Here is a 144,179-nt window from a genome sequence, read left to right on the forward strand (position 1 = left end):
CTGAAAACGTTATTCCCAACACCAGTACCATAAAGAGATAAATCTTTGAAAACAAGAGCATATAGTGGAGTGAGGCGCGAACGTCTGTAATTTCCAAGCTTCAATTCGTAGTCATAAAGTGAGTTAACTTTACGTAGTCAATATAATTGGCAGTGTTTAAAGTGAAGGCAAATAATTAGTCCCCGCGCCGCGTCGCTCGGCCCACACTCGGACGATGTCATTTTCTCTATTTACACTAACAACTGAAAGTCGGGGTGTTATTCTGTTATTCCTTTGCCATACGGTAACTAATAAAAATCTGAAGGATTTTATTTAAAAGCTAAATCAGGTATTTGTGTCAGATTATAATAATCTTTGACTGGCTTATTGTTTGTATGTGAAAGGAGAAATAGATTGAGGAAAGGTGCAGAAATACTGACGAAAGGTAACCTAAATTAAAAAGAAATATTCGTGTATTCCAGTCCAGCGAATAAATTTTCAGTTCTTGTTTTCAGAGAATTATACGCTCTTTGGTCGTCCTAATATATCGTTCGGATTTTAAAATTCTGTTAACCAAATTTCACTAAAATCTGGTTTGGATACAACTCTAATTAAGTACTGCTTAATGTTGCCTATTAATTATTTATTTATTTATTTATTTATTTATTTATGATATGGAAAACTTACAGCTATATAAATCTAAATAACTCTAAAATGGATGACTGAAAGCCAATAACAAGTCTTCACTTATAGCAATTTTATATCTGAGATGAGCAAACAAATACCGCAACTATTAAACTAAAATAATATTTAACAATGTAAGTTATGTTATACAACATTTGTATATCGATGGTTTTCTGACGCAACCTCGTAACTCGATTTTTGACGATATTGAGATTTAATCGGAAAATTAATCAATAAATATAGCCGCATAGATCTGTAAAGTTATAAATAAAAATATTCATTCAATTTTTTTTTATTTAAAAAAATACAATCTCGTATCTCAGTTCAAAAAAATGTGTCAAGCGCAACCTCGTATCTTGAAATACAAGATGGCGTATTTATAAACAAGTTCTGTCTTTTTCTCCTATTAACAGTAGACGCGTTGCTGGAGTTTCTTCCGCCACTTCTCCCAGCGCTAACGCTTTCCGAAGTGGCAGTAATGTTAGCTGTATTAATAATAGCAATCAGATAAAAGCAACCGATCAAGCCGAGGTTCGGCCCTCTCGGGCACTCTTGAATCGGAATGCTTGACAGCCCAAGCCGAGGTCCCCTCTCGGGGGCCCTTGCGCCCAGTCACTCCATGGAGCGTCCACCGAAGCGACCTAAGAGCTCGGTGACCTCCCAATCCGGTAATAATAACAAAGTAACAGCCCGAGCCGAGGCTCCTGAGGGAGCCCTTGAGCCCAGTTACTCATAAACGAGGTTTAGGCTAAGCGCCATCTGCGCCCGGCCACCTCAAGCCCGGTGAAGCTGTAAATGCCACTTCAAGGCAAACAGTGACTACTCAGTCACAAAAAAAAAGTTCTCTCAGCAATGTTATTTGGTCCAATTTTATTAATAAAAACTTTATTATTACTTTTAATATCTTTCAGTAAATTGAATTGTTATGAATTTGTTTATTCGCTTTGGACATAGGATAATTTTTACCCCGTTTTCTATTTTTTTTGCGCGCGGACGGAGTCGCGGGTAGAAGCTAGTATCAGATAAAGATCGAAATAATAATGAAAGTAAAAATCACGAAGTAGTAATGGTGCTTGATGAAACTACTGGAGTTTTAATTCCTCTCGAATGTACACCAGTGAACGAAGACGAAGAGGAGAATGTTGATTCTAGTTTATTTATAAATATGCACTTAGATAAATCTACGGGCTTATTTGTAGTAGATTGAAATCAATCAATGTCATCACATGGATTATTAAATTCATCAAATTCAATAATTTTGAATCAAACTGACAGTTCTAAACTGGGTAAATGTATTGTCGAAAAGATACATCCAAGTTATATTTAGACAATTTATATAAGTCTGCTCAAGACGTTTACCGTGATTTTTTAAAATCTATGAAAGAGCTAAATATCCCAGATAGTGAAGTATCTAGCTATGGATTTTTAGTTAAAAAAATGCAATCGATGAATATTGAGATTTTCCAACCGCGAAAAGACTTCTGCGACACATGTTTTGCATTTAAAAATAAAAATATATCAACAGAAGAGTACAATAAGCATGTAAAAGAAAAAGACCGTTCGCTGGAGAGATCAAGGCTTTCACTGTAGATGTCCAAGCTGTGCAAATGATCTGTTCTTAAAATAAAATAATTAAAAAAAAATTTAATAATGTATCCTTATTTGAAAAAGTTATTACGCAATCACGTATGTTACGTTTTTTTCTCTGCAACAAACACGTATCTCAGAAAATAAAAGAAAAAATAATGATTAAATTTTATTAATACTATATTTAACTCAAAAATTTGTCGAAAGATTGAATATTTTTAAAATTAGAAAAGAAAATTGTTAAAAAAAATTAAAAATTTCATAATAAAACGTTTTTTGTCTTTCCTGAAAAGTAGTGATTTCTGAGATACGAGGTTGCGTCAGAAAACCATCGATATGTAACAGATATGATTAAGGTAAGCAAATTCAATTCGAAATTAACGTGCACTATTTATTATATTTAATAGACATCATAAAATGAAGGTAGAAGGTCCGGTTGAGGGCAATTAAAAACTAATAGTTAAAAACAATAGCGCGAAGAGGTAAGCAATAGAACGCTGTATGCGCAAGTGCAAGTGAAAAAACTATATTTTTGTTAGTTAATGTTGTTGCGTTAACAGCGCGATATCGAATACAAAAGTGTATTATGCGAGAACAAAAGAAAGGTGTCCTATTAGTTAACGAGGCAGGCGTGCAAAACCTTTTACAAAACAAGAACAAATGACTGATTTAGATAAGTACAAAAATAAGTTTAAAAATAGTGAACTGAAAAATCTCCTAATACATTTTGGCAATTTTTTATACAATTTTGTTTAAATTACTCGAGTTAACAATGACAAATGCTTTGCAAGTACTATTTTTGCGAACATGAATCTTACCATGCTTAACCCAAACATATTCGTATTGCTTTTCTTTAGCAATGTTTTTAACATTGGATAACAGTTTTTTCATATCCGTGCTTAAATGATCGTTAACATAGACACGTTGTGGTACTCCCTGAAGTCCTAAATCGGTGGTAGATAGGTTCCTGACACAGCGCGCAGCAGCAATAAAATCTTCCTTAATATATCTGTTGAGGAAACTAACGATAATTAGTTTCTCTTTAGAGTTATACATGGGGACTCTAGATATATAATTGATTTGCGACTTCGGACATGCGTAACCGATCTTGCGTCCAATTGCATCCATTACTGAGAATAGGTTCTCACCCTTTTTAAGCGGGATCCCCTTGATCTCAACATTGTTTAGCCGAGATCGCTGCTCTTGCGCAGATAGATCTTGCTTTGCCTTTGCCAATTCGGCATGAAGTGTGCTTAAATCAGTATTGTCAATCTGTGAGACCTTAGATTCAACGTCCATAAGCCTGGCATTGAATTCTTCTACCTTCGCGTGGGAGAAATCACAGGCTATCTTTAGCACCGACAGTTCATCTTTGATAAGTCTTATGTCATCGACCAGAGCTGGTAAACTTGAAAGCTGACGCTTCATATCTCTGATTTCGCGGAGGATGGTTTCTAAAGAGGCAGCTGCATCAGGGGCCTCAATCTGTGCCGGAAGTACACTGGTAGTGGGAGAGGACAGTTTACACGAGGCACATCTCCACTGGGCTCTTCTTTCCGCTCCTAACTTACGCCACCCGGTTTCAGAGATACTCGCGCACCCAAAGTCAAGGACCTTCTTACAGGATCCACACTGAACCCCATCAATGAATTTGTTGTTACACATTGCACACAACTTCATTTTATTTTATTTTGACTTCAAGTAAATCGAAAAACCAAGAGCGAACTGTTACTATAAAGGTTGACGATCTATGCAATTCTAAGGGACAAGCGACAAGCGTGCAGTACGAATGAATGCCCAATGAATATGATTATTAAATTTATTTAATATGATGATTAAATTATTTTGTATTCACCTACAATTTACATCAAATACCTATAAAAAGCTGTCTTGTTTCATATAAAGAAATTTTTTTTCAGAATACAGGTCCTGGAGTGTGGCCACGTAGCCTCCATCCCCGGGCCAGCCCGCCACCCTGCGGGGGAAGCTATTAAGCCAAGCCAAAACTAATTTAAATTAAATCCTAGTGAATTACCCGAGGAGGAAATTGTCGAGCGCACCCTCGATGCTCTCAGAGATGTAATGTCGCGCACTAAATGTTTATGACTCGCAAAAATATTTTATTACTTAAAAATGTAGTTGTGAAATAGACTGTCAGTTTTTTTCTTGTTTTTTATGCATTAGGTACAAGTCTATTATAGCCAAGATGAAGTAAATCATAGTGTTGAATAATATCTGGTGAGATGAAGTGTATCAATTGCGATTTTCTTTTCTTGTTAATAAAAAGGTACCTTTCATTTTAATATGTAGTTTTGTTGCCTCTTGCTAAATTTTCTTAAAGATTCATTCTCTCAGAATGACCCAAAAGGATAAGTCAGATAAATAAGGATAACATTGAGTAATGAAAAATAAGTAATAAAGAGAATAGTATAGTATGGCACACAATCTCGTGCTTCGTAGGGCTAACTGCTTGGGAAGCATGTCTTTGCTTGTCACTTAAAAGTACCTAATAATTAAAATTGCAAGAAATCACTTATTCGAGATCAGTAGAACAACTCAGAGTACAATATGAGCTGATTTGGTCAAGTGTTTTGTGCTTGTGGAAAGACAACACTTCAAAAAATATTTTTGCCAACGACTTTTGTCATCGACTGTACCATCTATATTGCTTGCTGGCGGCGTGGCCGGGCTCGGGGCGCCGTTATATGTACCATTTGAATATTATCTAACCCTGCCCCCTTCCCCTGCCACATCCCTCCCCCGCGCCTGCCGCAAGAGTTTAGACACAACTGTGAGGCCTCAGAGCCTTAATTAATGCAAATTTCAGCGCTAACAAGATTATGAATCCCCGCTTTTTGAGCGCACATTTACTTGAGTGGCAGTATCCGGGGGTAGAGCTCGGGACTTGTACAGTACATGTTAAGCGTCAGGTGCTTATGACTTTGTAAGTTATGCTAATTTATATAGTAAGTAGCGTTTTGTCGAGTGCGAAACTTGTGTTTATGCCTGTACTTAAATGCTGGAATTAACGTCGTGTAAAGAACAATGTTAAACAACTTGAATTTAATGAAGGTTGTTTTAGAATCCTGAGAGAAAACTGCAATTTGTTTAGTCTCCAATACTGCCGCCCTTAGACAAAGTTTATTGGTGACTGAGGGATACCCTTAGGATAGATTTAGTACGAGAAACACTGAAGGGCTGCTGGAGAATTAAACTGAAGTTGGCAGTAACAAGATTACATAACATTTTTTTTCTGAGCGAATAAATTCGTGTGCGTTGATCGGTCAACGGGAAAGGATTCGTCGTCGCCAAATGCATTTAACCCCAACCCGTTCCCAGGCGTCGGGGCGTGACGTCACATTCATCCATCATCGCGACGTTTTCTATTTTAATTTTAAATCAATTGGAGGCGCGCGTGGCCGCCATCCATCTTGTGTTATCGATAAACAAGAGGAAAAACAAACATGACGTTTCAGTACATTCCAAAGGAAATTGGATTTTCGCAATTAACTCTTACTGCAACAGTTAATAAATGGTTTCCTAAGCAGTACCCGGTATCCTAAGTGTAATTTTCTAAAACAAATGTACATAAATCAAAGAGGCTATATTAGTGACTATTTAAAAAAAACCTTTTAGTAAATAAATTCAATGTTGAAATACTAGAAATTCTGTTTAAAACCTGTCTTTAGATCATAAGATTGCTGATCTTCTGACTTCACGAACTTGTTAAAATTCCCTCAAGGTAGGCGAGAGCATCAATAAAACAACTAAAGCGGGCCATTCCTGCACAGACAATACATAATGCGATCGCAGTGTAAGCCGACACTAATGAGGAATAACGGCAGGCGCGTGCATAGCCCGCCTTATCACAGCAGAGACGGAATAACACATTTAGTGAGTCAGAAAGAGAAGAAAAATATCTAAACTGAATTGAAGATGGATGCTGCGTAAACGTTATGGTTTTTAGAAATGAAATCGATCATATTTTTTTCTTGGATGCGAAAATTCTGTGGAGATAGGAATTGTCGATGATTTTATAGTTTGCCTATGAAGTTTTAATGCAGGTTGCAATTGTTATCGTAAAAGTGTTAATCTATATGCACTTATGTGCTCAATTAGTTCCTATCTAGTATCTGATCAAAGGTAGGCACCGTATCTACAATTGCTGATGCCTATGGGCAGCGGTCGCTTCACTATTATGGTGAATTCAGGAGGCCGTTTGCCACCTTATAGTATAAAGAATGTAGTAAAAAAAAATACATAGGTACTAGAATCTAGTATTGTCTTAACCGATTTTAAGTGACGCGTTACAGACCTACAAATTACCTCATTGTCCTGAAGAGGGCAAACAATAGCTAATGTTTTTTGTTTAGTTTTCTTATAAACCTTAACTTAAATGGTTAAAGACATGTAACGTGATCTACTTCCGTTCTGAACAAAACAAAACATTGTATAATTTCATATCAACGCTTATATCAAGTGACAATAATATGAGAGCATTACTTTGAAAAATGCTACCTGAAAAATCCAATCCCGAAAACCCTCATTAAGCGCTCACTAATTAAAATGTAATTAAATTCGCGAGAGAAAAAGAGAGCGCGACATTTAACTGATACTAATAAGATCGTCAAACAATTACGTGGCCCTCTCGGGTGAGAGCGGGAGGGCAGCACTCCCCCTCTAGCTCCGTCCCTTTCCGGCGGGCGCTCTCTATTTAACTTTTAATTTATACTCATTCCTTTATATCTTTTATTGCCTTACCCATCGCGGCTCCTAATGCGCCCGAGGTGCTCCTCGCACTAATTAAATTCATGCAACACTAAGCTTTCCGAACATCCTGTAGCGGCCCCGCCCCCACGAGCTCCGCCAATGAAAGCCGCGCGCGGCGGACACAAAGGCGAGGGGCGGGGCGCGGGGGACAGTCGGCGCGAGATCCCGATAGAGCTGTCACGTCGCCTAGCGCTACGTCTCTACTTCGCCTCTACATATTTTATTATTTATGTCAATTACGTTATTACAATGTTTTTTTGTTTAATGGAATAAGACGGGGCAGTGAAATTGATTGCCTTTCGGCTTTATGATTCATCACCGTCGGTAATCTGGGACGTGTTAATTTCGTATGATTGATTGTCGGCCGGTCATTAGAGCGTCGCTCGGCCGTAATCTAGTTTTACGCAACGTTCCTATTGTGCGGCTAATAAACCACTGCGCGCCTCAGATTACCTGTCAAATTATATGCGATAGGTAAACCATTTCTAATTGCTTTTTTCATTGTTGGTAAAATAGAGTTATTTAAATTTTAATATAGAACAAAACAGTTTCACGTACTAATTTGACTGTCTATTCATAACGTGACGATCAGTTGAGCTGCTTACAATTTTTATTGTTTAAGATAACAAGTTTCTTAAAGAAAAGTTTGTGTTGTCCCTAACAAGAGTATGTTATTTAAGGAAACAATTGAGAACAGTAAAATTTCTCTCATAACTTCTTGCCCATTCTCTGTATGTGTCGCTCGCAGTGCGCCATGCGGCTAAAAAAGATTATGACAGCCCCACAAACGTACGTCGGTCTTAAATCTGATGTACTTCCGTCTACAATAACATTTCCAACTTTATGTTCTAAGCACTAAAGCTCGATTCAGCTTACGCTAGCTGCTTCACTACGACGTCGTTAATTCCGCGTATGGTGGAGCCTTAATTTATTATCCGTTATTCAATAAGCATCTGTAACGGCCGCGCGTAAGGTTTACAATCGTTCAACGTCCGCGCGCGACGTACGGTTGGAATAAATCTATAATATGGAGGGGGCGGGGAATTAATTTAGGAGGGGGTGTGGGAGGGAGGTAGGGGGGGAGGCCCCGCCCCGCGGCGCGCCATCTCAGTGAGCGTGCGGCCGCGCCGGCAGATAGACACAGGGCGAAGCGACGCGAGTGTTTTGTGAGGTCGGCCGATGTTTTGAAAGCGGGACTGGTGGCGAGGATGCATCGTGCAAGTGGTCTGCGGTGTCGGTAGTCACGATACCGGGTGGTAGCAGCTGTGCGGGTGCTGCGGGGCGTGCGGGCGCGGGCAGCATGGTGCTGGAGGGTGGATTGCCGCTGCAGCTGTACGCGGCGGCGGCGCAGCTGGCCCCGCGGCCAGCCTGGCCGCCCTTTCTGCCCTTCTTCGGGGTGCCGCCGCCGTTCCTGGCGCGGCCTCGGCTGCCGCAGCCGCTGCTGAGGGCGCCGCACGGCCCGCCTAGCGAGGACTCTAACGAGGACGGCGCCAGCACTAAAGGTACCTTCAGATAATATGTCGAATGAAACCAAAGTCAAAGCGGTATTTCAAAACCGATAGGGAGTTCAAAAACTGTGCGTAAAGTTTTTTTAAAAGTCGGCTAAGCATGTATAGCCCCTCCAATCTGCAGGATGTTCATGGTTGTCGGATTCTTTATTAGGTGGCTTCCTTATCGACCCCTACCCTGTCGGATCCTTTTCTAACATCCTGTTCTAAAACTTTTAACTAACTAAATCACTTTAGGTTGCCTATTTTTCAAATAGTACGTAAACTTTCGTAACATTTTTAGGTGTAAATTAAGAAAATATCAATGCAATAGTAATTAAAACAACCTCTGTAATATAAAAGCTTAATGGTGAAAAATATTATTGGTTCTTTTTCGGTATTCTGTACGAAATTCTGAAATCCGCAAACAGGATATTTAAACAGCTACAATATACCTAAACTAAAATTAGGGGATAGTGATGTGAATATGTTTTACAAAATCCCGCCGGTAAAAAACAAATAAACGATAATAACTTAAACAATAATAAACTATGCAGATAGATGAAATTTAATATAGAAGTAATTTTATATTTTGATTTAAACAATATTATTGTATAATATTTTTCACTCACAAGATCCTCAGCTATTTTCTTTGTGGCTTTTGAAATCAATGGCGGTAATCGTTTGCGTTAATAAATTAAATCAAAATACTTATATGTTAATAACTTAATATTTTTGGTATTATTATATTTATCACTTTTACTTATAGAAAACTGTTAACGAATAATTTCCGCTTTCCATTGAAAGCTACAAGTTTAAATTAAATATATTTTTACTTCTTTTCCTTTTCATTTTAATAATATGAAATATAATATTTATTAATATGACAATAGGAAATTATATAAAAAATGTAATTTGAACACGTGATTTTTTTATTATTAATTTATGTTACTTTAAAGTGATTTATAATTAACCGGTATTGTTTTTATCGTATGAAATTTTTATAATGTTTAGTTAACCTTTAAATTAAACAATTTCTATCTATCTGGAATCTTGTTTTTCAATCAACAAATTGTAACTTATGAAAAAAATATTGATTCTGATGAAGTAGTTAAAAAAATGCTAGTATAAATTTATTTATTTTACAACGATCCTTTTCTTCCTTTTTTGTGCCATATATTTTTGAATTCCCTTACAAAAAAAATACAAGAAACACAATTTAAATACCAGCGCTCATATTTGAAGATTAATTGTAAATTAATAGACGAATATATCGTACTAAGGTTACTTTTTTTACAAGTTTGAGGCCTAAATGATAGCATCACCGTATACTTACGTGCTTCAAAATAATTGCCATACCTACACGTAAATTGACACCTGAAAAAAAATCTTTTTTAATATGGTAGCGACATCTGTGGATCGTAATTACGGTAAATGAGTGTTGGATGCTGATTATTGTAATGTTGTTTTTTTTAAATGTCTTTTAATTGTACCTACAATGTTTTTTACAATTTCCTTTAAAATTATATGAACTTTGTAGAGCATTTCATAGTTTTATGATATTGCTTAGTAATTATAAATTGATATCGTAGTTATACAATTGAAGATGATTTAAGTGCTTTTTTTAGACTATTAAAAACATATTTCTTGAACATAATATAGTTGTTTTACTTAAGAAGGCCCAATTTTTTTTAATATTTTTGTATGTCTACCAATCTGTATGTTAATCTATCCGCAAATCCACATTTGTTCCCCGAGTCTCTAAAACGGTTGGACCGATTTTGACTTTCTCTGGATAGTAGCTGATGTTACGTGGGAATACTATAGGCTGTATTTATTCCGCCCTGACGAATACCTACAGATCCAAAGATTGCTTGTTTAGAATATAAACGATATACCGTGCGTGCACTTTGATACAATTGTAAAACTAGGGATGTTAACGATATGCAACTTCGGATACAAATGTAAAATAATTTTAGGTTAGCCGGTAAAATTTGCGAAGGTTGTTAATGAATAGGATTCTTTTGTATGTTTTCTTAAAGATAACAATTAATTTACTGATAGAAAAATTTAAAATATAAAGTTTTTTTAGAAGTATGAAGAATCAAAATCTAAATTACTGGTGACTAAGTTTTATTTTTTTGTTTTACATTTCCTACTTCTGACAAAACTTCTGACATGATCAAAATTGTAAATGTCATTCTAAGTTGAACGATCTATTACTTGTAATTGCGTTATATTGCGTCAAAACTGACAGGTAATTGACAAATGAAAAATTGGAACCATTTTGACGATCGCGTCATTTCCTAACCGTGCGTAACGAAGCGACACGAACCGTACTAGAATCGTTGATGTTTAAATATAATAACTATTCGATGACATCACTAGCATGCAGCCAGTAACACATCCGTGACAAAAGATGACATTAAACTAAAGTATTCCCCGAGAACTACACGAAAAGGCTTAATCAAGCGATAAGTGGCCATCATTCATATCGTAATACACCACTCTAATCCAATAAGGACCGAGGCGAGGTGTTGATTTTTTATCGAAACCTTCTTCGACAGATTAAAAATAATATGGTTGACAACAACAAATTCGAACGTCGACGCACACACGTCTAGTCGTAAATTATGTTCTTAACATTATAAAGGCATTATTCCCGAATTCTCGGTCGTATTTCGTTTGAATAAATTTTATATTAATATGAGATGTATAAAAAAATAAACGACAGGCAAGGTGCGAAGTCTAACGAGTGTAAAATGAATGTAAGTTATTAGTTGTGTCGGTGTGGACGCCTGCTGTGTCCCGCGCCCCGCGTAACCCCGCTCCCCTAGCGCTCACAGCATGTCGATAGCCAGATTTTATCGAGTCTTTTGTCGGCACTAGTTCTCTGTGGCCGAATTATGTTGTTATGTTGTGGATGACGCACGACCCACCAGACATAACACACCTTTTTTTAATCTTACTCCATAATGAAAATATCAATCATTTTTAACAGTTATGAGATTTGTATTGTTGGATTAAATTTGGCAATTTTTCAATTGTACTAAATTAAATTGATCATCGTATTTAAGTTTTAATGATTTTCTGCGTTCAAATAATTAATAGTTGGGTAAATATTGGCTTTATAATATATTTATATCAATTCCTATTTATCTATTTATATATATATAAAAGAAAGTCGTGTTAGTTACACTATTTATAACTCGAGATCGGTCGAACTGATTTAGCTGAAAATTGGTGGGCAGGTAGCTTAGAACCAGGAAAAGGACATAGGATAATTTTTACCCCGTATTCTATTTTTTATTCCGCGCGGACGGAGTCGCGGGAAAAAGCTAGTCTTATATAAAGTTGATATGTAAGGCTATTGAAAGATGTCACAAAGAACGATAATATATGCAATTTATTATTACAACTCTATTAGAAGTAAAACAGTGTGAGGAACCTAATTTAATTCCTTATCATTATTATATGACATACAATAAACTTGCTATGTTATTAGTGATGCAAGTTACAAAGCCGCGGCATTTTCTATTTATTGATATACGAGCTCGTTAATAATTAAATCGTTCATTGATTAATTCGCGTGTTTACAGGACACGTATCGGAACGCTATAAAATACCATTTGTATTCCAATTAGTTTGTTGTTTATGGTTTGTATTTGTTAAGTTGTGAAACAATGTCATTGAACTATGTAGGAATATATTACAGCATGTTTTAAACTTTTATATATTATTTTCTTTGAGAATTATTGATAATTAAATAATTAAAAATTAATCTTAATAAGTAGTCTATGTGTTCTTCCAGACTATATTCTACATATGTGCCAAATTTCGTCAAGATACGTTGAGCTGTTACGGAGATTAACTAAACATTCGCATTTATAATTAAAATTAAAATAATTAAAATAATGCTTAAGAAGAAATAGTTCTGACTGATATTGTCAATTATTTCTTTCATTAGTATTAACTTTAACTTTTACAAAGTATTATAAAAGAGATTTTAGACAATTATAGTCATAATCTTAGCTATTTAGAACCACACTATCATTACTGAACGTAAGCACTTCAAGTAAAATAGTAAAGTTATTGTTTTGATAAACAAACAACGCTTGTTAAACGTAAATAAAACTGCTCATGACAAAGCTAAATGGCCTAATAAACCAATAACACAAGCAAAAGCGCATCAACAGAGGGCGACATCGGCGGGGCATCGCGACGGCATGGGGTAGTGGATATATTACAAAACAACCCTCGTTTTACAAAACCGAATACAGTTCTTTTAAGTTGAACAAATACTTCATGATTTGCTAAAACTTTTTTAAACATGCTAACGGATTAAAATGCTGTTCTTATGTAAAACATACTTTTACAGTCTTTAAATAAACGGAAAGAGTAATAAAATAATGGTGATAATAATGAAACGAAAATTCATATTTAGATTTGAATTTGCTCGACTTCAGTAACTTTGATATCGCTACAATTTAAGTTAGTCGTTGATGTCTAATCAAGGCTTTTTTTCATTACTTTGTGCCATCTACAATAAACAGCAAAGAGCTGTTCAATTTTTTTTTCTTCAGTCCATCTACCACTGCACTTATTTTGATAAATTTTTGATAGGATATTCTTAGGCGATGTGACAAGTTGATGTCAAAAAATGTAAAAAATAAAATAATTTTTTTTTCATATAATTTTTTTTTTCTTCGCTAAGACATACACGTACATTCACTAACCCAACTTGATACATTATTCTTATTTCCACATCGCAACGCATGTTGAGTACCAAATAAAAGTTCTTTTTATACGTAAGTAGGTATCACATTCCACAACATACAAAAACATTTGATTACTGGCAAGTGACAAAAGGTAGTAATAAAGACTTAGGTGGGCAATGTGCGCGACGCGACCGCGACGTCCAATTTCAGGGCTCATTTCCCACACACCCTTTACAAAGGGTCTCAGTCTAAATAAACCTAAGGACGGTAACTAATTTTGTTAGATGCAGCTGTTTTAGGAAATTGAAGTTAGTTTAATATAAGTATTAGTTATGTTATTAGATATTTACATAACGTAATATATGTCGGGGCAATTATTTGTGTCCAAACTTAATAAAATTTGGGTTACTCTGTGCTCGCTACTTGGTCTGTATGTTAAGGTTTAAACGTTTTTATAGTACGTAAATTAATGCGATGCATCTTTTTTCATTAATCCTATAATATAATAATATTCGAAATTATAAAAAGGAGAGATTTGACTGTTTGCATTGAATAGGCTCCAAAACTAATTAACCGATTTGAAAAATTCTTTCACTATTGGTAAGATACACTATCTACGGGTGATATAGGCTATATTTATTACTAGATTAATTTAATTCCACGCGGACGAAGTCGCGGACAACTGCTAGTCTTTTATAAAATGTAAAAATTATTCTTGACTATTGACTTTTCCTTACTTCATCATTTAATTTTTTGTAACTTATAGGTAGCTAATCTAAGTTACGTTTCAACAAGTATATATTAAGAATGAAATTGGATTTTATTAAAAAATCTGTTATAACCAGAGCGCAATTATATTTATTAAGTTATTCCCTAGGAGGCGCTAGCGCACGTTACGCGTGTCGAATCGCCCGCCGCGTGGCCCAAAACATGCATTTGTCAAATTCGAGTCGCTTTTTTACTGTTTACTTATCCCTTTGCCCCTCACCCCTTACAGGAATTGGTCACGGGAGACGTGTGCGATTTCCCGCCAATATGTCCAATAGTTTAGCGGTTTATTGGTACAGTAGCGGTGGAATTGGACCCATGGGCATTATTTTAGGATCCTCAAATCTGTCAAGGAGCTTAGTCGTAATCAGAAGTGCCATAAAATGTATGACAATGTAAGTAATGTAATGTATGAATTTAAAGCAACAACAAATAAGGAACTAATTCGCACTATGACTTTAAACTACTTGAAACAGTCACAGTAAATTTTTTCACCGAACATTTAATTAACAGTTAATAAAATAATGTAAATAATACAGTAATAAATAATTAAATTATGATACCTGCGGTTTCTTTTATTTAATAGTTGATTTTCATATAAATAGTTCTCATTTCAGTTTTCAGTTTTCATATAAAAACTAGCTGTCGCCCGCGACTCCGTCCGCGCGCAGTTAATAAAAAACTTAATAGCGGTATGAAAAATAGATAGTAGCCGATTCTCAGACCTACTGAATATGAATATAAAATTTCATAACAATCGGTCAAGCCATTTCGGAGGAGTACGGTAACTAACATTGTGACATGGAAATTTTATATATAAGATAAATTGTTGCAGTCAGAATTCGCAACTTTGTATTTTTGCAAGACTACAAATACATAATACATTAGCAATAATGATTCGACTTTTTCTACTTTCAAAAATAAATTGCAAAATAATTGCTATGTGCGAATTGTAACAAATCGATTATAATCATTGTTTCAAAACGTGGGACCATCAGAAAAAAACGTCACCCATGTTTTTTTCTATGTAAAAAAAAACAAATAACTAATATCACGGTCGCGTATAGCGCATGAATAAATTATGAAAATTCGTTAACAAATTTCGCTATGGCTGTTACCTAATTGTAGATTAGAATAACGAATTTATTATTAGCGTATTATCTAAAAGTTAATAAGTTGAATGAATTAAAACAGTATGAGATGATTTTTAAGCGAATGTAGCGTCTAATAAATCCGATGGAATTAATATTTGTCTGTATTAACTTTTGTACAATACTTTTATCAATATTTTTTCAGACTTTTTGCGGTGGGTTTTCACTGCCGATAAACCTATAGACAAATATATTCTTATCTTTGTTCTCCAAAGGAACACAAAGATGTCAATATATTTTTCTCCAACTGTTTACAGTTACTTACGTTTTTGAATTTAAATAACAATAATAACAAATAATTTATCCAAATTCCTATATGTTTGCTTATTTTCGCTGTAATCCAAGAATTAGTCAGAGCAACGGGAGATGTACCCGCACCATAACTAACCCCATTAAAAAGTGGCTGCAACCCTCGACAGTATTAATGTAGCATAAAATGAAGCCGCGCGTCACGCCTTGCGCCTTATATTGACTGGGAGAGGGCGAGAGGTAACACTGTCGGTCAATCTGAATACAACAATGAGTTGGGACTTTTGTAATGAGAGTCATACGTTTATTAGGCATACGATTGAACCAAATAATCTATCTGGAATCAAGGTAAGCTTGCTAATCCAAAGTATTTTTAATGAAATTTTTAATACATTTTTCTTCAAATGTATTTATTATCCGTCAATATACTATGGTTTACCTTCCCTATCAATCGTACTCTCTCACAAATATGTACACGTAACTTTTTAATTGTAAGATCATAAGCGTATCTATAAACTACTAGCTTTTACCCGCGACTCCGTCCGCGCGGAATAAAAAATAGAAAACGGGGTAAAAATTATGCTATGTCCGTTTCCTGGTTCTAAGCTACCTGCCCACCGATTTTCAGTCAAATCGATTCAGCCGTTCTTGAGTTATAAGTAGTATAACTAACACGACTTTCTTTTATATATATACTAGCTTTTACCCGCGACTCCGTCCGCGCGGAATAAAAAAAAATAGAAAACGGGGTAAAAATGATCCTATGTCCGTTTCCTGGTTCTAAGCTACCTGCCCACCAATTTTCAGTCAAATCGATTCAGCCGTTCTTGAGTTATAAATGGTGTAACTAACACGACTTTCTTTTATATATATAGATAAAAGAAGATATATAAAAATCACCGCCCCTATTATTTTTTTCATAAGGTAATGAAATAAATCATTTTCAGGATAATAATGTGACAAATGTCAACGACCTTTAACTTCTTTTTTGCAATTACAATATGAATAAATAAGATAACGAGGAAATATCAGAGTAATTTAAAACCCAACTTACAAATACCACAGGAAATATTATAAATGATTGTGCATTCATGAAATTTAGCACAAATGTAAAACATAGTCGGGAAGAACACATAGGCTACTTATTACGTTTTTTATGGATGGATGGATGGATGGAGGTTTGTTACAATGTATCTCCAGAACGGCTGCATGGATATCGCTTAAATTTATCGTGGATGTAGAACATAGTCTGGAAGAACATATAGACTACAAATAAAGTTTTTTTGAATTCCGCGTGGACGGAGTCGCGGGCGATAGCTAGTACTGAATATTTTTAAAAACCATAGCTAAAAACATAATCATGTAACAGTTATAGTCAAATAGTAGGTCTACATTAGGAAAAAATGGCAATAGTATATTAAAATATTATTCAGTTTTGCTAACTCAACTCATTAACATTATAATTGAAACAATATTTAATGCTAATTAAAGTAAAAATCTTGCCTTAAGAAAATACCAATCTTAATGAAGTATTTTTTTGGGTAGATTTACAATGCATAATTTTATTTGGAAAAATTTTATTATAACAGTACAATAATTTTATTCCTTGGCCGTTTTCTAGTAGTAAGTTCTCTCAATTCTTATTCTTAACTTGAATAGTACAGAAAATAAAGCAGCTGCTAAAGGGTTTATTAGAAATCATGACGTCCATAGACATCCACATCAGAGGAACTGCAGTATTGCTGGTCTTCAAGAGACGCTTTTTTTCGCTTTTCGTGCTTTTTTACACTTCTTGAATTACCCTAAATCTATTCATTTTCTTGGTAAATTACTGTATCAAATATTGCCTACAAACAAGAGATGTTATTACACCAGACCGTGGCATATTTACAACCGTAACACGCAAGCGGTAAGACCCGGCCGGCGCGGCACAGATTTATCCCTCCCCAGGGACTAAACTGACATTGTTATAAACTCCTAGACAGATTATCCATTACACAAGACATTCGTAAGTCTTGTTGTGACCTTCATTAAATTACTGTAAACTGAGAGCTGACATTAGTTTTGTTGACATTGACAATGATCAATAGTTCTCAAAAACAAATGTGAAGCTTATAATCTTACTAGCTGTCGCCCGCGACTCCGTCCGCGCACAGTTAAAAAAAAACTTAATAGGGGTATGAAAAATAGATAGTAGCCGATTTTCTGAATACGCATATAAAATTTGGTAAAAATCGGTAAAGCCATTTCGGAGGAGTACGGTAACTAACATTGTGACATGGAAATTTTATATATTAGCTTACAAAGATGGAAAACTAGCAAATGGCTAGCTTCATCAAGCAAGAATTATGCGTTACAAGGTTTTGTGTAGGAAAGTATAATAAAATAGATGAAAATGAATGACAGAACATCGTAGACAAGATGTATTTAGTCTGGAAGATGAAATACGATAACGTAGTATTAGTGCTTATATTTTCTACAATTTTTGGTTCGTAAGTATCATCAAAGAAATTTCAGCTTACTTCAATTATTATATTTATATATTTTATTTTTCTATTTTATAGAATATTTTATTGAAAGACAGTGATTAAATCTCAATGTAATGAACACATCAGTGCGTGACAAAGTGCGCACGTTGAGTTATAGTTCCCAAGAGAGCGGCGGTATAGGGACAAGGAGCTACGTATGCATTGTGCAAAACTATTGTAATTTTAATACAAGTATAGTGTTACTTATCAAAGATACAAGGTTTAACTCCGAGTTTCTACTGTCTAAATCCTGTACAATAATTCATCCCTCTCTCTTTGAATAAACAGATATTGGTGAAGGTATTGTTCTTATTACTAATATAAATATATACCGTCTCGTTGCAAAAGTATTCTTTAAGTACTTACATCATAATAATTATATACCGTCTTAACAATATCATCATCTCTCTGGCCATATCATTCATGTGTTGTGGGCCCACAAGGTTTGATATAAACCTAAGCGAACACATTATTTTGGCAAATTTTTTTACGGCCTGCCGTGAGCCTATCGGCATACCTACTGTCGCAACAATATCTAATATATAAAATTCTCGTGTCACAGTTTTCGTCACCGTACTCCTCCGAAACGGCTTGACCGATTCTCATGAAATTTTGTGAGCATATTCAGTAGGTCTGAGAATCGGCCAACATCTATTTTTCATTTTTTTTTTAACTGCGCGCGGACGGAGTCGCGGGCGACAGCTAGTCGTTTTACAAAATACAGAAAAACTCTTGGATATTTGAGAAATTTCTTGTGTTGTTAATGGAAAATGTCTATATAAGTACGTACATATATAGTTGTTACATTATTAGGTTATAACTTAATAATGATACGTACTTAGTGATGAAAGGCGGTATCTCTAGCTAATCATAGACAACCATCACTCACAATATGCAATACGCGGCAAATGAGCTGTCAATGTAGACGCTACAAGGGAATTTCCCGCATTTCATATATCGTGTTTGTTACATATCGCCACAGATTATAACTAAATTATGTGTTGATGTTAACAGATGATCAAATGTGATTACATAAAGACAATCGGAGCGTATGTATATACTTGTATATTATATGGTAATTGATTTAAACATTACTATACAGGCTGTTACCAATATAATACAGGGGGTATTATGACTTTATGGACTTATTTATGGATACTTAGAGTTAACTTTAACCAAATAAAATTTTATAGTATTTAAAATTAAATAATATATAGGGAATAAGCACGAATATTTTGTACTAATGTTTAGTTTAGTTTTTTTTTTAATTCGAGAGCGTTAATTTCATCACATTAGCTAGAGATTCAATTAAATGTATATTACATGCAACCAGACGGAATCTCGAAGAATGGAATCCGTTGCAAGCACGAAACATTAAATAAATTCAATTAGGTCGAGACGTCTGCTCTTCTTGGAAGCACTCGATGCACTGAATTCATAATGAACCCACTTTTCTTTCCGATGTCTTCATCGATCCGAGCAGGGACGAACTCAAAACTTTTAAATTTGGTGACACACGAAATTTTTATGCGCTTTTTATTTTAAATTAAGTTGTTTAATATACTCATTATAATAATAGTTCAAGACAAAAAATCAAAGAATTAATTTTCATATTTTTTTTCAATAAAATAAAATAAAATAAAACCATTTAAAAGTATTTGTGTATAAAATTATTTGTGACTTGCACCATGATAACGTATGTTTACGTAAATTGAGCTAACTTTCTTAACAAAAAAATAATTCAAGAATTGAGATGCAAAAGCATTCAAACACAATAATTTTCTTCTGTCCTCTTTGAAAGCAAAGTTCGTCCCTGGTAGGCGTGTCGGGTCTGACAGCGAGTCACCCATTTTATGTCAAAATTATGACTTTATTATTGGCGGTTGCTTCGGAAATTAATTTCCCGGGATCGAGAGTAAATTATAGGCGGTCACCACACGCCTCGTCAGGTTTTTAGGAATCTGCGCTGCGGAGAAGTAATCATTTTTAATTCTGTACCCTGATGTTTACATAAGTGTCTTCAATACGGTAAAAAAAAGGTTAATTGCACCAAATTTGCTACATTGTTGAAGTGTATATTTTAAAAATTATTGTTTGGATACGATAATTATTTTTATTTTGCAGTTTGATTAATTTAATAATCAGGACTGTGTTGTATATAAAATTTGTTTTGCTTGCCGTTTGTGTGATGGACGACAAAGGGCAATTCTTTCATTCTTGTCACAACAGCAAAGACAATTTTTTTATTTTGTTATTGATATATCACGTTAAATTTTCTCTAACTATTTCATATTTACAGCATTTCTTTTACAGCTCGATTTTTCGCTCGTAGCTTAAAAAATAAAGTGAAAAAATACTTCAAACTTTACAATTAAATAGCACATTATGCATTCAAGGTTTCTCTCTACAAGTACGATGCATTTAACTAAAGTGTCATTAATTCAACGAGAGGTAAAACTGTTTAGCAAAAATAAAAATAATTGATACTGAGGACACGTCGCCATTAAATAACATACAGTTATCGAGAGACGCTTCGAGGAGGCTATAAAACCGATTTTCCAAAATAGTGGTGCATCAAGAACCGTAATTATCGGTCACTAGTGTGAACATTGTCGATACATGATTATCGGTTAAAGTTGAGCTGTGTACACACTAGTAGTTATTTTTTAAACAACGATGCGTCATTATCGATAAAATTTCAACGGAATTCACAGACATTTTGATGCCCGATTGGGTATTGATTCTGAGAATAATGTCTTGATTAAGCAATCCGTCGCGTTATATGTTGTTCCATCTTAAAATATTCGTTTATAACTGACAAGGACGTAATATTTTTCGCGGTTATGTCTGTTTCGTTGTGACATCTAGCTTCAACTGTTTGGTTGATTTTGAAGACTGTGGTGTAATTCAATTCGTATTTTATCCCAGTCTGTCATAGAGGGAGTCACCATTTATAGGGTTGTTTTAAGATATATGAACAATCCAAAACTCTTTATGTACAATCTAATATTATTTAATACAATGATAAACTATAGTAATCAAAAGACTCGCAAATAAAGATCTGTATCTGGCTCAATAAAAGCAATAAACTGTAAGCAATTTGTTAGGAAGTTGCAGTTTATCAATTCCCTTGTACTGTCATATAATGGATTTATGACGGGCGGCGAATGCGATTGCCTTTATTGAATAGCTGCGTTGTGCGCTCCAGCCGATGCAGGACACGATAACGCGAATTACACAATCAATATAATAAATACATTACCAAATATGGCATAATGAATGAAAGTTTCAACGATGGTGAATAAAAAATATATAGTTAATGTAGAGTATTCTAGAACACTGAAACAAACCGGGGCATTCGTACTCTAGAATCGAGTTATGTCATAAAAAAATTTCAAGTCGTCTAAGTTACATGTCATTATGGAATGGACAAAAATACGAAAAACATGATAGAAACAGCAAATTAAAACAAAAATAACAATCAAAACCCTCATGCGGTATGTCGTACAAAACAGAATAGAATTATTAACTGCACGGAATTTATTAGCCGCGTTATACAACCCTCAAATAGATACTTAGTGAGTCCTCCCGAAGTACTCCCGAAGTCCCCCTCCTCCCGTCCCCGGTGACATTAAAACATTGAGCAGGCTGGCTAAATTAAAGCGCGCCAAAACTGTTGTCTGCGGGCCCAAGGCGATCGTTTGTTTTAATACAATAACCTCGCTCATCTCTCTCACTCCGTTCATTACTATTGTATATCTCTCTCGCTCCAGTATGCATGATTTAATCTTTTCTCTTAGGGCGACATCGCGACTTATTGATATAGTGAGAAAGGCTGTCGTTTCCTCACAACTTAGTTAATTGAGTTTAATATATGGCTTTGTGATTATTTCTAAAGCTTATGTTTATTTTCTTACATTGAAAATGTGAAGACCATCAACTATCAGTTGTCATTGTGACATAATTAGGGATGTGAATCAATAAATTAAATTCCAGTAAATGATTTTAATGTTATTTTTTTTTAATGCAAATTAATAAATGTGAGTGTTTCACAACAATTTGCTGCTCATTTTAATAGCACGTTTTATAGATAGATAGATAATATGACGTAATCAAATCACTCGCCTGCTGATCGGATGATGGTTTAATTTATATTTTTATGTGTAATCTAAAAACGCTTCAGATAAATTGAAAGCAACAAAATAACAATATACTCAGCACAACAGAAGCGCGCTTCTCTTAATTACTTCTAATTTATTTTGCTCTAAAGTCAAAGTGGGTAATTTATGGTCGTCCCTTTCCAACCCCTAACTGAAAGCGGTCGTACCTTCTCGCTCTCTCGGGGCCATTTTTAATTAAAATCACCCAGAGAAAATTAGAAATTATATTCTATTTTACAAAAACTTGTTCTGACGCTTTGTCAGAGATTATCTCTTTTTTATGAGCCCCCAGCCGCGGCTTTGTTTTAACGACCGAGGAATTGTCTAAATGGAGTTTTGTTGACTGCCGAAGTCTTTTACGATTATGTCTTGTTCATTTCAATCGATTGAGAACATTCTCGATTTTGTTATAGCGATTTCTTAATTCGAACATGTGAATCGATTATGGAAAATACCTTTTAATAATTTGTTCTTAATTAAATTATACTGTCGGTATAACTTGATCCGGGAAATGTTATGTTTTGAATAAGGAATATAAGCCTAAGCTTAAAAGTAAGCTTATGTTAAGGTCAAACACTGGATACAAATATTTTTGTATGGCCTACTAGAAAATCTCATTATTATGAGAACCATGCAGATTTTTCAGCATTCGTTATTCATTCATTGAATCAACATACATCTCAACAACCAAAAATAAACCTAAAATTCAAAAATGACACTCCGATCCATAGACAACGTGATTATACATAGATTAAAAATCATAAATCATAGACAATACGCTTTCTGCACCAGGTGGCGTTGGCGACGACGACGGCGACAGTGGTAAGCGGCGGCGGTCGCGTACAAACTTCAACTCGTGGCAGCTAGAGGAACTCGAGCGAGCTTTTCTTGCCTCTCACTACCCAGACGTCTTTATGCGGGAAGCGCTCGCCATGAGACTGGACTTGAAGGAGAGTCGGGTTGCGGTAAGTTCATTGAACACTTTAAACTACCGAATTCTATGCAAATGTTCTGGCTGGGAGAACACTTGAAAGCATCCTTTGACCATTTAGATAAAACATCTGCTACCTTTTAATTTACTGCACAAGTTTATGGAAAGTGGTAAATTCGTTATTCTAGCGATACTACGTGACCACTTGCTTGTTAGCTTCTTTGCAGTATAAAAAAATACAAAAAAAAGAAGAAATTGGCCTATCTATGGAGAAGGGCAAGTTTATGACTAAAAATATTATAAATAATTTATGAAGCGTAGACTCATAAAAATTCGTTTACGGTAAATTTCTTACATGAATTAGCACGGACAGGAAACACTGGCACTATAAAGTTACTACCAGTCACGGTTAGACAACGTGCTCCTTTGCTTCGTGCTTTTATATTTAGACTGACTTGTAAAGGGAGCTGGTGCTAATTTTCACGCCTAACGTCTTAATTCTAAACGTAACTAATTAACATTTTCATTACCATAATTATTGACTGTTATTCCTATACATTACGATGCCAAAACATTAACAAATAGGTAAACAAGTACATGGAATGATATTCAGAATTTTTCTTTAATAATTTATCATTCAAAGAACCAAAAAGAAGAAAGATTTAATTATTTGTTTTCAATAAATATGCTCCTAAACTTCTGGACAGATTTGAAACTTTCATTGTTAGGAAGCTACATCTCTGGGTGATATAGGCTATATTAATAACCTACTAGATTTTTTTTAATTCCGTGCAGACGAAGTCGGGAGCAACTGCTAGTTTAAATAACTATACTATATAGTAATAATATAATACGCCATAGCTTATGAGTTGCCGGATCCCCGACAAAGTTTTTTTTTCCAACTTATTACTTATTACATACTTGTGTGTTTTAAGTCATTTTTGCAACAAAGCGCTTGTTAAAAATCGTCTTATGAAAATATTTTTCTATTTCATTGATTTATATGATAAAGGTATATCGGAATACATAAGTGCGGTCTTCGGTTTCCGTTCAATATAAATGAGGGACGTTTTCCCTTATTTTCGCGGACCTTCCCGGGCTAAGCGGCCATCAGGGACCCTTGGGTAGTCAAGCAACTTTTTATATAAGCTTTAGGAAATGGAATAAGGTTCGACCTTAGATAATGCGCGTTTCAATGGAGACGGTTTCTTTTAACACAAGAAACGTAACTGAAATAATATTTGATATCAATTCAGTAATCGAAAACCATTGGTTTTACGTTACAAATATTACAAGCATGTTTAACATTCCACAATATAAATATCCATAAATTCTTATACAAGGTCTACTTAACAAAAAGCATCTCATAAAGTAATATTATATAATATTTGTTTAAAATTTTAAACCACTGCAAATGTTAATTTTTTTTTTAAAAATACATTGCGTCAGAGCTTTTTTCTTTTAATTTTGTGACTATTTTTTAGCTTTTGAACGAGAAAAGTAAAAAATACACTTTTCTGCTCTTTGCGTAAAAATTTAACCAATTTTTATGTGTATAAAGATGGCCAAAGAAATGTGCGCCGAGCATTGAATACTCAATTTTTAATATTCCAATGTTGCCAGAGTCAGTCGCTCGGTTTAGCCTTTGATTTATATTCGTTAATAAAAGCCTTTTGGAGTCGCTCCAACAGCTTAATGTAATTGAAAAATTGCACGAGGCTTGGCTTTGCTCTTAATTGCTAGAGATTGCCATTCCATTGAAATGCTATCAAAGAATTGAATTTAAGTTTCAGTTAAATTCGTGTATCAATCTTTAGCAAATTGTCTATTAATTTACTCTTTGGTTTACTCTGTCGAAACACTCATTGTCAACACGTATTGCCATTTCTTTTGTTCTCTTTCCTAAAACTGTTTCAACAACATGTTTTGTAGTATCTACCTAAAAGGTCTGTAAAAATAAAACAAGTTTTCATCGATTGCTATCCCATTAAATAACTTTTCTAAACAGATTTAAAAATTTTCCTAAAAATAATTTTCATTGCACTGAATTATCGTGTAGAGATACAAGCAGGTTGTGAACTTAATAAGTATGAGTATTTTATCAAATGCTCATATTGTAGCGAAACAAATCCGTTTCTATAATAAGATCGTCCGCGATCGTATCCGCCTCTTATCGGCGCATCGCGCTGCGAGAGACAGACTACCCTAATAGTTGGTATAAATCAAAAGATTGCAATCTCGCCGGCACCCCTGGGACGCGAGCGAGACGGCACGATTGAATAGCATAGATTTAAATGGCAGGGTCAGATAGGGACGGCTGCAGATCTCTCCGCTCCAACGTCGATCTCACAGCCGTTCGAACCACGTCACAATTCGATTACAGCTCAATAAAGTTAAAGTGACTTGTTTTCGTCTGTAAAGTGGATTTTTTTCCTCTCTTTCTGATTTCTCTATTTTCTGTTATATGTTCAAGGAATGTGTCCTCGCAAGATTGAACAAGTTTTATCCTTTAATTCTTTTTATACGTCAAGTACTTAAAGAATTCAGCCTTTCTTGATCGTATAATATACGTAGTATGGAATAACTTGTGTGTTAGATTTATTTCAAAGGAAATTCATATAAGAAATTTTAAGGTAGCAGAACCACGAAGGGTTCTAAGGTATGATCGTTAAAACCTCATTCTTTACCCGAAAGTAGCATATTCTAATCTAATTTCATCCCCGCCCGAGCCGAGACTTACGAAAACGGACGCGCCTCGAGCGTCGAAGTATATCGACTTCATTTTAAAATTCATAGCATAAAATTTACATTTATATGCCAATTTCATTCCCTAACAGGGCGTCGGCGGTCGCACGCACACATCAGTATTCCTTACACATCCGGCGTCGGCTGGTTACACCCCCCCGAAAGGAAAAAAAAAAGAAAAATAGAAAACGCGCAACGTTCCCCGCTCGCTCGAGAAAAAACCGCGATGTTTAAATATGGAACACTAAATGGAACGCTTAGGCGAGAAAATGCGGATAGAATATAAAATTTAAGGATTCTTACCTCCCTCTCTTTCTTGTATTCACGACGCTTGTTGTCCTCTCCCTCTGTGAGCAGCCATCAAACATGAGCCGGCTTTACCGCCCTAGGCTTAGCGGTAAAAGATAGACAGCCCGTTATCAGGGTTGTCATCTTACTAACAAAAAAAAAACATATATATATTAGCATCTTCTTTAAACACTGTACCTATATATAAAATTATGTTGTACGATTTCTACAATCAGAAGAAAGGGATATTATCATCTTCTCTTAGAGAGTTCAGTTACAATGGTCGAGTAAAAAACATATTTGCGTTAAAAACGATAGAGGTGAAGCATAAATTATCCAAATGTTGATTTTTTTTTTTAAGTAAGAACAACAATTATTGAATTAATGAACTTTGATCATATACGTTTTATTATAGTTAATCTGTACGTAAACTTTTCGGAAGAAAGTCCGCAGATTCGATAAACAGGAAAAAGGGAAATCGTTCTTTCCCCAACAAAGGGGATATAAGTACATATCTAAATGGAAGTAAATGTATTGCTACGGGTAAGGGTCGTGCTCTTATTTACACCATTCGAAACATGATGGCTTAGGTTGACATACTTTTTCAGTGAAAATTGAGACACTTTCCAAATATGAATCGTCGTAAATAAAATTATAATTTAAAAGTATATTATTGAAATTATAAAATTAGTTTTAACATGTGTAATTTTTGAAAAGAATAACATACAAGTTTATAGTATAATTGGATAACTTGACCTTTAGATCTGGGATCTGGAAAGGCGTTAGACAGCAAATTTAAAAATTAACAAAGCTAACATTATTAACTCTACCTCCTCTTACCTCTAACATTATTATAATTTGATGGAATTAACGACTTGATTATATGGTTAAAAGGTTTTTTTTAATTAACTGAAAATATGGGAATATAATAGAAAAATATGGTAACCCTATCAAGTGTCAATTGTGAACACGATACGATTTTCGCGAATGGTTTTTCGTATGAATTTCATTACGACGCGGTTGGCTTTAAGTAGGCAATTCTGCGGAACAAATCACATGGATTTGGGAAGGTTTTCTTTTTTCTAGTAAAATGCAATTTGAATAAGACTTGAGCTAAGTATTTCTTTGTAATCTTCGTGTTTACACAAGAAAACAATTATTTCACGATTAAATAACACATTTCAATTGAGTCACAAATCAAGCGGATAACAAATTTTTCTAAAATACACTTCTCTTCTTATTACAAAATTCTACTCAATAATATAAATTAATCTTAAACTTAGTTCAACTTTAATAACTCCTAAGTTTGTAAATACAGACTGTTCCAGAAATCGCGTAAATCACATTTCGGTGAAGTTGGGAAGCCGACAAGTAAAACATCGGAGCCTCCCTCGGGAGCAGGGCATTAATGACTCGCCGGGTGTGAGGGGTGGGGGTCAGGGGGTGTGCGATATACGTGGCTCATTAAAAGAGGGAACAACCCACCGATGGCCATTACCAGCCGGTGCGATCCTATTCCGCAATCAATGTGTTTCGATTAGAAGAGAGACGAATGCGTTTGGTTAAAACTGATTTGTTTTCATACTCATTTTGTATTAACAAGTACTTATATTTATCTTTTAAAATATCGCAATTACGCCTCAAATCCTATGACTATGACAAAGTGTTTATGTTCTATAAAGGCATAAGATTTAATAAATGAAGAAAACAGAATCTACAAAGGTACAAAATTGTTCGTTGATCCACAATTGTCTTTCTTAAGATTTTTTATTACTTGCATAAACAAATTCACTGATAAATTATTATCTGTCGTTAGTTGTAAACACATATTAATATGTTTTTATTACCTTCGTTTGATATAAGCAATCAATAAAACATAATATTATTTTTATGTTGCTTGTTTAATGTCTCATACGTACATTAAAAGGCAAATACAGTAATTTTATAGGGTTTTAATATAGTAATTACACTACAGTATCTAAGTATTTTAAATCAAAACATTATTTATACAGAACGAATGTCTTAAAGGTGAATAATGAAACGCAATATAAAGAAAACGAACATCAATTAAATGTTTTTATTTCTCTTTGTATTACGGTTTATATTATTATGTTTATTGTATATGTTTTTCATGTTAATTAAACAAACACTAAGATTAATTTAATCATAAATAAGATGCGAACAAATCGATTTCTTAACATGATTAATGTACGAAATAGAATTGTAATTATTTACTATTGATAATTCGTCACGAGTTGCATTGTTCGTTGGAATGAAAAGTAGAAGAGATGTTAGGTAATTTTTTTTACTAAATGATCGCGAAGCGTTGATGAAAATATTATTTAAAAAATGGTTACTAATTAGTTACGAAACGGCAGTCAGTGTATTTGAATTAAATAATGGTGGATAGAAAATGTAGAATAAAATTTTCTCAACAAAACATTTTGGTGATGACTTAAATTTTCAAATATACAAAATTATTTGTGCTGAATAGAATTTCTGTCAATTTTCATAAATTCAGCCCATAGAATAGCGTTGCTCTATACAAACTTTGGTTTCCGTTTTGGACCCTATGGGGACGAATTTCTTAGTGGATGCCTATGTAGTAACAGAAACCTTTATATATACACGAATTTTTGCATAAAGGTTTCTGGGAGTCGCGGGTAAAAGCTAGTATATATATATACTAGCTTTTACCCGTGACTCCGTCCGCGCGGAATAAAAAAATAGAAAACGGGGTAAAAATTATCCTATGTCCGTTTCCTGGTTCTAAGCTACCTGCCCACCAATTTTCAGCCAAATCGATTCAGCCGTTCTTGAGTTATAAATAGTGTAACTAACACGACTTTCTTTTATATATATAGATAGATAGATATAGATGACATATAAATGAATTTAATTTTTTTACCTCTTCATTATTAAATTCAATAAAAAAGACCCAAGCGAAGATACAAAGCTATAAGAAACAAAAACAATATCATAACTGTCAGAGTTTAATTTTAATGTTCTATGAATTTAATTGCCTTTAGAAATGCCGACATCACAAAAAATGAAAATGTCATAATAAAAATTTATTAAATTAATCCAAATTAATCCAAGAGCGGGAGCATCGTTAAAAGTATCCTTTGCTATAAAACGCGATGGGTCGCTCATAAAATTATGCCTCGCACATGTTCCTTGAACTGTTACGAAATTATAGGGAATCCCTTTTTTTCTTCTTACTCTTGAATGCTTGATCTGTGTAACTGCCAGTCAGTGTAAGGACTATTGTAGTATTTTGTGTTTTTTTTTAACTGTGTTTGCCTCAGAGATTTGTATCGTCATGTTTTAACAGCTTATGATGTAGCTGACCTAAAGTATAGGGTTAATTATGATGATGAGAAAGTTTATTATCTTTACTTTTTTTAAAAGCCCAAGTGACATCCCTATATTGATGTCATTATTATCGCAATCCTTGACATATCAGATTAAATATTGATATGCAAAGTGACGTTGAGCATACCGTGATGTCTTGTAGATGGCGCGGATGTGCGACGAATGCGCGCGCACGATCCCCGACATTAGCATGCGCATGCGTCGGCGCAATCAAATTTTACGTCTCAATTCAACTCCGCTTTGCATACTCGGATGCGTTTTAATGAGTTTTTATTAACGCCCTCTACATTAAGATTTGCAACGACTGGTATACTCGTAATGTCAGGAATGAATGTACGATGTTATCAATTAAATAGTTTCACTGTGCATTTAGTGTTAATTGGTCACTAAGGAAATCGTTTAGTGCACATTTTATCTACACAAAGGGTGACCACTAAACGTCTAATGTGGCATTAAGACACTACAAGTTTCGTTATATAGTTGCTTTGAAGTCAAAGCTAGCAAACAAGCAAGCGATATAGAGTAAAGTTTAGCAGTATATACAAGAAAAAAAAGAGGCGACAACGTAACAAAATGACATACCTAAATACTTTAATTTATTGTATGAATTCATCAAGACAACACCAAGTTGATACTTGGGTCTCTTATCTCCATATTTAAGAAACAAATAATCATGTAATATTTTGTGTTCCAACAGGTGTGGTTCCAGAACCGTCGCGCGAAATGGCGTAAGAAGGAGCACACAAAGAAGGGACCCGGGCGGCCAGCGCACAATGCGCACCCTCAGTCCTGCTCGGGGGAGCCCATACCGCCGCACGAGCTGCGTGCCCGCGAGAGGTGAACCACTTGCACATAAGCTATCGCAAAATATGACCATAATCATGTTTTAGCTAGCTTCACTCAAACTAATTCCAACTAAATCTTAACAGCTAAATGGTACTTAAAAAAGTCGAGTGGTTAAAACTCCATTTATCACTACCAATGGTTAAGTTCTAGTGGTTGTTAAAAAAATTGTTGAAATATATTTGTAATCATTTAATCTACATTGTATTGAAAGATAAGATTATGATGGACTCGATTTAATTGTTAATTATTTCTGTTTTATAACAAAGGTAAATAAATCGCCTACTTTACAATCTACTTCTATGGTATTATTATTAGATTCTATACTTATTAGGCCCTATTTTATTACCAGGGCGCGAAGAAGAAAGAAACTGGCAAAAGCGCTTGAGAGACAAGCGAGGAAGCTGCGAGCTAAGGGAATCGCAGTTGATTTGGAAGCTTTGAAAGCGGAATACTTGGCACAGCACAGAAACAGCGGCTTGTATTCCGACTCCGACGGAGACGTGGAGGGAGAAGACAGCATGATCGATGTAGTTGGAGGAGATTCCTGTCACGATTCCGGACCTGAAGACTTCTCTCTATCAGGAAGACTGCGAGCACCATCAGGAGGAGATGCTATAAACAATTCCGATAGTTCAACGTCAGACGCTCATTCTGGACGTAACTTCAGTCCGATACCAGAACCGCAACCGTCTTTCTTTAAACAATTCGGTACGAGCGGTGCTAGCTTCGAGAAATTCGACTTCGATTCAGGAAGAGCTGTATCTTTAGACCTGAGCGGGACGGGCACAGCCACGGAACAAGATCTGTCGAGAAACGGGGGAACAAGGAAACATAATCCATTTAGCATAGAATCGTTGCTTAACACGTGAAAGTGACTATAGTATTAGATTTATGCTACAGAGGCTCTCCGATATAATTTTTATTAACATCAAAACGGCATTCGTTGGAAAGTTCCTTTGCTTTAAATATAATTATGGTACATTATTATCACTAGTGCTTCGGTAATAAAGACTATTAGGTACCAGTTAACATATCCTGTGTGAATATTAGTTGTAGGAGTTTTGTAATATATAGATCGTAGTGTAAATATCATCTCTCCGTATTTATTTCCGTCTTGAATGTTGATATGATTGTTTTATTTTATTTGGGGGCAATAATTTGATTTTTTGTTGATCTTGCTATAATTTATTTTCTTTAATACTTATAGATTTTTATTGTTATTTTCTAACCAAATTATTTTAATTAAATATATTATTCCATATTAATGAATATTGACATACGTTTAAAAGATAATCGTGTCTTTAAAGATCTAAATCTCCGTTTAAAACATAGTCCCTATCTTTGCCAAAAAAGAGATAACATGTGGGAAATTTCAGTTTCAGAAACCCACGATAAATGATTAAAAAAACACGTAACTAATTTCTCCGACTATACATAATCAATACAAAGTTATGACGACGCAAATACAATCAGTTATTATTCTGAAAAGAAATACAATCTTGCGTCGTAAAAGTAACGTAATTAATGGATGCAAAACGCGCGACCGCCGATAAGCCGGCCAATTAGAGGAAAACAATATGGCGAGCCGGTTTATTGGCATTTTTACTGAGGGCAAGACCATGTCGCAAGCGTTCAGCTTAACACGTGCAAAACTCTTCATGTAAATTCAAAGTAAAATAGAAAAGTACGCAATATTTGACGAGTAAACTCTAATATAATGGATACATTTTAAGCTTTGTCATCTACAACGACATATTTTTATCTCTAATCGATTTTTATATCGATCTCTAATCTTTCTAATCGTTGCCACTGTTTAAAAAAATAAAAAAAAAACATTTTAGCAAAATCATTACTGTTTTCTTCATCAGCCAAGAAAAAAAAATTATTACAACAAATTCCGTTTATCAATTTTATTCTGAAATACAACAATAAAACATAGATTCAATGGAAAACTGAAATTATTTACACATTACTGGCTGATAATGCCATTTACTGTCTATCTATTTATTTTGAAAAGTTCTTTTTATAAATTGATGATAAAAACCTCTTTATTTTTAATAATTCTGTAATTAAAATAAAAAAAAATAAAAGTCTTTAAATAGGTTTGTTATAATTTTAAATTTCTGTTGAATTCGACTTTACAATAACGCAGCTAATATGAATAAGTGTACTAATATTGTTATTTCTAAACGTTATAATAATTTCGATCTTTCCTTTACGACCAAAATCAATAATAGATTAGTTTTTAATATATTTTGTACATAATCGTACGTTTAAAAATATAACATTATACGTTAGATTTAGAAATCATAGACCTGATAGATATAATTAAGAACATTTTCATATTTTTTGTTAAGACGTAAAAGTTTTGTTTTGAATGTAAGATTAAAAAGGAATTATTTAGGCATAGAATTAAATAGTTGTAAGTAAAGAATTAACATGTCGATTAACATTTTAATTATATAAAAGTCTTTAATATTATTTATTTTCTTATTTTATTTTCATTCCAAGATGATTCTAATCTCAATATAGACGGACAAGGATATATGATCCGGTGAGCATAAATCAAACTAAATTATTATAGTTCACTAGCGCCCTCCTGTCAATGTCAAAATAAAGATCCGTTTTGTATTGTAGCAGACATGTCATTTTTATACTAATTTCTATGTCCATTTTACGTTTTCATTTTATGACAGAACCAACCGATACCAGCGCCTTTTTTGAGTTAGACATCCTTGTTTGACTATAACTGCCGCGCTCAGTCTAAATGGTTGCTAAGGAAGGCGATTAGAAGGCGGTTTAATTTGAGAGTGGCAAGTCTCAATCTGTTGTATTTTTAATATTCTCTTAGGATCTAACTGAGATTTCAATTATTTCATCAATGTTTTTGTCACGGTTGGTATGTCATAAGATGACAATATACAAATGGGTTATAGTGAAAAACAATGGAAATATAACCTTTAAAAAAAATTGCAGTTAGATCTTTAAGAATATATGAAAAAGCGACATAGGCATATATATAAAACCTACAAAGGCATATAAGAAAAAAACATCACATGATCTTGTGACACGTTTTTGATATTAACAGGACGACGCTAGTGAGTAGTGTTAATTTAGTTTGACTTATGCCCACCGGGTCAGATATCCTTGTCAGTCCATACATTATCAAATTATACATGACTAAAATATATTACTGTAGTAATCTCACAGTGCGTTATATATTTAGGTAATATAAAATTTTTACACATCTACTATGTACATGTAGTCTGAAAACATTTTATGTTAGGTACAAAATAATTAAGTTTAATTTATGTTATAAAATTAAATAAAAAGAGACGTGATAAATATTTGTAAATTGATTATCACACGATGTAAGATGTAAAAAGTATGTTATGTAACTTATTAAATCAAAATATAACGTCATTAAAACAGAAAATATTGTATTTATTTATTTTCACTATTAGACGCTTATAAAATATAAATATTCCTAGCTGTTCTATATTGATAATACAAAATTAGTATCGAACCAAAATGAATTACGAGATGGAATGTCATATTCTTTTCTTTATAGTAAGTATCTAAAAGAAAATAAAAATAGAAAGCAAACTTTTCTTATGTTCTTGTCAATTAAAAGAACTGTAAATTAAAAAAAAACAAACCATTTATTCATCAAGACGATTCAAACCAGACAAAACTTGATGAGATTGTGTCATTTCCTTGCGTATTTCCTGTTTCGACGGTTTTACGCAAATTGAACACTAACTAACTACACAGCGCAGCAAAACTACGATTTATTGGAAGTAACTATATATATGAAAGTGTTTCACCTAAGTTTCCACTGCCGTAAGACCCAGTGAATGTGTGAAGGAAAAGTATCGTTCATTCGGTCATTTGGTTTATTGAGTGCAGGCTCACGCGCGTCATGCCCATTGCTGTACTGATGGAATTTCACGGGTATCTGATGTCAAAGGCGGCATTTCGCTTTGCTGGTAAACATCTGGCGGATAATTTGAGCGATTTTAAAATTATTAACGTCTCTCGCGTCATTGCCGATTCGATATGGACTGGTCAGAGTACGCTCGACATTCGTATTTGAGTACATTTAAAATGTATATTCACTAAATGTCGCTTAATGTTTTGTTTTCTCGGTTTTAATTTGAGAAATCTTAAATTTAATGGAACAATGTAAAGACAAATATTTCTATGTGATCTTGTCTCAATAGTTCAAAGAATACTTATGATAAAACATTACATTTGTATGTTTGTTAAGTTATTATCAGAACAGTATGATATTTTCTAAAATGTTATTAATTCGGTTATTATACCTAATCTCATTATTTAAATTTACATAAAGCGATACGTTTATGCAATTCCTAGCGGAGTTATTAACAGAACCACAAAATTAAATCTGTCCTAACACGATAAGTGTCCGGTTATTAAATTAGTGTAAATATTGACTTACAAATAGCTAAATTATGTATAACTGGTAACCAAATAATTATCACGGGTCGAAATAACTATAAAATCAAAGGACAAATCGTTTCAAAGTGCTATTTAAAAATGATTTCCGTTGCCAGTCCTAAGTTCTTTTAATTGGTCATTACTTTCAAATAGATAACTACAAATATTACTTATATCAATGTCTCCAAAAATTAGGACTGTCCGAATGGAATCGCCAACCTATTATAGCATTGAAAAAAAAATATGGTGAAAGAAGGTTTAATTAAAAGAAAGTCATATGTGATATTTCTCATAGTACAAGAGCTACTGTTAGTATCCCACTATTAGGTATAGTAGAGAATTGCAAACCTTAAGTGGCAATGGGCTGGCCACATTGCCCGCAGAACAGACGGCCGATGGGGCAGAAAAGTCTTAGAGTGGCGGCCACGGACAGGTCGACGCAGCGTGGGTAGGCCTCCTGCAAGATGGACCGATGACCTGGTCAAGGTTGCGGGAGTGCACTGGATGCGGGCGGCTCAGGACCGGTCATTGTGGCAATCGATGGGGGAGGCCTACGTCCAGCAGTGGACAATTTCAGGCTGACAATGATGATGATGATGATGAGGTATAGTACATCCATACTTAGTACAAAGTTTGTATAAATAGACTGTGAAAGAGAGTTCAGATAAATGGGGACTTGTATGAAAATTTGCGAGAAAGTGTTCGTAGTGTCATCGACAAAATTTGTACTAGATTTGTACAGTATCGGGTGAAAAGTACAACGAAAAATCTTGTACAAATTTTTTCATTGACGTTACAAATACATTCATCGTGCTAGGCCTTCTGACACATGGAAAAGTAGTACATGAGTAAGACATATGATGAGTATACAACTTATACTTTTCAATAGCTACAATGTATAGAGGTTTGCTGCGAAAAAGGGGTCAGTAGTTGTCTAAGGAGTTTTGATAGTTTTTAGTTAGATGTCACATCGAAAAAGAAGTAAATTATTATTTTGTAAATATAAATGTCAAATATGTTTTTTCTTCGTCTTTCCTGTTCATATATAATACAATGCTTACACATTTTTCAAAAAAGTGAATTTTTATTTAATCCCTTAAACATTTTGGTCCGATTCGAGCCGCATATTTTATAAGAAAAAATGGAGACTGTTCAACTAATAGAATTACAAGAAGAACTTAAGCAAACACTTTTAAAAGCTCAAATAAATTTTAAGAAGTCGCCCCGTGAAAGAATTACAACGGCTTATGTGGAAGCAAGACTAAATACATTGGAGCTATATTGGAGTAAGTTTACAAGCAACCATGATCAAATTATAACTAAGATGGACAAAAGTAATAGATCGCAACTTGAGTATTTCGAAGAAGATGTCTATAGTAATGTGGAAGAAAATTATTATATTTACAAAGGTGAGTTAAACACAACATTACAAAAATTGAACCCCATGCCATCCGCATCGAGAGAAGAATGCAACTTTAAGCAAGAAGACGATGTTAAGTGCTATAGTAGAGATGTCAAGCTACCACGTATTACAATACCGACATTTTCTGGCAATTATACTGAATGGCAGTCATTTTATGATTTGTTTACATCCTTGATTCATAACAATGGACACTTAGATGACGTACAGAAGCTTCACTATCTCAAAAGTAGCTTGTCAGGAGAGGCAGAAACATTGCTTAAAGGAGTACCGGTAACCGGAGACAATTATGTAGAAGCGTGGAACATTTTAAAAAAGAGATATGATAACAAGAGGTATGTTGCGAATTGTATTTTTAAAAAACTTTTTGGACAAAGAAATATTACTCAAGAATCGGCTTTTAATATAAAACAGTTATTAGACACGTCCATCGAATGCATCAATGCTTTAAAACATATTGGTTTACCTACAGAATATTGGGACGCAATATTAATTTACATAATTGTTTCAAAACTAGACGAAAATAGCCTTAAACAGTGGGAAGAGACAATTAGTGCAGATAATACAGATGATTTAGTAAAATTACAGAAGCTAACAACATTTCTAGAAACTAGATTCAGGACCTTGGAAATGATTGAGAGTAACAACTTAAAGTCAAGGACAATGAAACCAAAGATATTTCACGCAACTATTGAGCACAAATGTTCATACTGTAAGGGAAATCATTATATATACAACTGCAAGGAATTTGTAAAATTATCCATCGAGAAGAGGTATGATTTTGTACAAAACAATAATTTATGTTTTAATTGTCTTATTCCTAACCATCCTGTTATTAAATGTAAACAGCTTACGTCTTGTAAAATATGTAACAAAAAGCATCATTCACTCATACATCCTGAAAGAAAAAGCATTGCAAATATGAACAGCGCAGGAACAGAACAGAAAGACCCGAAGGAGAAGGATTCAGTAGTAGCGGCACACTTCTCTGGAAGAAAACAACCCGGTCAAGGTGTATTGTTACCGACAGCTCTAATCGATGTTATTTCAGACAAGAATAACTCACACGTCGTACGGGCTCTACTTGATCAGGGGTCACAAGCCTCGTTTATCACTGAGAAGATAGTCCAAGCACTTGGTTTGAAGAAATCAAAATGTCACAACGAGGTCGTTGGCATAGGTGAAGGCAATAACAAACTGTACTTAAAAAATACAGTTACTTTTAAGCTGAGATCGAGGTATGACACAACCTTCAACCTAATTGTCCATGCATTTGTTTTAAGATCCATAACAACCCTTTTACCGACCTGGGGTATAAAGGGGTCCACCTGTACTTTGATAAAAGATTTACCGTTGGCAGATGCAACGTTTGATACTCCTGGTAGAATTGACTTATTATTAGGTGCCGATGTATACAGTAAGATTCTAGACAATGGCGTAGTAAAAAGTACAGATGGTGTAGTAGCACAGTTCACTCGTTTAGGATGGATCCTGTCGGGTGAAGTCACGGATCAAAAACAAAACGGGCAAAAAGAAGTTATTAGTATGCACATCAGAACATTAGATAATGATTTACTCAAGAAGTTTTGGGAGATAGAAGCAGACTTAGGAAGTAGTAAGAAAATATTAACAAAGGAAGAAGAGATATGTGAGACAATATATAAAACTACTACAAAAAGAGACGAGAATGGAAGATATATCGTAAACCTTCCATTAAAACAATCTCCTGAAGAAACTATTGTAACATGCGGTAATACAAAGGATCAAGCCATGCGAAGATTTACACATTTAGAAAATAGATTTAAAAAGAATCATTCTCTAAAGGAAGAATATCAAAAAGTGATTAAGGAGTATTTAGAGTTAGGACACATGGTTAAGATAGATGAAGAAGCACAATGTTTGTATTTACCACATCACGCAATTGTAAGAGAAGACAGAGATACTACAAAGGTACGAGTAGTATACGATGCCTCCGCGAAAGGTAGTAACGGTTATTCTCTCAATGATTGTATGCTAATTGGACCAACACTTCAACCCGATCTACGTACTTTACTAATTAAATGGAGATCATACAAAGTTTGTATTGTAGGAGATATTGTTAAGATGTATAGACAAATAAAAATCGCTGAAGAACACTCAAACTTACAATGCATCGTATGGCGCGACGAACAGGAACAACCTTTGGAACACTACAAATTAGTTACAGTTACATTCGGCACTGCGGCAGCGCCTTTCCTTGCTGTTCGGACTCTAGTTCAGTTAGCCGAGGATGAAGGACATAAATATCATACCGCATCTCAAATCTTAAAGGATTCTTTTTATATGGACGATCTGATGACAGGAGCAGAGACAGTAGAACAAGCATTTAAGATCTATGAAGAAATAAACAGTTTATTATTAGATGGAGGCTTTGAGATGCAAAAATGGTCCAGCAATTCAAGTGAGTTATTAAGTCAGATGAAGAATAAGTCCAGTTGTGAGATAGAAAAGTTGACATTTAAAATGGATCCTATATTCAAGATTCTAGGTTTGACATGGAATAGGCAGGATGACAGTTTTCACATTACAGTCCACTTACCAGAGTTGTCTTATTCCATTACTAAAAGATACATTTTATCAGATATTTCTCGATTATTTGATCCATTTGGATGGTTATCACCTGTTATCGTGACTGCGAAAGTATTTATACAGAAGTTATGGCTTTGTAGAAGTGATTGGGACGAGGAACTGCCACTTGATTTAATTAATCAATGGACTAAATATAGAGAGGAGTTGAGTAATTTACAAACTATTAAGTTACCAAGATGGTTGAAATTACATTCAAAGAATAAAGTCGTGGAGATACATGGATTTGCAGATGCCTCAACAACTGCATATGCTGCAGTTGCGTACCTGAGAGTAATTACAGAAGAAAATGAAGTGAGTGTTGATTTAATAGCTGCCAAAACTAAAGTAGCTCCATTAAAACAATTATCTGTTCCAAGATTGGAATTATGTGCTGCTGTACTACTAACACGCTTGCTGAATGAAGTAAGAAATATTTTGAATATTCCTAAAGAAAATGTCTTCGCCTGGACGGATTCCACGGTAGTTCTGTCTTGGCTGCAGTCACCGCCAAGCAGATGGAAAACTTTTGTAGGCAATCGAGTTTCAGAAATTATACAATTAATGGATAACGATAAATGGCATCACGTACGGTCTTTGGAGAATCCAGCTGATCCCGCTTCTCGTGGAATTAGTGCACGAGAGTTACGAACAAACGAATTATGGTGGCATGGACCGAGCTGGCTAAGAAAAGAATACATTTTGTACGAAAAAAAAGACATTCCATCGACAGAATTAGAAATCAAGAAAAATGACATTAAGGCACTACATGTTTCAGGTGAAGTTTCTATATGGGAAAGATTTTCTAACTTAAATAAACTAAAAAGAGTATTAGCATACTGCCGGAGAATGACGTTTAAGAAATCGGAGAAGAAATCTACTTATTTAACTACTGAAGAATTGAAAATAGTAATGGACAGATTTATATTACACTACCAGGATATGTGCTTTAGTGAAGAAATTCAAGACTTGAAACAACACAATAAGGTGAAAAGGAGAAGTAAACTGATTACTTTAGATCCATTTGTTGACAGAGATGGCATATTGAGAGTAGGAGGCAGGTTGAATGAGGCCAGTTTGTCAAATGATTTTAAACATCCGGTTATTATACCTAACAAGACTCACCTCATGAAGTTGATAATAAAGGATGCACATCTTAAAACAATGCATGGAGGTCCGCAGTTAATGATGTCATACATTAGAACAAAGTTTTGGATGTTTGGGCTAAAATCTGCAGTACGACAATGCGCAAGAGAATGTACAGTTTGTATTAGACATAAAGGTACAACTTATCAGCAACTAATGGGTCAGCTGCCTGCGATGCGTGTTACACCACAAAGACCTTTCCTAAACACTGGCGTTGATTATGCTGGTCCTGTGCTGATCAAGACATCAAAAGGGAGAGGAAACAAATCTACAAAGGGTTACATATGTATCTTTGTGTGCATGTGCACGAAAGCAATACATTTGGAAGTCGTTTCAGATCTTACATCGCAAGGATTTATAACGGCGTTTCGTCGATTTGTTGCCCGAAGAGGTTACTGTAAGAATATATGGAGTGATAATGGTACAAATTTCATCGGAGCAGCAAAAGAATTAAAGAAAATGTTTATAAAGACTCGCGCAAGTGTCATCAAAGATATAGCAGAAATATTAGCTACAGAAGGTACAGATTGGCATTTTATACCGCCAAAATCACCTAATTTTGGAGGACTTTGGGAAGCGGGGGTGAAGTCGGCCAAAAGACATTTAACAAAGGTAATTGGATCAGCTACATTAACTTATGAAGAGATGTCAACACTGTTAACACAAATCGAAGCTTGCTTGAACAGTAGACCATTATTTCAACTGGAGGGTGGAGAGCAGAATTTTCTAACTCCAGGTCATTTCTTAATTGGAGAAACTCTAACAAGCGTACCAGATCACACCGATATCAATAATTGCAACATAAATCTTCTTACGAGGTGGCAACTTTTACAAAGGATGACATCCCAATTTTGGAAACGTTGGCAGTTAGAGTACTTGCATACAATGCAACAAAGATATAAGTGGTACACCAGAATTCCACCACCGACTATTGGAGACGTTGTCATTATAAAAGAAGAGGATATCCCGCCAACGAAATGGTTACTCGGTCGAATAATTCAGCTGCATCCAGGACCTGATCAACTAGTACGAGTCGTGACAGTAAAGTGTAAAGGGGACACGATTCTAAAACGACCGTTATCAAAATTAATATTCTTGCCCAAAGATACTTATTTTTAGAATATCCCTCACGGTGGCCGGTCTTTAATGATTTTAAAGACAAATGTCTTTGGTGGCCGGTATGTCTAAGGAGTTTTGATAGTTTTTAGTTAGATGTCACATCGAAAAAGAAGTAAATTATTATTTTGTAAATATAAATGTCAAATATGTTTTTTCTTCGTCTTTCCTGTTCATATATAATACAATGCTTACACATTTTTCAAAAAAGTGAATTTTTATTTAATCCCTTAAACAGTAGTTGTGGCGAATTGGTAATAGAGGCTGCGCTGTCGCCTGTGAGTTGTAACACTTTTAGTACAATTACCAACTTATCTTATACTTTAGATAATTTCCCAGAGAAATTATGAAGAGTTGATTTTTAATGCAGTGTTGCCAATCCAAGCTTGTGAAACATGCCGGTTTATAAACTGTTGTTAAGGAAAATTGTGGTGTAAAGAGAAAAATATTGAACTGGTGGCTGTGATATATTTAAATGATTATTATCAACGTTAGAATAACGCCGTTGATACTTTCTCGTACATATATTGACAAAATTATATGATTATAGAAAATGCCATCAACGGTACCTCTAATTAATCTAGACAAAGCAAGACAAGCAAACACGCAATTTATTGCTTAATAAAATACCAGTAAAGTAAAAAATACAAATTAAAGAAACAATGTACAGTTAATTAAAGAAGTTATATTTAATTACGAGAAAGATAATTGAAAAGCTTCCTAACAATGTTGCAAGCTACAAATACGCCAAGCGGAAAGTAAACAGAAAAAAGGGCCTTTTGGTTTGTAAATAGCAGCGTAATAAGTCAGAAGGTAGTCAAGGCATTGCCGGCGCAAGGCATCAATTACAAACTAATTATAGTACATGCAAATGAAGTCATTTGTTACCAAATTATTCAATTCGGCGCGGCTACGTTTTAATTTAGTCGGGTTATCGTGAGCATTCATCTTTCTACCAAATGATTCAAGTGGAATTATTTTAGAAATATGGCCAACATTCTTGGACTACGGAGTATTATACTTTCACTAATTTTGGGTCTTTTCTTCAACATTTAAAAAGACAAGATAGCGAAGTCAGTTATTAGTTATGTTATTTTGATATCATTAAGATAGTCATTAAATGGATAAATAAACTGTCAAATTATTGTCACAATAACCATTGAAAGATTACTGGAACACGGTTACTTTGATAAAATAACAAATTAATGATACAAAATGTAGCTAGATAAATCCTGTAATTGACGAAAACGAGCCTTAATTTAAGCCTTAATTTTAGTATTTTAATTTAAAGCATTTGAACAAAAAACGTTTCTTACTAATATTATAAATGCTAATATTTGGATGTTGTTACACAGTCTGGAAGAACACATATACTACTAATTACGTTTTTTTATGCGCGCAGACGAAGTTGAGGGCGACAACTAGTAGTCTAATGATTAAGAACAACACTGGCAACTTATAAATAATCACCATCCATTAAAAAGATAAACTCAATGTTTAAAGAAAAAATGCGTAGGATTTTGGAAGTCCGCGGCGTAGTCTGTATGCGGGGAGGGGAGTATTAGGGCAATTCCACACCGGCTAATGATCGGGCCCCGACACTGATATAAATCGCACCGACACGCGTCCAAACGTAATCACTTAATTATTGGGCGACACCTCCAGATCGGGTTAGGGCTGGAGACTGAATTTGGGTGAAAGTTTTTTAACTTTCAACTTTCAAATAATAGAAAATTCAAAATCAAGTCTTAGTTATCCTGGAATGAAATGCAATTTTCGTATATTCTCCCCAGCTTTGTAAGGCGCTATAATAAAATAATGAAACAAAGTAATTCCCTTCATTTCTTAATTTTCTAAAAAAATGACTGCAACAACTCGAGTTTATAAAGTACACTAAATTGGAAATTATCTAAGTAACAGGTTTACATTCTAAACGAATCAAGTATAAAAAAAACTTTAAAAAAAACACAATGCAGCCCTGTATTAGCGTCTACTTCTTTTTATTATATCAATTTGTGGCCATTGGAGGCACAATTTTTGGACTAATTCGTTTATAATTGTAGGACGGAGTCATTCCACCTTCCACAGCCATGTGAACTTATCCTTATCTGATTTAGATATCGCTCTAAGCGCGGCGAGCATTAGGACAAATGAAAATGGACAATAAAAACGTTATGTAATGTTTGCTTCGCCCTTTATTTTACACTTGAATACTTCGTTAGATAATGCTATTACAGAGTCATTTACCTACAATTGAAAGAAATAAAATAAAGTCAATCATTTTAAAATAAAAAACCAATTACGTAAACTATTGCCATCATATTCTCTATGGTTGGATCTTTGAGCTCAATTTACCGCGTATAATTTTCAGTTACCTATGACAGTCAAGATTACCTTTTGAGTATACTATAAGTAACATGACACTTGAGATTAATACTCTGTCCTCTCCCCTGTCAGACATGTGTATTTTGAAGACATTAAATTTCCGAGCTCAAAGTTTTACCAACTGTAAATGAGCTGATTACAATAAAATTTGTAGCATGCCTTTTCGCGAACTCGGAAAGGCCATCGCACTGCCGGTGCCGTGTCGCCGCCGCCGACGCCGACGGTACAAAAGTTACGCAACCCGAGCTCAATGTAACTAACGCTTTAACTTCACCCCAAGTGTTAAATATAACACTAACTGCCACACTCAGACATTAGATACGTAAGCAATCCTTAAGTGTAGGTTTACCATTTAAATCTACACTTAAATACATAAGGAACTGAGAGTAACCATCAGTCTAATGACTGAGTTTGGCAGTATTTGTATTTATATCCTTAAGGGTGTTTGGTTCATTAAAATAGGCTACACATTAATAAAAGGAAAATTACACAGAAAAAAAATACTGAAAACAAGTGACTATTTTTTTTTAATATAAGAATCAAAAACACACCTTCGTGACCCGCAAACATCACCCTGTAGAATAATGTCGTAATTTTTCCTTGAAATTGCTAAAGGAAATTAAATTTTACTAAATGTAACACGTTTTATTAAAAAAAATCACTCAGTTAATAAAAAAAATCTACTAAATATTTCATTTAAAATTGTAAAGCAACTTCATCGAGTCTTTCCAACTTCTAAAATATCTGTGAAAATGATTTGAAATTTGTTTGAGTAGAGTTTGTCAGTAAGTATCTCGAGTAACATAGACTTTAAAGTTTTTTCTTTCAGAATTTCTATAATAGCAGATAATAGTTAAAATCATAAGTCTCTATTAACATAACAATCAAAAACATTCTTATACAACTCTACTTCAAATAATTCTATCAAACTACCAACCGTATAATCAAAATCGTATCAGACGAAATCAATTTTTCATCGGCGCGCTCGCTTTTGAAATTAACATACAAACCGGAGTCCAGGGTAAGCTGGTATCCCATCAGCCGTACACAATTTCCAAAGCTACCATACAAAGTGTGAAAGAAGGGGGTCATTGTTAAATGGTAGAGCTGTAATTACTTAACCAGAGCGTTGGCGTTATGCTGAGCGCCAATAAAATTGATTTAGATACACAGAGAGCGATCGATTTAATAATACTAGTTTCGCTCGCGGCGATACTCGCGAAAAAATTTAATTTTTCGCTCATATTTGTCTTAGTATGTCATGGTAGTTAGAAAAAGCTTAACAGTATCCTCCGTATGTTCTTCAAGACGAGTGTAAATTTTCCTACTTAACACAAACCAATATTAGAGTCCATCTACATTTTGATCTTTCTTTTTTTTTAATTATGTTGCGGCCTCGGGATTGCATACAGCCTTTTTACTTCAGCCTTCAGCCTTTTTGGACATTTTTAGAAAATATTTTTTTTACATATTGAATTTTTATACATATTGAAAAATTCATAGTGAAAATTTAATCATTTCGCAACATTCAAAACTTTAGTAATTCTCAAGTAAAAGTATTAATCAAAACCCTAAGCAAAGCGTTTTATTGACTAAGAACAATGTACAGTCGAACCTGTATAAACAAGAGTTCGAGAGATATTTTTCTAGCTTCCAGAGGTTTCTCTCTAACCCGAATTTCTCGCTTTTAGAGGTTTCTCACTTATCTAGGTTCGACATTATACTATGGATGGTATAACATTAAAGATAGACAGACAAATATTGATACAGTATAATTCTTTACGGTATTTAATAAGGTATAGTATGGGCAATAGAATAATTGTAAAATATGTACTAAGATATTTGATACTGAACTACCACCGCTGAGGCGGACATGTGGTGGTCGTAAATTAAATAAAATACAATCAATAACACTTTAATATTATGATACGGGATTGAAATACATGTTTCCACGTTGTGATTAAGATATGAAATCATTATTCGATTAATAATAAAGGAAAATTAATCGATATGCATTGTAAATTGAATCAATTTAATAATCCTGTGAAAATTCTGGCTTAGTTTAAGCTGTAAGTAAAATTTATACAAGTTTAAATTTTTTTTTAATATTTTAACTACAATTGAACCTGGATAAGTGAGAGTACAAGGGATCGTGATATTTTTCTCGCTTCTAAAGGTTTCTTTCTAACACGAGTCTCTCACTTATGGAAATGGTCCGTCGGGACCGGACAATGACTCTCGCTTAAAGAAGTTTCTCGCTTACCCAGGTTTAAGTGTATTTCTTAGCGCATTTATAAGTTTAAGAAATAATATTATAAATTCACTTTTCAAGTATTTATTTTTAAGGGTCGAATCTGTTAATCCGTGGCAACTGGATGTGGAGACTTACTCACTAAGTCTGTATTTATAGCTGTAAACTAATTTACTAAATACTACTCTCTGTACAAGTTGATCTTAATCAAATATCCTTAACATGTCTCTGTAATTTCTAGTCGCTTATGATTAAGAACAGGCTTCCAGATAGAGTTGCCAGGTCGCCAAACCTACTAGCCGGACAGACCAGTCAGTTTGGTCGGGTAGAAAGGTATACACCCTATATTATTAAGGATTTTGTCTCAGTATTAATAGGTACACTCTCGTTTGGGAAATGTAAAAAGCCTAACAAAAGCCGGAAAACCGGTTATTTTGGACATGCAATCAAAAAGCTTACCTATGTCCGGATTTTTTCGGACGTCTGGCAACGCTACTTCCAGACGAACAGGTCTTGTTATGATAATCAGAAATTAATTCTTTTATAAATGCGGAACTTGATGTGACCTTCTGTTGATAGAATTTTGACATTTTTAACATAGTTATTTTGATAAAGTATTTAGTAATTTCACGTAGTAATAGGCTAAGTGTAGCGGTAAATGTTAAATTTTAATACAAATAGAGGATTCTAAACTATATAGGTCATCTGGAAACTCTTGCGGATTTTCTATATTTTTTAAAATTATAACGAAAAAGGCGAGTATGACTGAAAAAAATAACATGATTTAAATAGGGCAGTAATTCATATCGTAGTAGCGGGGTGTACAGGGAGCACGGGGCGCGGGCGGTGGTAGGTCGCGTGTGCGCGGTGTTGCCGCCAATTTGCACGTCGCCCCGCGCCGCCAATTTCCTTGTCAAATCGAGCCCCTCGCCTTTATTAAGACATTACCGTTACGGCCGGCCATACACTAACTGCATCGTTTAGCATTTTAAATTAACGTATTTTGCTCTTTTTTTTTAATCTTTTACGACCATACTCAGACACCATTTACGTGACGGTACATGACATTTCGAGTAAGTACTATCATCGTGTGTGATCGATATAAAACTAAAGATGGAGCAAGAATACGATTTAAATACGAAACTTATAACATTGCTTACAAACACAGCAGTATAAGTGTTGATTTCATTTATTCTAACTATTTAAATATCAAAGTTTAAAAAATATGCAACAAGTCTTTATATTTTAAGACTCTTTTCATATCTATGATCACAATATATTAAAGAAACAATAAAGTACTCACCAACCATTGCGTGAACAGGCGCCTTAACTTATTAAGTGCACGTAGACCTAAGAAGGCGCTATTAGAAATTAATTTACACGTTTACAAAAAAAAAAAACAAATACCTACCGTTAACAATAATACGTGAGGACGCGCGGATGCAACGCATAAACAAAAAAAAACGCTAACAGATTACAAAGCAATTTACAACTAACACTGAATCAACACACGAAATCAAGAGGTACGTGACGCAATAGCGGGCAAGCGCCAAGCCGAGCTGACAATTCAGCGACCATCTCATTCAATAACCTCAGCCTAACGACCACAAGCAAAAAACTGGAACGAGCCCGCTCTCAGGAAGTTGAGACAACAATAAAAAACAAATACGTCGGAGCAGAGCAAATTAAGTTATAACCTAAAACGGGTATGAAGCCATCATCTCTACGGTGTAATCATATTAACGACTACAAAAGGTACGGCAAAAAACACACCAAAAATTAGAGGATCGGGAAATGTGGGCCAAACAAAAACGTAACGTATCGCCTAATTATAGATGTTGCACGAAAAAACAATTTTGTACGAGCGGCCCGGCGCACACGGGCTATTATTGTAATCACCTTTATACACGAGCGGGATTTACCTTTTCGTAGCATTATTCACTACAGTTTAAAATTATTTTCTGTATTTACATCTCGGTTACAATACTTTTTAATATGCCTCTTTTGGCTCTTCAAAGCTAGTAAACTAAGAAAGGTAAGGAAAGAAAGGTAAACTAAAAGGTTAGTTAATATTGAGTAAAATGTTTTTTAAACACTAAAACATAGATACATATATCTATAAATAAGATTTTAGAAATGAAATTTTGTATTGCAAATGACAACACTAAGAAAATTATTCTCAACACAAGGCCTTCGGAGGCCTTTTTTCGCCTTAATTTTGTGCTCCGAATTAGGATAACTATCTATGCATTAAAATTTATTTAATTTTCCGTAATATCCACAACGTAACATAAACTAAACACTTAAAGTAACATCATTATTTTAAAGCAATGATGGAATCTCATAGAAATTGTGGAAACTATTAAACTAAATACATATTTCTAAGTGTTCATTTGATTTGTTAAAAATCAACCAGTGTTACCCGATCCCATTTGAATCCTTTATTATTTCGACGTGTATAATATTTTTATTTTGGCTCCTCGAGGATTATTATTTATGAATTATTATTATTTCGAGAATTTATTATTAGCTCGCAGGGCAAGCGCGTCGTTTTCAATTTGCCACAAGGTGCGGGAAGTTTCAAATGGCAGGTATCGTTCGGATACACGTAATAGCTTCTTTTTAATTTTTTTTTTAATTCCTTTCCATCGTTTGTTTTCTTGTTTACCGTTAATTAAATTTCTGCTCCATTCCCAAGCGTCGAAAATTAATTTGAATCCCTTAATATAATTATACGCGAAATCCAGCTGCATCAAACATTTTTTTTTTTTTGTAAAAACAGATTTGGGATTTGTTGGAAGAGGTACAACCAACAAACAATCGGTTCAAGATTGAACTAAGGTAAGTATATTAACATTTAATACAATGCATTCAATAAAACCGTAATAGGCTTTTGCTTCTTCTGATGCCTATAGCATTCTAATAAATAGGTTACGTCCAAGAAGTTTTAATATAACAACTTATTTCTAATCTGCATCATAACACTGGTCGGTTATCATTTAATAAGGGTTCAGCAAAGTCCCGGCGGCGCGGACGCAGAGCTATTTAATTTGCCGGCCGGTGCTACGGGCGAGGTGTGTATTTGAGAAATTACCCCTCAGATATTGTACACATTGTTATTGCTCGTTATAAATTATACAACTTTATCGAGCAGTTAAATACCCCACGGCACAATATTGATTTATTGGAAAAGATAATTCTAGATGTTTCTAGAAATTAAATTGTTTTACTAATTAAGAATTACGCTTTAGATACTCGGCCTTCAGAAGGTTAAAGTTGAAAGAATTGTTTTGTTGCTGATCTTAGCAGTATCATATTAAAAAGGCAAAGGTCAGTTTGAAGAGTACTTAGTTAAGTTTTGATGTCAAAGGTTAGGATACAAATCAACAAATCTTTTTTCTTATAAAAACAAACTTCAAATCTGTGTAATTGGAATCACATCAGTGGACTACGTGTTCATTCAACTGTCATCTACTCCCTGGCCTTCTCCCAGTCACGTGGGATCAGCGTACAAGGTTTTATAATCCTTGCAACTCTAAAAAAATGTAATACTTATAAGTCCGATTCAATTTTTACGTATTGCAACTCTTGCGTCGGTGTTATTAATGAGCAGCAATGCACCAGCTATCGCACATCTCACGGACTCACGCGCGCCACGCCTACGCATTATGAAACATTTCCAGCCAGCTGTAGTCTGGATCAAATCAGGACTACCCAAAATGGGAAAATGTTTTACCACCTATCTACCGCACGCATAGATGCTCACACAGTACAGTTTTCTCGTTATTAATCTACGCTAAGGCTCACCCTTAGTGACTAAAAAATACTGAACATCATAGAAATTATATCATATACTATCCTTATGCCAGAGTTATAAGTAACATGTTTTCGTTTAATCAAAGAAATTTTTCTTTCCACATTTTCCTACGTTAATAAAATCATAATATGTTTCGTATTAAAGAGTCATGATATTTCTACGATGTAGAGAAAAGAGCTAAGATCTTTTATTTTTATTTTCAGATACTTTTTAAATTAAATAACAATTATATACAGAAACATTATCAAAAAACAATTAAACGCATTTCAATTTAGGCAGTAAAGACGTTCCGGACCAATGTATGGCATCAATCGAGGCAAGGCACTAAAAGATATTTAATAGTTTGCTAAACGTTGTAATGGCTACGTAATGAGCAAGCTAGCTGCAATAACAGTAACACTGAAAAATAATAACCGGACCGCGCCGCCGATAAGGGACGAGCGCTGGCTAACTGAATAAAGCTACCTACATACCGGACGCGAAACGGATAAATGTACAGACGTTTTTCTAAAAATGCATCACTATGTATAAACGTTTCGGTAATTACAGGCTATATATTCCTCTTCCCAAATACATTGTCAATATCAGACGAGATACAAATTCGTTACTAGGCAACCACAATTCAATCTAGACTGTTAATATAAAGAGAATTTTTTTATTGTTTGTCTCCGAAACTTCTAAACCGTTTTAAAAATACTTTCACTATTGGGAAACTACACTATACCCAAGAGATACAGACTGTACTAATCACTAGATTTTTTTAAATTCCGCGCGGACGAAATCACTGGCAACTGCTATCTTTTTAAAAGTAAGTAAAACTTATAGACGAACAAATGAATGTTTTAGTTCACTTATCAGAAATATACAGTGTGTTTCAAAGATAAATGTACGTGTACCATTGCCATATTTTAAAGTAAACCGTTCATAACACATATGTAACATATGTTAAAGTAATTCGTTCTCAAATCGAAATCCTTACTAATATTATAAATGCGAAAGTAACTCTGTCTGTCTGTCTGTCTGTCTCGCTTTCACGCAAAAACTACTGAACCGATTTAAATGAAATTTTGTACACAGATAGTCTAGAGCCTGAGGATGGACATAGGCTACATTTTAACGCGAAAAAGGGGTTGTAAGGGGTTGAAAGTGGGGGTGAAAGATCGTATGGAATTATCGTCGTTTTTACAGGTAGAAGATTGAAACTTATTTTCAAGGCTAATTTGATAAAGAAAAATATGAAATTAAATTTTTGGAAAAATTTTACCCCCAAGGGTGCTAAATAACAATAGGGGATGAAATTTTGTTTGGCAATATATTCGGTTTTGGTGAATGTTTTGTTTAATATGCTTTGCTGTAACCCTTACCAATATTTAGTTTAGAGCCTGAGGAAAGACGTAGTCTACATTTTAACGCGAAAAAGGGGTTTGAAGGGGTTGAAAGTGGGGGTGAAATTTTGTATGGAATTATCGTCATTTTTACAGGTAGAAGGTTGAAACTTATTTTCAAGGCTGCTAATTTGATAAAGATAAATATGAAATTAAATTTTTGTAAAATTTTACCCCCAAGGGTGCTAAATAACAATAGGGGATGAAATTTTGTTTGGCAATATATTCGGTTTTGGTGAATGTTTTGTTTAATATGCTTTGCTGTAACCCTTACCAATATTTAGTCTAGAGCCTGAGGAAAGACGTAGTCTACATTTTAACGCGAAAAAGGGGTTTGAAGGGGTTGAAAGTGGGGGTGAAAGTTTGTATGGAATTATCGTCATTTTTACAGGTAGAAGGTTGAAACTTATTTTCAAGGCTGCTAATTTGATAAAGATAAATATGAAATTAAATTTTTGTAAAATTTTACCCCCAAGGGTGCTAAATAACAATAGGGGCTGAAATTTTGTTTGGCAATATGTGAGGTTTTGTTGAATGTTTTCTTTAATATGTTTTGCTATTACCCTTACCAATATTTAGTCTAGAGCCTGAGGAAGGACATAGGGCACATTTTAACGCGAATAAGGGTTTGCAAGGGGTTGAACGTGGGGGTGAAAGTTTGTATGGAATTATCGTCATTTTTACAGGTAGAAGGTTGAAACTTATTTTCAAGGCTGCTAATTTGATAAAGATAAATATGAAATTAAATTTTTGTAAAATTTTACCCCCAAGGGTGCTAAATAACAATAGGGGCTGAAATTTTGTTTGGCAATATGTGAGGTTTTGTTGAATGTTTTCTTTAATATGTTTTGCTATTACCCTTACCAATATTTAGTCTAGAGCCTGAGGAAGGACATAGGGCACATTTTAACGCGAATAAGGGTTTGCAAGGGGTTGAACGTGGGGGTGAAAGTTTGTATGGAATTATCGTCATGTTTACAGTTGGAAGCTTGAAACTTATTTTTGAGGTTGCTAATTCTATATAAATAAATATGAAATTGAATTTTTGTAAAAAATTTACCCCCAAGGGTGCTAAATAACAAAAGGGGATGAAATTTTGATTGGCAATATGTGAGGTTTTGGTGAATGTTTTGTTTAATATGTTTTGCTGTTATCCTTGCTAATATTTAGTCTAGAGCCTGAGGAAATACGTAGGCTACATTTTAACGCGAAAAGGGGGTTGTAAGGGGTTGAAAGAGGGGTGGAAAATTGTATGGAAGTATCGTCATTTTTACAGTTAGAAGCTTGAAACTTATTTTTGAGGTTGCTAATTCTATATAAATAAATAGGAAATTAAATTTTTGTAAAAATTTTGCCCCCAAGGGTGCTAAATAACAATAGGGGACGAAATTTTGTTAGGCAATATGTAAGGTTTTGGTGAATGTTTTGTTTAATATGTTTTGATGTTACCCTTACTAATATTTAGTCTAGAGCCTGAGGAAGTACAAAGCCTACTTTTTAACGCGAAAAAAGGGTTATAAGAGGCTGAAAGTGAGGGTGGAAATTTGTATGGAAGTCCCGTCATTTTTACAGTTAAGCTTTAAAGTTATTTTTTAGGCTGCTGATTTGATATGAATCAATATGACATTTTAATTTGTAAAACTTTTACCCTCAAGGTTGCAATGTAACAAAACGGAATAGGGGATGAATGTTTGTATGGGAGATGTTTATGTGAATATTTTGTAAGTTTCATATTTTTTGGCATTTTTTATAAGTTTAAGTAAAAACCACAACAACAACATAATTCACGACCCATAACCCAGAGGGGTAGGCAGAGACCCAGGACCTACATTTGGCGCGGTCCGGGCACACCTCTTTCTATGTTCTTCTACATACATCAAAGCATAGCACGTTGGTTAAATAAAATAATTAGCCCAAAAAAAATGCTACCCAAAATAGTATTTCACGCGGACGAAGTCGCGGGCACAGCTAGTATTTAAATAAGTAGGGAACGAAAGTTAAAGTTTACTATTTAGTTTATTTTTGCGTTTAGTGTGTCCCACGTTTAAGATGTACCTCAACAGCACAGCTTAAAAGATTGTTTTAATGTTAACAGTTCACCTCGCCTCGAATTAATAGCAATTCATGTAAAATATTACATTACGCCTTTGGCGAGAATTTAAATACCAAATAACTCAAGACTACTAGGAAATTGAAGCGATAGATACAAGCAATAGATTAATTGTGTAAAAGTTATCAACACGATATTCATTGAATAAGTAAGTTTTTCTTGTATTTTTTTGTTGTATTTTTTTTTAATATTGAATATACTGTGATTTAAACGATTTCTTCAATATATAAGATATGTAGCGACTTCTTGTGCATATATTAGCTACCTTCCCGTCAACCCGGTGATACCTTGGACTTGTGGACAGTCAGACAAAAATTTGAAATATATTTTTTTCGTTATAAGTAAAGCCACTCCAATTGTATTTATAGTACAGATGTCACTGTCGATACACTTTTATTTCGGCGGTAAAACAATATTGAGATTGTTGATAAAAATTGAGAATTCGAAGGATAACAGTATATTTTTATACAAGTTCTTCGATACCGGAAATCCATAGTTATAACAAATACGGTAATAAGGAGTATTTTCCGTTGGGCCGATCAATCGGCTACATGCATAGGCAAATTGGGTTTTTTCCCATTAGGCCGATCGATCGGCCCAACGAGAAACATCCGTTATAACAACAATAGATTAATGTCGTTAAATGACAACAGATTATATATTTACATAAAACTTCTTATACTCGTATACATAGTCAACAACTTTAAAACACGATCTTTTACATCTGTTCTCAATAGGTTACCTTTAACTAAGAAAAATAAGATGATATAAACTTTAATTATGCTTAATTGTTTTTCATATTTTCTTTATCAAGATGTACGAGAGGGTGGAGCGTTCAATTTTTTACGATTACAATCAAACGTGCACTGACTGTTAATTCCCGCGTTTTGCACAACTCGACCGTATAATCTTCTGCTCCTTAATTAAATATGCCGGATACTTGCTTTTATAAAATTACTTACAAACGATCATTTTACAAATTTTACTACACTTATTTCTTCCACATTCTTTACAACGAGGTGTACATATTTGTGATCAGTAATTTATATTTTTAAAGATCTTTTGAAAGTTGACAGCTTAATAATCTAACAAGTCTTATTGAAATTTGACATACATATAGAAAAAATCCATAAATTCTACGGAGACGAAGTCGCAGGCAAAAAGTAGTATATTATATAATTATTTGTTCTTTAAAAATATATATGTCTTTCCTTAAATTTATCTGATAAGTGTAAAATTAAATTTTACAATGTAAAATTGATTTCGAATACGAATCTAGATATTGTAGCGTGTTTATAACTAAAGCAATTGTATAACAAAATATGTCGGTATTGTATTCGCTGCAAGCAGACACATTTTATAATTAAATTAGCTCTCACCTCGCAACCCGACGACTTAATTAACGCCAGTAATTGAATGTTTAATTTATTACTAATTACAACGCTTACATATCTCCGCTTGTCTGCACGTATACTTTGTTATTCTACTATAGTAGTGCTTAAATATATTACGTCTCTTATCCATAGATGGCGACACGCGAGTGACATATGCGTATAGATAAGGCAAATGAGTAAAAGGTTAGGATAGAAAAGGAAAATAGAAATAGAAGCATAACTCTAGGTTAAAGGACTTTTTTTATCTGCAATGAGTCTTTTGACCTTGAAATGAAGCCTTCGACCGCGAGTCAAATATTGCTCGTCGTAGGTATAGTAAATTATAAAATACCTTGTCATAGAAACAAAATTGATAATTTCGCTAGGAAAGTTAAAAAGTATGCGATGATTTTACTTTTCCAAATTTTAACCTTAACAATAAATATTTGATTGCACGTGTAACATTATTTACATAACAAAAAACCATAATACACAAATTTATAATCTAGCTAAATATATTTTTATTTGCATCTAAATGTCTCTATTAAGCAAACTTTATAACTCATAGAATTTTAATACCAAATTATATAACCATGAATTTATTCATACCTTATTCACCTTCATGGTGGTATTGTTATATAAATCCCTATACCTACCTAGCATATATTTTTTTTTTTAGTGGAAGCGTGGTTAAGGCCTTTTATCAAAATTATTTACTTTTTTATTGACTTTAATTTAACTGTACATAAAACAAAACAGAATCTTACTTTCTTAAAAAAAAATTATATTTATAATAACCATACAAATTATCCCGAATCAGAATCTACTAATAAATAAAACCTTCAATCGTAATCTCAATTATAATCAAGTTAAATTTATTAAAATGCTATAACATTATCTGCGTGCATCGTTTCACACCTTAGCCGGGGCGGTGCGCACAAAGACCCCTCGTAAAGCAACCACGAAAATAAAAGAGCTCGGTATAATAAAGAGAGTCAATTCGCCGTCTCAAGGTGTGAACCTGTCACGGACGAAAAGATGAGTCCATTATTAACCGGCTAAATAATAACCTCGCGGGGTCCCCGTCGCGAGCGGCTGATGCGTTAATAAGTCGCGTGTTTCCTTCAAAGCTATTGTGTGTTCGTGTTTTCAAATATTTTTTCGAATTGATTTCTTGTATCTCTTATAACAAAACACTACAGCTAAAGAAGATAATTTCTACAGCATTTAAGTTTTTTTTTCATGTCAAAAATATTTTTAAATGTGTTTATTGATGTTATTTTTTAAAAGTCTTCTTTTTAACTGTTGCTATAAGAGTTTTTAAGTGGTTCTAATATGGACTACATTTAGATATAGGCGTCTCTTATGGTAACAATAAAAAGACTCTAAGTGTGAATTAATTTATAAATGTCAATTAAGTTATATTTATTACTGTAATAATTACCTCACAGTTTTTGTAACACCTCATACATTCCCTCCCAAGCCACATCACATCGCATTTCTATCGTATCGTTACTCTAGTGTGATTGGCCGCCGCGCCGCCAGGGGGCGTGCGTGTGCGCCACAAACAATGACCCGACACTTTTCCATCGGCGTTAATTAAGATTAACTGAAGGTGATCCAGCCTGATAACACAGGCATTGTGGTGCTCGTAATGAAATATATGAGTTAGGACATTTGTTGATTACTGAAAATGTATAGGTACCACATTTTGGTGTAATACATTATTAAATTACAAGTTTTAATTTTTTACCAAGTTGTAGTTGTTATTGCAGATATATAAGTATTTAAATTAAGAACAACACTTATGGGACTCTTTTCTAGGATTTTTTTTGGAAACATTTTTATCAATTACTTAATTATTTTATTGAAATCTAAGTTAGATTTATAGGAATGTAAAAAATGAAACTGATTACAAGAAATAATATGCGTTGAAGTCTTTTCTAAGGAACTATTAAAATACTTTCGTAGCACTCTTAAGTCATCGATCAAACTAAAATGATTCCATCCTTAAACTAGTCGTATTCTAAAATATTCTACTATAATAAAAATAATTTTGATTGTAAGAATTAAAATAAATATATTTCAATTATTAAGCTTTATAATTATTCCAGGATCATGGTTACCGTTACCTACAGAATTGCCTAGATTTTACATAAAAGTCACGATAATTTAAAATACATACCAAAAATAACACATTTATTTATTAAAGATGTACACCAATTGCATGTTCAACAATGACAAACAGGTGCAAATAACACACAGACAATAAAAACAGAGGAACATACAGATGACAGGCGTACACAGCATTCACAAGACAAGTTTTAGATATAAAGATTGTATCCAAAAATTTAGATAACTACTATGTAGATAGCACTAGCTTATAGCAAAGATAAAAAAAGAAATATAATAACAATAACATATTCATCTGACTTTTGTCATATTTAATAAACGCTCTACACTGAAGTGGATGAGTACTTCTAATACTTAGTTAAAACGATAAGAAATTATCTATTCGTATTACAGTGCCAATGTGTACCAATGTGTTTTTCGATTTTCCGACGTTCTTACGGTGAAGGAAAACATCGTGATGCAACCTGCACATATCTGAGATGAAATTCAATGATATGTGTGAAGTCAATCAACCCGCACTTGGCTAGCGTGGTTGACTATGGCCTAGTCACCCCTAACTTGGGGTAGGCTCCGAGCCCCTCGGTGGGGACGTATAGTGAGCTGATGATGATGATTACAGTAAAAACTATTCATAGCAATTATTGTTGCTAGAAATACTTGGGTTTTTGAAATATGCCGCTTAGAAAATAATGTTACAACACTTATAATTAAAATGATTTCACTTATCTAATTCAAACTGACAGACTGACAGATTGCGCGGCGAGAAAAGGTCTGGCAAAATGGTGTCCATATGTTGGCTCGTTCTTGGACAGTCGTAGTTACGAATTATATTGTATATCTTTTCCTCACAGTAATATACCTATTTATAGTAGTTTCCTAGCATCTTGATTAAGGGAATATTTTTTTTAAATCATTAAGATTTATCTTTTGGTATAATTAATCTATACCAAATGTCTACTCCTTTTTTTTTTTTTTTTTTTTTTTTTTTTTTTTTTTTTTTTTTTTTTTTTTTTTTTTTTTTTTTTTTTTTTTACGTGGGGAAATGACTACGCATATCCGACTCTATGGGGTGAAGAGTCGGATTATGTCGGACTCACACCGACTAAAACCCCACGGTGGTCGCCACCGGCGCTAACAAGAGGAGGCGGGATCTCCGTTCGGAACACAACCGTCACCCCTTAATCGCTTAGCTAGTCCTTTCGACCTAGCTCCTTCTTCATTTTGGCCTTCTCAAGGCTGTTTGAGTGTTAAGGACCCCACCCTGAACACTCGCAACCCACTAACTCCATAAAAGGCATGAAGTGTCATTACCGGGTGGCCCGAGGAACATCGTGGGGAACAGCTGCCCCACGATGGCGTCGTCGCCGAAAATGTCTACTCCTACCAAACAACCAAATGGTTTTCGGTAAATTGGCTTAACCAACTCCTAAAACATGATTCCATTTAGTACTACTGTATTTTTTCCAAAAGCACAATTTTTCAGTTCAGCACATTTACTAAACTTGTTGATGTAAAAGTGAAGGAAACGATAAACTCTTGAAAAATATTCTAAATTTATCTAATCATAAAAGTAAATATAATTTACGAATACAAATGTCATAACAAGGCAGATGTAAATACAGCAGATAGATTTTATGGTTAACTAGTTTTTGCGTGTGCGTTATGTCTTAGTAATTCATATGGTCGTATATTAAATCCGGGCGTAGGATGTAACAGTTATGGATAGCCTAACGAGGCGTGCGAGCGCGCGGGTTAACGGGGGTGTGCGGGGGAACACGGGGGACGCGCGGAGGAGGAGTGAAGGCGGCTCGCTTTGAACCGTGAGGTGCTAATAACGAGGCGCCCCGCGGCGCGCGCGCACCCCGCTGCGTTAAGAATTTTTAAGGTAAACTGAACAAGTATTGGCCAGTTAACTTTCTTAAAGTTACAAAAATATAAATTAATTTTTATTACATTTTAATACTATATTTTAAAAATATCTGAAAATATACAGAGGAAAATAATATTATTCCAATCAGAATAATTAAAAATAGGACTAGTATTTATTTCTACAGGTCAAAAAGTTGGTTTACATAGGTATATCAAATCTAGAATTTTCTACTTGTGTCGAGTGTTTGAAACTAACATTAATTAATAGTGGTTTTTGACTGCTGTAAACCTGGTATTGACACATACTATAGGCTCTGTTTTTTCAAATAAAATATGAGGAACGACCAATATATGTCAATATAAGTGTCACTGTCGATACCCACAGCTATTTAAAAATATTGTATGTAAAAACATGGTCCACTTATGATGCGTTCACCCTAACATAAGTGAGACATCTCGAGCGCGGGTCTCTATTAACTATAATCGGTGGATCAGTAAGACCAGCCTCACACCGACTCGTCTACAACCAGATAATTGTTGTGACTCCTTCACAAATAAAATACAAGAATTATAACAGCATTGTTTTCAAAATCCATTAGATATATTGAAGTAATATGTCTAACACAAAGAGATTTTAAATTAAATGGGTATACGTTATCTTTCAACAAGTTTTAATGAGGTGGTTAATTAAAATGAGTATGTGTATTGAGACAAACGTCACTGATGCTGTATAAGATTTTTGAGTTATACATTTTACAAAGATTGCAAATATAATTAAGAACTGAGGATCATCATATTACAATTTAACCAATATTACTAAAGTATTAATCCTATAGTTTATATTTCAACATTTTTAAATGAAATTATAACGACATGTTTGAGGCAACTTTGTTGACAGAGGTTTCATACAACTTTTAAAAAACCTATTGTGCGTATACACTTGTATACACTATTATAAAAATCAAATGCTTTAATGAGAAAGTGAGAATATTGCATTTTTTCTATTAAATTAAAATGAATACTTTTAAATTTGTTTTTGATATTGTTAATTAATATGTATGTATGTACTGTAATATTGTTCTTTTCGAATTAAAAATCTTTTTGCATAATTGTAGTTCAATAAATCATTACTTAACAAACAAAATTGCTAATTTGACCAACATGAAAATTGAAAGCTTCCGCGAAGTTCAGAATACGCCTGCGCATGTCTTGCGAGCTTTTTACATTGTGTTGCAAATTGTTTCTCGGCGAGTCGCTCCCACCGCTCCATTGATTGAGACATCGCCAACATCGTTTCAGCTGCTTTACCATCCATACATATTTATTCATATATCCATAAAAGGATGTATAACGCTTATTACAAAGTATTAAAAGTGATTTTCCAATACCTTGTTTGAAAATTCTGTGCAATAATAAGTTTGTAAAACTAAAATATGTCGTCATAACTTACACATACGGTCGGAAACTATTATTTGTTGCGGTCTCCATACATTGTAAGCTGAAGCAAAACTCTTTCTGTTCTTATTTATGGAATGAGAAAGTCCAAGTTATCGTTTTACGAAGATTGCTTTTTATTTAATACGTCTGTTTGTGTTTGTGAAGCCTTGTTTCTTTTAATTACAATGGTAGCAAGTATTACTTTGAGCGCATTTTATTTCACTCATACGTGATTTAATGCTTATAACCTAAAGATCTACTCTAACATCTTCCTTCTGATCATTTAAAATTCCATTTCAATTGTTTACCTCGTATTTTAATCATTGTTTATACTCAGAAATGCTTAAATAAAAACCTACAACAAAATCTGTTGAGTAACGAGAAAAAACTGAAGACATTTCTCCATCGTGCGTAATGACCGGCGAGCTAATTCGAGTCCGCAGACGCTGAGTAAAACAACGCAATGAAGACATCAAATTGAAAATCATCAGAGCTGTTACCGCGCTGCAATAACTCCGCTTTTATTACTTTGATATATTGCCTGTACGAATCGTGATTACGCTAGTGAAAATGTCGTTTCAACAAAACACTGTATTAAAAAAATGAATAATGACTTCTTTACCGACGACGCCATTATAACGCGCGGTCACCGGCGCGTTCGGAGAGATTACTATCGCTGTACTAAAATACAACACGAGCGATTTTATATATTAAATCAATAGGTGTAAGATTCAAATTCCTATTCGCAATTATATAATTTCCACAAAGTAATTTGTGTTTTAAAGTTAAATAATTTAAAGTACATTTTGCAATCGTGCACGTAAGTACCCGTAAATCGTGGACTCTATTTGAAGTTTCCACGTGATTGTGGCGTAGCGAATCGGATTGACAGGTAAGAAGGTTATTATTATCACATTTTACTTGTAGTACACGCATTTACATAAAATAAGTCGATGTTATTACTTTACGGTGCGGTATGACTGACGGGCCACGAATGGACTCCGAAACTTTTTAATTCAGAACATGATGTGACGTACGAAATTAAATATCATATCCTGATTTCATTCGTATCGCATGCCTTTCGACATTCAACTTTTTTCAAATCAATTATTTTTAAGAAAAAAAAAATTAGGTCGTATTTCTTGCATGATTTAAAAACAATTGTTCCCATAAAAAAAATATTGTTTTAATTTTAATAGATGTTGTGTTAGTTGTCTCTACCAGATGGTCAATTAATTTTACGACCGCTTTTTCCCAAATATCAACATTTTAGTTTATACAAAAACTTAAGACAACATGTGTGCAAGGACTTAATACCTATTAAAAATTATTTTACAAATTTAAAATGCAATAAATTTATATTTTATTAACTCTTCGTAACAGTGTTATCCAATTCAGATGGATGAATTTAACATATTTGTAATGAATTTTACTAATATTATAAATGCGAATGTTTGTGTGGATGGATGAATGTTTGTTAGATGTTATATACAGAACGGCTGCATAGATCTTGCAGAAATTTGGCATAGAACACAGTCTGGAAGAACACATAGGATACTACGAGTAGTTAGTCGTTTTATAAACCACACAGACGATGTCGCGGGCGACAGCTGGTTGAAGATAAAAATAAACTTTATGAAAATAGCAATTTTATAAGGAACCTAAGTTGATATATAAAGGAAAATTTAAAAAAAAACCTGTGTTAAAGAAAAATGCATAAACATTTTAATAACGGATTTAATTAATAAACAACATAATCTATTATCATGTATTAAACCTTGTGCCTCATTTTAGTAATTGAAATTTTTTCTCGTTAATTTTTATTACTTAATTATATTTCATTGGAACATAAAAATAACAATGTATGCATATGAAGTAGGTACTGAATATTATGCGTCTAGCATTTAACATCACCTGTCTTCAATACACACTTAATATCCGGCGACTAATTATCTCGCCCTTTATAATGCATCTTAAATTAGCAGGGTTGTAGCAGCAACTTTTATAAAAAGTATTTTTTTAGATAACAAGTAAAGACCCTGTTAAGCTTGATATTTTTTCTTTTGTTCTGTTCTGTTCTGACTAACTCTAGATTATGCAAATTTTTCAACGGTTTAGAAAGATACGAATATGTTATATTTTTACAACTAATGAAGTACGTAATTTTCAGTGCAATTTTATTTTCCCATAGAAATTAAACAATAATGTTTTCCTCACCATCAGCTAGATGGCATATGAAATATATTAAGTACGATAATTCTTGTTTAGATTAGTTGATCGTTATGAACCTGTTGTGATCTGATGTTTTATAGCGTAGCAAAATATTAAATAAACAAGTTGGATAACTGGTGATAGTACAATAGACAAAACCTCTCCAAGATTACAACGCGTAAAGGAGTGAAGCGCTTGTCTCACGTCTTCACAGATGCCACGATCCTCGCGCTTTGTTCGTTAAACCTTCATATATAATTAAGGAGGTGAGTCCGGACTCGACTAAAACACATAAATCATAATAATTTAATGCGCTCGGAGCCTTTCTCGCGCCGCCATGCCATCTCAAGGAGTTTTTTCCCCGCCGCCAGGCCGTAAGACCATCTGCGTTCTTTTCCACTTTAACCCGAAACGACTTGGAAATTGACAGCTTTATAAATATAAGAATAGGGGTTTTGTTGAATGCGCGATTTGTTTTGAAAGTGTTGTAAATAACGCCGAGACGGGCTCCGTATAACACGAATTAATACGCATCCCAATGAGTTTTAAGAACGAAGTGTGAAAAAAGTCTGAACGCATTAACTGAAGGTTTAACGACTCATTTTAATCATATGGTAAGTTTCATTATCAAAATCAAGGTAAAACGTTACGAAAAGGAATAACGGGGGTCTACGAATCATTTACTTAAATACATATATTAAATAGTTATTGTTACTCATCATCTCCGTGACCTAGTCCCACTTACGTAGAGTATGTAGGGTCGGTGCACCAGGTTTCTGTCTTCCAAATCAATCTGTCTGCCATCATCTCCATTGTCACTCCCTTCTTGATAATATCACCTTTCACGCAATCCATCCATCTCTTCCTATGCCTACCTCTACCGGTGTAGGTGGGTACCTAGTGTAGTGTGGAGGGGTCTCCACACTTATAGTTAACGTTCTCTTTGCCATATGCGGTTCTTCCCTCCTCATAACATGCCTATACCATACTAACTTTTACCAACCACGGAATAATATATTTTTCGCTACTGTGTAAGATATCACGTGTCATAAGGTGGCCACAGAAAACGTAATTTAGATATGTATACTGAAGTTTTTAATAGCGTCAAGTTACCTTAGTTAAAGCCATAGAAGATTAGACATAAAAAAGCATTTTTACTTATAATTAAAAACGATTAAGCGAATATACCAGCTTTTGGTATAAATTGAACAAAATGTTATTATAAAAGACGATTTTATTTAAAATATGACACATCAAGGAACTATTTAGCATAATATCTCCATCTTATTTAAGAATCAATTCGTATATTAATTTTAATCTCACGACAGTCGTGGATATTTATTACACTCGCTTTATAAAATCAATGTGTTTTAAAAAAATAATTTTGTACTCAATGACATTATACACAATCGCCTTTATGATAAATAATTAAATAAAAAATAAAAATGCAATAAAAAAATACAAAGGGGGAATACAAAACTCAAACGTAAACGTTACAAAGGAAATCTATTTGAGAATAATTATATATTTCATTAGCTAATATTACATGTTCTCCATTTATTATCATCATCATCTTGTTCACAGCTGAAAATAAGTCTTCCCCAATGCCTTCAACAGTATACAGTCCATAGCTCACCATATCCAGCGACTTTCTGAACTGGATTAATGCATTAGACCATCACCTCCTAGCGACATGCCAACTGTATAGATTAGCTCCGCCATCTTGAAAATTGAAGTTACATTTCTGACTACGATCTTGAAGAACAGATTGCAACTGTCTTTGGCAATCATCATCATCTGAGCTGCGGGTGGGTCTAGGCCTGGTCAAGTAAATTCCTCCACACTGGTCTACTTTGTGCTTTTTGCGTCCAGCTCTTAACGCCGATATTTTTAAGATCTCGCTCGACGTCATCTCGCTATCTCAACTTCGGCCTACCACGTGCTCTACGTCCATCCGGTTTACTCTCCAACAGGCGTTTAGGAACTCTGCAATCATCCATCCATCCATCCATAATGCCATCTTCGGCAATGCCGGATAGAAATGTCGGCAACGCGCGCTGTGTATGAACCTCTAGGGCTCTAGGATATTGTATTGCGTAAATAGCTTAGCGACTAAGCTCTCCAGGTTTGGAAGATTAACATTACTTGATTTACGAAGTGCTTTAGTTTAATGAGATGAATTGTGTAAACAGAAAACGGCAAAACATAGCCAATGACAACAATCCACATTTAGAATGAGTTTTTTAATTTGCATAATCGATTTTAAATAACAAGTTCGCTGCGTGATTCAAGTTTAAACGTTTCTTAATATTTTTATACCAATATTAATTAGCAATTCGCATAATAATTTACACAAGTCCCAGCGGGGGGTGGTCGTATTTTTTCACTTTCTAACAAAACATAAACGTAGAAAACTGGTTTTGTTTTCTTTTTCGCTTTATAAACTTTTATATATTTAATTACAATTTAAATTTATGTTTAATATAATAAAATTATCCAGGTTTTTCTGTCTGTGTGTAAGGATTAAATAAACATCTCCATCTTAAAATTCTAATAGTAACTTTTTACCATTGAATAGAATAGAAAATAATTTGTTTAATATTAATTTTGGACACTACTGTTTAAAAAAGATAGATATAAATCCGTAAAGCGAAAACCTTGTATCTCTTTTTTTAAGTTAAGGAATTTTCGTGAAAGGATAAACGTTAGAAGTTAATATAGAGAAATGCATAAAGCAATTTTCAATAGAAATAACTACTAAAGCACGAACTTAAATGAATTAAGGTCGACACAGTGACCGACCATTAGTAATAAAAAATAAAAATTCACCCGTACAACATCAGGACAAAATGCTTGTATTAAATTTATTAACATACTTAAAAGTTGCAGCGTCGTAAAATACGTTAATGGACGAATACGTGACATTTACGATATTAATATATAGTTAATTGTTTTTAAATTTTACGTTTTCAAATTATGTTAATTCTAACACTGGCTGTAAAGATCAAAATAAAATTAACTAAATATATACTTAATAAAAAAGTTAATTTGTGGCTCTTAGCCTGGGTACAATTACGTCAGGGACATCAGACATTTTTTTGCCAAGTACCTACACTTATTTTATTATACTTACAAACAAAAATACTTGAATTACTTAATCTCCGTTATATTACAACAATCGAATCAATAAATCGATAAGTAAAAAACGAGGTACAAACCACAGAGTAGTTCGGACAACATAAACAAACGAAAAATACAAGGCGTTCGAACCGACCCGATTATTATATCACTATCAATATTATCTGACAGTGATTCTGTAGGAATAATCAAACGGGCGGGTCACACCTTGCCGTGATTTAAGACGCCTTGTTTGTTGCCGCCTTTACTATTATGTTTTTTTCATTCGTGTCACAAATAGTTTTGTTCGATTAATATTCGAGTTTCTATGGTATTGTTAAAAGATAACTTTAGTAGAGGTGATGAAAGAGATTATCGTGTTGGATATTAAAAGATTAGCTTTTATCCGCGAATAAAAAATAGAAAACGATTTTCAGTCAAATCGATTCAGCCGTTCTTGAGTTATAAATGGTGTAACTAACACGACTTTCTTTTATATATATAGATATGGCAAAGTAGGAAGTGTTTATCTTGTAACGTAACCTGTAAATCACATACTTATTATAAAATACATACAATAATTCATACGTAAAAATCAGGTTGTAATCAAACGTCACTTAATACAGGAGGCAGCCATTCGAAAAAAAATCGATTTAAGACGGATTATTTCCTTACCTTATTTATATGAAAATTCCAACATGTATCACTATGCACAAAAGAAAACTCAAAACTTACAAATCGACACCAAAATTCTCAGTCAATCAACAAACTAATCACAATGATATAAAATTTAAACACATATTCCCTTTTTTAATCAGCAGTAAATCAGCAGTAAATCACGCGCGGAAATAACATTATACTAATTAATTTTCTAAACAGTGTTGTCATCTAACGAAGAAATATCGACACGTTCGAGCTCATTAGTGGGGCGCGTTAAAATTCATAACGACTCCGAAATATCGAGTGCTTGATAATTAATAACATTAACTATTACCTGTTATATCGATATCGATAAATTAATGCCAAACAATTTGCTATGAAAACTATGAATTTTAAATTTGGAATTAGATATTTTTAATTCATATTGCTAGGAACTTTAGAACTTGTAATTTGAATAACGCATCATCACCCCTTTCCTTCTCTTTCCTTCTCACCCGGTGGGCATAAGTGACACAAAATTACAGTAGATAACTAGCTAACTAACAAGATATTTGTCGTATTGCAGCACTCTCGTTTTTTTTTTTGCTATTTTTTATGTTTAAGAAGGTTTTGTGTATTTTCTGACATAACTAATCCCGATACCAGTGTCTTACTGACCTGACCAGATAACTTTGTCGCACTATATTAATACAAATGTCACCGCAGTCGAATTCTACGGTAAAATAATAAATTTTTCAATAATTTTGAAATTTTCTTTAGCTTGTATTATTAATTGAAATCGTTTCTTTAACTGTTTGGTTCTGAAAAGTAATAGATAAATTGATATTACGTAAAAAATTGAAAAATAATAAATACCTCATTAAAAAAAATAATTAATTAACTTATGTTTCTTTCGGTCTTCGTCTTACATAACGATTCCATTTGTATAACTATTAACATTCCATGGAGATTTAATTGAAAAATTTAAATAATGTCAAACGAACTGTGATATTTTAAATCAATTTCCCTTAATACGAATTTATAGCAATATTAATTATATTAAGCCATGAGAACCAGTAGTTGAAATCAGACCAATTAATTGAGAATACAAATACATACTTATCTTACATTAGGTAAAATTTCATTATTATTAAATAATGAAATTTTACCTGTTAATAAAATTTGTATTATGTTTCCTGAGACGTCTGAAGTCCAGAGTTGGGGCGCACCGGAAGGAATGAAGCGATGTACTCTCTCATAATGGACTTCGGACGTCGAACGGAACACATAATACTGTACTGGAGTACTACTGTTTGGATGGATGGATGGATGTTTGTTAGAAGGTATCACCGTAACGGCTCAACGGAACTTGATGAAATTTGGCACAGATATAAAACATAGTCTGGAAGAACACACAGGCTACTTATTACGTTTTTCTTAAATTCCGCGGACGGAGTCGCAGGCGACAGCTAGTCTTAAATAAGCACAATATATATAGTATTTCAGTAAATGACAAGTTTATTCGCTAAACACACAAACAAAAAGACTGTGAATATATTTAATCTGTCCTCTGTTATATTTTGGGCCAAGTAAACTTGTTTAAAAACATGCACCTAATTCAAACTCTAAAACTCGTTCATGTTAAAGACCACAGTTTATTATCAATAAGAAAAAAAAATAATTTCATAATTTCACTAGCTGGTTAGAAAAGTAATAAAATGGGCTTTTTTCCATATAATGAAATAGGGCCCGCATAATCTTGACTTTTATGAATATTTAGTCCAAACCATAAAATTTTACTCCATCTTGAGCCATTACCAAATACCTAAAAAACGGTAGCTTGAGCTGTTTGACAAGAAGGGAATAAAATTAATAACTTGTCGAACAGTCACCGGTCGAGGTAGGGCTTAATGGGACCTCAACGTGAAATAATTTTCTTACTAATCCCAAAAATAAATAACCTATAAATTATCACTTGTATCACAGTGTACAAATTGTAGTGATGTCACACCACATTATCGATAAACGATAAAGTTCCATTTTTTTATATAGCTGCAAAGAAATTCCAAAAGTTAGAAAACATCGTCCACGTGCATTTTACAATTAATATTTGGTTATATCTAGACACTTAAAATGAATATAAGCTAAATAGACCAAGTTGAATAAAAACGTTTTCAGTAATATTCTATCTTTATTTTTTTGTAATGTTTTTCTATGTTAAAATTATTACTTTAAAATAGATAATAAATTACTTTTGTCTTATTCATATTGACTTTCAAACTTCATCCCATTAGGAAACTTCAATTGGAAAGTGAAAATTAAATTGACAATCGATATTTAATCCAGCACATCCCTTATCCAAACGGCGAAATAGATTCGAAACCATTCCACCTAATTTAAGACATTTCAGAAGATTATAAAAACTTACATCGTTAGTAATGTGTTAACCGTTATTAAAATGCTTTTTGTAGACGAATAACTTCTTTTTCTCAGTCCGCTGTTTAATTATAGCAACACATGCGCTATATAAAACAAAAAAATGATAAAAAAAATAAAAAAGTAATCGATGAAATTACAATACTTTTAATTTTTTAAACGTAAAGAAATTTATAATCATTGACAATTAGTTTTGGCGATTATAAAATTAACTGTCAGGCCTGTCGTACACAAGGCTACATAAAACTTCGAAACCAGGCGATTTTAGTCGCGACTTAGGCACATACAACATCATAGAGGTTCGTATCCAAGCACAAGTCGGCGACATTTTGTTTTTTCGTCGCCAATGTCAGTCGCTTCATTTTGTTCTTTCGTCACAAAAGCAGGCCGCTCGCTACCTGATAGCCTATCACGAATATTCGTGAAAAATGAGAGATAAGACCATATTTTTGTAAAGATGCGGTGTGGAAACCTACTGTTAAAGTCCATGGCGTCTTTTTCATATAAAGATAGTAAACTTTCTACACAACAAAAAAGGTAATAAAGAAATTAAATACCGTTACGGCTAAAGCATGTTTCGATTCATACCGCGTATTTATAAACAAGAGCAAAACACGGACCGGCCCATTCTATTCAACGAACGTTAATTGAGCTATATAATTTGACACCTCGCAACGTAGTGAATAGCCAATTATTAATATCGACCCTTGATTAATTGTGATATCAGCATTTAATTTTCGTGTTAACACTCTCGCCGTGCGGCGGCTATTGTGCGCCGTGTGCCTTTGTGCCTCTTCGTTAGGATGACTACGTTTCAATACAATCATTTTTTTTTAATATCAAAAAGAATACTTCAAAATTCGTTCTGTGAGAAGATTATCTACTACTTCACCAATTTTACATTCGATTTAAGGAGACGATTATTTTTGATGAAATAAAATAGGGGTAGGTTCATAAGTGTATTTATTACGACTTCAAAACATTTAAAAAAAATCTTGGCACGTAAAAATAAAGGTTAAATAAATATGATCACATAGCATTAAGATGTATTTGATATAATAATTAATAAATATAATATGGAAAACCTATGAAATTTATATAGTATTTTGTTATGAAAAAAGAGACAACATAAAGAAGAAATCAAACTTTTAATGGATAAATTTATGGACATTTAAAATATTTTTATTAATAAACTTCATATCCTGAATTTAAGGTGGCGACCCTAACCATGACGTTTCAATTTTGAATAAATTAAATTTCGAACGCTTCGTTTTTTTCGAGCTTTTTTGGCTTTAGAGATCGAAATGAGCTCGTTCGCGGCCAGTGTTATAATTTATTGTCGTTTTAAAAGGAGAATAGATTTTAGTTGTTTATAGTTCACCTTGAAATTTACTTTTAAGGTTATTAAATTAATACAACGTAGCCCAGTCATGCGTGTATTCACACAAATAAAATATTTATGACTATTAAATCAAATTTCATAAGTTATCTTTAAATGATTTTTATCTTAGAATGTTTTTTTGGTAAAGTCAAAGCATTTAAATACAAAAAGGTGAAACTCAAATATTCCTTGGGATTTGACTAGAAATATTTATTAATCTATTCTATTCTGTTGCTATTCTACATGTGTTCAGTTTTTGAGTTATTATAGCCACCATATGTTTTTATATATTTGTTTTGACTCTGAAAAAACCAGAGCTACAATTTTTTGCTATATTTTATACATATTTCCATATCTCCTTTCTTTAAGTGAACAGATGCTACATCATACATCATGTTTAGGGTCTTTGAGCTCCTTGATTCTGAACGTGCACGTCTAACACTTCACTTATCATGTAAAATAGTTTTTCCCCTTCGAAATTTTTACTAGTTTTAGTGAACGCCTAAACATTTCTCTTTAAGCTTGTGAACTTTTAACCGGGTCTTCTGCCGACCAGTTTTGCAATCGCTGCTCTACAACAATACAAGAGAACGTCTTCTTGTAATTTCCCTATCTCCACGCTTCCTTAAGAAGCTATCTACTTAAAGGTTGTGCCACACTAATGCGTTTTTAATCACATAACAGCACGGCAATAATTACACTCCGCCGTCGCCACCTGCCCGGTCATGATTGAGTCATTTCCAACGCCATCTCTTGTTAATGACACCTTTTTGCTTCAATATAAACGTTAATTTCGATTAAATATACGATGAGTGCGAAATTAAGTATATGATCAAAAATAACTTTAATGTACGTATATTTAATAAAAAAGTGTCTCACACGTCCGCGCTCATTTATTTATCACATTTAAAATACGTGAATATTTTATAATCAGCCAATCAGACCGATATTCGATCAATAAATTGCTCGTACACAGGACATGTTTATTAGCCACTAAGTACTTGATGAAATCCTTAATACATTATTTATTATATATTACAAGAAAGAACTTTCCTAAATTTTACTGATACGGTTTATTTTTTCTCCTTCTTTCCCTGTTGTTTATCACCAGTGACTTTATCGTACCGTTTATTTTAGAAAACAAATATTACAACGCTAGTTCAAATGTGATTTTGGTGTATGTTATTATGAACGTATTGTAGTACTCCTAACGATTTTTTCTGAAAGTGGTCCATTTTAAAAATCTAAATAAATTAAACCATTAAAAGAAATAAAAAAGACACGCTGTCTAATCAACGTCGTATAATATCTTATAATAGAACCTAAGAGAGTCAAAATATGGTCGCCGAATCAATTTCATTCACGCGAACGAATCATTAAAGTTGAATTAGAGCTATTTATGTGAGTTGTTCGGCGTGAGAACACCTCTCAGCCGCTCACTCATTCGTTCACTCACGATTGAACCAATGAGTCCATAAAAGCACATCTTCGTGGACTTTTTATAGCCAAAGTTTATAAAATTATGTGACCATCCGATTGTTAAAGGTTGTACCGAGTTGTTTGTGGTCAACATTTAAGTAGTTTTCAAGTATATTTTTTTTAATTATTGAGTTTTTTGTTTAATAAAATATTTTAAACCCATCATCACACTGAAACTATTTTTAGGGCTAGGTAGAGATTACGAATACTGTAAACAAAAGTGTAGTTGAGATTTTTTTTTTATTTCATCACAAATATTTCCATTCTTCGTTCCTTGGTTTCGTACAATCATGGTCACCCTACTTATTCTTCCAAATGACAATCTCGAGCGCGTTCTCATATTAATTTAGTGTGTGATACAACAGTGACAGAGCGGTAATGGCCAACAATTTATCGCCACGCCGCGTCGACTCGCCCAAACCTTGTTAAATACTTCAATGAACTTAACAAATTATTGATCACATCAACATAAATATGAAATAGATCAATATTTGACGTGTAATCAAATACTCAGAGTTAATGTGATACCTTGACATGCCTAAGTCCCGAATAATTCTTACTATATAAGGAAAATATAAACTTAAATTACATTTCATTTTACGTTATAAATTTAATGGTGAATATTTAAACTATTACAACAACGAAAGTTTAACTTTACACACTTTTTAAATCATTTAACATCCATGTATAAAATGGTTATATATCAATCTAATGCTATTATACAAAACTAGCTTTTACCCGCGACTCCGTCCGCGCGGAATAAAAAATAGAAAACGGGGTAAAAATTATCCTATGTCCGTTTCCTGGTTCTAAGCTACCTGCCCACCAACTTTCAGTCAAATCGATTCAGCCGTTCTCGAGTTATAAATAGTGTAACTAACACGACTTTCTTTTATATATATAGATATATATATATATATATATATATATATATATATATATATAGATAAGATTACTTCTCATGAAACATTTTTTACTTGACTTTAATGACTTTCCCTTCTGTACTTAAAAAAAAGTATTGTAATAACAAGCAAGTCTTTAAATAATAACATCCAACAACAACTCATCTTTGCTTCAATAACCATAGACAAGGAGTTAACAAATCAAAAGTAAAACAATAGGCGTTTGAGTCTCGCGCGCATGGTAGCCAGCTCTGTGTTGCCTCCCCCTCCTACATGTGACATGTTTATAGCGCCCTCTCTCTCGGAGTGACATGTTAATAAAGACACGCTCCGCCCCCAGAAAGCACCCTTTTTTACACCTTCATTGTGAGTGTCGATTGTGAACCTGTGGTTACTCAATCACTGAAAGAAACCTCTTCATAAAGGTTTCTTTTCGGTCTTAAAAAAGCCGAGCTTTTATTTTATTTAAATAGTAATAAAATATAATATAGAATCTTAGGAGATTATTTGAAATTTACCAATAATTATTCCAACTAAGCTCTAGTCTTGTAGTATATTTCACAATAATCAAATGGCGGGAATCAAACCCACGACCTGATGTGATGCGATCGTATGCCATTGGCTGTCGGTGTCTCAGTATACGGACTGTTCTTGATACTAAAGAAACTTTTACCACTTTTTTAGGACAAGAGTAGTTAAATTAATAAGACATTTTCCAGTTTTGCCTTTTCCTGATCATGGATTACGTTCAAATTTGGAAGGTTTTTATATAGCAAAGACGCCATATATGTATCTAATTACGCTGACATGTTCTTAAAGTGTTCTAAAATATAATTTAGAAAGGCACCGGGACATTCCCATACAAATGACGTCATCAATCATATATTTTCTGATAATTCTCCTCGCTTGTAATCACGTGTTACATTTCTATTAAGGCATTAATCTGTTCCGCGGAGGCGTGCGCTCGTTGCTCCTAACTATGTTTTAATTACAGCCTGCGAGAGACGGCTCAATGTTTGTTATAATTATAGAGTCCGCGCCGCCCGTGCTGCCTTTACACGAATTTAGAAAATCCAGTAACTTGAATGCTTAGTCCTTAATAACTTTCTACTCAGGAGGAAACTTTCTGACTTACAACTATTGTTATTTACTTGTATATAACTTTTCACAATCATCATCACATAATCATTTCAACCAGATAGATATGTATATGGAATTGTCAGTTATTATAGCGTATTTTTTCCTATACATTTTGAAGATTCTACTAGCAATATTGCTAATTATACACGTTGTAAGCAGGATCTATATTTACCCCTTTCATACATCTAAAACTTATAACAGTATGTTTTTGTATGAATGCTTAGGCAATCGTACTCACGATTACTGTCCTGTTCTCAGTGATTACTCGTTCAATAGTAGTTGATACTAAACGCGGCACCGCAGGGTCGAATTGACGCCTCCGTATTACCAACGCTTACGATTCAGAGCCGAGTTGTAATCGTAATTAGCTTCGAAATTAGCCCTCGAGTTACACACAGACCGCTTTAATTATCTAAATATTAAATAGCGTACAACGGAACGCGTTTTCCCGCTATATTTGAATTGCTTCATTACATTTGAATTTGGAATTGTTATGTTCGTTCTTTAAACACTTATGCCGTTATAACAACTTATTAACAAGCAGTAAATTATGACGTGATATTTTGGTATATTTTCGAATTAACCAACATTCCTTAAATTATTTAATTTTATAGCTTGTATCAACCCAAGTATACACAATAAGGTTAAAGTCCGAGAACCGATGCATCCTTCAATAATTTCCGCCAAGATTGATGCCTTGCAAACAACAACAATTTATGGCTAAGCTGAATAATTTAAATATTATCTAAGTGTTTTTAATTATCTTTTTTAATTAGTTCTTTGCAAATTTTAAGCTTACAGACTACACATAATTAGAATAGAACAACATACAAGGACCTGTTTCCCTTCACAATTAAATGTAGTCACGGTTTTCATGCAGGATTTACACATCTATTACCGCATGAGCTCTCTCGTATGCCTATGAATTATCAAATAACTCAAAAGGCATAACAACCGACAATTTGATGGCCCCGCGCCAGAGTCAAACGGCCGACATTAACGTAATTTACAGCGGCTAACTACCGCCGGATTGCGCGATAGTAAACTATAACACCTAAGCTATATCAATAAAAGCTATTAACATCGATCAGGGTAACTATCTGTCCCGAGGTATTGCTTCAAATTATGTTATACGCCCCGCCTGGCGCGATTCGCACGGCCCTAATGACGGCTCGCGGCGCAGCGCGGCGCCACTAGCGCCCAACATGGCCGCCAGAAGGCGCGAAACTCGCGACGCCAAATACATTCGATAATATCCTACAATAAAATGTATATTTGTATTTATCATTATAGATTGCAAAAGATGAAGCCATCTGTACATATTATCCAATTTGAAATGGAATCAGAATTTATGACAAATGAAACGTTATCAGATGCAAAGTAATTTAAAATTTAGTTAAAAATATGACTAGGTAACACTTACAGTTACTTGCAGTAATTCTGGAAAGAAACGAATACAATTATAATTAAAAGTAATTTTCTATATTTCGTCATACGTGCATACGTACTTCGAATATACTCGAGCTATCATTATGTGTATAATGTTGAATATGTACTAAGTAATAAGTATATGGCTTGCAAATCCTTGTTTTCATCTCCATAGGGCTACTACATACGTAGCTGCCGTTTCCATGGCAACGAGCTGTCGATAATCTATCCCTTTCACACTAATTGGTTGCTCTGCCCTCAGAATCCAATTAGTAGGGAGCGGTGTGGGTTATCCTGAATTTATTATGCGGCTCTCGTTAAGTTTGCCGACCTTTTTAATTGAAACATCGCGCGTAATTCGCAACTATATACCTAATGGTTGTGATTACACGGGGAACAGTTCAACTATAATCGAACCTAGATAAGCGAGAAGAATTAAGGGAAAAGTTCTATAAGCGAGAGTTACTATACTGTCCCCTTACATACGACCTCCATAAGCGTTCTCGCTTGAATTACAAAGATGTCACGGTCCCTTGGACTCTCGCTTATTCAGGTTTGACTATGTATTGTAATTTTTTAATAGTGCAGGCTCAGTTCCTTAAAATTATCTTATTGTAGTGAGTGACTGCTTATGCGATAAAGACTTTCTAAGTCACCACATTATCACACATTTGGATTAAACAGGAGTATGAAAACAAGTACTTTGACCTTACACTAAGCGATAAGTGCTGTATAAAATCAATGGTAATATATAAATGTCACATAATATTATGTGCGTAAAAATCAATAAAAGCACCAGTGAATGAAGTTGAAACAACGATAAAATTACATTAAACTGCATTAAAACAAAGTTAAGAAATTCCTTTTTTTTTTCGTTAGAAATGAGTGCCATCTAGCGTTGAGAAGCTTAATCTTTCGATAAAAAAGTAAGAAAGGCACTTGAAGTGCAACTACTTTAATATTTTTGTAAAGTACATACCTTTAATTAGTACTATTAGAACTAATAGATTTTTTCGCATTTAATTGGACTTCACATCGTCCAATTAATCATCGACAAGCGTTCGTTTATGGAGTTATATACTCTTTATCCGGTGGTCGCTGTCAACCAAACAGCAAATTAATGACAGTCATAAATTTAATATATTTATGGTTATGGTTGATGTTGATGGTCAAATTCGTATAGTCGATGAAGTGAAGTGTTGTGTTTAATTTTTTGGTGCTAAGCGTCGCATTTTCAATTTTCGTTCAAAATTTAAGTCTATGTTTATGTTTGCTAAAAGTCCATACTTAAATTCTAATAAAATTGTGAATATCGTTGAAAAATCTCAAAATGTAACACTTTATTTTCTTGACTATATTTTAAATTGACTTTTTATGGTAACGAAAGTCATGTTTTTTTCATTTTTAGGAGTTTCGTAGATTTAGCTACTATAGCATTACATCGTCGAAATGAAATGGAAGCCAGGATTAAGGTGTTTTCGGAGAAATGTGATCATGCGATCAATGATATAAATAAACTGAAAACACAGGTATTTGTTATTGTATCTACCTTCTATTATTTTACCTTAAAACTACTTAAATGTCTGCAAACTCCGACAAGCAGGCTAAATGTGCATTTTCAAAACATTAATGATTATAGTCAATACCATTTTCCTTTACTGTTTTTAATATAAACTTTAAAGGTAAGAAACTAAACTTAGTAGCTGTCACAACAATTAATATTTTTGAGTTTTCTATAATAATTGTAGTCATTACAAAGGAAGAATTACAAATAACAACACATGCTTGCAATCCAGAAGAATAGGCAGAGATTACGAATTTCCATTTGGCGCAGACTTAGCACACATCTGCCACATCCATACATTCATACATATATACATGTTTGCTCATCAGTTTCAGATGCTTGTAATATGCTGCTAAAGATAACTGTTTTCCATTTTTTAGGCACAGAACTTTGTCCATCACTTAAACTGTGACCCAGCAGATTTGAAAGAAAGATTCTTAAACTGCATGAAGAACCTTGATGAATTCACATATTTAATTACAGATTTCAACTTAGCTCTCAGTAAATTGGGTAAGGCAATTGTTATTTTGAAAACCAATGAAATTATATAAAGATTAGATTGTGTAAAGTTATTCGAATATAGAAATCTAAAGCACAGAATGTATGATTGTTATTTTTACCTATCATTTCCTCATAGCAATGGAGACTCAATAGATTTTTAGTATTGAAATTTTTATGTTCATGTTTGAATTCTTTTACTTGTTAGAAAAATTTAATTTATTTATTTTTCAGGGTCAAATACTAGTATAGAGCTAACTCCTGTTCATGATACATCCATTACTGCGTTACCGGCAAGATCATCCAGAATTTGTACTCCCTATAATCTTATTGATGTGTTGACGGAGCCCACACCTTCAACATCTAATGCATGTCCCAATCAGTGCCCATCTGAGAAGCCGCTACGTAAAAAACTGTCATCACAAGATCAAGTTCTTATTGCATTCTCAAGTCCAAGCCCTTCCAGTTCCTCTGGAAGTATAAATATTAAGAAAGAAACTACGGAAAAGGAGGTACAATGTGAACTTTTAGAAAAATCAAAAAATACTGCTGATGGTGAGTTTTTTTTTTAACTATTTAGCATTGTTTTATTTTCATTATATTGATAGGTCTTATGTATAACGTCTAAAGTACAAATTGATGATTTTTACTTTTTTATGTTAAAAGCTACCTCTTAGTTTAGTTTACAACATGCACTAAACACAAACACACATTTACAGCTGTTTTTTTTTTGCTAAAGTAAAAGGGCCTATGTGGCATCATTTCCCACATTAATTTGCACATTAGCCCTTATTCGTAGGAGGCATCAATATCTTACAATCTGTGAGAAACAATCTGAATATATAATTTAAAAATGTATTCCACAGATAAACAAATTTATTTGCTAATAATAAAATGTTTGCATTTAAAAAAAAAATTTTTTGGTCTAATTTATTAGCCATTTTGTAACTTGACACTTTATTTTGTATTATACAAAGTAATCTCTTTGTACCTATTAGAAATACTGTTGATGTAATTCTTTTTATAAAAATTATGCAATATTTTGCATGAAATACAAATGCATGAAATTTGGTTTCAGATGAATCTTCACCAATAAAGTGTTTCAACTTGCCCGCACAGACTATACTGTCAACAGACCAGGAGTATTCTGCAAAAATATTGAGTGTTGACGGTGTCTCTTTCTGGGTTACTACAGAAAATTATAATGAACTCTATAAGTAAATAAACACATTATTGTCTTACAAACTAATCTGGTCTAGTGTATTTGTTTTGTCACAAAATATATAAAACCTATTTTGGTACAGAAAATAACACAAGACAAATATAGTCTGACAAAAATCTTGTGACTATTTTTTTAATGGCCGTGTTTTGTTTTTAATGTTTATTTTATTTAAAAGTTTAAATTGCTAATGTAATTTTTACTTAATTTCAGCTTACTACTTGAAATGAGTGAATATTACAAGACAAACTTCATAGAGCTAACGCCTAATGAAGTGAAATCACTAACATATTGCGCTTGCTATGATCATAAGAGAGACAAGTTTTTCCGAGGACTCTTCATTAGACTTAATGAGGTAAGTTTTAAATAACTATTAAGAATATGAGCATCAAGTATTTAATTAAACTCTTAAAGATTACAATTTGCCAGATTATAACTATGAAGCCTAAGTGATTGAAAGTTAGGGATGTAAATTCCTTCTTAATCTTACAATCCAGCACAAGTCTATTCTACAAGTCCGCACTGAATCTGTCACTGATCAGTGGCCTCTCTGAGTAGATTTATTATGACTATTGGAATGCTTGGCTCACTATCAAGTGATTCTGAATTAAGTCATAGAGAATGATGTTCGATTATTTTTTTCCACCTAACGAAAAGAGTTACATCTCGTATAGGTTATTTAATAGATATGACCCTTGAGTCAATTTTCTTCTTAATTTTGTTTTTTTTTTAATATCAGGAATCAAACGCAAATTACGTGGAAGTATTTTTAGTAGACACTGGGGAAGTGCTCGTGACCTCTTTGGTGAATGTGCAGCCGTTGCCGCAGAATTTCTGCAAATACCCACCATTTGCACGGTGCTGCTATCTAGCTGGGGTAAGTAGGAAAGTCCTCTATTCACTATGATCATCCCAATTCCGAAATTAATTAAATGGTTGGTTAGGGAAGTATGATGTTAACATTTCATTGAATTTTATTTATTAGGCAGTCTGCAGCGGACATTGAATATGCCTTGCTCGTAGAATTAGTAATATTAAGACAATTTGTAGTACTTATAATGTTGTTTGTAATATAAATATTAGTAAGAATAAATAATAATAATAAACTTCTTATTACCATAGAAATTAACAAAATTTTAAAACACAATAATTTACAATGTTTAGTAATGGCAAAATGGGGTGGCTCAGCTTCACCAACACCGGTCAGGATACAGTGCCGCGCTGGTTTTCAGCCACCCCTTCTTCCCAAGATGATAAAGGGAGAATATATAGTCGATGGTCGCGAAATTTTTTTTTTATATCATAAGGTGCAAACGAACAAACGGCCACCTGGATTCGCCGCAATAGCGAGGCGACCGTTGCCCATAGACATCCGCAAATGCAGATGCGTTGCCTACTTTTAATCAACGGAGAAGGGGACGCACAGAAAGAGGACATTTCTCCTTCCTATGCGTCCCCTTCTCCGCCAAATCCACTTCCCCTTCCCATCCTTTCCTGATAAGAAAAGGGTGGGAAAGAAAAGAGGACTAAAATTAGGCATCCGGTACCTCACTCATCAGACTGTACGCGGGATTGTTTCCATTTCACGTCTGTCTTCTGTGTGGTCGTGGTGTTGCACCGGGAGAGGCCAATTCGTGCACCCAACAAATATTGTTGTTGCGGGATCTACCACTGTTAAATATGCATTTTCTTTTTTTTTAGATTGAATTCTTGGTTTGTAATGAAAACGACTATGTAGATAAGTTGGAAAATGTTCTCAGGCAGTTTGTTAATAAACATTGCACCATTATTGTTGATGATAAGTAAGTATTTACTTTTTAAATATTGCTGTTAAAACTCTTGTTATCTCTCTCATTCTCTATGACTATGATAATAATAGATATATGTTGTAATTCATGTCTTTGGATAGTGGAAACTCAAAGTAATATAATTTGATTCCAGTTCATCGGAAGCACTGGGGGTGTTTGTGAGGATGTTGCCTTCGGGGACTTATCTCAGTCATCTGTTAATTGATCAAGGATTGGCTTATGAAAGTAATTAATATTATTTTTTTCATGAAAGAAGTAAAATATGTTAAGATTTTTTTTTTTTTTTGGAGTTGATTAAGTTAAAAATACGAATATTTAAACAATGCGGTATTTTTTATCATTTTTGTTGATAAGCAATTTTAGTTTAGTTAGCTCTTAATTAAATGGCGACAAACCATATTTAAGCTCTCAAATAATTTTTATGCAAATATTTTTCTAATATCAATTTTTTTAGTTTTCTAGTTCATTTTTTGCAAATTAAGTTGAAAGATGCGACCGTTTTAATTTACAAAAAAACATTATATAAGCTTAATTCATTTACTATATTCTTCTGACAATTTCCTTCAACAGTAGTTGATGAGAAGTCACCGTCGGAAGTGAAGATTGAGAAAGGTCCTCCGGAGCTGGTGGACCCGGAGTGTGACATCAATGACTGCCCTGAATTTGAAGACCCGCTTGAAGCAGTCACGGTATTACTTTTTTATACTACCCAAATTACTTTGATAATTTTTTTCTAGTGAACCAAAGATACAGTAGAATTTTTTTGAACCAACAAAAGTGTCTTTTATGTAAATACTAGCTGTCGCCCGCGACTCCGTCCGCGCGCAGTTAAAAAATGGGGGGTGGGGGGTTATGAAAAATAGATTTTGGCCGATTCTCAGACCTACTGAATATGCTCACAAAATTTCATGAGAATCGGTCAAGCCGTTTCGGAGGAGTACGGGAACGAACATTGTGACACGAGAATTTTATATATTAGATGTCATGTATGTATGTATGTCAATTCCATTGAGAAATGCAGCCAAATCACGTATCGATTTTAAAAGAGAGATGTTTAATCGATTTTAAAGAGTGAAATATCATTCGATATCAATTTTTCTCCTGAGTATGATAAAAATGCAGTCAAACTTATTTATTTTTAAATTAATAACTAGTTATCTTCCAGGGCTATCACAATCGAGATGAGATAGACATCTGCAAGCATTATAAGGGCGGACCGGAGAAGACTTGCTTCAAAGGGGCGCGATGCACAAAAAAACACATTCTCAAACATCCTGGTATGAAAAAAAAACAACTTTTAAAATACTTAAAATTATATAAAAATATAAACTACAGGTAAGACTAAAATGTTTAGTAAAGACTAGCTGTGGCCCGCGACTTCGTCTGCGCGTAATAAAAAAAATAACTTAACAAGTAGTCTATATGTTCTGCCAGACTATGTTTTATATCTGTGCCAAATTTCATTAAGCTCCGTTGAGCCGTTCCGGAGATACCTTCAAACAAACAAACATCCGTCCATCTAAACTTTCGCATTTATAATTTTAGTAAGATGTATAGATTAAAAGACATTCACAGCTAAAATACTCCTTTGTATAACTACAAATATTATTTCCTTTGAACCCTATCCAAGTATTTGTGTCCCGGGTAAATCTACTTATATATATATTTCTCTTTGTATTTGGCCGCTATTTTACATCATATATGTAAAATACGCACAATACACATACGCAAATTTGCGTACACGTACGAGCTTGTGCGTGCATGTACGTTCGTATATTTGTGTACACATGTCATTGAGTTTGTTGTATATAAATGTGTGCGTTTAAAAATCTCAGTAAATAAAAAAAATATTATTTATTGCGTGTGTGTGTGTAGCGAGTTGCTTATTAACTATGTTTAGACTGGGGTTGTTGACCATCTTAAAAACCCGCAAAATTTTTGGTTTGCCCTAGTATAGACTTGAAATAGAGGTGTTTATAAATCTATATATATAAAAGAAAGTCGTGTTAGTTACACTATTTATAACTCAAGATCGGTCGAACTGATTTAGCTGAAAATTGATGGGGAGGTAGCTTAGAACTAGGAGACGGACATAGGAACTTTTTTATCTTGTGTGCATTTTATTATTCCACGTGGACGAAGTCGCGGGTAAAAGCCATTTTCAATATTTGTTTTTATATAAGTAAACAATAAAAATGTTGAAAAAAGACTGAATTTCATAACTACCAGATTTAAATTGCTCAAAAAAAAATGCTTACAATAATGACTGCGGTCTGTTAAAATCATTAGAAAAACACAAATTTCAACTAGATATATTTTTTTAAGTATGACATGGAGATTCAGATCTATACAGATAAATAACGGAGTATATAATATTTGTGACAGAGGGATGGACACTGGACCGTGTGGCTGTAGCTGGCAAGTGCTTGCCGCTGCCGCTACCAGCACCTGGTGCCTGGCTGCAGGTCTACGTGTGTCATGTCGTACACTACGACCGTTTCTACGTCCAGATACCGCAGGAATCACACAAAGGTACAGAACAAACATATGTGTCATCCTTTCTGTGTGCCTTTTCGATTAAAAATAGACAACTTATCCGCAATATCAGATGTCTATGGTATTTCTGTTTGCTTGTTTGCCGCCATGTAATATAAAAAAATGTTTGTACAGTCCGACAAAGTTATCTGATCAAGTATAAGTGGCGCTGTCATTGCAATAAGTTCTGTCAGAAAGTTCAGACATGGAAAATAAGATTAAAGACTTGCAAGGAAACTATTTTTTTGTGACTGTAGTCCCTAAGTGGCGACATCTTCCCGGAGCTGGAGGTGTCTTTATTTCCAGAGGGGAATGCTTTATGTATACTCCGTGTCTCGGGGTAGATAAGGTAGTTATGTGAGATTCTCTCCCCAAATACCCACTAAACCCCTCTGTTCTCTTAAGGCCTGTGGCGCGCCACGGGATCACATTAGTTTGCAACCGCAACGCCCCACTGAGGCTTTAAATAGCCTGACGTAGATGGCTCATAGCCTAACCTACAAACATTGTCTAGGGGGCGTTTATGTGCTAATATAATTTAGTTCCAATTTTCAAGTTTGTCTCAAGAAATTTGTAGGAAGAATAAAAAAATGTTTCTGTTAGTGGAGACGTCTAGTTTCGGCGTGGTGCTGCCTCCGAGCTCGCTGGAGGCTCTCGTGCGAGATATGAACAGTCCCGCCTCCCGCATGGCCTACAAACCTCTCAAGGTAACGTATGCTGCTGTCTATTCACCATATCTAGTCAACATTTATAAAATAAGAACCCTAAAATATTTAACTGTGATATCTCTTTCTGTAAGTTAATAATTTTTCATTAAAATATCAGTTAAATTTGACAAAATCATTCAAAAGCGTCAAACAAAGCTCATCATCTCCGTGACCTTGTCCCACTTATGTAGGGTCGGTTCACCAGGTTTCAGTCCTCCAAATCAATCTGTCTGCCATCATCTCCATTGTCATTCCCTTCTTGATTATATCATCTTTCACACAATCCATTTATCTTATATATAAAATTCTCGTGTCACAGTTTTCGTTCCCGTACTCCTCCGAAACGGCTTGACCGATTCTCATGAAATTTTGTGAGCATATTCAGTAGGTCTGAGAATCGGCCAACATCTATTTTTCATACCGCTATTAAGTTTTTTTTAACTGCGCGCGGACGGAATCGTCGGCGACAACTAGTAAAGCTATAAAGTAAATTATTTGACATGTATAATTTGTCAGAAAGTTTGATATAGTATTGTCAAATGTGGTAGTGTATTGTGTGCAGATGGCGCCGGCTCTGGGAGAGCTGGTAGCTGCGCTGTACCCGGCTGATGAGAAGTGGTACCGCGCCCGCGTCGTCTCCTCCACCAGGGTGGACCAAAACATTGAAGTATGTTCCTGTTTAGTTTATTTTGTCATTTAAAATTAAGGAAATTTTATGTTAAAAGAAGAAAATTGATACATTGACAGGGGGTGGTACTGAGTTATTGTAATTTAGTTTCAATTATACCCACCATAATATGACTGTTATAGTTAATTTTGTTTTTTTTTTTGTTTTTTTGTGTGTCAGGTGGTGTACATCGACTACGGTAACACGGCGTGGGTGCTGGAAGATGGTGTGCGGCAGCTGGCACCTCGGCACTGGGCGCTGCCGGCGCAGGCTGTGCCGTGCTCGCTGGCCGGCGTGCGCGCTCGCACTCAGCTCAGCCGCGACTGGGCGGACGCGCGCGCACTACTCAGCGCACTCATCGCAGATAAGACAATCTCAGCACGCGTCATGTAAGATAAAAAAAATCTTATAAATTAATATTAATCTCTATAAATGTTTTGCGAACTGGTTAAAGAATTACTTAACGAATAGAACCATGTGAATTCTAACCAAAGACAGTGTTTGAGCTTTATCAGAAGCAAATGTAACAGGATAAATATAACTAACTAGCTTTTACCCGCGACTCCGTCTGTGCGGAATAAAAAAATCCATCAATTTTCATCTAAATCAGTTCGACCGATTTTGAGTTATAAATAGTGTAACTAACACGACTTTCTTTTATATATATAGATATATAGATGAATACCCGAAATGCTTGAAACAATTTTGTAATATCTAGTTTTTTTTTTATCCAGTTCCCGGGATTACGACGGCATGGCTCTAGAGCTGTTCGACAGTGAGGGCGACAGCATCGCGGAGCGGCTCGCTGAGAGCAAACTGATTGAAGTCACAGAGTACGCCATTTGCGACGACAGCGCCGCAAAGCAGCGCGTCGTAGTGCCGTAAACGTACAACATAGTATAGACAAGATGACACTAGAGGCCCTTAAATTATCTGTAATACAACCATAGACAAGATAACATTAGTGAGACACATATTCAGTGACACATGTTGTCATCGCTCTAATTATTTTTGAAAATACAGAAACAATGTGTACAAATATCATAGCAGACGATACCTTTAATAACATTATCTGTAATTCAATCATAGACAAGATAATAATCACTTGTAACTCTAAATTGTTTATATTTGTTATACATAGATAAGACAGCATTTATTCGAAAGTATGTATTGTTTAATAGATTCGAACCCAGGACCTGCAGATTGCAAGTCAAATGCTTAATCCCTGAGCCACCTACGTTCATCTAAGAACGAACGACAAATCTATGAAACGTGATTGTTTTTTGTGCGTACTTTTTATTACAACATTACCTCATTGACAGTGCATTATATATTAATTTAAATTCAATCATAAATAATTGTTCCTGTTGTTCTTGTTATTAAATTAAGTGATATTTAGAATAACGTTTCACGTTATAAATAAGTCTACTAGTTTTAATTTAGTGTTTTAGCAGACAATGTTATTTATCCATGTTTATAATAAATATTAAGAAAGTAGAATGACACTAAAAAAAATCGAATAATTTGGTTTGTTATGTCACATCACTAGTCTTTTGACAGCTGTCAAATTTTATATTCTGTATCGACTGTGCTATTTAACAACTTTTATAAATTTTTGAAATAAGTAGAAAGTAATTATTGTGACCTTATTTTTCTTTTGTTGTGTTTTTATTTTTGTTTGATGCAGACAAGCTGTTAAATTGATTTGTCAAGATTATAATTTTTTTAGTTTAGTTAGTCTTTTTTACCAATGAAATAGGTTGATAATGTGAAAGAACTGATTTTTTTAGTTAGAGTTGATTTGACATTAAAAATACCAAGTAATTCCAAAATAAGGGAAGCATTTTTTTAAATAAATTTGTTTTTTTTTTACTTTATTAATTGTGCACAAAAATTATAAGTATGTGATTAAACGTTCAGAAATAATGTTAATAAAATCGAGATTTAAAAAATATTTCCGTTTTGTATTTTTTATTTGAAATTGTAAAATATACATTTTTTACAAAACGAAAAAACATTTCATTTCAAATAACGTTTACTTTTAAAATTCGGAAGTTTTTGTCAACTGCATATTATTGTGAATAAGCAAAATTCTCTTCAGTTATTCTTATACAAAGGGAAAACAATGGTTTTTGTCAACACGAACAAAATTCACTCGACTATTTCACCATAAACTTTATGATAAGGAAGGAAAAGCATTCAATTTTTTTTATAAGTGATTTAATAAATATTCCCAATTATCTTCATTTACAAGAAACAATAAATACAATAATTTATCAGACTCCATGGAGATTCAAATTGTAATACAATTTTGTTACTAACTCTTAATATTAACATGTTAATTAAACTATCCACAATTATAAGTAAATAAACTGTTGGTTTTGACTGCTGTGACACTTGTTTTGACGCATATTTTAATCCCTTTAATTCTCCGAGAAAAACAGAGACAATATCAATAAAAATTTCAACGCAGTCAATACCTACAGTAAAATCTACACTACGAAAACTAAATTCAATAACATCACAGATGTTTTTTAATACAAATAATGCCAATGTTGGAAGTAAGTGGATTTGATACTTGTATTACATACTGTCATCCCTCACATACAATATCAAGTATTAAAACAAGTATCAAGTTGTTGATCAATAAATCCATGTAGAATTGTAGAAGTTTATGATAACACACATCAGTGAAAACTATAAATAGGTTTCGAAATATTTGACTAAAGCATTAAGCAAATTTCACACACAGCTTTTTTCAAGACAACCAAATTTTAAATTATTTTATGATATGACTAACATGATAACATGTGAAGGTAAGTACTAGGGGTTACAAATAACACATTTCTATTAGTAAAATCTAGTCATAAATACAAAGTTATGATAATAAGAATAAGTGACGGGATCTCCATATTAGATTTTACTTTATTTATCGGAGAGGTTGATATATCCTGCTAAAATGTTCATATTGAATGATCCGGTTTCAGTTTGAACATTTTCAAATGAAAGTGAAAGAAAAACTATGACAATTAAGTTACTCACAATTATCTTTGGTATTTAAATAGCAATTCAATAATTGTATAATAGTGTTAACAATATTATAGAACAGATTTTAAGACAATCTTTACTAAGATGTTTTTAAAACAATTATCATTAACTAATCTATATCTATGGCAAGCTTAAAAACAGCAACATTGTCATGAATGGCAATAATAATTATTATTTTTCTATAAATATTTAACAAGTATTTACCATGCCGGACAAACAGATTCTTTCCTATAAATAGCACAGATTAATGTTCTGTCATAAATAACTTTGGCAATTCAGACTCTAAACGTATAACTCGTACAACAGAGGTTAATTCCCAATTATCGTAAGGATTAGAGTTCTTTGGTGTGTATGACTCTGGTGCTATAAATGTACTGTAGTATGAAATGATTTCATTAGATCGGTCACCATCCAAGTCGGCGATCTTCAATGATTGCTCCTGGTATTCAAGGTCGGGTTGACACAGTGGTATTGGCAAGTTGTTCATAGACTCACGAACGCATATCTGTATTATGTCTGTCTGGCTCACATTGACATTATGAATCTGTTTCTTATCAAATGACACCAGAACAATTCTCTCGGAAATGTCATGAGCTGTAAAGTTAGTATACTTTATAAATGAAGAGAGTGAAGCCACATTTATCATTGGGCGATAGTAAAAAACATTTTTCGGGCTTTGGTTTTGCATGTTGTATCTTACTTCATCAACTTTGCGTGCACCATTTGCTAAATGGGCACTATTCCACTGTCATAATTTTAATACAAAACCGCGTATTGAGTTTGGGAAAGAAAATGAACTTGGGGTCATTGCAAACACATGGTTTGCAGTGTATTCCCAAGTAACATTATTGGTACCATTTTGTTCTAACACCAAAGTCAGGTTCACTCGGCAAGAGTTTGGACACTCCCCTTCATTCTCAACTATAAGTTTTCCCGGTCCATTACTAAATACATTTCTAGTGTTGCCTATATTCTTCTTTAAGCTTAAATTTGCTTTTTTTGGTATAGGTACATCACTACCATGATTTGCTGATAATTTTTTAAGTAAATGGGGATACAGAATTTGTCTTACAGCTTCAGCTGGCCCATTTTTACACAAATATGTTATGAAAGTTGCTTCTGGTAACAGTTTAACAGATGTGCATTCTGGTATAATCAATGGTCCACCGATAATGTTACCATTGGCACCAGAAATCAGCAGCAGTTCATTGTGGTTTGTATTAGGGTAGACTGTACCTATTGTTAACAAATCTAAAACTCCATCACTGTCCGTATCATTTACAATAATAGGAAAGTCAATTGCAGCTATATCAGTGGAGATATTTCCATTTTTATTAACATGCCAATAATGTGTCCCAGAGAGAGCATTCAATGTTGCTAACAAACCCTCAGTGCCGGCCACTAAACAATCTTTTTGTCTATCTTTGTTCACATCAATTAGATTACAATTTATTTGTGTTGGTATTCTTTTTTCTCTAGTAAACCATCCAACCTCCCCAGTATTGCCAACAATAAGTAATACTCCATTAACATTGTCATTGTTATTAAATCCTTCATGTTTCATATGGTTGCCTCGGTAGATAAAGATTAAATTCTTTGTTTTCGGTACAGCACCATTGACAACTTGAATTGCGCCAGACAGCTCTAAGTCGTAATAAGGTAATTCCCAGCCAGCAGATTTATCACGCCACTGGTTATTTTGACAGTTCCCAACATTCGAACAAGGAATGCCCCATAAAAAGAATATTACTGTAAAGATGCACAGAAATATTGATGCCACAAACGCGCAACGCCGTGGCAAAGACATTTTATTAGAGGCATCTGATTGAAGAAAACTTACGTTGTCCATTGTACTCTCCAATGTGTTGGCGTTGGTATTTAAGTCATCCATATCGCTGTTACTGTAATTTTTGGAAGATTGTAAGCCACTATTGTATTCCAAGTTGTTGCAGCTATCCGTAGCTCTAATACGAACTGCATTTTCCCCTTTTTGATCGTCCTCAGATTCTGTATCCGATAATGTTTGTTTCAAAGGTGCATAATTAGCGCCGTTTCCATTTGCTGACATGGTTTTTACTACAGAAAATTCTTACATAAATACTTCTTCTTACTGTAATTGTTTTAATCTCATGATTCCGCGTAAAAGGAATGACCACTTATATCTAAATAAAATCAATAACAACGCAATGTCAAACTCAATCTAATTGAAACGGCTGTAGTGATGTAGATGTACCGTCAAAATGTTCGGTATCGATTTTGAAAATCTTGAAATCGATTTGCGATGAAAAATTGTTAGGAATTTGCATATAAAATGATTTGTCAATATGTTTCATGAACTACTAGCTGTCGCTCGCTCAGATTCTTAATTAGTAGCCTTTGTGTTCATCCAGAAATTTTGCACAGATGTAGGACAGTCTGGAACACATGGGCTTCTTATTTTTTTTTTTAATTCCGCTCGGACAGTGTCGCGGGCAAAAGCTAGTACAACTCTAAAAACTATTAAGGTCAACAAATAAGTTTCATCAGGTTTCATCGAACTGAAAAACATTGTTTGATGTATTTAGTATCATATCTTACTTTTTTTTAAGGCCAGCTGAATGTCGGCATCTAAATGCTTTTGCTGCATTTTATCCAACTGCTGCTGCTTTTTTACCACTAATATTGTTATGATTTTTTGACGATTTAATGTAGTATGTAAATAAAATACGTCAAAGAACATTAGGTTAGGGTTTGTTGAATAGTTGTATGACAATGAAACAATAAGTTTATAGGCATAATGTATATTTTTATTTTTTTGTGTATAAATTATTTGCAGTTCTTTTTAATATGTTATCTCTACAATGTTTCTAAACACATTTTCTATTATGTCACACTTATTCAATTGGTGCTTTATCCTTGAATGGTAAAAAAATAAATTGGTCGAGTAATCTAACAATCACTCGACGACTCTAGCCATTAAAGAATAAAATTTACATTCTTATTACATACATGTTCAGCTCATCATGATACAGCTTCAGTTCCCGCATTTCCTATTTATACAAAGTGAATTTGGCTATTAAAATAGATAATATATTATTGTGAGACCTAGTAATATGCTAATTGAGATTATTTAAGGTACATTTTTAATTTCTACGTTAGTTAACATCACTAGCCAAAACCTTATCTAAAAATCTACCTAAACCGAGAAAAAAACCATTACATGGTTGTTGTGAAGTTTGTCACTAAGTTTTTTTGAATTTCTTTACAATTAAATTCTGCTATTTTCATTATAATTAAAAAATAAATAATAAAACAAAAACAAGAACTATTTACATTTTCAGCCTCAAAAACATGACCATTGTTTGAAATATACTCATAAGAGAATGTTTACGTTGTCTATAATGGCACAAAACTATATAGTATGTGTGAAAGCATTTTAACTTATACAGATTCTTGTTTGTTTGTTTGAATATTTTGATTATTAATTCAATTAATATTAACTTAATAAGAAATTAGATAGGAACAAAATTTTATAAGTGTAACCATTCATTGATTAACCTAAATATTAGTAAGGAAATAAATAAATAATAATATAATCTTTACAAAATAGTGTGATGATTTCTTAATATTACGGACAAGATTAGGCATTAGTGAACAATTTGCTAAATTAAACATAACTGGTGGTTGTCACCATTAACTCCATACATACAAAATGCACTATCAAATTAAATGTAAAACATAATTTTATGTATTACATAGCGGCTCTTGTATTTCAGTCTTGCATTATCAAAACATCACTTATATACATACAGAAAATAACAAAATTATTGCAATAAATATTTTCACTAAATACCATATTTGAGTCCCATTATTAAATACTTATGAGTAATACACAAGTTTTTATTTACTATTACAAGATATTTGTAACATTTATGATAAAGGAGCCGGCCCTATGACATTATGACACATTCATTTGTACAAAAGGATTTGACACTATCTTGGGATTATGATTGTTCAATTATTTTTATAATTTGTAAATAGCACAACCAGAAATATAAAAAAACCTCGCCATATTGCGGAAATAAATGGTAACAATTTCCTTATACAAATTAGAAAGAGATAAAATATGCAATTGAAGCACTCTCAGGCTAGGTTTTTTATTTTCTTGGTTAGGTTATATTCATTGAACTATTTTTGAATATAATCAAATATTGCTATTCCAAATAATTGTAATTGGCTATTCAATTAAAATAAATGCATTATATTCGGCAGTTTTTATACCATCATTATCCCAAGATTGATTTGAAATACTATGATTATAGTGATCTGAGTTTATAATGTACAATGTAATACCAACAGACAGAATGTATGCACTAAGTGTTTTAAATTAATACAGATCCAAATATTAGATTGAGTATGGATATTCACCGAGATAGTCTATGAGAGTGGAGGGGAGAGGCAGCAACCTGTGTTTTGGTGCACACCATATTTTGGGTCTTAATGGGTTAGACAATGCTTTGTGTACTGCGAGTCGGGCAGTATGAAGTAATGATGGTGGGTTCTTCCTTAACGGTGTTTTGAGTAGGACCGGTGAATGTGTGCAGCCTTCTCTGTCTACCCACACTGTGCCCGCCGCACCTCGTTCCCCAACCCTGGCATAATGTTGCACTAGTTCCACCACACATCGAAACCTCGGCATATACCTTGCTAATGGTCTGTCGCAGTCTAATCTGTAAAGATAGAAAGAGACAAATTAGTACTAAATCAATATAGGAATATTTTTTATATATTAAAGATCTATTGAAAACCATAAAAATTGCAAATTTACAATTTTTCATTTACTCCAACACTATAAAAAGAAAAAAACATTATCATGTCAATTAACTAATGTACTTACTACACCTACATTAGATTTTTAGTGATATGTTTAATCAGTAAAAAGGTGAATTTTTTTTTTTAAACACCTTTATCTCCCTTCCTTGTTCTTACATCACAATAGGTAAGTTGTAAACATAGTTCAGGTTTCTAATAATGTTTTAACAATGACTAATGCTGACTCAGTTTGAGTACAACTCAAGTACAGTTACACAAGTCACTTAATGGAATTATGAAGTAATTCATTCCATGAATACAATTCTTCCTATTTGGTAACTTGCTAATTGACTTCGCAACTATTTAGCCGTAATTCATATCAATATAAAATAAAACTTGTTCTTTAATACTGTAAAAATTAATTATATCTATATAGGTATATATAAAAGAAAGTAGTGTTAGTTACACTATTTATAACTCAAGAACAGCTAAATCAATTTGACTGAAAATTGGTGGGCAGGTAGCTTAGAACCAGGAAAAGGACATCGGATAATTTTTACCCCGTTTTCTATTTTTTATTCCGCGCGGACGGAGTCGCGGGTAAAAGCTAGTTTTTAATACAAGACAAAGAAAGGAGATAATGGATACAATATGTTTGTTGATTTGATAATTTACAATTTAATTATATCACAAATATGCTTACCTAAAAAATCCCTCTTCAAAGTGTAACCTCACAGAAGTAGGACCTCTTTCTGTTTGTACTGATAGTGAGAATATGAAATTCCTGTCGCCCGAGTCTCTTATAACGAAAGCACCAACACTGGCATCTTTTAATAAACTTCGGGCACCCTGTAAAAATAAATACACATGAATTAATATATAAACATTAATATGTAACATAAAAATCTTAATATTTGAAAGATATTCCTAATATAACATAGATCATTAAGAACTTTATTTATATGGTTATCCCACACATTAAATAAATTCATTATCAAAAACAACTTTGACAATATTAAACAATGTTTTATGCCTGTACGGATAGTAGCGCTCTGGCCTAGCATGGACTGTTTTGGCTCACTGATGTCAGTGTTTATATTATGCTAGTGTGAATTTTGAGATCTACTGTCCTACTGGTATAAAATAAATCTGGCAGTGGTAGTAAGAAGGGCTATCTATGGTTTTCGCAACTCCACGAATGCGTATTTAATTATGTTGTAAGTATAAGCTAATTATGTAAATAAAAATACACACCTGCCAGTCTAAGTTTCCATAGTACCACCCCGAGAGCCTTAATGCTCTTAGAGTATCTGCTAACCGTCTCAACTCATCATTATATGGTGAAGGTATGAAAGGTGAGGATGGGGTTGTGTATAATGGAGATTGTGGCAAGTACGGAGGGTGTATTGTGAACGGTGGGGTAACAGGTGTCTGGGGCTGGTTATGTGTCTTCCCGCTGCAGGGTGTGAGAGAGACTCGCAGCTCATGCCTACAGTTTGGGCAGCAAGCAACGCCGCTGGACCAGCTGTTGAGAGGCACCCCCACTTCCACACATGCATCTGAAAAGAAGAAACAGTTTTTAAGATAACTGTATAAAACTCTTATCAATCTAAACATAATATGAGGAAGTTTGTTTGAAAGGGAAATCATAGAAACAGCTAATTTTTCTGTAAACCAATTAGTTATTGGAGCGAAGAAGAAAAAATTTAATGGTTGAAATGGCAGAGTACAGTTCATTTTTTTAACAATGATTAAATAACTTTAATTATGAAACAAAAACAGTGTACCTATATATAGAACATATAGTGTTACAAATGATATGGAACAAAAAAACTATTTTTTTTCCTGTTTTGCCAAAATTATACATATACTTTATTGAATAAACTAAATCTATATTCTTCTAATTATTTGTATATACTTGAATAAGATAAGGAAACAATAAAATTTATACTTCTTAAAACAATTTCATATCAAAAATATTAACGTTATTAGATTTAAAGAATGTATACATTTATGTAAACATTTTGTTTCCCACTTCAATGTTTCGTGTAAGTTATTTGAATAAACAAAAAAATATTTTTTCCTCCTTTCAGAAGAAATTTAAAATTAAATTAGTTCAGATATATGAAGTATGTAATTAAATTTAAATTATTTATTTTAGATTCAAATGTATTCAGACCGCAAAACACATTTCTACATAAATTAAGTTATCGTAAACAAAACTGTAATTATAACCTAAAACTTGTTTATTTTAACAGTAAATTTCCATAACCGGAATTCTTAATACGTTCAAAGTATACTTAAAACTGTAGCGTAATATTATTTATTATATTTATATTTCACTCACTTTGGGGAGATAACCTCGCTGTTAAAGTCATATTTAGAGGACAAGCGGGCGCCACTCGCCTCTCAAACAAACACATTTGACGTTCACAAGCCGGTTGTGTTCCAACTTTACCATCCACTTACGCCTTCTTCGGCCACGATTTAACACAAAATTCAACAACTCCTTATAATAGTCACAAAAAACTTCTTGATTTCACTTTAATACCCAATTTATTAAGTGTTATCGTTAGTTTACGTTCTCTTATTTTTTATCTATTTAACACTGGCGCTGTCATTAGTCATAAATGAATATAATATTAATAATAAAACTTCCAGCGAATAATGATACGGACGGACTGAACGCGCTAGCGTCGCGCAGACTCGACTGACCAAGCCAACTGCAAAGTGGAAACTACAAGTAGGCACGACGGCGCGACAGTCCGTTCGAGCCACACTACAAAACTACAATACAATTTTAAATAGAGGGGGGGCCTTCGGGCAAGAGAAGTGATACGAACGAAACGAAACATTCACTGACTTCCAAGAATTCATTCACTACCACTAATAACAATTAACTAGCAATTTTGTTGAGTTATCTATATATTTGAATCATATTTTCGCATAATTCTATCATTTTATCGCAACTATTTTATATTTTGTTGTATAAACTATGCCTCAATTTTTTTTTAATTTATAATTTTTATGAGCAAATTCCATGTTTCCAGATATTTTTATCTGTACATATTTTGAATTAAAGAATACAGATAACATAATAATGAGAATTGTTAGAATAGCACTTAACGCAAAATACTATAGAAATGTTAATATTTTAGAACGGACGAATATTAATCTTATTTATATTTCTAATTCTAACAACTAAAAACTAGGCTGTTTAAATATAAATCTAAACAATGATTTCTTTGAAATAAAGTGAATCTATTCTTTACGAGTGTTTATTGCTATGTGTATTAAAGTAATTGTTTACACGATCGATCTATATATTATTATTAGGGAAACCATGGAGCTAAAAAAGTAAAACATGAAAATATGTGCGTGACCTGATTATAGAAGTTTAAATACTACAGTGAAACGTGTGCCTTCGCCGATAGTTACGGACGGTTTGCGGAACCGTTAAATATTTTATTACTTTACCCTCAAGTAATCTTAATTGAATAAAAAAATATTATTGGAAGCATGTTAACAGAATCAAATCAACCTAATTAATGTTTTCCGATATAATTACACAATACAGTAGCTTGCAATCAGCAATAAAGTGAAAATCGCTTTAATCCTTTCGTTACGTCATCATTTGTAAGATTAAAATCGATATCACTTTATTGATAAACGCGAAACGCTTTTTTTCGTTTAAATTTACACACACATAGAAATGTCGAGGCGCATTCGAATTTCGAACGGACCATAGAGAGCGTGTTCCACGTAGTGCGATTATATTTGGCGTTCTCGGAATCCCGTACCTGCGCCCGCGTCGCTTTCACAGGCGAACATCTGCCGTCACTTTTTGGTACTACTTACGCAGCTGCGTGTAACATAAGATTTATTTTTGTATTTTTATTTGCCACCGGTTTAGGGTAAATAATGAAAATGTGGAAGAGGTGATTATTATGAAATTACCTCATTTCATCTTCATCGTGCAAAATTGTAGCTTTTCGACATTTATTTAGATTGCTACCAAGTCGGACAGAATTTGTCTTGATAATTTAAAGATATTTGTTTTATATTATGATGAACAAGTTGCTTCCTTTTTTTATAATTTCATTTCAATGATTTTTTTGGATGCGATCAGTTAATAAAAACAATTTAGGAGGTCATCTCACAATTCGCGGAAGGTGGCACACTCCGATTTCAATACGATATTGAGATACCGTTGTTCTCGGTACTTCTTCATTTAACGGGAGGGTCGGAGTTGTTAAAAACATATTCGCAGAATTCATTCCAATATTTTCTATGTCCGTTTTGCGTCGGCGCGTGTTGGAAAGCGGACTAAATTTGTACTGTCTACACTTGTGATATAATGATATAACGCCTGGCCTAGTTTGCAAATGCCTAAATATTACCACACCTAACATTACCTTGGTATTTATTAATATCACATACATATAAATTTGTCAAACGCATATTCATAGTAGATTTAAAATTAACGCTCATAATCCCACAGGTTATTAAAATAGAATTCGTAACTCATATTTTTAGTCTGTACCATAAAATAAATTTAATGCTGTCGTTCCCACCTTTTGATGACATGACTCAATTGCTACCAAATTAATAAAACAATACACATTTCATAATCCATAGGTAATCATCCTTGATGTCTATGGTTTGTGCCATAATAAGTTGTTCTAGGAAAAACTTGCAGTAAACAAGACCGCGTTGATCCGCGATGGTTGAACCGGTCGCGAAATATACAACAGCAAAAAACATGGCCGCGGTTTCATGTGCATTAATTGGTTTGTGCTAATTTTGTTTTACAACTAATCGCAAATTAATCGATTTATGTGCATGGATTAATTACAATTAATTCGTTTTTAATTGTACATACGTAAAAACTTTAAACACAAGATAATAAAACTAATTAAAATAAGAAAAGAAATTTAAAATATTTGGAACAATATATGTATACTTTCAATACAAAAGTAACATAAATATAGGAAACTATTCTTCGTAAATAAATTGTTTAGATTCGCTGAGGTAATATAAAGACCTTTTGTTTAGAAACCTTGAATAGAAAAATATCTCAACGTACAATGATTCTTTATATAAAATGGAGTGAAATGAAGCCGTAGTTACTCTTGTAAACGGAATATACACCTACACAGTATAACAGTGGAACCTTGCGCCTTTACTTTGTATCGTTACTAAGGCGTTTTCTGGAAATTCTCAGCTCAGTGACGATATCTTTCTCAGAATAGCTTTTGTCGTTATTTCTATGTTATTTACAATTCACATTTCAATGAAACGTGGGCTGAACAGTCTTAGTTAATAGAAAAGGTGTATCTACTTTGTTTTACTAAGACTAAAGAAAAATAAGGAATAGCATGATTTGGAATTCGTTGCAGCCAGAATGAATAAAACCATTCCTCGAAATGATTACGCGATTATGATATTAACTGATAAGATTAACTGTTCAGTTCGTAGTAGTTGTGTTAATATGAAATACCATGCAGTGTCATGGTTCTATTTATAATTCGCATGTTTTTTGGAAATCGGAAAAACCATAAAGAAAATATAAAATTATTTAATCACCTGTTCAGACAATTAGTTATTGGATTAATCTCTCTTAAATAAAGCTATTAAATTCTGTGGCTAATTGGAAACTAGACTTTCTAAGCTAGCTTTAGGAAGTTAGAAATATTTTTTTTTAAATATTTGAAACGTAAACATGTTTTATGTTGGTAGCAAAATCTTTGTCTGGTTAAAAAAAACATGGCGCTCCCGCTTCATAATTATGCATGTCAAAGCGCAAGAGATGTCGCACGTGACAGGAAGCGCGGGATCTAGGCACAGATAATTAATAGCACTCATAAAGATACAAGCGTTATGTCGTAATCATGCTAATGAGAATCGCAAGAACCACGATGCAGCTGTATATTAAGATTAATCACGCGTGGGCTTCTAGTTGATTAATTACACAAGTTACTTAATAGATAAATAATACTAGAAAATAAGATTTACATTATACCAAATTTATAATTAATGGCTGCAGGATTAAAAAGTGCAATTAATAAACACAAAAGTAACCTTGTACTTTTCCACGCCTACGCAAATTGGGACTGAAATTTACGTATTGATTTACCCTTGCGGAAAGCTACAATTCGTCGTAACTAAGATAACTGGTCGTCCCGTTGCTTTTAAAATATAATTTAATATAATATAAGACGCTTATCTTTACCTTACTCAATACTTCTTTGAACACCTCAACAGTGAAGTGGAACAAAGTGAGTGGGATTCGAGTTGCGATATGTCAATTCGTCGAAATCTCAAAACATAAAGGTTTCTTAAGAGGTTTTCTCGTTAAGGCGAGGTCCGGCGCGGCGACTGATTACATTGCGAAGTGAACAGTCACGCACTACGCGAGTATGGAAATGCGGTACGATTTCATCATTCAACACGTTTTCATTACTCTTATCCGTTCATCAGGTACGACAACGTCAACTTTTGAGACTTGGACTTATCTCCCGCAATTACATATTATGTACTTCGTTAAAGCAAATTAAAGTAAGGAAAAGATAAAAAATTTAATTCCTATGAATACATTTAATAATGTAACTTTAAACTATTAATTATTAAAAATAAAGAACATTATTTTTATCTGTAAAATAATATGACGCAGTAGATAAGTAATTCCTTGATAAAAGGTAGGTGGCGCAGTGGTTTAGTGCTTGAGAGGCCGGACCGAAATCTATTCGATCCGCCATGTACTAATCTGTTTTTCGATTTTCGAATTTCATATGAACCTACATTTATCCGAAGTTGTTACGGGAAAGGAAAACATAGTAATGCAACCTGCACATATTGACGAAGTTGGAACATGAGTGAAGTCAACCGATCTGCACTAAGTAAACATAGTTGCCTACGGCCTAGTCATCATTAACTTGGGTAGACTCCGAGCCCCTCGGTGGGGAAATATGCAAGCTGGCGATACATAGACATTTCGTAGAAAATGGCAATAAACAAGAAAGATTAGAAGACGTTTACGGCTATGATACCTGGAGCTACGGTTAAATATTATCAATAGAGATATGTTTTATTTTATCACTTAAATCAATGACAAAAGACGAATAAAGTATTGGTCAATGTCACTTTGTATATAGTTCATTGCACTTTATCTGTTTTCCTTCTCAGATAACAGATGATGTAGTTCATTTAATTTAAATATTTTCACGTCATACAATTATAAATAACTAGTTGTCGTCGGTGACTCCGTCCACGCGGAATTATAAAAAAACATAATATGTAGCCTGTGTTATTCCAGTCTGTGATCTACATCTATGCCCAATTTCATTAAGATCCGTTGAGCCGTTCCGAAGATACCTTCAAATAAACATCCATTCATCCATCTAAATATTCGCATTTATAATATTAGTAAGATGTATAGAAAAACAAGAGAAGTAATATGTATATATAATATACAAAACATTTTTTACAAGTATAGTCGATTATAAACAGGAGAAAAAACTTTTGAGAAAAAAACCTTAGAAGAGTAACTTTTGTAAAAAAAACAGTATAATCAATAACAATTATTACTATAAAAAAGTTATCGAATTACAAAACACCATTGATTACTGTTTATAAGCCATCAGTAAAAGATAATTAAGAAAACAATAAATATATTCAATGGCCACATTCCAAGAACTATATCGATAGTTACAAGGTAGGGTTCCCAAATGTAGACAAATCGATTATCTGTAAGAAGAATTACTTAGAAACTAAGATAGGTTATCGAATAATAAAAGTGATCAGAATCGATATAAATCAATAAAAATGATTCAATCAATTCTATCGATATTTTTTCTAATCAATTGATTGCAGTTTTATTGATCAATCAAGAATAATAAAAATTTAACTATAAATCTGTTTCGCAGTACGAAAGCAATGTAATTAACAATTATTCTCAGTCGAAGTTATAAAATTGCAAACGACTCGTAATTCCGCGAATAATAAACATTATGTTATTTTTTTTAATTCTGTACAGGTTTATTTGATGCAAAAAATATACGGTTCGTTTTAATAGTTGATTGTAAAAAAAGGCTTTCCGAGAAGGACCAAAGGACGTATCATTTAGTTTTCAGAAATTCTGATTGAACGCTAATTAGCAGAATAACATGTTAGTCGAAAGACATCTAAGATATGACTACTTCTAAAAAGAAAAAAAACTTATGTTGCCCGTATAGTACAAGTTATATAACTATGATTTTTCGCATGTTGTAATACATATGTAAAAGATTTTTGTTTTATTCGTTAATTGTTAGGTCATTCTCTAAATCAGGGATCCCCAAACTATTTTGGAAAACCCCCTTTCCCAAAATGAACCGTTACCTCAGACCCCCATGACCAAATTACCTACTTTTAAGATCAGTTATTATTATTATTCATTCTGACTTAGGTCAATAGAGGAAAACAGAGTGAGAATTAGGAATGCTTTAAGTTCAATATCAGGGAGTCGATATCGACCCCTTTGGGAATCTCTGCTCTAAATCATAAACTAAGGTGGAAATTACTCCGAGAAAGAAACATACTCCGAGACCCGATAACGCAGTTAAAAATAACCAACTTTATTTCGGTTAAAAGAAAACTACAGCTTCCAAAAGGTTTGGTCATCGGAATGTTGAGGTCAGAGTGGACGTATTAGTCATCCTGGAGGTTTCACGAAGTCGTGCCTAGTGATGTCATTATACTCTTTTGGATCGAGCATAAAAAAACATTCTTATAAATAAACATTTCTCAAGAAATCGATACAGCATCGATTTCATAGACATCTTGACATTTTACAACCGAGTAGTTTTTACTTTTTTTTTAAATTAGGCATTTAGTAAATTCTATGTACAAATATTTAGACAATGAACCCTTGGTCTGATCAAATAATATGCGTTCGTCATAACCATATACAACTTTATAGTACGTAATTTTCTAAAATGGCTAATAAAGTGTCTTCTACACTACATTAAAAAGTACAAAAATAATTTAAAATATTATCGTTAGAGGTCTTTATACTTTGTAACCCGAAGCGTGCATTAAGTTCACGTTACCGTGGCATTAAAGATAAGGATGGTACCACTTGCATAGGTCTCTAATAAATATACAGACGAGGTACAACTTTATTACATTGACATAAGATTTAATTTAGAATAATAACAACGCACGTATAGCTTGAGGGTAGAATACTATTTTGGTTTCAGTACAATTTATCTGTCTCGCGGTCTCGTTAAAATTGTTGTACGTTAATGAAATAGGTTTTACTTAAATGAAATTACTAACGTAATAACTTAACACGACTAAAATAGATTTTTTATGTTATACGGAGATTTCTCTAACTGGATTTCGATGTCGCAGCTTTTGTAAAATAAATTCTAATATTCTAATCTAGCTTACGATATTTTTCAATAGTCCATTCAACGGCGGACCTAAAAAGACATTATCTTACTAATATTATAAATGCGAATGTTTAGATGGATAGATGTATGTTTGTTTGAAGGTATCTCCAAAACGGTTCAACGGATCTCGATGAAATCTAGCATAGATATAGAGTATAGTCTGGAAGAACATATAGGCTACTAATTAAGTTATTTATTAATGACGAAGTCGCATACGACAGCTAGTAATATCATAAAGTACACACCTACTTCTGCGAAGATAAGCAAGATGGATTACTAATTTTCCATTAAACAGGTTTAAAATATACTATCGGCACTTGTTGTCGCTCAATGAATAGATATAGTAACTCAAGAATAACTTTAGATATAATTTAAGAGAGTAGATAATAAATGCGTTGGACAGACTATTGGCTGATCTGTATCTTTGTTAATCTATTTAATAAGCTTCTTACCTTAATATAAATTACTAGCTGTCGCCCGCGACTCCGTCCGCGTGCAGTTGAAAAAGAACTTAATAGCGGTATGAAAACTAGATGTCCGATTCTCAGACCTACTGAATATGCACACAAAATTTCATGAGAATCGGTCAAGCCGTTTCGGAAGAGTTTAACCACAAACACCGCGACACGAGAATTTTATATATATCCACTGCTGGACGTAGGTCTCCCCCATTGATTGCCACAATGCCCGATCCTGTGACGCCCGCAACCTTGACCAGGTCATCGGCCCATTTTCCATTAAACATTCATAATCCAATCACAATAAAATTATTATTACTTATAGATAAGAGCTTTCTAATTATGATGTTTAATATCACTTTAATAATCATCGCCATTAGGAAAGTCAATGAATAATATTATAATGGACAGATAAAAAAAAAGTTACGTACAATTAAATAATTTCTCCTCTTTATTATATTAACGTAGATAAGATTAAATCAGTATTTGAAGCGTATTTAAAAAGTGAAATTATAGTGAGCAATCCAGTTTGTGGGAGTAAAAACTGGTTCACTCCAGAATATTTATGGCTATGTTTGATGCATTACAGGCGGAACTGTGGAAAAGGTGGCGTTAAAACTTAAAATAGCAACACATCTTCGGTTACTTCAATAAAAATAGAAGCAAAATATTTTGAATCGTATGCGTTGTTTAACAGTTATATGTAAAATAGGGTTATATTATTGCGTTTCGTTTGTATACAAGGACTATACAAGGACAGGCTATAAGCCATAGTATTTTGTGCCTATTTGATTTTCGGCGCTGATGGTAGCAGTTGTTAGCAGTGGTGAGGATTAGAACTAATAACAGAGATATAATTAACTGTGAGTAACATCAACCGACGCTTTTAATTAGGAATAAAGCAAAAGTTTTTTTTCCAAACAGAGACCTGTCTATATAAAGTGGTCGGTGTATTAACCCTCGAAACCATACTTTGAATATAAACGCATGTTTTACGTTAAGTTATCTGCGATACATAAACATGCCAAACATGAACTATCACTGGTTTTTTCAAAGATAATGAAAAGGATAACAGAATAGCGTGTTTCGGCAGTGGAAGCCCTCGGTTCGTATTATTGGGTAATTCACGAGGTCATTGAGGTCATCGAAATTAAGTTGTCAGTCAGAAATGTAATGCAAAGCTTGTGCAATTGTAAACATTTTAGAATTAAATCTTCCAAGACTGATTCATATTTCTGCTTACATTATTATTCGTAACTGTCACTAAAATAGACTACAATTTAGAGAAATATAATTATATTACATTTTGTGGTAAGTGGTATTAATGTTTTTAGTAATTATTTAGAAAATTAATTAGACAAAGTCGGAACGGTTTGTTCATAATGCACTGGCCAGTTATACGCAAATGAATAAAATTAAATCAAAGTATTTTAATGCAATTGTTAATTTTATCTTTTTTTTGGTAAAAACATTTTGTATTCGTTTTTATTAATGTGGTAAAATTTAATTATAACATTATGCCCAGCCATTAAATAAAAGAATAAGTTTTGTTTTAAATTTCATTACCATTTTTTCTATTAAGTAATTTAAAAACCAAAATAACGAGAACTAATCATCGTAACAGAGAGGTCGTGACATTTAAGCAAATTGAAAATTATTTTAAGAATTCATTGATTTTAATTTAATATTGATCTCTTTATAAAAGAAGCATAAAAATAATCTACATAATATCGTAGTGTACCCTTGGTTTTTATTCGACTTCATATCTAATAAAGAACTTTCTAGAAAAGATCCTACGCGTTTACAATGAAATCAACCGACAAAGGTCAATCTGATTATTTTTTTATTCTACATATTTACAAGAAATAGTCACAGTATATAAATGGAATTTAATCGCGATAGTTATATAAAAGAAAAGTTCTAGTTTTATATTAATTTTATTAGTTATATAAACGATACTAGTTTCATGTTTGTTCCTTGATTCTAGCGTTTTCAGTATCTCAAACTAGTAACTCTCAAATCATATCAAACATTGTAATTGTTTGCCAAATTAAATAGACATTTCCAGACTTTTCTTCTTCTTTCCGAATCTGGGAATTAAACCTCAAATGTGATCAACTACTTTATCCTTTACTCGCTTCCTCCCACTCTCTCCTTTACTCAACATAACTGACATATGGTCGGAATCAGATTGGTAACTTCGTAATATTAGTTACTGTATTAGTATTAAATAACAAAATGTATCAGAACTGTATTAAAAATTCTAGTTAAACTTTATGATCTACTATTTAATATTAAATAGAAGGATATAAGTATTTTATAGTGTAAAAATATGAAATGTTTACTAAGAATAATATATTTATTATTAACCTGCGGTTTCGGTAAATGAATATCGTAGTATAAAATATAATTTATTCGTACAGTTTCGTAATTTTATCTTAATGAGTTCATTGTAGTTGAATTTAGTTTATTCGTTACTAAATACTTCTAGAAAGAGCGGAAATAATTAATGTAAATAGTGTATCGATTCATTATTTTCTTTCACTCTCAAAGTCATTTAAGTTCTACTTAAACAGACTTGAGAGATTGCTCATACTTAATTGTTACGAAAGGTTTTTTTTTTAGTATAAGATGGCAAACGAGCAAGAGGCCACTTAAATTCGCTAAAATAGCCAAGTGACAGCTGCCCATAAATTTGCACACGTTATCTACATTAAATCGAGAGAAATGGGAACACACGGAAAGAAGTTTCCCTTTTGGGTGTCAAAAATCCACTTCCCCTTACCAGTATTTTCTTGTAAGAAATAGGTGGAAAGGGAAAGAGTTTTAAAATTAAGCCTCCATCACACTCACTAGACGCAACGCGGAACAGCTTCCAACTCACAGGAACAGCGACTGCGACAAGACTATTATATATATTTATGCTGGTACCAGCTATCGCCCGCTAGTTAAAATTCATAAGTAGTCTGTGTTCTTCCAGACTACATCCTACACCTATTCAGAGATCTGATTCTGGGATCTGTTCAGCAGTTCTGAAGGTACCTTCTTACCATCCATCTATCAGTTAAGTTTTGATCGTAACTAATTATAATTTGCGAAGTATATACTTTTAATTATTTCTATGTTTTAAATTCTGTACACGTAAGTAATATTATTGGTCTAATGATATTATTATCATATTGAAATAAAATTCATATACTTATATGTTTTTCTCGCAAATATCTTATGAATAATTCATATGGCCTTTGCAAGATTTCTAACAAATCTTTTTTATTAATATTTTCTAGTTTGTAAATGAGATTAAATTTTACAACGATAAGCTTTTTAATATATTATTTCGTATCTAAACATTCTTAGTTAATTTTACTCACATTACAATGCGAATGTATAGATGGATGGATGTTTGTTAGAAGGTACTCTTGGCATAGATGTAGAACATAGTCTGGAAGAACACATAGGCCACATAATAAGTTTTTATTTAATTCCGCGCGGACGGAGTCGCGGTCAAAAGCTAGTATAACAAATCTATGTTAAAAGTGACTTCCCATCTATTAGTAGGTACGACAGGTTACTAAGTGTTACATATAATAGTTATATGTTTCTTCCCACGTCCTAAAGGTTAATGGGTGCTAATTTCCATTCATTTTATTAAATTTTATACAATAAAACGAACTTGGTTATTAAATATCCATTCATAAGAAATACCAGTACGGAAGATCGTCGAAAACTTTAATGTTCAGATTGGCCTCAATTCCAAATCTTAAAGCAAGCAATAAAAGCTCAGGCAGTCGAGTGTTGCCAAGTTTTTGGGTGTTAAAATGAATAATACGGTATTCGCATTTCGAATTAAATTAATTCAACTCGAAAATGATAACATGTTGTAAAAATTTAACATTTTAAACTATAACTCGGGAAAAAAGTTGATTTGTGTGTATGTATCCTTATCTGTAGCATAATCTTTGTCAGTAATTTCATTCAGGAAACTTGACCCGACTCAGTGTCATGACGATCTTTACAATAACTTTGCACATGATGATGGTATAACCTGTATTTTGGCATGTAAAGTATGTCTTAGTCAGTAATTCAGTAATCGATTTATATGTATAGAACAGGCATGTTATGCCCATCTGGATAATGCACCGAGCATAATGGCCACGGCACATAAAGTCAGCAATGAACGTTCTCCAATGTAAGAGTTTTAGCTGGGCAACCTTCACGTGTTCTCGGAACGTTCGACCGGTCGGCTGTCGGCTAGGGTTGCTGCGTCATCGGGTGTGACCGGAATTTTTCGAGTTTGCATGGTACATATTCGAGGTACGGGTTTGACGTCGATGTCTTCGAGTCACATTGTTTTTTTTTTCTTAAGGGTTGACAAGACACTAGTCCACCTTTTGTTTTAACCCACCATCACGCCAGTCTTCATCGGTCTTTTTTTTGCAAGTTGGCAACCCTACAACCGTGCGTTGAGCTTCGATTCCCGGAACGACGATACCGCGGCCGTTTCGATTTTTAAAATAAACGTTCCGTTACACCACATAGATTTTGTCTTATTCACCACACCACTCTTTAAATTGTACATACGTATTCTTATCGTTGTAAATGCGATTACCTAAAATTATTTATTTTAAGCTTGTTACGTAAACGGCGATTCATAAATCGTTGTGTGGTTTTTTAGTGACACTCGTGTGTTTCGCGTCACTAGTGACTTATTGTCGCGTGATACATTATTCATGGTACGTACTTTACTACTCTATACCTACATCATGACGTCACACTACGGCTCTGGGCGCGCGTAACCGACCGATTGACCGGCCTGCATAAAAGTGATCTAATAATTAACCTTGCCTTACTCGGATTATTATTTAATATTACGAGATTTTGCTTTTATGCTATCTACTTATTAGGCAGAAATGAAATAACTTTGCATTTTTGACTTATGTAAGCTACGATATTCAAAGAAAAACAGTAAAATGTATTACAATGAGAAAGTGTACGAGACACGAGTAGAATCAAATATTTCGTTAATACTATAAAAGTTTTATAAGTAGAGTTGCTCCAACGAATGATACAAAGGGAGATCCGTTTAGAAATAACAAAAAGTCATTATCACTCGCTTCAAACGAAAGCGGCTACCTTTGATTTCAATATCGAAAGGGAAAACGAACGGCAAATTACGGACGTATAAAGGAATTGTTTTTTTTTTCAAGCAAGACGACGTTAAATTGTGAGAGGAATAATTATTTACTTGCTGCTTTAGGAGATTTTTTGCGAAATCGTTTCGTATCGTACGACCTTCTGTACCAGGAATGCATGATTTTAAAGGAGAAATTTCGAAATAAACAAGTGCATACTGCCAATCCGATTTAATCTTTATTTCAGTGAGGAATTAAGTACAATTTTGTGAAGCTGTGGAAGATCAAAGCGGTGTATTCGATCGGTTCGTTAGACGAAACTGCCGACATTTCGCAGTAGCCCATTGAAATTTAAACTAGCCGGCTTTCTCGGAAAGCGGCTTTATCTTTTTACGTTTCTCCGGCCCCTGGCCTAGCCCAACGAGGTAAATGGTGACGGAAAACGGACGATACGCCGCTTAGTATACATTCAATTGAATGCAAAACACGATTTAATGGTTAAAAAAACTAAATTCTGAAATTCTTTACATAGTAAAATCTGTTATCATGATTTATTACAAAAATGAGCTCGTTAATATATACGTAGAATTTTTTTTTTTTAACTATCGAGCTATAAAAATACCTGTAAATAAATAATAATTAATGCTTTTTAATTATAGTGTGTTTTACATTAGGACGTATGTTTACGGCTCCATGTTTAAAAAATGGCGCCAAACTGATTATAAAAAATGAGAAGAATTTGCAACAATGGATTTTATTGCTTAACCTACCGTAACGTAAAATATAAACGTAACTTAAAGGTGCCTATTTGTGTATTCCAAAAACGAGAAAACATCGCAAGGCGCTAATGAAATATTTAGTTGGTTCCGCGAAGCGCATCGAAGTGTCCGGGGGGTTCGCAGGACGGTGTGTCGCGATGTAGTCGGCGAGGTCGCGGGCGTGCATAAAGTTTAATAACATGCATAACCTCCAACACCCGGTCCTTCCGCGAACAATAACCCGAGCGGACAATTTTCGAAATGATAATGCAAAAGTTCGTACAGACGAAAAAAAAATAGTCATAACACAGACGATTTCTCATAACAACCCTTGGGTCGGAGGCTTCCAAGGATTAATTATGAGTTCCGAGTAGGCCCGCCCGCCACCGGGCCATTCAATTCTCGGTAAACTTGAATCGAAAAAGGAGCAAAAACGGACTCGGCTCGTTCTCAGAATACGCATACCTGTGCCCGCTCGCGATCCCACCTTGCTCTGACGTTTCGATCCAACGCGCATTTTCCTAGTAGACTCCCCTCTCAGAACGAATATCTGCCTTTTTCATACACCCGTCTAATCGCTTTCTTGTTATTATATGCGTCAATAGGTATATAATAATAATAATAATAATAATAATAATAATGTATTTCACTTCATTTATTATACAGATTAAATAAAACATAAATTATTTTTAATTAATTTTACGAGATTAAAGTGAAAGGTATCTTATCTCAGCCAAGTTAATTCATCCAGTATTATGGACTACGTTGTCGGGTGGTTAACCTACGCCTCAGTAATCAAGCCAACGATATTTTACTGTACATGAGTTTCTAGAAATAGCCATTGGTGTCAGGGACCCGTGGCCAACTGTTTGGTGGGGGAAAGTCAATTCTAATGATTAAATACACCTGTATGTGGGTATTAAAAATATTTATAGAAAATTTGATGAATAAGATTTTTATTAGCATTATAGTTGTATTTGCTTAGTTAATTTACAACTTTTTCTAACATAAAGGTGGATAAATACCTAAATAAAAAAAAACTTCCAATAAAAAGTATCAATTAAAATTTTAATATCACCTTGGTTATATAAATTTAAGTAGATATGATAATGATTGTCAATTTGGTTAATACTAGCTGACATTGCGCATCTTTTTGGGTATAAATCGATTACTATAGAAGGAAATTAGATAGGCTTTTATTTAATTATGTTATAATATAAAAAGGGTCTCGTCTGAGGAAGTTATGTAGTGAAAATAATTTATAAAATGAGAATAAATCTACAACAATAAAATGCTTATTCTAGAATAGGTTACTGTGCTACATAAAGGAAAATTGGGGAAGTCGTACAGCCATCGTATAATTTAACAAGGTGGTGACCATTACGCTTTTTTAATTACCTATTTTGTGATATCGTAAAGTGAAACAGTAAAATAAGTTTAGCTAATGTGACATAGTTATAGCAGAAAATGACTTTTACCAGAATTGTTTTCGGAATTTTCGAGTTGTAACGTCAAATTATAGTTTCTCTATGGTGGATAATATTAACGGTTTGGATTGGAACGTAACATACATGTGAACATTAAGACTAAAGACTAGATCCCAACATGGGCATAAAGAATAAAGTAGTTTATTTAATTAAACGTCTACCATAGACTATAAAGAATGTCTAACAGTTAAATTGATGCTCATAGCTTTCTGTAATCGACCTAATTGTCGGCGCTTTTTGCGGTGTACAATGCAAAGCATTACGCCGCAAATAAACATGTTTCAAATAGTATTCTGACCATTCGCAATATTTGTTATGTCAATATTATGTTTTTTATTCCTACAGAGACATACAGGGCGTTGTTTTTTGTGTTGGTCAGTTTTAAGTCCGCACTGCAATTCGTCCGAATTGCAATCTCAATTACTTTAATGAAATAGAAAGATAATTATTGTTTTTCAATGAGTTTGCCGATGACATTTTCTTTAAAACACCAGTACCACAGTAGTAGCCCATCATTTTTATCAAATATCATTTAAAATCGGTTTTTCGCTGACTTTTCTAAAACAAAATAAGCTCGGCGATGAGCTTAAATCACGACAATAAAGACCCCTCTAGCAACGAGTCTTACTAATAAATCCACTTTTTCCACTTATTTCTATTTTATTCCTATAGCCACCTTCCAGCTCCATCATTAGATTAGCACCATGTCACTATAATATTGCATTGTTACGCGATTTACACACGTGTGCAGTTTAGCTATATCGGTAACCGGAAAGTGTATCAAATTTAATTTGCAATATTTGATAACCAAACATAGAGAGGTGAAATTAAATAAAAGCTTGTAAAATGTTAATATTGTCTTTAAAGAAGTTATACTTAATTTGAGATTTAGATAAAAGGTAGGTAAAATGCGAGATAAAAGATTGTTTTCTTTCACCTTTTCAAATAGATAATTATAATTAGAAAATGAATTGCCACAAAGAATAGCAACCCACAGTTGGTATTTCCGAACAAAAAAAAGACATCCGTCTTGGGGACGATTTACCTAATCTACTTCATAAATACGTAGAACATAGAATATAATAGATATGATTCGGCTTTTATAATTCATGCATAGAAATGATAATCAGTGACCCAATACCACGCTGGGTTATCTACACATTAACATGTAAAGGCGATTCCGCGAAAATTATTAGCGTAATAGAACAATAAACATTAACAATAGACATTGCGTTAAGAGACTCTTTGATGCTTAAAATAACGCTGCAAAAAACGCCATTGTTTCCCTTCGTGGATAAACAAAGGCAATGGCGATTCCCGGTAGACGATTTACCTCCGATGTTCCCGGTAAACTAACAATGTGCGATTGTCTGCAAACGCAGAGCGACCAGCCAGGGGTGTTCAACACAGCCCATTGCGAAAATGTATACTGTTAACCTAGAAAAAAGTGCGCAAAATTACATTACTGTAATTGTGTGTTTGTACTGTCGGAACACTTATATATATAACATTTTATCATCCTTCTCAATCTCTTTGAAAGCAGAGACCACTATATGTTACTATATTATGTTAACACAAGTATGTTACGCTAAAGGAATGTCACGGTTGTATAGTGCAATTGATATTATGTGATGATAAATATGTTCCCGCACTCAGAGTCGTTCATATCTTACTAAAGGATGCCCGTAATGTAAATTTCTCATACTGTCTTCATTACGAAAGCCGCAGGAATAAAGCCTTATTTTGCCTAAGCGCCTCTGCGGTAAAAACTATGGAATATGTTGACCTTTTGAAACTAAAAGTATTTTTTGCACTCGGCTTTTGAAAGTTTATTTATTTATTTTGTATCTGTGGGGTCAGTCTGCACTGTCACATATTGTCATCCTTCAGATTCTCTTTCACCAAAGAAAGACAATAATATATTAATACAATTGTCACAGTAGGTGTAACCCACAACATGTATAACATTATCAAAAAATCTACTAGTATTCTAGTTATTTAGAAAAAAATGGGACCCATCTGCAAGCATTTCCTTTCGATTAAAATAATTTTTATCAAAATCGGACCACCAGGGGCGGAGCATCGCGGTAACATACATAAAAAATACAGTCGAATTGATAACGTCTTTCTTTTTAAAAACATCAAATATCACGTTTATAGATTTAAAGTGAAATTAGCTATGATAATGATAAATACCAAGTAGGCAAAATATTTTATCACAATATTCCATGAAATGTTGAACGTTAAATGTAATTTAACTTGAAATAATAATATTGGAGCTGTTTGCGGCTTTAATGTTCGAACAGTTCGCCGAAATAACAACTGAAATTATCTTGAAGGTCGACCGAAAGCTTTCAAGGGAAGCAACAAAATTATTATGCTTCATTGGAATTATATTTACTTAGATTTCTGTCTAATATATTATCTCTTTATATAAGGCACGTTTTCTACTTAATTGTTAATATATATACATAATATTAGATACTTTCGCAAATTTAAGTAGATTTTAAATAAGATTCCATTTAAATTCGTGTATAAATTAAACCTAAGTAAGTCCAGTATTATACGAATAAGAACGATGATATTTTCTAATTTTAACATTAGATTACAATGTTTTTGTGGAGCTTTACAAAATTATGTTCCCATGCAACTTATAATTGTTGCAAAATACAAATTTGCACTTTATGTAAAAGTCAATTACAGTTCATTATAGCATAACAAGACCATTGCCGAGGGCAAAGAATGCATTTCATATTATATTACATATCAGGTTTCCTATATTCATTGCAAGGAATGTATTAGAGCCACGATTATGTATAATATTATACCGTAAATATGGCTAAGGTTTTTTTTATTTAATTTTACAGTTGTCAAGATGCCTCAAGAATTTCTGCTACAAATCGACTAAAATAAAAGAAGACTCAATCTCAATTTTATAAGCATTTAAAAACACAAGCAAAGGTCTGGGGGTGAATAATTTTAAGATTTCGAAATTGGCCGCCTAGGACTAGGCCTAGATTTCTATTTACTTAATAGCTAACTAAATGGCCAGTCTATAACACTTCATAGATTTTCTACTGGGCCTATAATATTCCGATAAGAAGGAAGTACGTAACTAACTCCATAAGCAAGGAATCTACCACTTAGTAGGTACCTTTTGTCAATAGGTGTCTATGGCCTCAGTTTCTTGTTAGGTTAGGCCATCAATCAGTTGTGCCAGTAATCAGTGGGGAAATAAATTGATGATAATACATAAACATACAAGTAAAGGTACGTATTATGAGTAAAAATGTTATGTTTCTTTTGTCCAATGTATATTGTTGTTGCTTAAACATATTTACAATCAGAATAGTAGTTAATAGTGAGTACTATACGAGAACTCTATATTAGTTCCTATCTTTAGCTATAAATAGGCAAGGAAAAACGTAGCGTGTTCGTTATTATAAATGTAAACAATGTGCTATGTATGAATGACCCGGCGACCTGAAAGATATCGCTTGTCGCTTGGCGCCATTACGTATCGTCGTATTATATTTGCATAGCTATTTAATAGGGCTGTGCTGTAACATGCTGATCAACTCATTTGTCACAAAATCGCCATCATTGTGTTAGTACAGTTAAGTAAACATTTCGCAAAGGTGTTAACATGAAAGGAATCTTACCTGGTAGTTTGACCACCATTGGAGGAGCGATGGGGTGATTGGGATCCAATGTAAAAGCCGTAGGTAACAACAAAACACGGAAACACACAGTTCCACTTATAATTACTAATATTTCCTCAAATCCACTTTACTGCCGTTGCGCTTCTCGGTAAACTCTTTATAAGCAGTTTCGTAGAAGCGGAGCGCACTGGAGAAATTATTTTGTAGAAATCGACGTCGCCGGCGGCGCTTCGTCCGCGTGCCGTAGCAGAAACCGTTTCTAAGAACGCGCACATTCAATTTCACTCAATGTGGTGTATTTATCACAAATAACGATATCGCCGCGGGAGGTGAAAGTTCGGCGAGGCCAGTCGCCGCAGCGATGATTCCCCTTTCATGTACGAAAGTCGACTGGCGCTAGAGCGACGCGACGCGCCTCATGAAGTAAACACGCGCGGGCGGCCCGCGGAGGCGCGCGGCGCGGCGGGAGGCGAGCGCGGCATTCGCTCAGCGTTCGGAACCGTACGATAATTATCGTACACATACGATAATTTTGTGCCTACATACGATGTACGATAGCATATTATTATCGTACGCAGATTGTACGATAATTTCTATCATGATGCAAAATTTGAGAATTTATATTATTTCACTCATGCGTTGATAGTCTAAACCGCAGTAGCATGATTTTATTTTGTCCAATAAAATCTTGAGAAAATACCGGGAAATACAAGTTCTTTATTCCTATTGGTCCTTACGATCCGCTCTACTAAGTTTCACCACTGCCAATACTGTAACTTTATCCAGCGCCTGCTGTACACGCTTTCTTATTGGTTAGTATAGCATCTACCAATGCGAACAAGAGAATATAAGTTCGATATTTCGATTATGTTCACACTTCATATATATCGTATATTTTGTGTAGAAATTTTTCTATTCACCACCCATTCATATCCATTTCTTCTTTATAAATACAAAATTTTGACGTGTTTCATACCCAACTTGCATGAGAACAGTGAAATTTTGTCTAAGTGAATTTTAAGTTTGGCGCGTTTATTGAACTTAAAGTGGAAAGGGAATCAGTTCAGGTCTGTACCACGTGTAAAACATTTGGGTTTCAGTGTTCTGTTGATTTGACAGCGGTGGTTTAAAAAAGATAAACTATAAAGTACTTGCATGCATATCAATATTACAATTTATATGATTAATTTATCTATAATAGACATTATCCTAAAAAATACGATAATTTCGATCCATGTACGATAATTTTACGCCCCTGGTACGATAGTCAGTCCACTTCAAGTTGCTAACGCTGCATTCGCTCGAGCTCGCTCGCTGTTCGCCGCTCACCAGCACGGCACAGCGATCGTCGCCTTGCTCGCTTTGCTAGAGTCACAAACGCGCCCGCACTTCCCAGAATTACCAACCTTGGCGCTTCTGAGAACTGCACCAAGGCATTGTCACTAATTTATATAAAACTTGCAGCCGCACTAGCACGACAGCCGGCATGGGAGGTGGCTCGTGACCACGATAAGAACTATCGACACGCAGACAGTCTATTGACCTTTCGTAGTAGGTACTTTAACCGGTAAACTTTGGTAGCGAATAAAGTTCCGCCCTTCGTGTTTGATGTGGAAGCAATGAAGAAAGTCGGAGAGTTCATTCACTTTAGGATCTACTTTGTGTGGGTGCGTCAGCTGTTCTATAAACGACTAACTTCCTAGACTGTTATTAATGTCACAATCAATTAAAAATCCGTCTTCGAACTATCGATTTTAAATAAAATCATGGAGCATGCACGGTAGTAAATTTACCATTGATTAATTAATCAACGTAGGTAGACGGCATTTTTAGTGTTTTTAAGGATTTGTATTAATTTGTATAAGTATTATAGGTATTTATATTTTTTTAATTTATTTTAGGGCAGGCTTATATTTCTATATCAATAAACAAAGAGAAAATGATATAACTTTGAGAATAAAACTAGCCTACTATTACAAATTAAGCATGTATCTACACATACATATAATAAAAATTATATGTTCAAATGTCTTGTTTGCTAGACATAGAGTCTACTTTTCGCACACTAAATTAACACTAACACCCTGTCAATCTATATATATAAAAGAAAGTCGTGTTAGTAACACTATTTATTTATTGGTGGGCAGGTAGCTTAGAACCAGGAAAAGGACATAGGATAATTTTTACCCCGTTTTCTACTTTTTAATTCCGCGCGGACGAAGTCGCGGGTAAAAGCTAGTTAATGATAAATTTCTATGGGTGCTGCAGATTAAAAATAATAAAGTAAAATAGGTTACCATAATGGATAATACAATTAAAGTTTTTTTTTAAATATCTCTTATCTTTTCTATTCCTATTATTTATCTGTATGTATTGTATATTCTATATATTCACAATGTAGGGCCCATAACAATGGATAATTCTCTCCAGCTGGTCCTCAATCAATAAGAATCAAGATAATCGAGTATTCTACGAAATGCGACGCGTGTGACATGCGCCGTGCTTCCCCGAATGATCGTTTCTTCATGCTCTCTAGGTACAGTCGCAAAGAAAAACTTAACAGAGAAATTGTTTACGCGCAAAGTTTATTAATGTCTTGCAGATTGCAGATGCGTTTCTCAGATTTACTTAACTATGCTGGTTATGTATAAAATAATCGTAAGTATTTCAATGAACTATTGAAAAATTCCTAGTAGTTATAAACAATGAGAATAACAAATAAGTACTTACAACAAGAATTTAACTCGCTTTCAACAATAGTAATTGTTGAATTAATGTTTGCTTTTTTTGATATACGTCAATATTTTTTTTTATAAAATAACATAGTTTGATTTCACATTCTACCAACTGCATTATATATATTTTTTTCATAACAAAAAAATTATGGAAACTTGAGACTAAAAATAATAAAGTTATTAGAAGAATAGTGCTGTTTTAAAAGTGACAATAATTTCAGATGATTTTTTTATAAATTATAAGGGTAATTCAGTAATAAATAAACAAAATAAATTTACAATAAAAAAACGTATAAAGTATTAAGTATACGATTGTACGTAGGGGAAATAGGGCCAGATGGTACACAGATGGCACCGTGCATTCATCTGCCATATTTCGTCAATAACGGGCTACACAATAAAAGCGGGCACTTACCGTTGCCCAACAATCGTTAAAACTTGGCGCCATTCATTACGACTTTCTGAATAGCCACCTCTATTTTGTTACCCAATGCTTTGTACTACAAGTACTGAGTCTAATTAGAAAAAATAAAAAATAACTTGAATATAAATAGTAGCTCATATTTATGGTGACCTCCTCTGTGTAACACTATTGCCATCCCGCTTATTCTCTTTGAAAAAGAGAGATAGCAATAACGTTCTTATAATTTTTTATGACAGTTGAAAGTCACAGTTATAATAACCTCAACTTAAAAAAAAAACTTAATCTACTTTCTATTTTCGTCAATAATCTCCTTTTAAGTGCGAAAACATAAACTTTCACAATTTTACGAATCATTAGTCTATAAAATATGTTGGAATAGAGTTAATCGTGTATACAAATGTCTGGGAGTCTGAGTTAAACGGCTTCGAAAATCATGACATCACTAAGACGGACGACATAAATCAAAGCGCAAAAATACAACGTTTTCGCTTCGATTTTTAGAGAAAAGAAAATCATTTATCTCAGTACAGTACCTACCTAATTAATAAAGATATTTGCTTAATGCTTATGTTATTGCCCGACTGACTGGAGGGTAATGTATGTAAGTACCTACTAAGCTCTAAAACTTCCGTTAGGTTTTAACTTACTAACCTAAAAGGCTTGACCGGATTTCGAAAGATTTTTGAACAACGATCAAATAAAAGTATTGGTAATATAAACAAAATATAGTATATGTCGGCGCCCGCGCGCCACCCGAGCGAAACTATAAACAACACGTGCACCGATTGCGTCATTCGATGCCCCCACTCTCCCCACTACTAGCTCTGCCGCTATAAAAGATGTGCAACATTATTTGAAAGGCAGTCTTGGCTCTGGCGTGGCTCGGTGCACTAGTTGCACTTCGCTTGCTTAACCTAGACGCTTTGGATAGTTAATTTGTGGAAACGAATTAATTATTATTCCGGTGCTATAATTTGGTCCCTAGACTAATTATACCCGGTTATTATTTAAGGCTAATTTATTGAATTGTTACTATAGAACATAGTTTAGTTTAATGGTTAATTAACTGTCATTAGTCCTGTGATTTTGCTAAAAACTATTATACGGTTTAAAGTAGCTTCATTCTTTTTAACAATGGTCGATCCTCTTCCTACATCAGAAGTGGGATCGGATCCATTTCCATCTCACGATCAAACCAACTCGACCAACTGCATGGAAACGCAAATGTCTCTTTTTTTCTTCCGGAATGGAAGCAATTTTATGAAAATTATCAAATAGTTTAAACCAGCATCCCGTCAATCCACCTACCCCTTTTAAATTGGTGTAATTCGATTCCTTAAGCGAAATGATCATCGAAAAAAAAAGAACTTGGAGGGTGTAGACCTCATTATTGCACTCACTCACGCCCTTAAAGGTCGCCGCGACCTACCTTACAAAAATACGGCCAGATAACATGTCCTGATATGCTATTAAGGAAAGTTCCTAGGGATATCTAAAGTAGCTTCTAGTTCACCTAACGACGATACATCCAGACTAAACTTGGATGATATTAGATCTAGTGCCTTCAGCAATATCATAAAGTCCTCAGAAGCAGATTATCTCCGATTTAATAGAGGCAAAGCTAAAGTACGACCTATTTCACTAGGTGATTTCGTGTTTGTCAAATCTGAAAAAGAATTTAATGGTCCATTTAAAATAACGGCTATATTAGATAACGATCGCTATGAATTGAGACATATTGATGGTTCAAATCGAGTTTATAAATATTCCCACGAAAACTTACGGGAGGTGCCCCGGGGTCCAACTGAATTTCTTGTAATGGCTGACTATTGTTCTGATAATGACGAGATGACGGATCAATTAAATAACAAGCTGTTACGCCATCTACATCCGCCTACTCGCCGGCAAAACGGAAGTCATCGCTGATCAATCCTTAACGCCAACGATGTCGTCACATCCTATAAATCTACCCTATATAAGCTGTTGCACTGACACTGCAAGTTTAGTTTTCATTCTGGTCAACATAACTTCAACTTCAGTTTACTTAACTTATAAACTCAGAACCAACCACGCTGCCGGTTACCTGCTTGATAGATAAGTACTGGTTACTGAGACATTTCTGCCTTTTTGTCATTTTTTGTATTCGTGATGTTAGTATTGCAAATCAGTTTAGACTCTAGCCGTTGATAACTATGATTGTAATTTGATTGATTTTGTGATAAAATGTAAAATCCCTTTGTGATGTCTTATTACATCTAGAACTTCTAATAACATTGTTCATGAAATCGAGTATCCGTTAGATAATATAGAATTTAATAACCATCTTGATGATGTTTCAGATACTATCTCGACTAGTAGTGACCACACCCTTACTGCAAACTCTGATACCTTATCGGCACAATCTGATACAATGTCGGCTAGCTCTAATGTAACATCTGTATATTCTGTACCTTTAAATATGTAATTGAAATTTTATTGAAGGGCTTACGCCGGTCCAATAATATGGCTGTAGGGAATCTTAATTCCGGTCCAGCATGAATGCTACAGGGAATGACAATTCCGGTCTAGCAATGGCTGTAGGGAATCTTAATTCCGGTCCAGCATGAATGCTACAGGGAATGACAATTCCGGTCTAGCAATGGCTGTAGGGAATCTTAATTCCGGTCCAGCATGAATGCTACAGGGAATGACAATTCCGGTCTAGCAAAGGCTACAGGGAATACTAATTCCGGTCTAGCAAAGGCTACAGGGAATACTAATTCCGGTCTAGCCCCTCTAAAAAAAAAAAAAATTATCTTTTTGCAGGACCTCAGGTCGGACCAAAACTAACTACCATAACTCTGAAGGGTCAGTTTGAACCGGACCAGACACTATAATATTGTCAGGATAATCGAACGATGTTTTTCTTTCTTCAGATGTATAAAAATTAAAAGGGGCGCGTGCGAGGGCGCACGCACGTCAGCATGGCCGTGTCGGCGCCCGCGCGCCACCCGAGCGAAACTATAAACAACACGTGCACCGATTGCGTCATTCGATGCCCCCACTATCCCCACTACTAGCTCTGCCGCTATAAAAGATGTGCAACATTATTTGAAAGGCAGTCTTGGCTCTGGCGTGGCTCGGTGCACTAGTTGCACTTCGCTTGCTTAACCTAGACGCTTTGGATAGTTAATTTGTGGAAACGAATTAATTATTATTCCGGTGCTATAATTTGGTCCCTAGACTAATTATACCCGGTTATTATTTAAGGCTAATTTATTGAATTGTTACTATAGAACATAGTTTAGTTTAATGGTTAATTAACTGTCATTAGTCCTGTGATTTTGCTAAAAACTATTATACGGTTTAAAGTAGCTTCATTCTTTTTAACAATGGTCGATCCTCTTCCTACATATAATTAAGTTTCAAGCAATATAAAGATGAAGATTGATGTTTAATAAACAAAAATGAGGTCAGACCATAGAAATGTGAATAGTTTAATAAAATAATAAACAACTGGAAAAATAACGCGAGTTTTCCTCAAATTTCACAGGAATTCCCCTTGTTTATCTGCATCGGGATTTTTCCCCAGAACGCGTTAAGAACGCGTATACTAAAGTGGTGCTTAAAATAGTTTTTAATTTTTGCACCGTATTTACATCTGTTATTTTCATATTAGTTTCCAGAAATATTTGTTTTATTTAAAACTATATCCTAAATTATTTTGAGAACTGAGGAGAAAATATTTTTGATACTAACGGGCAAAAAAGCATATTGTAAATTAGTCAATACTTATCTTTATATGAAAACTTGTTGTATGTTGAGTTACATTATAATATTAAGAAGAGAATACAGAAGAGAGGTGTAAGTAGAGGTGTATCTCTCATTTTTCAATGCATTTTCAATTCGACTGTATATTTTTTTTAAAGTGTGTTACCGCGAAACTCTGCCCCTGGTGGTCCGATTTTGATAAAAAATATTTTAATCGAAAGGAAGTGCTTGCAGATGGGTCCCATTTTTTTTTTAAATAACTAGAAGAGTAGATTTTTGTATCAATATTAGAATAGTAAAAAACAACGGGAAAACGAGGCTTACGACGCTTAACCAATTAGAAGAAATTATAAATGTAATATAAAATCTGCTATCATCAATTTATATGTAAAAAACATAAAAAAATTCTTCTTAGATAGGTAATTTGAAAGGATTGTTTCCTATTAATGTTAAATTGAAAAGAGGTGAAAGCTTATTTCGTTATAATGTAAATAAAACCTACATTACTTTATACATATTTTACTTGTTTCATAAACAACATGGCTGTCGGGAAACCACTTTAGATTTATTGGATAAACACATTTAGGAACAACACTAAACGCTTTCCGAGAAAACTCTCGCAAACTAATAAATTAAGTCGACCCAGTATTACGTCCATTTCGAGGGCAATGGATTGAAGCTTTATTATATCCATGAAACTTTTGTAGAAATTCTATTTCTATTTTGTAGATTAATTTTATGCTGTGTATTTAAATTTTCAAATTAGAAATGAATGGAGATTAGTGCTTTTTTTTCATAGTTCAACAAGTATCAAGAAGATGAATCATAAAAGAAATCGAAGTCCAATAACTACCCTATAAATTTCTACCGTATTCTATCTATATATACACATATTAAATGTTATATCAAAAAAATATTCAAACGCAAGTTTGATGCTTTACTTCTGATGGAAAAACAACTTTAAAAATTTTTGTCTGTCTGTCCACAAGTCCGAGTTTGTTCCGGGTAAACTCCAAAACAGCTAGGCCGATTTTGACGGGACTAAAGTAGGTATAAATCTTTCATACATCTCGATCAGCCGTCATATATAAATTCACTTCCTTCTTACACACAATCCATCTATACTTCGCTCTTCCTCTATCCTTGTTCAATCTCATTACTTTTTTGTTGATAACATTGATATGATTTAAGGAAAATCTAGTTTATTCTGCAGACATTTTGATCAGTGAGTTAGTAGAAAAACCATTTTCTAGATTACAAGGTAATTGATAAAACTAAAAGTCCTGTGTAAACATTTTCTAACCACATTGTGAATAGTGTTTTTTATCTAGTGATAATGTTACGTTACAATATGTTTTTTTATCTTTACGCGAAACACATCAAATATTATTGTTTTGAATTTCTCAGAAGTAATATCATGTTTGTAACTTGCAGGTAATTGCCGTCGGGCGTTTCCTAAAACTAATTAATACATATACAAAGCAATTTATCTAATCTGATACTCGGAAGAGATGAGACGAATGTCTTATAACTTGTTAGTACTTTTACTGCTGCAGATTATATCGTAATTAGAATGATTGTTGATCTTTTTAATAACTGTTTTTTTGGAACGAAGTTCCTTATCGCGCGTTGTGAAAGGGGGCTAGACGGAAAAAATTCTTACGAAAAGTTGTCACGACACTTTTTGCTATAGTAACCATGACAACGACGTGACAATATATAACGAAAATTCAAAGGAACTTCGTTTCATCCGGGTGTCCCTTGACACTTCTCAAGTTTTTTTATTATTTCGCAGTTAATGAATAATCATTGCTAAGCTCGGAACTAATGTAACGTTTTGGAAGTTGTATACAACTACAGTAATCACCTCTCTTGCTTTATCCCAATAACGTTGAGTCGGCGAGTGTAATTTTTTTATTTACGTCATAACTCTCAAGTTTCAGTCAGTCTCTCAGTCTCAATATGAATATTGTCCTGTCTAAAATTGACTTTATCTGTGTAGTAATAATCCTGTAGTCATCATGACTAACTTGACTAATATGTAAAGTACTGCTGATCTCAAATAGTACTGATAACTGTAATACGGATTTGTGTAAATCTCCCAGTATTTTTCTCATATCTATGTATATAAATGATAGACTAATCTAGATAATATTTATGTGATAGCTAGATAGATTTACTGCTTTCGTCGAAACATATCAATGTTAAAGGGGGAATTACTGCGATTGTAAACGCTGAATTTGGAATTACATAGGTACTTAGATCTATATTATCAAACGATGTCGTGAGTATAGTTAGTTGTATCACAAACTAAATATTATTGTTATTGTATTTTATTTAAAAGTAACGATTTTATTAATCTATATCGTCATAAGTTGTGTGCAGTTGCGTGTCATATGAATCACGACATTACAAAATGCAAAAAGGCTTGTAAAAACATAGTGTTATATTTTTACAACGGAATGAGAGTATGTACTTGCCTGATATAGAATGGTACTTGTATGTACTTTCATTAAAGTAAAATTAAATGTCATTATTCAATCTCAATTTCATACATTTTCATTTATTATATTAACGATATATAGGAGGAAGTAGGATTTTCATTTATTCGCTTGACCACTCATAGGCTTTGTCACATTTATGCCCGATTAAGTACATAGTTATTTAACGATGGTCACTTTTCCTCACTCGTTAATCTAAAATGTAAAGCGTTATATATCTTAACAACATACACATTATATACCTAATCATTCTATTAAATTAATTACTTGTCCTTTTACATATGTTAATATTGCCGATGCGTTTGTATATATGTACTCGTAGTCGTTATTATTTTCGAACTGGAAACACGTTCCAAACGGCCAGTGAACAGTTACATACTCATCTGACAACACGACGTAAATTACGCATCGCCATGCCAAAGTAAATATTTCTACAAACGGCAACGGTTCAATGAAGTGGCGGCAAACAGCGATTGTTTGATCGCTGTGTCGTATCACTTGCGACTTTCTGTGAATAGAAACGACAGCTAACATCTCTAGCGGCCTTATTTAAACCCCATTTCCACGTGATTCTGCGGGCGACGACATACAGTGAGTGAATACGTGGTCTGCGTCTGCAGCGGATCGGTTTTATGTCATCCAAACTTTATGGCGATTTTCAATTTTACACTGAGGACGGAGCACTGCCCTTTTACCAGCCGGTTAACCAGGCACCTTACGTCATAGAAATAAATATATTTGAATTTTATGATATCTTCGAATAGTGTAAATGTAGAGCGGTGAATGACTGTAGTCGTCGGTCGGACCACGTTCGTGCACTGAGTAACGCACCGTGGAATTGTACTTTAATGCTTACCGTTAACTAGCTGATTAAAATATTACTAACCAAAACTTTGCCGACAACTGCTATTTTCAAGCTAAATAATTTAAGTTATTTTAACGTCAGGTTTTTATTAAAGGTTATAAGTATTTTTAAAGCTCATATCAAAGAGTACTAGTTATAAGAAGCTAAAACGTATTGACAATGAGACCGCCGCAGTAAGTTTTAAAGGTTAATTATTTTTTTTTATAATTAACAACGTTAATTATGAACCGGCTGATAATTTCAGTCTAGGAATTATGTACAGTAAAAAAATGTTTTGACGACAGAAAAATACCGTCAAGGGGTTGCTTTGAAGGGGGGCCGACAAGTACTATGTCTCACATGTTTTGTACTACATGTATATGTAGGTATGTACATATATGTAGTATGAATGTAACCGCGGGTTTCCATTGAAACACTTGTAAGTATGTAATTATTTATTTTAATATTATTACAATCAAGGAGGTTTCACTCTAACTTCGTGCTGAAAACTGGCATAAAATAAAACAACGAAAGTAAAATAAAAGAAAGAAAAAAGTCGATTCGAATACAATGTTGCATAATTGCAATAAATTGAATCGGCAACATCACTAGTGCCGCGGTCATCATTTCTATGAAACAATTTTTTTTTAACTTGTTACCGGGAAGTCGAAGTATGATGTAATTAAGTCGTCGCGGAATAATGAAAAAATTGTTTTTCATACTTCCTATGAAGAGATAAAGATGACATATTATTATGAACGGAAACAAACCGTCTTGTAATTTTATGATTGCTAAGATGATGAAATTATTATGGACTATTAAACGTTAATTATTCATCATTTCTTATAATATCGTACATAAATTTAAATATAAGTAATTTAAAGTATTTTTCAATTTAAATTGCTAATTAATTTGATTCGAAGATTATTTTAATTACTTTGTACGGAGGGTAATACTTAGATGATTTAGTCGTCGCCTAAATGAGGGCTTTTCGTTTGCCATTGCGGTCTTTACACTGATTAAATTTAAAGCTTGGTTCGATAAGATTTGGGTCGAGTTCGCTCATTGTGTTTGACGGTTAGTTAACACATTAACAATTAGAATCTTTGTCTTTGCTTTCTATTGTAGTATTTGTATACAATAATTAATTATAGCTATGTTACTTTAGAATTTTCGTAGTAGTGGTTACCCAGTGTTCACGTGGATCGTAGTTCTAGTTTAATACAATGTAAACACTTTATGTATTCAAGTTATGTATGTACTGAATAACTATATAATATTATTTACATTCTATATGTGATTAATACATGATTATTGTAATGCTTTTGGCATGAATCACTGTAAAACAATAAAGTAACAGTTAAGTATGTAAACAACTTCGATATTGCTATTTACATTAAACAAAGACTTGATTTAATCTAATTGATACTTTTAATACAAACTTGCTGAGATTTTTCGTATTTATTTAAAACATAACGATTAATTCTTGGGAAAGGCTTATGCCCAGCAGTGGGCAGATAAAGGGTGATGATGATGAATAATTGTTTAGCATATTAGAGATGTTTCTTATTTAACTGAAATAGATGTATTTAATTTAGTTATCATTTATCTTGTCTATGTATACTTTGGCGCAGTTCAAATTGTTGTATTGTACAAAAGTATACATGGTGTTACTTAATAATTTCCACTGAAGATTTCAAAACTCACAAACAATTTACATATATAAATTTATCAAACCATGCAAATTCATTCGAAAAATAAACCTAATTACTATATAAAAGGAAATTTTATCAGTAATGTGAGGTTGTTATACGTTTTTTTTGCGATTCGTAACTTCACGTTTCCGAGTAGAGCGCAATCGAGGGTCTAATTACGCGACTTCGTGGTAAGGGACAGCGGCCTCTCTGTCCGTCTCGGTAATTACTAATTACTGTACATTCGAATGTGGATACTTCGAAGAATTAGCGCCGCCTGGTGGCGCGCGCGTTAAAAATCGCCCTTAACTTGAACGCTTACAATGGTAGTGGTTAATGTTTTGTTATCTGTACACTTCTTCTTCTTTAAAAAAATAAAGAAACATCTGCTCTAGGTGTATCCTTCATCAAATGAAAAACTGTTTGAAAAGTGAATTAATTTACTATGAGTTTCAGTTGCCAGAGGGATTATTAAAATATGTTTTTGTACAAGTTTTTCGGCAATTAAAATTAACAGTTAAAAGTTAGAACCTTTTCTACTTCGGAATAACGATTCTGTTCGATAATCGTTTTGAGGTTATACCTTCAACCGAACTAAATAAAACATCTCGTATACCATCGTTCTTATCGAATGTGTTTTTAATGATCCTTTTCTTTTTGAAGATAACAAAATAAAGAAAGAAGATTAATTATTTATTGTTTAAAAAAAATTGTTTCCAATGACTTCAATAAAAATAGAAAAACCTAATCTAAGGCTCTATTTTTGTACCTCAACATTACAAAGTTCAATAAATAATCTTCGTCTTGATTTTGAAGACAGTAAAATATCGAAAATTACGCATAATACTTATGTATTATCCGTAATTTTAAAGGACTGATACTTAAAGGAGTTAATATTATAATATTAATCTCTTATTCTAGGAAATGTAAATCTCCGCCTTCCAATTTACTTTCAAATCTAACTGAATCACAAACAGTGTCGTAACAATCGCCTACAACGCTTGGGTAATGGAAGGAACAATTCCTAGTAAGCATTATTGCAAAACTGATTTAAGATTTCCTTTGAAGTCGCGCTGCGTAATACAGACTCCTACGTCGACGTCCTACTGTTTCTTTGTGTTTAAACAATATCTAGCCAAAGAATTAAATTTGATAACCACTTCGAACCTAGTATCGTACATCAAACTGTCACCATAATCCCGGAACTCCACTACACAAATATTCGTGCTAGGCCCACCGACCGTGGGCTTCTAAGACCAAAATCTCCCCTCCACTCCACAGTGCCAGTTCAACAGTTTCGAGAGGCGCCGTAGTCAAGGTTAGTCAATTTGACGGAGTTTTTCGAAATGACATTTTGTATAGTAAATGACGACACTAAGGAAATTTAACCCGACAGAGCTGAGAGCCGCTTTTTTGCATCTTTGTGCTGCAGATTAGGTACTTATAGTTTATACATATATATTTATATGCGCAGGTGCATGTCGTTTGTATTCGTGGCAGGTTTGTTTTACGGCTGATGATTATTATGATCTCATTGTTTAAATCGTCCTTGTACCAGCTTCGCCAAAGATCGCTTTTCCTAGTCTCAACTGAAAAACATAAATAAATTAAGAAAACATTGTGTATTTATCCTTCATTCCCTTTGAAATAAAGAAGATAAAACAATAGATATAAATATGTACGTGTACAGGTTTTTCGACAGTTAGTTAGTTAGTTAGTTAGTTATTGTTTTATATAACAGTAAGAATTTTCAACCAAGGACACTCTTGAGCTTTTTATATTAAGTAGCAAGTAAAAGTACTTATTCTTATATCTATTATACTTACTCCACAAAATATTTGATGCAGTATTAAAATGGAGCCTTGAAAATCATAAATAGGTTACTCGGTGAATCGTTAATCTAGGTTACCTACCCCTGCTTCATAATACTATTGAATAGTACGAAAAACGGAACATGCCAACAATATAACTCGAGGTTTTATAAACTATTCAGTGTTCATTTGAAAAGAATATAAAAGATCTCAACCCCAGTAAGGTTCTGATTTGTATAAAAATCGGTGTAGAATATGGAATAATTTTTATTATGTAAAAATTGGAATAAAGTGAAATAAAGTCGATTGCAAATATTACTCACTCGACTCCCGAATATTTTAGTAACATAATAATATAATTTTCCTTGAGTTAAATATAAAACGAAATTGATACTCGTAATATTTGCGGACGACAGATGGACTCTTTGTCCACGCATGCTCCACACAAAATCAATAACTGTCGCTTGTCCGAAAATAACTGGCCGTTATAACAGAATAGAAACACAATATCCGGCATCTGCTAGATTCATATTTCGAATAATTCCTAAAACTCGGGATAATCATGCCGATATTTGTTTTTGAATTTCTTATGTGTACAAAGTTATTAGACTTACGTCGAAGGAAATTTCACTAATATTATAAACTAGCTTTTACCCGCGACTCCGTCCGCGCGCAATAAATAATACAAAACGGGGTAAAAATTATCCTATGTCCGTTTCCTGGTTCTAAGCTACCTGCCCATCAATTTTCAGTCAAATCGATTCAGTCGTTCTTGAGTTATAAATAGTGTAACTAACACGACTTTCTTTTATATATAAAGATGGGAATGTTTGGATATATGCATAAACGAATGTTTGCTTGAAAGTATCTCCAGAACGGCTGCATCAAACTTGTTGAAGTTTGGCATAGATGTAGAAGATAGTTTGGAAGAATAGAAGCTACTAATTAAGTTTTTTTTTTAAATTCCACGCGGACGATTACGCGGGAGACAGCTAGTAGAAATATAACCTGCACATATCTGATTCTATAGTGTAGTGTAGTGTAGTGTATAGTCTGAGTATGAAGTCAACCAATCTGCACTAGGATAGCGTTGGCTAGTCACCCTTAACATAGGATAAGCCCGAACATTGGTGTGAAGTTTCGTGAAGGCTTCAAGCCCAGGAACAATCATATAATAATAGTAATATTTTCACACGCTTTGACAATGAATTCATGATTAGAGAATTCAGAGAAGAATGATGATGATGAAGTCAGTCTAATTGAATTGAAATGAATGACTCTTGTCTAATGATGACGCATTGTATTTCTGACCCTGCGACTGATACAAATGGAAAGTAAATTGACTCTACATTAAAGTTGTGGCCACACTGAGAAGGAACTTAGTTAAGTTTAGAATTTAGTTAATTGTTTTTATAACTGCTGGGTTTAAAAGAATTAGGTACTTGTTTATGGTTTATAAAATGATTTTGAATCCTCATAAGTGTTAAATATAATTTTTCTTTCTACAAAATGTATATTAGCTGTTCTGAAACATTTAGGTACTTTGCAAAATAAATTATGTGAATTAATATTTCCTCAATAAGTAATGCGTCTTAAAAATCAATTGTTACTAAGATAAATTGTCATTTTCAAGTTCATACGATTCATGGTCCCAGCGAGTGTGTCACGACATTAATCCAACGCCTTCTACGAAACGTGATATCACAATTTTGTGACAACCAAATAATGAATGCATAATTTAATATTATCTGTATGTAATACGATACAATCTGACATCGATTTCAATCGATAAATAAAGACGCACGATCAGTTTTCTGGGAACGAAAATCCATTTAAGATTGTACATATCGACAATATTGTAATACTAGCTGTCGACCGCGACTCGGTTTGCGCGGAATTAAAAAAAAACTTAATAAGTAACCTATGTGTTCTTTCAGACTATGTTCTATATATACCAATCATTCAATCCGTTAAGGCGTTCTAGAGAAACCTTTAAACAACCATCTAAATATTCGCATTTATAATATTAGTAAGATTGACACAATATACATTTGAATACAAACGATTCTGATATTGTATAGTGCTTTTACAAATACGAAAAACAAATTGTATATTTTACTTGTCACGAAACTTATGTAACGCTTAGTTTTCTGCCGAAATACAATTATAAAGCATTTTGACATCCCTCTCCTCTTTGTAAACAACATAGATAAAAACATGTTTTAGCTCAGTGGAAACCTTTATATTTTATAAAATATCTAATTTATGTAAATTATATTCAAGTTCTGAGATAAAGATCATAAAACAAGTTCGTGTTAAATGTTTCCACGAATCTTATCTTTTATGTACTCCATCTGCGGCATATGTTATTGTTTTTTAGAATTTACTACGTCGTGAAAGAAGATGAATGAAATCTCGTATGCTCTATGATATATTAACATAACTCATTGCTGTCTTCACTTACCGTGGGTTCCTGAGACCAAATTCTCCGTTTAAAACATATTGTTCTCTCTGTTTTTTCAAAGATTATGATAGAGATGACGATGACGATATGTTTTATAAAGAGATTTTGGTCTCAGAAATCGACGATTAATTTAACTAAATAGTTTATTGTAGGAATTCAATGCCTAGCATGAATATTTTTGACAAGCGCCATCATATCACCAACACAATTTATATTAAAACTAGCTGTCGCCCGCGACTCCGTCCGCGCGCATTTAAAAAAAAATGAAAAGTAGATGTTGGCCGATTCTCAGACCTACTGAATATGCTCACAAAATTTCATGAGAATCGGTCAAGCCGTTTCGGAGGAGTACGGTGACGAAAACTGTGACACGAGAATTTTATATATTAGATTTATGCAGCGCCCCTATCGGACTAAAAGTACACCAAAAAATCTTAATAGACAATGACTATACTAAAGAGCTTGTTGAAAATATTCGTGCTAGGCCCACTGATTAGACATACACTGAAATTTTAATAATGAGGCTTTCACATCTTATTTTAAAAAGTCGCTAATATTGATGATGACAAAAAGATAGTCATTAAAAGATTTCTGAATGTTCAGGTCAAACTAATAAATACTTTAATAATTATGTCATTTTTATTAATCGACTTTTTCAAAAAGATATATTCGTGATATTTTCATATTAAGACGAAGTGCTACTTATCAGCTTGACCACAGGTGGGCACAGTTAACCGAAAAGTTAACTTCGTTAATCGTTAATTCGTTAATAAAAAAATTAACTTCGTTAATCGTTAAAGCGTTAAATTCTCGAAAATTTAACGCAAGTTAAAGTTAATCGTTAACAGTTAACCATACCAAAATTATACATACTAATTTCATACTTATTGTGGCGACACTTGTTTAAAATAGTAATTTGACTATACATTCTATAACACATTAGTATTAGAGACAAGTATGAATGCATTATAGTATATTTCACTACAAGTGCAGAAAGCCTGTCATTGCAAAGAGTTCCGACAAATGTCTACCCGAGTCGAGGCGCAGCAGAAGGTGAGGGTTGGCAGTTGGAACAAGTTGTAATGACAGTTCCGCACGTGTACTAAACAACTATTTTTTAATACAGTTGCGAAAAAATGAAGCAATTTAACAGAATAATAAAAACACAATAAACTCAACTAACTAAAATGTTTGAAAAATGGCGCCAACCGTAAAAGAATACAAACAGAGATTTTTTTGTTTTCTTCATCCATTTTGGGTAGGCAAAGGGAACTATGCCCAAACGGCCAAGTCTTCAGTAGATTATTTTTAATGAGATGAAATAAAATGAAACCTACCTAATTCATTGAATAAAATCATTAAATCTGATATTGTAACAAATTAGGAGCTACTTTTTAGAAATACAGTCAAAACCGTTTATGGCGACATCGTTTAGAACAACATACCGGTTAAATTGACCAAAATCAAAGGTCCTGGCTGAATGTTATTACATATCTTTCCTATTAATACCTGTCACCGGTTGTTACAACTATCGGTTTTTACGACTCAATATGAGTAGTCCCTTCGATGTCGATATAACAGATTTTGACTGTATTTGCATGAAGCATAAAAACTTCAATGATTTTTTTTTTGTAAAATTTTCGTGGTTGGTTTTTTCTTAGACAATATTTTAACAGTTGGGAAAGAGAACGCACGAGTTTGGAAAAGCTAAAGAAAAAGCACGAGGAAAAAAGTGTTGCTCAAAAAGTGGCGTATTGCAGGGACGAAGAGCGTTCGGGATGTGGGCTATTACATACTCTTGCTTTTATATACTCATAATAAAATACACTATTTAGAACCTTCTTTTGATTTTGTCCTGTTGGTCACGTCTTTCCCGGACGCTCTGATGCATCACACTTGCACGCGAACTTCACATATATCATTTATCAACTCGTTCGTTCACCATTCGAGTCGCCGACAGTCGCCCAACAAAATTGAACTTACGAGCGTGGCGTGGCGCGTAATTTAAACAAAATGATAGCACGTCTACAAGTTTCTAATTTAACGATTAACGGACTTTTATTAACGGAAGTTGAGTTTAACGGAAGTTAACAAAAGCGTTAACACTTTTTGAAGTTAACTTAAAAGTTAATCCGTTAAGCAAAATTTTAACTTCGTTAATTAACGATTAACGGATTAACGAGTTAATGCCCAGCTCTGAGCTTGACTATTCGAAATTTGCATAGCAACCGATCGATGTTAATAAAATTTATAAAGTGACAAATGTACGTGAAGTAGTTCTTAGAAATTGAACGTTAACGTGTTAGATAGCTAGTGGACACGTCTGGCCAAATATTGCACTTCTGAATAAACATTTACATATCGTAAAGACTAAGTTACTGACGATAAAATCGAGCTATCAACATTTTTGGAAAATAGAACAACTTTTTCGCGTATATTTCATGTTGACATGTTGAGTCAATCCGGATCCACGGAACTAAAATAATAATAATGTTTTATTTGGTTCCCTATTCGTAACTAGTGTAGCGTGTTTTACAATTTTCTTTCATGTGAATGCACTGGAGAAATCGGAAAATTACTTTTTAATAGTAAATAGAGTCAGTTCGTAAGAAACCGGTTTCTTATCATGATTTGATTGTTTCCGATTCTTAAGAACAGAATAGTAGTAAAAAAATGAAGAAATCTTAAAGTTGTATGAATAGAGTCAGTTCTTATTTTGGTTATCTCGGTACCAGTAGTTTTCTATAGCCGTCAAGACAGTTCCTAGGCTACACTAAGTCATCAAGAATAGATGTTCATAAAAAAGGTACATTTATTTAGATAAAAATGTCTACACAGTTTACTAAATTTAAATTTTTATTATTATCGAAGTTCCAAACAAAATATTACAAATATCCACTTCGAGTTTGATATAATGACACCTATAATTACCTTTATTTTTTATACTCAAAACCAAATTATAGGTAATGCTTTAATAATCTGTGGGAGGATTGAGGAGCGCGCCAAAACCTTGGCAACCTAAATTAAATAGGGACGTACCTTCTCGGAACCGACGACAGGATGTCTGGGCGAATTCAATTGGAAGTCGCTTTTATTATAAAAAAGTTCTGCGAATCCGCTTATCGCACTTCAAAGAGCTTTACTATCAATATTGACGTGAAGCTAATATTATGGAAAATACGATACAAGAGGACTTATTTCTTTTGAATTATATTTGACGTATTTACATATAAAAATAAAGCTTTCACGTCTCCAGCGAAGTAAAAATTACTAGATTTTAATTCTATATTTTTAAAATTGAAATAAAACCAAACACGTCTCGTGTTTCCCGTTAACTGACCACTTTCGGTATAATCAATCGGCCCAATTGATTTTTTTTTTCAGGACAACACTCAACTCGTCGTTACTTTATCATCAATAGTAATTAAATAATAATAATAATTAAACATTTAATCCGTTCAAAGACATTACAACACTTATAATACAATTAAAACATTAAAAGAAAACAAAATTTAAAGATCACTTATATAATTAAAACTAAGGACACGAAAAGTAATGTACATCAAAAAGTAATAATAATAAACTAATTATAATTAAGCGTTGCAATGCAGAACAGATAGGGCCTTTGCTCAGCTGTATGTTTCTTTGCCATGGGGGCAGAAACACTGATTCTGCAAAAGCATTTAACTCATCAGCACGTCAGTTACAGCAAACATGACTCTCCAGAGTAAAATAGAAATATAATGACATCGCATTTTTAAAATGAGTCACGCAAATGTATCCAAGTATGGATTTACACACAAAATCTTATCAATACTCCATGAATTGATAAAATTTTGTCGACCAATGTAATTCGTAGGAAAATTCAAAGCTATAGAAAACGTAAGAGATGCAAACTCATATTTATACTGAATTTATCGATTATGTCACCGGCAAATATTGTACACCGTACGTTTTTAATTTGCCTAGGCTCTTCCCAGGAAAATTAAAATGTACGCAAATTAAATACTAGGCAAATTGCATATCGAAAGAAGTTATTCACAAAGTGACATGTACCAGTGACATTTCATTGTCACTGGTCAGGGTCCGCCAACTTCGAACGAAAAACAAGAAACTTCACACAGAGACAATTTTGTTGTTGTGTTAACTGGGTTCCATAATATGAACGAGATAGAGCATATATCTATGCCGTTTTCGCTCGCGATAGTCCAAGCTATACTTGCCATATAAAAAAAATATTTCATCCTTTTATTATTATAATAAAGTATTTATAATTAAAAATAAGAAAACATGATTTAAAAAAAATCCTATTATTAATTGTCTTATTTCTTACATTTGTATTTATAAATCAAGATATACGATCACTTGTTATCTTATATCTACATCGCAAAAAAATGTAGTAATGGCAATTTTAAATCATAACCGTTAAAAAAATAAGTTTTCAAATTTGTTTCAAAACGTGTTCTCGTATGGTTCCGAAATCTTTGATATTGCATTGTATTTTTGAACTAATAACGCGAGTGTTTAAGTTTTGAGATATTGACTCTGATAAGTGAAATATTGAAATATTAATAATCTAGAGGCATTTTTGATAGCCGGCGATAGCCAAATAGAACAGACGTCAGATGACATAGAATGGCAATTTGATCCACATCAAGATCAATTTGAAGATATTATTGGTGAAGCAGTTCATACCATTTATAGTGGTACGTCAGAGGCCCAGGCTTGTGCATATGTGTGTGGATTTATGGTCAAAAAACGAAATATAAATTGTAATAATTGTAAGGAATTGTTTTTATCATCAGACCATAAATCCATACACATTTTTACACAATTTAAAGATTATGCTGAAAGCTTAAATTACGCCAGTAAAAAATTTATTCAATGTGTGGAGATAAGTGCTTCAATAATTAATAATGAACTTGAATCAAATGGATACAAAAATTATATAGTTAAAAATTTAAAATCCATCCTTACATGCATGGTGGATTTCAGCTTTTTACTTAATTGTGACAGACATTATAATGAAAATTGTGATTTCATAATAAAATCAATAATTTTTATATCTTTAAAGCGATTCTTAATTAAAAAAAATCGGGAACTAAATTTAATTAAATAAATGATGTTAAATTACTCTGTTTCATTTCATTATTCCTTTAACTAATTTAAGTTAATAACTTTTACTAACACAATATATTGGAAATAATGATTATTTCATTTTAAAATTATTCTTTCTTTAAAAAAATCTTACATTTGCCAAATTATCAAAATAATCATAATTTCCAATATAAATTTTTAACTATAAATAAATTAAAATACTAAACGTATATTCAAAATTCCCGCGTTTTATTTTTTCATATGGGCGACCATTATGGCGCTAGTAGTATAAGCGTATAGACCAAAGTTATAATACTATAGTATGTAACATGTCATTCTTCTCTCTATAGAGAGTATTATATTCTTTGTCACTGGTACAGACCGGTGTTGTCAGACCAAGATTTTTTATTGGCTGCACAGATAACAACTATTGAAATGTCCTTTTCAAAATATTACACGTCATTTTCATCACTTTCGACGCTGACTTCTACTCGGCGACGCTACTATTTGCCGGAACCTGTCACCGGAACAAATTACAAATTGGCTGCGTACACAATTTTTCGATGACATATTGATAATTCGTATCTCGGTTGTAGATAGTACAAATTAACATTATTCCCGGTACTATCTCATATAACATATAGTATCAGTACATATCGATAATGCTCTTGGAATTTCAGTCAAGGATGAACGATGTGACATTGTGTGGGTTCATTACCCGTTCACTTCATAGAATTATTATGCTATCGATCATTTTAACATATGCAGTTCTTTGAAATGTAAAATGGCCAATATAAATGTACATAAATATGTTTGAACTAGTTGCTCGTGATTTGCACATATTCGTTTATAAAATTTACCTTGATTCCGCGTAAATGAAATTATTCTTTCAAATGGAAGAGTAAATTATTTAGTTAATAACATTCCGAATGAAACTCAAGTTGTATGTGTAGTTAACTACATTAAAAGTTATTTGATATTGAAAATATTTTGCGGAAACATTTACAGAGCACGAATTTTAGGCGCCATCTATTGACGAATGCACGACAACTTTTGTACTGATCTTATATCAACATCACACATAAAAAAAAAAATTCAGTCGAATTGATAACCTCCTTCTTTTTGAAGTCGGCTAAAAACAGTATAGACAGATATTGAAAATATATCTTACTTCTTACTAATATAATAAATGCAAATATTTAGATGGATGGATGGATGGATGTTCGTTAGAAGGTATCTCCGGAACGGCTTAACGGATCTTGATGAAATTTGGCACAGACGTAGAACATTGTCTGGAAGAACACATAGGCTACTTATTATTTTTTTATAATTCCACGCGGATGAAGTCGCGGGCTACAGCTAGTAAATTATACGTAATAAAATGTGTAATATTTTTATTCACGGAATTTTGATCACTTTGAAGATGTCACAAAATCTTAAGAATAAGTTTGTGAATTATTCGAAAAGTATTTTTAAAGAGTAATATAATATCCAGTTCCACAAAAATTATGGCGTTAGCACACCCACGCAGAAACGTGGAGGAGAACTTTGTGTAGGTAGACTTTATTAAGAAATACCCAAAAAAAAACAATCGTAGAAAAAAATACGAGAAAAAAATTCGGACGTCATAAAATTGAGAAATACAAATAATAATTGGATATTTTTGTCCCCTGAAATGATAAATAATTTAACTATAAACCATAAGAAGTCCTCTGTCTAAATATACAAAGGCGAGAATTAAAACTTACATCAGATATTTTAGTAAATTAATAAAACGACAAGTCCGAAACTAGTTGTTGCCCTCGGAATCTACTGATATAACTCATCAGAAGTAATTTAATTCGTTTAAAACGAGTGAAATTTTAAATGCGCGTTATTAAAAATCAGGAAATATATTCGTAACTTATTTGCGAAATTAATCTTCTATTTAATTTAAAAAAAAATTACGTTCTGTAGTTAATTTGTGGATGTAATTAAGGCAAAAGAATTTGATTGTGTGTTTTGGATGGATTTAAAAAGAAGTGGAATAACGAAACGTAATTAATTATATTTGAACTGCTTAAAATGAAAAAAAAAACGTATACTTTTTATTGACATTGTTTAACAACTTTATTAGAAAAATAAACCAAGTTTAAATATTTTTATGGCTGATAAAATGCGTATTATACGAGCTTGTAAGTACGTGTGGCGCCAGTTTTCTTTGAAATGTATACTATAAAGAAAAATAAAGATAATTTTGTCACACACATACACGCACTTGTGTCTTTGCGATGTGTAAACACGAATTAACAATGAAATGGTACAAAAGCTTAATCTAAGCCTTAATTAACTTATTCATTAAACATATTCGTCAACGATCAACACACGTAGTCTCGACCGACCATTCCATCAACTAGTCGATCGACAGTTAATTGACCAACTAGTCCTTTTCTTCAAATTCTTCGTCCTTTGTAAGTCCAGAAAAGTAACAATCAAAGGTTTTTTATTTTTAAAAAAAATATATATTATCTTGGAACCATAACGAATTAATAATTTGAAATACTTTTTATAATAATTAAGATAAATGGTGCCTTGTCATTTTTATTGTTTTTACTTATAAATTGTCTAACTACAATGTTTTGACATTGAAATAATTGTCGCAAAAACCTAAAAAATACGTTATTGTAGTTTTTATTTCGTAGAAATGTAATTAATAATAATTTTGTTCGATTAAATAAAAATTGTTTAATGTTTCTTATTGTTTTTTTTTGTACAAAATAAGGAAAACATAAATTTCAAGAGCGTTTAATAATCGAGATATTTTCTTTTACTCATTTACCTGTGTTTTTCCCAGACAAAACAGAAGTGATAAATAAAGAACTTTACATATCTTACACTGGAAATTTTTGATATGAGAATATGTATTATCCTTCGCTATAGATTTTCCTATACTAACACATGCAAAAACAAATTATCTTCTCAGTTTTTTTTTAAAGAAAATGGATTGCAAAACGTTGAACATGTTTCAGTAGTGGAAAATATTTGCATATTGCTAACTAATTCATATGAAAAAAATACCATAAAGTGTCGCCTTTAAAAATAAATAGGTCGTTAGAGGCACAGGAAATACCGGTTAGTAAGAACGAGTGAATGAGTGAATGAAATATTTCCCAAGGTAATGTGTCGTATTACGTCTCTTCGGTAACCTCATGAGGTTCATTCACAACTTTAGGGTTGCGACATATCAAAACTCACTCACAATAATCAAATAATCTGAATATAATTATAAAATATAAACCATCTTAATATTGTATCTAGCAAAAAAGTGCTCCAAATTATAAAATTTTGTGCAAACTAAAAAGATTTCGAAGTTACATAACATTTTAACGGACGCTAGCGTAAAGAGATATGATAGTAGATGTAGGCCCAAGAAATGATAGATTGATTTAAAAGATTTAAAAAAAACAAAGTCCTATAACAGTTTGTAGGCAGCCCTAGACAAAAGCATAGTTGAAGATAGAATCTGTGCTCGTTTATCAAAGTGCCACGTTTGCTGGAACATTGTTTTAGCGCTTCAATGTGTATCATTTATCTTAGGTCATATTATACAAACTCTTTACTCGGTGAATTATTTATACGGCCAGCAATTTTACTGTCCTAGATTTAAAAAAAAACACCGCCGTTTCCTTTTGTTTGTATCGTCGTTTAGTATTCATGCCATGGTTTTCTTTAATCTTTTTCTAGAGATCTACGCGATAAAAACATTAGTAAGGTCGTTTCCGCCATGTTTTTTTTATAAGACGAAAATACACTATCATTTGAGTTTTTTTTTTCTAGAATTAAGTGATTCCAGTATAAATTTAAGTGTCCCGAATGTTGCTGTAGTTAGAATTTTCTTGACAATTTTTTTATTATGTAGATTCAGTATGAAAAAGCAAAATAAAGGACTACTTAAGAAACACCATTAATGAAATATTAGTGTTGCAGTTTTACGAAAAATAGCTGTCACAAGCGACTCCGTGCCCGTGGATTAAAAAAAACGTATTAAATTGCCTACGCATCCTTCCAGGCTATGTTCTACATCTGTGCTAAAATGTATCAAGATCCGTTGAGACATTCTGGAGGTATCTTCTACCCAACACCCATCCATCCATCTTAACTTTCGCTTTTATAATATTAGTAAGTAGGTAACGACGATTTTAATTTGTTTTGCGTATTATTTTATTTTCAACAATATTTATATTTTATTTATACGCAAATTTCCTGTGAATTGTTTTTGAGTGATACCTAGCAATAATTAATTCTAAGAAGTTCAGGGTAATAAAATACCAATTGAAATCACCGAGCAATAAATTTGCTTTCCAAATGAAATTCATTCTAGGAAAATGAACAAGGGAAAGCAATTTAACTAACGACGAGAAATAACATGAAAATTATATTTATTCACATCAATCTCATCCATTAAAAGGATAATTTGATTGGTAGAATAAAATAAAAACATTTTTTTTATTTTATAAAATAGAAACGAATTACTAATTTGTTAATTTGACAAAGGAAATTTCGACTTTGATTGCCGTAGTAAGCTTAGGGCAGTAAACATTCCTTTTCATTATGTTATTGTTTGGTTGTCAATATAGGATTATCAGAGGGCCTAGTATGAATATTTGCGACACCTGCTTTCGTAACATCATCTACAAAACATGGCAAAATTTTTAGTACAAATTTTGTCGATTATGTTACGAAAACGTTCACACGAACATTCATATTACACTCTCTGAGTCATTTTTGCTGTAATTACTGTAAAATGTTTTAATAGAGTTCAATTAAACGGTTTTATTTAAAGGGGCCTAGCACGAATATTTGCGAGAAAGTGATGTCCAATACACTGTTATATAAAAAACCGTATATTATTTGCATATATTATAAAATGTAAAATAATCGTAATATAGATCAAAATGTACAGATAATATACATCCGTACAAACAGGTCATTATAGACCTAGTCGAGTTCTGAGAAACAGACACATTTGACCGGTCGGTAATATTTATATGCTAATAGATCAATTATGTATCAGGGATAATTGTATTCATAAAAATACATACAAATACAGGCTTAATATGTGTCCGTTTAAAACCTGTTAATTGCGGTTAGATATTGACTTGTTGGCGTTTTTAGAAATGACAGATAAAAGATATGAATTCTTGTCTTTACTGTGGGTTTCCACTGCCTTATATAACATTGTTTCTCGTTCTTATTGAAAAAAAAATGGCTAATGTGATATTTTTTATTTGACAGTAAAAAACCGCTACAATATACGCACATGTGTGATGCCTCTCACGAAAAGTGGCACTTTGCCTAGTCCTTTTCTCTCTATAGAGATTCTCTCTCTCTTTAGACTATTCTAAACTTTCGTATTTAAAATGATAAATTGTGAAATCCCACGCATGATACTTATGTCTAATACGTAACACAACGTAACGTAACAAAGGTTTTTTTTTCGTGTCATAAACCTACCGAAATATACACACATATATTGCAGTTCACAACGGTTTCAAAATATCATAAATCAACTATATGTATTAAAAAAATGGGAGTCTGTATGTAAAATAAAAAAAAAAACATTTCATGAATACGGCTACAAATTTGGCACATATGTAGAACATAGTCTAGAAGAATACATAGGCTATATACTAATTAAGTTATTATAATATTCCGCCTTGATGGAGTCGCGGGCTGAAACAAGTTATAAAGAAAAGAACACCATATTACACTTAGTCTTACGCCACATTATTTTATATACCATAGAGTAAATACTTTTTTATGGTATTACTTAATCGAGAAGATGTACTTTAGTTGTATAACAATTACGTAACCCTTTAAAATATCGTGGAAACTCCGCTAACAATCTGAGCGGGTTTTACAATTTGATTTTTGTAATTTATACAGGGATATCCTTAATAACGCGTCGCCATACATTCCTTTGACTGATTTTCCTCCAAGCAAGTAATATTATTTATTATATTACTTAAGAGGTTTACTTATAAATTATTCAAGCATAACAATGTTGTTTGTTTTTTTTATGTTAATTTTTTGTTACAACATACAGTAGCATGAATATTTTCATTTGCGTATAGAGCGAGTCGAGTCATTTCATATTTCCTTTGTATCGAAGCGAACCCAATATTGATTAACGTGGTATAGTTATGTGGTTGGTTTTATGGTTCATGGTTGTATTTTAAATAACAATTTTTTTTAAACAACAAGTTTGTGACCGGAGATGTAACACGATCAAATACCACTTTCCTTCCCCTCTTTATACTATTCTTTACCTTACCTACACATCTTAGAAGTCACTCTTTTATTAAATCTACCATTTGTCAATACATTGAAATCCTTCCTTCTCAAATATCATAAATAATCATTTTATATTATACTAGCTGTCGCCCACGAATTCGTCCGCGTGGTATAAAAAAGAAACTTACCTAGTAACCTATGTGTTCTTCCAGACTATGTTCTACGTCTACGCTATTTTCAGCGAGATCTCTTTAGCCGTTCTAAATATACCTTCTAACAAACATAGATCCATCTAAACATTCATATTTATGATTTTAGTATGACTTTTTTAAATAATGTAAAATTTTTGTTAATTTAACAAACATGGAAGACGATTTAAATCCCCATTTTATCCATAATCTCCATTTATATTGCCAATCCTCGACGAGAGTATCGTTTAGAAAGTCAGCTTGTTTCGCGGAAGAGCGTCCCAGCACAATACTCCAGCTGCTTACGAGAAATACCGCTTTCCTAGTATCGAGACAGCGACGCAGCACGAATGCGTGCACGTTTTTACTACGAAATCCAATGAAGACGTTAACTACACGCCGGGGAAATGAAAAAACGCATACAGTCCACCCAATAGGGATCAAACATCTCAATGTGCCAGAGACCGAATGCCAAAGCTCTTGTCTTAATCTCTTCGGAAATGAAACAGTTCTGATACGGTTGTCGGTTAAAGATACAACTATTTTCATTTAATTGTGTAGATAATTAATATGCGGCAAGATATCATCACGCGGTAGGATATCAAATTGTAGTTCATATTTCTATTTTATAATTAGATTGGCAGATTCATTAGACATCTTCGGGACTTTTTGCACTTGAGGTTGACTACCTAGGGAGCGTTAGTGAGTAGGAATCTCGCATAAACCCTTAAATCTTTCCCTGAAAAAGCAGATTATCTTACGAAGATTTCCCTCAGATACCAAAAAACAGGTTCATTAGACATTTACGACAAAAAAAATGAATGAAAACAACTGACCATTGAAAAGATTTTTACGGCAAGATCCTGAATAATATTTGACCACTATTTACTTGCATATGTAAATACGATGATACCGTAACTTGTGTCAGAAGTTTTACAACTTGATTGACGTAGTAATAGTACTACAAAAACAAACAAACATCACAATAGTCGGAGCACGCATTATTGTGGTCTTAATGACGTGACTGTAGTAGTTGTGGAAGTCCAAGTGAAGTGCGCGTAATGTATTGTCCGATTTCCTTCAAATAATTTACTTCCAGTAAACTGATGTCTTGCGGCTTGCGGACAACACACGTATTTTGACGCAACATTACGATACTACGGATGTGACTTTCGCTTGAGTCCGAGTTCTCTTGACACCGTTTCGTTTTACGGATTTATTTATAACATTTTCTGTTTGAATAATTGATTCAATAAGGACTGTGGGGAATTTCAATGTGTAATACAATTGTCCTTTTGAAGAAAACATATTGTATTCTCGCGTTTTTAAGGGAGCGCGGAAAGGGAAGTGGATTTAACAGAGGAGGGAATGCATAGAATGGGAAAATATTATCTTTCTGTGGGTCCCCTCTTTCATCGTTAGGAATAGACAACGCATTTAAAATTACCGATGACTATTTTGCTATTTTTCTGTGAATTCCAATGGCTGCTCGCACCATATTATATAAAAAAGGAAATAAAAGCACAGATTTATTTAGATTTATTTTCTTCGTATGCACTCGATTAAAATCGAGTAAAATAAGTGCATTACATCGAATTAGCATTTTATAAAAATATATTTCAATGTCAAATGTAAAGTTACTTTTTAACTTCGAGTAATATTTCACACAAGAAAGCACAATATTGAAATGAGCTCACTTTATAACACTTTGACAATTTCAATCTAAACTCTGACTAGTTACCATATTTGTTGAGTTGTTTAACTTTGAGGACTTTATATGAAACTTTTAATGGTATGTTAAACATTCAATTTATCAGAGTTGAAGCTCATCACATTAACTTCATTCGTGGAAATGCTATACAAACATGTTCCGAGATTTGTTTGTTTTTAATTAATTCGTTTGCGGGGGCGTCCGAAACGTTTTCCATTTAACTGTACATTTTATAAATACAAAACGAGTGTTAAAAGACATTTTTAATATACCAAATTACGCTGTAGTTAGTTAATTTGGTTCCGGTACATTCCTTTTAGATCCCGGAACCCTCTTCTATTGCACTTAAGTTTGACAACCGAGGTGGTTTTTGTGGGTCTCACATAACCATGTCTTCCGCCCTATTTCCCCACAGACACAAAAAAAGGTAGTTAATTGGGACCCAAAGAAATGGATATCGATCAAGCATTTACAATTCAATTTAAAGCTGGTGTTTATGTGTGTATAAACTTATTTTATCATTTTAACATGATGTCTTTTTATATAAGTGTTTTGTCAGTGGAACCCCACAGTTAAGTCAAAATGTAATAAATTTGCTAAATATTTAAAATATGCTACACCAAAGAATCGAACTGAGGATTGAGTTCGTGCCAACTGACCACTGAATCACGAGATCTTTGTCAGAGACAACGAATATAAACAAGTTACAGCGTAAATAGATTTTCTCGGAAGTTGTATTGGTTGTGTTTATTTTGATATCGGCGGACCTTGGCGCCGGAGACGCGAGGCAGCCGCTAGTGCAATTCAATTTGCGTAATGCTTTCACACAAGGGCAGAATACTAAGGCAGTGCAGTACTGCTATTGTTTGGAACCACACACTACCAAAACAGTACTGTTCTGTATCGTAATGCAACAACTGCACTGTCTACTATTCTATCCTCGTGAAGATAATTTTGCGCTCTTCAATGAATCATTCGTGTAAAATTAACATATGCATATATTTAATTGTTTGTCATTACAGTATTAATACCAAATGATACGAATTTTCACGGACATCTAAACGATAACATTAATCATTCGGTCGAAAATATTTCTATTAAAATTAGCTTGACGTTTTAATGTGCTGGTTTTTTTCACCGTAAAATAAGTATGGGAATGCACTGGAAAATGTCATAGATTCATTTTAGCATCACTCTGAAAAAATTAAAAGACACAATGTAAATACCAGGATCAATTATAGAGGCGTGTCTTTCTTAAGAAGTTATTAATTCTCAAATTAAATCTAAAATCAGATTTATTCCGCCACTAGCAACCAGCGCTGCGTAATGTTCAAACTGAAAACTACTTAGACGAATACAATGGATTATTTCAAAATAGCACAGCATGTTTTACAAACATTTCAAATCCAATCTACCAGTGTTTATCTTCACGGACGAGCAGGAAAATCAACGTCAATATTTAATCAACAATCAACATTTTCAATTGCGAATTGGTGCATTGTTTCTCTTGGGAAGGTGGGATAATTATGTCATGTATTGATGTCAATTATTTATAAAACAATGACAATTTAACTGCCGAAACATAATTAATAGAAGAAGAACTTTCTACAATTATGGGAGAACAATGAGAGGGATGATGCTTGAGCAAGTTTTTCTGCATTAAAATACCAATAAAATTTACAACAAAATAAGACTTAGTGTCCTAGTTTTTGTACAAATATGGCAACCGAGCGTGCAGTGTTGCTATTTCCGTAGCGTAGTGACGTGTGATGACGTCACAGAATGAAATGGCGAAGGTCGCAGGAATCCAGTCCGGGTCGGCCGCCGGATTTATAACCGAGATTTTAATTTGAGAGAACTCCTTGAGATGTTTCTTTGTTTTTCTCGCAATTTTTTTTTCGTATCTCCAAAGGGAACTGTGCCAAAATTCCAAAGTCTCAATTAGTATGCCTACTGTCTAGAAAAGTTATTGTTAATCTTTATTTAGATGGAAACATGCAATAACATTTTACAATATTTGCGCTGTATACGATCGAATAATAAATTTGAAGTAAAATAAAATACATAATTTAAAATTGGAATGTTTTTTTCCTCTATTTTTACTCTTATTTGTTAACGTTTTATTTCGTTTTTCAAATGATTCTGTATGACTTACGTTATGCCTGTAAACTAATGATTACATTCTCTTGACGTCAATTCTAATAGAGTCATATTATCTTTGTAAGACAAAGATCACAGTTGTCGTCATTTCTATACAAACAATTTGTCATCACATATCTACGCGAAAGCATTACCAGTAATGTACATCAATGCATTTTAACGGAACTATAGACCGATAAAATTAATTGACCCGGTCGGCATTAGTCAAACTAAATTGTGATACCTCACGCTAACAATATCAAAAAAGTATCAT

At 33.4% G+C, this 144,179-nt stretch overlaps 5 protein-coding genes across 8 annotated transcripts; 3 read left to right on the plus strand and 2 right to left on the minus strand.

Moving 5' to 3' along the window:
- Positions 1–8,171: 8,171 nt before the first annotated feature.
- Positions 8,172–31,413, plus strand: LOC106718122 (homeobox protein unc-4). Of its 3 annotated transcripts, none has more exons than XM_014512129.2 (4): positions 8,172–8,522; positions 22,874–23,046; positions 30,118–30,257; positions 30,616–31,413. In XM_014512129.2, exons 1-4 carry the CDS (start codon positions 8,321–8,323, stop codon positions 31,133–31,135), a joined length of 1,035 nt encoding a protein of 344 aa, XP_014367615.1. In that variant the 5' UTR covers positions 8,172–8,320; the 3' UTR covers positions 31,136–31,413. The 3 variants fall into 3 exon arrangements, with proteins under 3 accessions (XP_014367615.1, XP_045535671.1, XP_045535672.1); XM_045679715.1 differs by having other exon boundaries at positions 8,250–8,522; positions 30,625–31,413; XM_045679716.1 differs by having other exon boundaries at positions 8,250–8,522; positions 30,628–31,413.
- A 5,655-nt stretch (positions 31,414–37,068) lies between these two features.
- Positions 37,069–43,109, plus strand: LOC123721328. Its single transcript, XM_045679816.1, has 3 exons — positions 37,069–40,174; positions 40,340–40,509; positions 43,077–43,109. Exons 1-3 carry the CDS (start codon positions 37,069–37,071, stop codon positions 43,107–43,109), a joined length of 3,309 nt encoding a protein of 1,102 aa, XP_045535772.1.
- A 32,572-nt stretch (positions 43,110–75,681) lies between these two features.
- LOC106718013 (tudor domain-containing 6-like) lies at positions 75,682–84,848 on the plus strand. Its single transcript, XM_045679680.1, has 16 exons — positions 75,682–75,838; positions 75,915–76,035; positions 76,451–76,580; positions 76,803–77,123; positions 77,647–77,785; positions 78,001–78,142; positions 78,527–78,664; positions 79,489–79,589; positions 79,729–79,820; positions 80,166–80,284; positions 80,761–80,872; positions 81,981–82,127; positions 82,734–82,837; positions 83,400–83,504; positions 83,685–83,893; positions 84,239–84,848. Coding segments are annotated over exons 1-16 (2,133 nt in total). The 5' UTR covers positions 75,682–75,836; the 3' UTR covers positions 84,390–84,848.
- Positions 84,849–86,973: 2,125 nt separating this feature from the next.
- On the minus strand, positions 86,974–88,746 carry LOC106718084 (protein FAM234B). The gene has a single exon (XM_014512085.2). The coding sequence runs from the start codon at positions 88,618–88,620 to the stop codon at positions 87,301–87,303; it is 1,320 nt and encodes a 439-aa protein (XP_014367571.2). The 5' UTR covers positions 88,621–88,746; the 3' UTR covers positions 86,974–87,300.
- A 1,400-nt stretch (positions 88,747–90,146) lies between these two features.
- LOC106718237 (suppressor of cytokine signaling 2) lies at positions 90,147–112,678 on the minus strand. 2 transcript variants are annotated; one of them, XM_014512277.2, is made up of 4 exons: positions 112,275–112,678; positions 92,598–92,902; positions 92,047–92,192; positions 90,147–91,261 (listed from the first exon to the last, which is right to left on the minus strand). In XM_014512277.2, the coding sequence occupies exons 1-4, from the start codon at positions 112,291–112,293 to the stop codon at positions 90,937–90,939; spliced, it is 795 nt and encodes a 264-aa protein (XP_014367763.2). In that variant the 5' UTR covers positions 112,294–112,678; the 3' UTR covers positions 90,147–90,936. The 2 variants fall into 2 exon arrangements, with proteins under 2 accessions (XP_014367763.2, XP_014367762.2); XM_014512276.2 differs by lacking the exon at positions 112,275–112,678 and adding an exon at positions 93,691–94,115.
- Positions 112,679–144,179: the final 31,501 nt, after the last annotated feature.

This window comes from Papilio machaon, chromosome 10, assembly GCF_912999745.1.
Source record: "Papilio machaon chromosome 10, ilPapMach1.1, whole genome shotgun sequence".
Classification (NCBI taxonomy): Eukaryota; Metazoa; Arthropoda; class Insecta; order Lepidoptera; family Papilionidae; genus Papilio; species Papilio machaon.

What these genes read in the sequence shown, in the direction of transcription:
- LOC106718013 (XM_045679680.1), top strand. An exon ending in ACCATTATTGTTGATGATAA is followed by an intron (nt 79,590 to 79,728) that starts GTAAGTATTTAC and finishes ATTTGATTCCAG; the next exon opens with TTCATCGGAAGCACTGGGGG. An exon ending in GGGTGGACCAAAACATTGAA is followed by an intron (nt 83,505 to 83,684) that starts GTATGTTCCTGT and finishes TTTGTGTGTCAG; the next exon opens with GTGGTGTACATCGACTACGG.
- LOC123721328 (XM_045679816.1), top strand. Translation starts at nt 37,069, where the DNA reads ATGAACAGCGCAGGAACAGAACAGAAAGACCCGAAGGAGAAGGATTCA. An exon ending in AGGAAACAAATCTACAAAGG is followed by an intron (nt 40,175 to 40,339) that starts GTTACATATGTA and finishes TCATCGGAGCAG; the next exon opens with CAAAAGAATTAAAGAAAATG. An exon ending in CCAAAAGACATTTAACAAAG is followed by an intron (nt 40,510 to 43,076) that starts GTAATTGGATCA and finishes TTATAATTGTAG; the next exon opens with GACGGAGTCATTCCACCTTC.
- LOC106718084 (XM_014512085.2), bottom strand. Translation starts at nt 88,620, where the DNA reads ATGTCAGCAAATGGAAACGGCGCTAATTATGCACCTTTGAAACAAACA.
- LOC106718122 (XM_014512129.2), top strand. Translation starts at nt 8,321, where the DNA reads ATGGTGCTGGAGGGTGGATTGCCGCTGCAGCTGTACGCGGCGGCGGCG. An exon ending in TGAAGGAGAGTCGGGTTGCG is followed by an intron (nt 23,047 to 30,117) that starts GTAAGTTCATTG and finishes GTGTTCCAACAG; the next exon opens with GTGTGGTTCCAGAACCGTCG. An exon ending in GAGCTGCGTGCCCGCGAGAG is followed by an intron (nt 30,258 to 30,615) that starts GTGAACCACTTG and finishes TTTTATTACCAG; the next exon opens with GGCGCGAAGAAGAAAGAAAC.
- LOC106718237 (XM_014512276.2), bottom strand. Translation starts at nt 93,766, where the DNA reads ATGTGTTTGTTTGAGAGGCGAGTGGCGCCCGCTTGTCCTCTAAATATG. An exon ending in ATGGAAACTTAGACTGGCAG is followed by an intron (nt 92,193 to 92,597) that starts GTGTGTATTTTT and finishes TTATTTTTACAG; the next exon opens with GGTGCCCGAAGTTTATTAAA. An exon ending in TTTGAAGAGGGATTTTTTAG is followed by an intron (nt 91,262 to 92,046) that starts GTAAGCATATTT and finishes CTATCTTTACAG; the next exon opens with ATTAGACTGCGACAGACCAT.